This window comes from Talpa europaea (genome assembly GCF_964194135.1).
Source record: "Talpa europaea genome assembly, chromosome: 14".
In the NCBI taxonomy this organism is placed as follows: domain Eukaryota; kingdom Metazoa; phylum Chordata; class Mammalia; order Eulipotyphla; family Talpidae; genus Talpa; species Talpa europaea.
The window spans coordinates 60518230-60662408 of NC_140082.1; positions in this window are offsets into that span (position 1 = coordinate 60518230).

Genomic DNA, 144179 nt, shown 5'->3' on the forward strand with positions numbered 1-144179 from the left:
AAACAATCCAGTCAACAAATGGGCAGAAGAACTTAAAAGACATTCTCCAAACAGGAAATGCAAATGGCCAACAGCATGTGAAAAATTGTTCAACACCCCTTATAATCATGGAAATGCAAATCAAAACCACATTAAGATATACCAGTTACACCAGTTAGAATGGCACATATCAAAAAACAAGCAACAACAAATGAGGATGTGGTGAAAAAGGAACTCTCCCACATTGCTGGTGGGAGTGCAAACTGGTCCAACCACTATGGAAACCTGTCTGGCGGTTCCTCAGTCTACTAAAAATGGAGCTACCATATGACCCAGCAATTCCACTCCTAGGGATCTACTCAAAGGACACAAAAACATTGATTCAAAAGAACACCTGTACACCTATGTTTATTGCAGCACTATGTACAATAGGGAAAACCTGGAAACAACACAAATGACCAAAAATAGATGACTAGATCAAGAAGATGTGGTATATATACACAATGGAATATTACTCAGCAATCAAAAAAGATAAACTCATGCCATTCACAGCAACATGGATGGAGCTAGAAGGAATAATGCTCAGTGAAATAAGCCAGAAGGAAAAAGAAAAAATATCGGATGGTTTCACTTAGATCAGGAATTAAATAAGACATCAGTGTAAAAAAGTAACAACAGTACAAAACACAACAAAGCAAAAACAGACAATTATAAATCAGAGACACACTTCAGGGGACGAGGAGGTAGAGGGATCAGGAGGGAGGGGACTGTGGTGATGGTGCATGGGTGCACTGGTGAAGGAAACTCTATAGGGACTACACCTGAAGGGGTGGGGGAAAGCAAATATTATTTAAAAATAAACAGTGATGTAAAAAGTAAAAAAAAAGTCAGTTAAAAAATTAAAAGTTGCAAGAAATAAATAAGAGAGTGATGCAAAAAAGAAGATATTTTCAAAGCTACAGAAGACAAAAGTTTTTAAACTGTCTATGAAACAAGATTAATAATCCAATAAAATAATACAGATAACAGATTGGAGAAAATATTTGCTCATAACGTGTTTGACAAAGGGCAGATATAGCCAAGATATACAAAGAATACATGCAACTTAACCATAAGAAAACAAATAACCCTAAACAAAAATGGGTAGAAGAGCTAAGTGAACACTTCTTCAAGTGAACACTTCTTCAGCCACATACAGGTGGCTACCCAACTGTTAGATGGGGAGGGGTGCCTCCCTGGCGGCACAGGGGCTAAGTCTCAGCACTATCAAGCTGGTACCAACTGTTAGATGCGAGTACCCGCCTCCACATGGCTTCAAGAATATTCAGGAGTGCCCACAAGCAAGCTGTGGCTGAGATATGAACTTCATGGTCTCAAACATGCACTCTGGGCAGCCTGAGCTGATATCCAAGTTATACAAAGAACTCATACACACTTTCACACATTGCTGTTTACTGGCATTGCTTCGCAACCCCTGGTTATCCCAAGTGAAAGTTTCCAAACCCTCCTGGAGCTTGGCTGCTGGTGGGTTGTGGCGAGATCTCTGGCTCTTGAATCAGTAGCTGATTCCTCTAGCATTGCCAGTTTTGGGTGTTAGAGGCAGCAAACCACCCAGGAAGAGGGGAGGCCTCTCTGAAGTCCTGGGCTGTGCCATGAAGAGATTCTCTTGGCTGGTCTTTCTGGGGCTCCTCTTCCATTCTCAAAGGAAAGCTTCAGTAACCATACTGACTCAAGGCAGCTTAGGTATGGCAACATCCAAGACAAAAGTCTCAAGAAGATCCACAGAGCTCTGGGGCCTGCCTGGTGGCACAGGTGGGCGAGCGCAGCGCTGTGAAGCTGTCCGCAGCCTCCATAGCGCAGGTTCGATCCCGGCCTGCTCGGGGGATACCCACATGGCGCAGCAGACCTCTCCTGCCTCCCCGCTGCTCCCCTCAGCAGTGTATTTCAGTCAGTCTGCCTGCTCTGTTCCCCACTCTAACTGGTGAATCCTCTCACCCTCCCGCACATCTGGCCTGTACCCCGGTACTTTTATGCATAAATAAATCTTAAAAAAAAAAAAGTGAACAGAGCCAAAGGAACCTGTGAGGCACAAATGAACAAAACAAAATAACCATTAGAGGAGGAGAACCAAGAAGGAGGAGAGAGAAAGGGGTAGAGAGAATATTTGAAGAAATTCAAGTAACAAATGATACTCAAAGAAATAATATTCTAGTGAATCCTTCAAATTTTTGATGAAATACATGAATGTGAGCATGCAGAAACTGTGAGCAGAAATATGAGCAGTCCAACAAACTCCAAATATTATGTACAGAGAAACCCACACCAACATACATTATAATCAAATTTTCAAAAGACAAAGAGCAAATTTTAAAAGCAGAGAGAAGCAAATCATCACCTTTAAGAGGTCTTCAATAAGATTACCTTCAGATAAACGATGGTTATAGTTGCACAACACTGGGAATGTTTCCAGTGTCACTGAATGCCACACTTTAAAATGGTTAAAATGTGCATTCATGTTAATATGTATTTGACCACAATTTTTACAAGTAGAATCTTTTGTCAGACTCTGCAAAGCTTTAGATTCTGCCCATTTCCCAGGGATGTTGCAGAGCCTACTTCCCCCAACTCACCACCCTAGATCACCTGGGGCCTCCATAGCCTTACCCCTTCTTTAAACAACCATGAATCCAAATGCCACCACACTTCATTTGAATCACGTCATCACATACTTTTGACATCTCTTTACATTTCCCCTGGATTAAACAAGAATTGGTTATTTTACTTCTATCACTTCTTTAGGTAACTGTATAATCATCACTGGAAGGTTCACAAAGTCGCCTAATGGAGACCACCAAGAAAAGTTTTTTGTTCACAACTCAGTAAGATGGGAGACCTGCACTTACCTACATGGCATTCTGCCTGAATATATGGTAAGTGGCCACACAGTAAATATTTTAGTCTTTTGAGTTGAACAGTCTGTCACGCCACTCAAATCTGCCTCAAAATGCAAGACCAGTCAGTCATAAAAAAATGGGCATGGCGTGTCCCAATAAAACTTTTTGTTATTGTATATAATTTTCACATCATAAAATATTTACTCTTCTTTTGGTTCTCAACCATCTAAAATTTCTTAGTTTGTTGCCCATGGGGGGGAGGAGGAAAGGCAGCAGGCTAAATTTGGCCCAGGAACTGTAATTTGCTAAGTTCTGACTTACACTTACCCTGATGTTAACTGTTATTTCTTTCTACTCCTTACTATGAATTGCAGATATCTTATAAATCTCACATAACCACTGCTAAGCAAAACTGTGAATAAATAAACAACTCACCTGGTATGTGATCGTTTTTTGCTGGTCCTGGAAGGGCCAAGGGTCCGTGAGTGTACAGCAGAGAAAGAAGTGAAGAGCATGAGAGAACACTCCACATAGGCACTGGCAAAACACCTCTGAAGGATGAGGCCTTCAAAAGGTGCAGAAGTAAGGGGCACCCACATGTCCATGCACAACTTTGGATAGTTATATAGTGTTTGGATAGACTATTTTTTAAATGTAAATGCATTTCCAGGCCTCCCCAGTGGCACAGCGGTTGAGCGCTGGGCTGCGAAGCTGCTCGCAACCTCTGCATCTCCGGTTTGATCCTCAGCTGGCCTGCGAGGGTCCCACATGGCTCACAGACCTCTCCTGCCGTGCCCACTGCTCCCCTCAGCAATGTACTTCATCAGTCTACCTGTTTTGCTCCCCGCTCTGGATCAGGTGAATTTTCTCACTCTCCCTCGCTTCTAACTATACCCAGTGCTTGTAGAAAGAAATAAATAAATCTTTATATATTTTTTTAATTTTTTAAAGATTTATTTAATTATTTATACAAGAACTGGGGTGCAGGGCAGATGCATGGGAGGGTGAGAGGATTCACCAGAGACAGAGTGGGGGACAGAACAGGCAGACTAAAGAAATACTCTGCTGAGGGGAGCAGCGGGTGAGACAGGAGAGGTCTGTAGCACCATGTGGGATCCTCGCTGGCAGGCCGGGATTGAACCAGCCCTGCTGAGGCTGCGGACAGCTTCATAGCACAGCGCTCAACGCCTGTGCCGCCAGGGGAGGCCCAATAGTAATAAATAAATCTTTAAAAAAAAAAGCATTTATACTGAATTGTTAACAGTGTATGTACTCCTTTAACATAGGGGAAAAAAGTATACAAAACAATAAGCAACTAAGCAAATTAGGAAAAGTCCAGGATTGGAACAAAATGTTTTTAGTACAACTGATGCTGAGAAAAAAAAATATTCTTGGGCGTTATGTTCTCTGTTATAAAACACAGAATCTCAACAAGGTCCTGAAAAACAGGAATGGGGTGTTTTAATGATCAAACTTTTGGCTATAGTTTCCATAAATTATCTTTTGATGAAAAAAAATAACTCTGGTTTTGGTTTTGACCTATCTCAAAAACCTGCCCAGGCTATGAAAAAACTCAATGTCTGATGTTGATTCTGTCACAATAAAACATGTGGCTGAAAGCAGGCACCTAACATTTTACACCCCTTTCCTGCCCACCACATCACATCCTGTCTTTTTAGTCAAAGAAATAGGTCAGAATTAAAGACCTATATTGCAGTACCTCCTCTGATTATTCTGAAAGACCAGGATATGGGGAGCGTTAGCATGACTCTAATCCTGCCATGGTGTGCAAGCAGCTCAGAATCTCCAAGGAGACGTTTCCCATAAGCCCTCGCGCCTCTCCTCTCCCGGAATAGGGTCTTCAAGCCTTTTTTTTTTTTTTTTAATTTTTGACAGAAAAAAATTTTAATCATCCTTCGTCCTACCACAGAAATATAAACATTGTATAAGACTTTTTTTCTTTATGCACAAATATTTCTTAATATACCAATATTTTGCACTTTGCTTTCCTCATTCACATTTCCAACATCATTCAGAAGCAATACCTATGTGCCTATATATCATTTTGAATTGCTATATAATATTGCATTGCATGGGTTAACATAATTAAATGATGCTGGGAAAACTGGGTGGCTACATGCAAAAGAATGAAGCTTGACCACTACCTCACACCATGCACAAAACCAACTCAAAATAGATTAAAGGACTAGACATAAGACCTGAAGCTATAAAATATATAGAAGGAAATATGGGCAAAACACCACACCTCAGTAGTATCTTTATTTTATTTTATTTTTTAAAGATTTATTTATTTATTTATACAAGCACTGGGTACAGTCAGAAGCCTGGGAGGGTGAGAGAATTCACCAGAGCCAGAGCGGGGAACAGAACAGGCAGACCGACGAAGTACAGTGCTGAGGGGAGCATGGGCGGAAGGAGAGGTCTGCCTGCCATGTGGGCCTCTCGCCGGCAGCCGGGGATCTAACCGGTGCTGCAGAGGCTGGGGCTCAACCACTTCACCACCAGGGGAGGTCCCTCAGTAGTATCTTTAAAGAATCATCACCGAAAGCAGTGATAGTGAAGGCAAAGATAAACAGCTGGGACTACATCAAATTGAAGAGCTTCCACCCAGCAAAAGAGACAATAACCAAAACAAAGAGAAACCCCACCAACTGGGAGAATATATGCACTTGATCTGGCCTCTGGTCCTTACACAATGCGGGCAAGAGAGAAAATTTAAATAGATAGGGAAGTCATTTTTAAAGGGCATCCTGTGTAATGAATCCTTACTACATGGAATTAAGTCCTCCATTACTAGAAAATAGTCAAGTATTCCAAGTCCAATGGAAAAAAACTCTCAAAAATGTTTAGTAGAAGCTACTGTTGAAACTCTTTTCTCTCTACCTCTATCCAAATTCTATCAATTAGTACAACAAAGTAAACTGAATCTAATTCCAATCCATTTGATTTATTTTTACATGAGTGGATAGGACAGAATAATCAAGCAGAATTTCTAACAGTTCTCTTGGACCTTTCCATAACTTGCATTGAGCTCTCAACACTCAGCCTGCGCTGGCTTTGGGAGCGAGGCCTCAGGGTGGTGTCATCAGACCTTTAGGGAGATTTCGTCTTCTCTAGGCTCCCAAGGCTTTTCTCTCTGGGATCTCCAGGACTTCCAGTGGAGGTAAGTTTCCCTCCTCTACTGGGTGGCCTCTGGAACCCTGGCAGCAGGAGCTTTTCTTTTTGGCTCTGCTCAATCTCAACATCCAGAAGATCACACTGTGACATTCTAATCAAAATCTAGATAATTTAGTCATACTTCCAGTTCTCACATATACACATGTTCCAAACCAAGCTATTAAATTCCAAATTAGTTTTCCTTAACCACAGATTATCCACGACCACACTACCTGGAAACACCTAAACCTGTTCCCACTGTATTTTTAGCTCATAATTAATATAGGCGCCGTCTTGATACCCTCTGGAGGCCAGAACAATTAGACTCGACTGGAAAGACATGCAGGCATGTACATACGGACACAGCTCCCTTAGGTTTTTATCTAACCCAAATGAAATGTCTTGTGTAACTGCATTTTTGCTCTTGACAGCAAAGACACAGAGCTTCCTCTCTGAGTCCTTATGAGGACAAACCATAGTTTTCTGAAGTTAGATTCTTTTCACCACTGCCTGATGGAAAGGCATTTTTATTCTCATTGAAATAGCCTGTTCGTCAAATCTACCTGCAGAAGCATAGAGACAAAAGATTCACTTAAAATTGAATATTAAAGCCAAAATAAAAAATGTCCCCCCATGGAATCAAAACCAAATTCCCAAATTGGGGAGAGTTGTGAGCAGAGGAAATGTGGTTTCAGATGCTATCCTGGACACCTTACCTAGACTTTGGAAGGAGAAAAAGAGTTTGGTTGCAGCAATTACCAAGAAAAGTTCATAACTGTGTGCGTTGTCTCAGGGTCCAGTGTTCACCACAAAGTTAATCTTGGGGTGCCATAGAAACTGAAATTTTAAAATACAATTTCTGTCTTTTTCTTAAGTATCTAGATCTTCAGTGGGCTCACAAGACTGGGGGTTTCTTCATCCTAGAGTGATGTTCCCAGGTTTTAATGACCGCAAGTGTTAAGGAAATGTGAGTAGCTAGCAAAACTTCATAAGGACCGTACTATTTATCTGAAACATCTCCATTCTACCAGGTCTGGAGTAAGTCCTGATCACCAGATCTGAAAGTTCTGGTGGTTCACTGGGAGGCATAGATATCCTAGTGTGTATAGAGTGACGAGTTACAGCTGAAACCTCTTGGGTTATGTGTTACATGCCTTTTGATGCTACATAATTGCTCTGTGTCTGACACAATCTTCAAAATTGAAGTTTGGAATGGTGCTCCAAAGGACAATTGCAAAGGGGCTTAACCCCAGCCCACTTCTGGGAGCCACTCTTACCCAAAGAGGGCTCTGCACAATACCTAACCCTGACACAAATGTGTTCCTGCATGCATTTTTCCAAAGGTCTTTTTCAAGGTTTGGTTCATGGAGGATTTTGCCATATTCTGCTCTCCACTGGGTCCCCGAACTTCCTAAATGTTTTCAGTACGTGCACAATTGGGTTCTGTTATTATAATTAAGTTTCCCATAAGCGTTGGCAATGCCCTAGTGTGATACAGTCGCCACCGTGAGGCAAGGCCTCAAGAGCCTCGCGGGGCAGCAGCACTGGGAGCAGAGCGAGACGGGGGAAAGACAACTTAAAGTCCAAGTAGAGAGAGAGAGAGACCTAGAGGGGCGCACACCTGGAGCAGAGCAGGCCTGGAGGGACAGCCCCTCATGACGTGCGGCGCCTTGTAGAGTGCAGTCTCACCCTTATCGAGGAGCAAGTTCAGGGAAGGCGGGTGAGTATGTGGTGGGGTGTCCTGGTGGACATGTGCATTTGGGGATGCATCATTGTCTGGCACAAGCTCAGGGGGAGAGAATAGGAGCTGTGCCTGGGGGACTCCATTTTTTTCCCCATGATCAAAGCATCTGAACTCTAGTTTCTGTTCTCATTTACCTTCCTGTCAAGTTGGTCTAGCAGTTTCTGCTAATCTGGCCATGAAGTCAGCCGGCTGTTTTCAGCAGATACTGGATTCCCAGAGAGAGAGTCATGGAAAGTCTGAGTGTTGCTGCTACTCTAACCATAACACCTGTTGCTGTCTCTGCACTTGCTGTTTTTGGCATGTATAGATCCTCCCACCAGGACTTTTGCCCTGAGAGGTTCCCTATCTCAAACTTTCCCTGTTTCTGCACACTGAGAGGCACAGATTAGTGAAAGCAAAGAAATATCTAGGCAAAGACACAGCATAGTCGAGGGGCACAATAATCCACGCTCCACAGTGCCTGAAGCTGGAGGAACATCAGCTGGACAGGGAACCGAGCTGCTGCCTGACCCATGTCCCTGCCCACACCCCGGTGTCCATGGCACATGACCCAACCTGAACTAATGATGAGGCGCTAACTAATCAACTAATGATGACTCACTATTCAGTGAAACAGCCATCATTTTTATCTCCTATGAGATCCAGATTCTCCCAACTATGCAATTACCCCCAGGTCCAGGGAGACTTGCCCTGTGTTACCCAAACCAGAGAGCCCCCTCCTGGCTCGCAGGGCAGTGTCAGCAGAGATGAGGAGAGTGATAGGGTTCAGGCATCCTGAAAGCATGGGTTCAGTATCAGGGACCCCTCACTGTGGAGGGTTGTTGTGTGGGTGTGATGTCTGGGAGCCCAGACACAAATGATCCCCTCTGGGAAGTCAGCCTGGACACACCAATTTGCTTGTTTGTCCTGTATGTCCCCTCAGATAGCATCAGCCACCTGAGCCTGGGCATAGGCCCCTCATGACCACACTGTGTGTTGAGCCCCTAGACCCAAATCTGGCACATGCTGGGTGTTCAGTATGTGTGTGGAGGCACCCCATCTTGGAGTCAGCTCCCCCCTGTCACAGGCAGACTCTGTGTCCCTAGTGCTGCCCGATGCATTTGATATCAATGACTGTGTCCCCTCAGTGTGGTCTGTGGATCCCTGAACCCTAGTATAACTGCATTTGCGACAAGGCATGGAAGGAGGAGCTTCAGATAAAGATGGTCATGAGGGTGAGGCCCTCATCGAGAAGAGCAGGTGACTTTATAAGAGGAGGAAGAGAACCAGGGGTGAGCCCCACAGAAAAGCCCATGTGGGGGCACCATGAGACACAGCCATTGAAATCCAGAAGAGAGATTGCAGGAGAATCAAAACCTGTCGACTCCTGATTTTCCGCCTCCAGACTCCAGCAGCTGGAGCAAATGAATTGCTCTTGGCTAAACCTTCCATTCTGTTAAAGGGGCTCCAGCCAACCAAGTCACCCCTCATGGAACTGTCCCCAAGTCACCCATCCCCCATCAAGAATTTGTGCTCAAAACCTGCCCAACCACTATGGAAAGCTGTGTGGAGATTCCTCAACCTGCTAAAGATGCAGCTTCCATGTGATCCAGCAATTCCACTCCCAGGTATTTAGCCAGGACACAGAATCATTAATTCAAAAGGGCACCTGCACCCGTATGTTTACAGCAGCACTATTTACAAAAGCTAAGCTATGGAAACAATCCAAATGCCCAAAAATAGATGACTGGATCAGAAAGTTGTGGTACATATACACAATGGAATATTACTCAGCGATCAAAAAAAAAAAATCATGCAATTTGCAGCAACATGGATGGAGCTAGAAGGGATCATCCTCAGAGAAATAAGCCAGATAGGAAAAAAATACTGGATAGTCTCACTCATAGCAGGAATTTAGAAAACCTAAATAAAAGACCAAGAAAAAGACTAATTATAATATATCAAAATCAACGAGCAACTATAAACCAGAAACACACCATGGTATGAGGGGAGGGGAGTAAGGATTAAATAAGGGGGGTGGGAATTGTATGGGGAATATAACCAATGAAAATGCATACATTGTGCAAAAATGAAAAATGATGTAAAATATATAAAATTCAAAAAAATAACAAGAAAAAAAAAAGAATCTGTGCTCAATTTGAACAGACAATTTGTTATCACCAAAGACAAGCTGTCTGGTCAGAATTTGTGAGGATGAGGACTTGATTTTACCAAATTCACTGGTTCTCACACTGCAATTTTTGACCAAACAAACAGGGAGCAGTTGTGCTGTTAGAGGGTGTACAGAACAAATCCCCTCCAAGGGGTTCCTGTCTCACTTCCCTGCAGGCCTGGAGCACAGTGTGCCACCCCACCAGCTGTTTGTGACTGGCAGTGGTACTCAGCCTCATCCTCAGGCTGGAGCCCAGGGATGGTCAGCGAGCCCGAGGTGCCAGATTCGGAGCCTGAAAATTGCTCAGGTACCCCTGAGGGTCTATTGCTGTTATCATGTATCAGGAGTTTGGGAGTTGTTCCTGGGAGCTGTTGGTACCATTGCACATTATAACCCCTGATGTTGGAGCTGCTTCCAGCACTGAAGACAGCTGAGTCAGCTCAGACTGGGCCCAGGATCCTGAAAGTAGGAGAGACACAGAGAGGGTGATGCTGGGGCCCAGACTCAGGAGGAAAAGTAGGGCCCTAAGGATCCTCACCTGTGCAGTAAGAGAGGATCATGAGGAGAGGCATCCAGGCCATGGTGCTCACAGCCTCTGAACCCCACATAGTGCTGGGCTGCCCCAGGCCTCCTTTTTTTCCCTACCTTCTGCCACAGGAGGGGATGTGCATGCAAATGAGGTTCCATCCAGGGACTTTCCAGCCCTCCCTGATCCCTGATGCTGCAGCCCAGCTCACAACCCACACTTGAGGAGTGGGGATGTTTCCTTCACCCCTTGGGAGAACCTTGGGAGGAAGTACCTGCTGCCACACATGGGTGGCTCAGGGACTGTGCCAGGCCACAGAGGACACAGCAGCTGATTGCCCATCAGGGAACATAAGCACCAGCCCTAGGCCCAGGCTGCTCTGAGTGGATCATCATCACTGAGCAGCTGTGTAGCTCAAACAGGCAGCCCCGCAGTGCCCCCTGCTGGTCGCAGGGCTCACACACACCATGGCCCAGAGCGCTGGGAGCCCAGCTATTAAATGTCTGCAGCCACCAGGTCACTGTCTCTGGTCGCACACCCAGCTCTGATCCAGGGTGCTGTGGTTCCAGGGCACTGCACTGGTTACTGTAGGTTCTCTTCCAACAAGTTTTAGTCCATGGAGGTGCAAACATGTGCATTCAGAATACATTTGACTGCATTTGAGAAATAACAAAATGATCCAAATGAACATCAGATCAGACAACACAGAATAAGGGAGAGAGAGCTGGTTGGAAGAACTTAAGAGGAAGTGCAGATAAGTGGCACAGCATAGAAATTCCCAAGAATAAACAAATGGCATATTCAAAAAAGGACAATTCAGCAAATATTTCTAAAAATTATCTAATTTTGTGTACAGATTAGATTTTTTTCTCAGTGATTGGTGACAATAAAGGCTTTGGAAGACTTCACACATGACTGTGGATACATATCACTTTTTTAAACATTGTGATTAACCTTTATATTTGTAATTCTCTGGTTTCTGGGGATCTGTGTCATATATTTCTACCAGGATTTTGTTTAATTAACTTATAATTTGTATTTTAAACATTTTTTACTTCCTTTTATTTATTTACTCACTATCTTAGCTTAATAGCAAATAAACAAGAGATTTTACGTTCCCACAGTTCTGGGGACTGTCTGGACAGTTGAATGCAGAACCTGGAGTCCTCACCATGCCCTGTTCTGCTCTGCTTTCACTTTGCCATGGTCCCCAGACTTCTAGACTCCGTGGTCTTGGGAAAATACCTGTGATCTCACATTCTCTCCTCTGTCATTCAAAGGATCCTCCTCCTTCACCTCAGGCAGGTCAGTAGATGCTCACACCCTTCAGGACCCTCACTGCTTTGGGCATGAAGCCCACCCCCGGCCTCCCCTCAGGAGCCTGCAGCATCCGCCCTCTCCACTCACATACCTCAGGCCCATCCTTGTTCTCAGACCTCCAGCCTCCCTCACACTCATGGCTTCACCACCTGACCCCTTTGCCTTGTATGGTCCCCAAAGTGAAGCCTCCTCTGTGTGGGGGAGGGGAGGGCATGCACTTGTCATCACAGTGAAGACATACAGGGTGTCAAGTGTGAGGGACATGGTTCTTCACAGCAGGATGTACCCCATCATCACAAACAGGATCAGAGAAAACTAATTTATATTGTGGACAACTTTGAAGTTAACAAACTATAGAGAGTTGCCCTCTTAGTCCACATCAACAAGGATCAATGAAACTCATCTTCTTTCATCTTCTTCTTTATCCTTCTTCTGAACTGAAAACAATCCTAAATACCATATCACTTCAAGGCCTCCCTGCTGGTGCAGGGGTTAAAGACATAGCTATCAAATTGTCACCAGCCACTGCTGCATGAGTTTTCTCCCTGCTCGACCAGGGAGCTACCCACATGGTGTAGTAGACCCCTCCAGTCTTGCCCGCTGCTCTCCTCAGCAGTGTATTTCAGTAGATCAGCCTGCTCTGCTCCCCACTCTCTCTGGTGAATCCTCTCACACCTGCACCTCTGGCTTACACCCAAGTTCTCCTATGCATAAATAAATAAATCTTTAAAAAAATACCTTATCACCCCATTGGCCTACAATCTGGCATGTATTTATATTTTTATTGACCCCAAACTACTGTGCATTAATGTAACATATTCCATCTGCTCTCACATAACTTGTGTTGAAATCTCCCAAGTGTGTGTCTAATTAGGTGGTGGGACTGATGGGAAAGTGAGGGGAGAGCAGGGCCCATGTCTGGGGCAGGAGGTCCACGGAGGACAGACCGGCATGTGCCCACACACACCATGTGCTGGTTTCCTTCACCCACAGGCCCTGGGAGGGGTCATGTCTTCTGGGGACACAGATTTAAAACTTGTCAATATTCCTTCATGAATTTCTCACCATCTCCTTTGGTCAGATGGGGGTTGAAATGTTGATTATTAAAGTTCTTTGACCCTGTGGAGTATTTTGAGTTGCTAACTTTGTATGAGTGAAAAGTATCTCACAGGCTCTTAGTGCAGTGGAAGGAGGGCAGAAGTTCTAGCAACGACCTCCTCATGGCAGCTGATGTGCTCATGGGTGCGTCTGCTGTCTCAGAATTTGCTCCCTCTCCTGTCTGTGGCTCCTGTCTCCTTTGGGCTAACCACACTGGCGTGCAAATTCCCTGAAGCCTATGAGACTACATGTGTTCTTATTCACTTGGTTTCACATGTGTGTAAAATACTTGCTAAGAGGACAATATAAGGAGATCCATTATTTTTTCCTGTGAATTATGTAAATATTAAAGCGCACTCATTAACCAAAACTTGCCTCCACACTGAGAGGCATATCCATGTGACAGGGTCACGGTGCTCTGACCTCACTGGAGTTCCATGTCACTGTCTGTCTAATAGAGGGACAGAGCACAGAGATGACACATACCCCTCTGTGCAGCTGAATGTCACAAAATGAAGGCAAAATCAAAGGGGCCTAAAGGTGTTAAAAGTGTCCTATTGACCCAGTGGATCTCAAATGGAGTGATTCTCTGCCAGTCAGGGGATTCTGGAATGTCTTGAGCTGTTTTTATGGACAAGGGGATACCACCCTGAGAAGTGTGGAGTGCAGGATTGTTGAATACCTCCTCCCTGCAGAGAGCAGCCCCCCACAGACAATGACTCCACACTGTCTTGAGGAGTATAGAACTTGTTTCGGAATAAATCACCTCCATGAAATGATCACAAAGGAAATACAGAATCATCCATCAAGACACGGGTGTCAGGGAAGAGGAAAGCTAGCAGAAGGATTCATACAGTCTCCACACAGACACTGGAGCAGGAGGCACAGGGAAGAACAACCTCCCTGGAGGGTCTGGTTGGGGGCAGAACAAGGCTGGGGAGGCTCTGGGAGTTTTGGTTTCACTTCGCCATGAGTCTGGAGCACTGTGAGCTATGGCTACCACAAGAGAGACAGTAGTAGTCGGCCTCGTCCTCAGGCTGCAGCCCAGAGATGGTCAGGGAGGGCCACTGGATGAGCCGTCCTTGGAGCAAGTGAACCGATCAGGAAACTCTGAGGGTCTTTGGTCATCACCGTAGATCAGCATGGTGGGGGCATTGCCTGGGTGCTTCTGGTACCAGAGAATTTAGTGGCTTCCAATGTTGCCACTGCAGAACCTGACACTGAGCCAGGTTGAATCAGCTCAAACTGGGCCCAGCAACCTGCAGGAGACCAGAACACAGAGGTCAGTGAGGACAGAAATGACCTCTATCCCAGGGAGGGAGGAGAGGTCATTATCTGAGGTGACATCCAGGTGTCCTCCCAGAATTCCCTTCAGGCAGCACCTGTGCAGAGGGCAAGGAGGGTGAGGATAAGCTGAGTCCAGCCCATGGTGTGATACCTCTTTGCTCTGCTTGGTGCGTCCCACAGCCCCTACTGAGGCCACCAAACTTTATGTGTCACCCTATTCACAGGTGGGAGGACTCCATCAAATCTTCCCCTTTCAGGAGCTGGATCAAGCCCCTCCTGCAAGATAGGCTTGGGTACCAGATGAGTGAAAAAAATGGTAAGACTGGGGAGGGCTAACCTCCAGGGATACACAGGAAAACCTGCAAGAGGCCACAGAGAGCAGAGCTCACAGCTCAGGAACTGGGGAGCACCTGCGCCTTCTGGAGGATGCAGGCGATATGGCGCCCCTCCAAGGAGACCAGCTCAGTGTCCAGCCCTCGGACATCTCACTGGTAATGATCCGCTTATAAGATTTGTTTCCTTACACGGAAGTATAATGGAAGCCTCCTTGTGTCTTTCTGTGGCTTTCTCGCTCAGTTTTAAAATCCCCTTGTATGTGTAAAGCAGGGACATTTATTCATCACCTATTGCAGGACATCTTTACAGACACATTGCCCAAAGCAGTGATAGTGAAAGCAAAGATAAACAGCTGGGACTACATTAAATTAGAGAGCTTTTGCCCAGAAGAAGAGACAGTAACCAAAACAAAGAGAAACCCCACCAACTGGGAGAAAAGTTTTGCACACAACACTAACGATAAAGGACTGATCACAAAAATCTACAAAGAGCTGACGAGACTCAACAAAAACAAAGAAAATAATCCAGTCAAAAAATGGGCAAAAGAGCTAAAAAGAAACTTCTTGAAAGAGGAAATACAAATGGCCAACAGGCATACGGAAAAATGTTCAACATCACTTGTAATCAGGGAAATGCAAATCAAAACTACCATGAGATACCATCTCACACCAGTGAGAATGGCACATATTAAAAAAAAAAAAAAAACTAGCAAAAACCAATGTTGGCGAGGATGTGGAGAAAAAGGAACTCTCCTGCACTGCTGGTGGGAGTGCAAACTGGTCCAACCACTATGGAGAGCTGTGTGGAGATTTCTGGACCTACTAAAGATAGAGCTGCCATATGATCCAGCAATTCCACTCCTAGGTATCTACCCAAAGGACACAGAAACATTAATTCCAAAGAGCACCTGCACCCCTATGTTTATAGCAGCACAATTTACAATAGCTAAGCTTTGGAAACAACCCAAATGCCCAAAAATAGATGACTGGATCAAGAAGATGTGGTACATATACACCATGGAATATTACTCAGCATTCAAAAAAGATAAACACATGCAATTTGCAGCAACGTGGCTGGAGCTGGAAGGGATCATGCTCAGCGAAATAAGCCAGAAAGAAAAAGAAAAATACTGGATGGTCTCACTCATAACAGAAATCTAGAAAACCTAAATAAGGGACCAGGAAAAAGAATAACTATAAGAAAGAAAAAATCAAAATTACAAACAACTATGAACCAGAGACACACTATGGGGGGTGGGGCAAGGAAAAGAGAGATTGGGGTCAAAATAAGGGGGTTGCAATTGTATGGGGAATATAAAAATAAAATAAAAAAAAGTTAAATGTTCTTTCCTAGGAAGTCAGATTCAATAGAAACACAATTAAAAACCATGTTGATTTCATTTGAATGAATAGGGAATGTTATTAAGGAACAATTCCACCCAATAGCATAAAATGCAGATAATTTCACAGGACACCGCAACAAAATCTCAGAGCTCACACTGGTCCAGTTTTCTTCATTTCATGGGTTTTGTTCCCATAAAATAAAAAATCAACATCTTTTCAAAGCAGTTCTAACAGTGGTAAGTATGCCTAAGCAGCAATTTACACAGAAAAGCAATATTAATAGACGAATAATGTTAATTATCGATGCAAATGGTTTAATACACACATTATAAAAGGTTTCAATAACAGATTAATAAAGCAATGAGCCATCACATATATGAGTCATTTCAATGATGCAAAGACTCGTGAAGATGGAGACTCAGCACAGCTGCTTAGCAGGCTCCTCACGAAGGAGGAAGAAAGATCCAATTATCCTCCTAGGACCTTCACCTGAACCCGGAATCCAGCCCCTGAGCCGTGAGTGAAGAGGGAGCAGAGGAGAGGGCTCCAGGCCTTGGTGGAGACGTGCCCAGAGCGCTGACCATGTCCCCCAGCTGGGACAGGGACCCTCATCTCTCCCTTTCCTCCCCTCACGGATGACACAGGGGCCCTTCATTCTGCGCATCCCACCTGCTCCCTCCTGTGAACCAGGCTCAAGCCCTTCTGCCCTGGAGCCAGACGAGGCCATGGCTCGTCTGATATGGCTCACCTGGGCCTTGGAGAAAGGAACCGCCAGGCCCTGCAAGCACTGAGCATCTTCCCAGGGCCCTTGTCTTGACCCATATCCGGTCATCTGGGCAGTAAGAGAAGGGCAAAGGACTAGGGGTGCGCAGCACACGGTGCTCACAGCACTCTGCTCTCCACAGTGGGGCTGGCTGCACCAGGCCTCCTAGTCTTCTCCTCTCTGCCACAAGGTGGCTGTCCATGCAAATGGCTTAGACCCCTCTGGCATAGTTACTGGTGGTGATGCCCCAGCCCTGCAGCCACAGGGGAGGGTGGTCAAAGAAGGATTTCTGGTCAAAGAAGTTTCCTGAATCACCGCAGTCTGACATGTAGCCCTTGAAAACTGATGGGATTCCAAGGTCAGGAGAGAAGACAGGTCGTGGAAGGGCAGTTTGGCTTTTCCCACCCAGCCCAGGAACATCCCCACCCCGCCCCCGCCCCGGCTACTCCTGTGCAGTAGCCAGGAGTGTGAGCATGCAGGAGTGTGAGCATGAGAGGAGCCCAGGTCATGGTGCAGTCACCCCAGGGCTGGGCTGTCCCAGACCCCAGAGCACACAGCAGCCTCCAGGCTTTCATTAGCCCTCCTGCTCCTGGGGGGAGGGGGCGGGGCTGGTGTGCAAATATTCTCCCCCCACGACACAGTATGTGCCAACTCACAGCTTCTGGTTGGTCCACATCGGAGACGTGTGGTGGGACCCACACATGGGGTCCATGTCAGGGCTGGGGTGACATTTCAGGACTGAGCTTTCCCAGGTCTCTGCACACAGTGCCCTCTCATGGCCATGGGGCATCCCTGATGGAAGGAGGCTCCTTGAAGTCCCTCCCCAGCCCCTCTCCCTCTGCTCCTGGGGTCTGGTACTCTGAGTTCTGTGTTCAGGGAGAGACAGGGCCTGCAGATCCACACAGAAGCCATAAGAAGGAATTTGGGGTTCAGGGTGGAGTATAGCACTTTTCTCCTTCGTAACGCCACTGATGCACCAGAGCGTGTCTGCTGAGTGAGAGTTGGGTCTTGGCTCTATGGCTCCTTATCCCTTCCCCAGCGTCCACCTTGACCTGCAGCCTCATCACCTGGTTGCTGCTTGAGCTCGAGCGGCCTCCAGGCTTCCCCAGTTTCTGGGTCTCTGCCCCAGACTCTGCGGTCATCCCTGTACTCTCCCTCTTTAGGATCGAAAAATGCTTCACGTTGTTAAAGTTGCTGTTCATTGGTTTATTTTGTCTTCTGTCTCATGAAAGGCACCCGTGTGTCCCCTCGTGTGAAGGCCCATGTGACTCCAGCGTCAGAGTTGCACACCTTACACACCCCACTCCTGGGTCTCTGGGCACCTGGCAGTAGGTCAGAACTGTTGCTCAGGATATTTTCTGTCTGGTGCTGATACAGCACAAGTGTCATCCATGTGGCTGGGATCTCCTGCAGAGGGAAAGTCAGCTTCCTGAACATCCTGACACTGAGGACCTCTCTGGGGGCAGAGGAGGAGCCCTGATTTCTGGAGGCACGGAGGCAACTCCCAGACTCCTCTGCCCATGACAATGTATGCTGAGAAAGAAGAGAATGGTGTGTGTGTGTTTGTGTCTGTGTGACCTGACGAGGCTGAGGGGCCCCTGACCCACTCTGCTCTCTCCACACCCTGAGCTGTTTGCGCCATGAAATCCTCCCTGGAAGCTGACTAGCTCCAAGGCCCTCCCTTGTCCTGGGTGCTGGAGTAAAGGACGAGAGTCTTGAAGACACTAACCTTGGAGCAGGATGTGTTGTAGGTAGTGAGGACTCATGTGAGAGGACATCACCTCTGTTACCAGAATCAGAAGTCCATATTTTCAGGAATAAGAAAAATTTGTCCATTTTCTTACTTTTTCCCCAAGGCACAGGACCCACAGCCGTGGGCCTTCAGATATCAGGAAGCAGTGGGCGGGGGTGCGGGGGTGGGGGGTGTTTGAGCACACAGCCGCCTTCCTCCTGCCCCTGACCCACAACCAGGCCTGCGGTCCCCCAGTATTTCCCTCTGTGTGAGGAAGAAATTTCCATCCTGGGGGAATGTTGCTGTTGTGGAGCTGCTGTCCTGTGAGGGCTTAGGAAAAGGGGATTATGGGGCTGAGACATATAATGGTGCTTCCTAAAATAGGCAGCAGCCCTTGCTCTGAGGTTCACTACAACTTCTGTGTGACACCAGTTAAATTAAATGGAGAAAATAGTTAAATTAGCACATTTGATATGCCCATACTCAAGGATGCTTGAACAGATTATTTGCAGCAAATTTAGTACTTTCATTATCATGCTACAGAGATTGGTTGAGAGTGGCAGGAGCAGCAAGCCAGTGAGTGGGATGATCAGGAACAGGAAGACGAGGTTTTGCTTAGAGGGTCTGGTCTCTGGGAACTCTCCTCCTGGAGACAAGACTCTTGGGGATGGAAAGACCAGCAAGAACACACTCACTTTCCTCCAAACCCTCACGTGGGAGGGAGTGAGTCCCGAAGACCACAGGAGAGGGTGAGGGCCTGAGCATCGCCCACAGTATTTGTAGCCTCAGCCCTGGGGCTCACCCCTGTCCCCAGGTCTAGCCCCTTCCTGACTTCACACTGAAGGTCAGGTGCCTGTGGGGGGGTGGTCAGCTCTGGGCTGGGGTTCCTCCCTGACAGGGGTCTCACCCCACAGCTCCTGCCTCATGACTCACCCTGGGACAATGTACAGGCAGCTCTGAGCACTGAGCTGGGGGGGGAGGAGGGGCTCTGCTCTGAGCGCTGGGCAGCAGCGTCCATGCTGTGGGGACGCTCCACCTGCCGTGGTCCTGGGCTCGACCAAGAAGCTCAGAAAGGCAGAGGCCTATTTAAAAGAAGAGTAAAAAAGACAAAACAAAACAAACAAAAAGCCCAGATCATTTTATTCAGAATTTTTAAACCCTGAACGAGGCAAGATTTCTGTATCATCACGGCACTGTTGTTTTTGTGTTTCCTGAGAGTTCAGACACACTGAACAGAAAACTGGCAGGACAGACACTGGGGCATGGAAGCTCCTCTAAGTACAATGAGTGTGTTGAGGTAATTTGAAACTGGAGAGGGTCGAGGACTTGGTCCCTGAGCAGGCTGAGGTTTCTGTCCCACTTCCCCATCTGTGTGGGTCACAGGGAGAAGCACCGCTGTGCTTGATCTGACAGTAGTAGTCGGCCTCGTCCTCAGGCTGCGGCCCAGAGACGAGCAGGAGGCCTGCATTGGCGGAGGCGTCTTTGGCTCCAGAGAAGCGGCTGGGGACCCCGGGGCCCTGGTGTTTATCTGAGTCTGAGTAGTAGCACAGGAGGTACCGGAGAGGGCCCCCTGGGTTCTGCTGGTACCAGTGTATGGCATAGCTGCCAGTGTATGGCATAGCTACCAACACTGAATCCACTGCTCAGGGTGCAGATGCGTCTGGCTCCAGGAGAAGCAGAGAGGGCGGGCGGCTGAGTCAGCACAGGCTGGGAGAGGGAACCTGCAGACACAGACACATCAGAATGAACTGGACAAACAAGGTGCAGCTGCTGGTGTAGTAGAAGTACAAGAAATTGATTCAGATTAGGGACACCTGGGTGTCTGAGGCCTGTCCCCACCTGTGCATTGAAAGAGGAGCAGGAGCAGCAGAGGAGTCCAGGCCATGGTGCTCACAGACCCCTGGGCCCCACATGGGGCTGGGCTGCCCCAGGCCTCCTTTTCTCCCCACCCTGGCCACAGGAGGGGCTGTGCATGCAAATGTGTTTCAAGCTCTCCCTGAGTCCTGGTGCTGGAGCTCAGCTCACACTTCACATTGAGAAGGAAGCATATTTGCTTCTCCTCTTGAGGAAGTCCTTGGGGAAACCAATTGTACCTGGACTACCCCAGGCCAGACAGGACACCATGGGTGAGTCCCATCAGGAAACCCAAGCACAGCCACCAGGACCAGTCTTCTCTGAGTGAATGGCCCTCACTCTACAGTTGTGTGGAGCCTTCACAATAGTCCTGGAGCCTCACCTGCTGGTCATAGGCACACACTCCTCATGGCCTGAGGCCAGCTGGTGTCTGCAGTCACCAAGTCACTGACTCTAGTCACACACCCAGCTCTGATCCCCAAGTGCTGAAGTTGCAGAATAATGTACTAATTACTGTAGGCTCTGCTTCCCAGAGTCCTGCACATGGAGCTACAAGCATGTACACTACAACTCTTTTGTTACAGTATACAAGATTATTCATCCCAAAGTGCAAAAAGTCAGGTATCACAGAGGATGGTCAATGAAGCTGTGAAGGGCATTAGAGGATGCTCAGGTAGGTAGTACAGAATGGGGATTTCCAAGAATAAACTCCATGGGATACAGTGCATAATTCGGCAAATATATCAAATGTCATGTGTACAGTAAGTGATTTTCAGGCTTTTCTGAATCCTCTCATGTCTGTGGTGGAAAAACACATTCCATCTTAATTGAGGAAATTAAAGGTTATTTTCATGAGTAAATGACAATTGAACTTTTGACTCGTGCTGATGTACTTTTAAAAAATCACAATAAAATATTTTTAAGATTCAAAAAAACAAAATGTATGATGAAGGGCAGAGCAATTTACATTGTATCAAAGTACTTCCCCATGAAATACTATTTAAATTATAAAGTGGCATTACAGAGGAGAATCTCAGCAGATACTACCTTCACTGACCAATGCTGACATCACCATTGGGTGACATACAAAAATTGTAGGTCCTATGATGGCCTGCAATACTTCTTTAATACTCTTGTTAAAAATGTATTATCTGAATTTCACCATAAAGACACATAAGAATCCATACTGAGGTATGTTCTACATTACTAGAATTTACTCTTTAAAGATTTAGGCCAAGAAAGTCAAGGGAAGACTGAAGAACTGTTCCCAGTTGAAGGAGACTAAGAGACATGACAACTAAAGGCAATTTATGGATATGGACAGGGTGGTTTTGTTTTTGCTATGAAAGATAGTATGGATGAACAAAACTTGAAATGAATATGAGGATTAAATAACAGAATTACTAGTGTTAATTTTCTTATAGGAAAGGCTACATGTAGTTATACAGAATGAACTGAGTTGTAGGAAATATACACTAAATGATTGGGGAGATAACATGTTAGCAATTTACTCTCAAATGGTTCAGGGTCAAAAAAATATTTTTCTACAACAACTTGGAACTTTAATTTTAAGACTGTTTCCAAAAAAGTAAACCTAAAGTAAAAAATAACAAGAACAGGAGAAAAGCAAATTCTACTTTACCATGAGGGAAGATCTAGGAATCCATGTTTACATTACAACTATATATAATTAGTTTGATGGCATAACAACTGTAAAACATCCAAACCCTGACAATAGTCACAGCAGCTGGGTGTCAAAATTATGTTATAAACATTCAAAATATAAAAACACTACTAAGAGATGAATCACAACTGAGTTGTTTGAGTGCTTTTGGAACAGTTGGTATTTGGGCAATTTGTTATGTGTAAAACTCATAGTGCTAATTTTCATTCACTAAATCAACTTAGAGTTTAGTTAGATGCCAATAAACAAAATGTAAAGTACTATCTAAACTTAAATGAGAATGATATAAAAATATTGTCCTCTAATAAAAATTTACACAAGTATAGGAAACAATTAAAATGTAATGTAAATAGCCCAGTAAGTCAAGTTGTATTATTTTATCATTCAGGTCATGTACTTTTTCTTCAAAATCTCTACATTTTGTTGGGATGCTTCAAAAGTGCATCTTGATTTCATGGATGCATCTGTAAATTCCTACAGAAGCTCAATATGATCTAGATTCAACTTCAGCAGCAGCCAGGAAAAAAACGAAGAATTACATTCTTTATCGAAAATACTTTGTCAGGGCTTCCCTGGTTGGCACAAGGAGTTAAGACGCAACCTATGAAGCTATCCGCAGCTACTGCAGCACGAGTTTGAACCCCGGCCAGGGAGCTACCCACATGGCACAGCAGACCTCTCCTGACTCATCCGCTGCTCCCCTCAGCAGTGTGTTTCAGTCAAACTTCCTGTTGCCTGTTCTGTTCCCCACTCTCTCTCTGGTGAATCCTCCTACTACCCAAACCTCTGGCCTGTACCCCAGTTCGTGAATGCATAAATAAATCTTAAAAAAAAAAAAAAACTTTGTCGATGACTAAGATAATCTGGTAAAAAGAAAAAAAAAGTGGAGCCCTTCATCAGTATTCAAATGAAACATTATTTATGTGCCACTACATTCCAAAATGAAAGACGGCAAATACAATTTGTCTATTGCACATTGAATCAATGGTTATTGTGGCTAAGTATCAGAGCTTCTGATTTTCTCATTTCTCATTTATTCAGCAAGCATGTGCTAAGGTACTGTGACAACCACTGGAATGACAATACAGAGATGGCACGGTTCGCTCCTCAATGATCATGTATGCAGCATGACAGGTATGAACAGGGTGCTACTGGAACACAAAAGGAACTTCATGGTTTTGTGTCACTATTTGCCAGCTTTTTGGTGGAGGTGATATTTTTTTTTTTTTTTTTTTTTTTTATTTTATTTTTTTAAATAAATTTTATTGTTATATTCCCCATACAATTGCAGCCCCCCCATTCTGACCCCAATCCCTCCGCTCCCGCCCCCCTAAAAGTGTCTCTGGTTCATAGTTTTTTGTTGATTTTGATTTTCACTATCTTATAGTTATTCATTTTCCTGGTCCCTTATTTAAGTTTTCTAGATTCCTGCTATGAGTGAGACCATCCGGTATTTTTCTTTTTCTTTTTGGCTTATTTCGCTGAGCATGATCCCTTCCAGCGCCATCCATGTTGCTGCAAATTGCATGTGTTTATCTTTTTTGAATGCTGAGTAATATTCCATGGTATATATGTACCACATCTTCTTGATCCAGTCATCTATTTTTGGGCATTTGGGTTGTTTCCAAAGCTTAGCTATTGTAAACAGTGCTGCTATAAACATAGGGGTGCAGGTGTTCTTTGGAATTGATGTTTCTGTGTCCTTTGGGTAAATACCTAGGAGTGGGATTGCTGGATCATATGGAAGCTCTATGTTTAGTAGGTCCAGAAATCTCCACACAGCTTTCCACAGTGGTTGGACCAGTTTGCACTCCCACCAACAGTGCAGAAGAGTTCCTTTTTCTCCACACCCTCGCCAACATTTGTTGTTGCTAGTTTTTTTAATATGTGCCATTCTCACTGGTGTAAGATGGTATCTCATGGTAGTTTTGATTTGCATTTCCCTGATGACAAGTGATGTTGAACATTTTTTCATATGCCTGTTGGCCATTTGCATTTCCTCTTCAGAGAAGTTTCTTTTAAGCTCTTCTGCCCATTTTTTGACTGGATTATTTTCTTTGTTGTTGTTGAGTCTCATCAGCTCTTTGCAGATTTTTGTGATCAGTCCTTTATCATTAGTGTTGGGTGCAAAAATGTTCTCCCAGTTGGTGGGGTTTCTCTTTGTTTTTGTTATTGTCTCTTTTGCTGTGCAAAAGCTCTTTAATTTGATGTAGTCCCAGCTGTTTATCTTTGCCTTCACTATCACTGCTTTGGGTGATGTGTCTGTAAAGATGTCTTTGATGTGCAAGTCACGTAGTGTTTCGCCTATATTTCCTTCTATATATTTTATGGTTTCAGGTCTTATGTCTAGTTCTTTAATCCATTTTGAGTTGATTTTTGTGTATGGTGTGAGGTGGTGGTCAAGCTTCATTCTTTTGCATGTAGCGACCCAGTTTTCCCAGCACCATTTATTGAACAAACTTTCTTTGCTCCAATGCATATTCTTTGCTCCTTTGTCAAAGATTAGTTGACCATAAATCTGTGGGTTTATTTCTGGATTTTCTATTCGATTCCATTGGTCTGTATGTCTGTTCTTGTTCCAATACCATGCAGTTTTGATGATTATGGCTTTGTAGTATAGTTTGAAGTCTGGGAGTCTGATGCCTCCATTCCCTTCTTTTTTTTTCAGGAGAGCTTTGGCTATTCGGGGTTTTTTGTGATTCCATATGAATTTCATCAATAATTGTTCTATTTCTTTGAAGAATGACATTGAAATTTTGATTGGAATAGCATTGAATCTGTATATTGCTTTTGGAAGGATGGCCATTTTAATAATGTTTATTCTTCCAATCCATGAGCAGGGGATGTCTCTCCATTTCTTTGTGTCTTCTTCTATTTCTTTTAACAGTGTTTTATAGTTTTCTTTGTATAGGTCCTTTACCTCTTTTGTTAGATTTATTCCCAAATATTTGATTTTTTTTGTTTCAATAACAAAAGGGATGGTCTTTTTGATTTCTTCTTCTTCAGATTTATTGTTTGTGTATAGGAAGGCTACTGACTTTTGCGTGTTGATTTTGTATCCTGCCACTTTACTGAACTGATTGATGAGTTGAATTAGCTTTTCTGTGGAGTTTTTGGGGTTCTCTATATATAATATCATATCGTCTGCAAATAGTGATAGTTTGACTTCTTCTTTTCCTATTTGGATTCCTTGGATGTCTTTCTCTTGTCTTATTGCCCTGGCTAGGACTTCCAGTATTATATTGAAAAGCAATGGTGAGAGTGGACATCCTTGTCTTGTTCCAGATCTTAATGGAATTGCTTTCAGCTTTTCACCATTGAGAATGATACTGGCTGTTGGCTTGTCATAGATGGCCTTTATGATGTTGAGGTATGTTCCTTGTATCCCAAGAATTTCAAGGGCTTTTATCATGAATGGGTGTTGCACTTTGTCGAAAGCTTTCTCAGCATCTATTGATATTATCATATGGTTTTTATATTTCTTTTTGTTGATGTGTTGGATAACGTTGATTGATTTTCGGATGTTAAACCATCCTTGTGCCCCTGGAATGAATCCAACTTGGTCGTGGTGAATTATCTTATGGATACATTGTTGGATTCTGATAGCTAAAATTTTATTGAGGATTTTTGCATCAGTGTTCATTAGGGAGATTGGCCTGTAGTTTTCCTTTTTTGTGTTGTCCTTGTTCGGTTTTGGTATTAGTGTAATGTTGGCTTCATAAAACGTGTTTGGTATTGTCCCTTCCTTCTCAATTTTTTGGAAGAGTTTGTGAAGGATAGGCACTAATTCGTCTCTGAATGTTTGGTAGAATTCATTTGTAAATCCATCAGGTCCTGGGCTTTTGTTTTTGGGGAGGTTTTTTATTACCATTTCAATTTCGCTAATTGTAATTGGTCTGTTTAGGTGTTCTATTTCTTCTTTATCTAGCTTTGGGTGATTGTAGAGTTGTAGGAATTTGTCCATCTCCTCTAGATTGTTGAACTTGTTTCCATATAACTGTTCATAGTAGTTACTGATTATTCTTTTGATTTCTGCTGTGTCCGTTGTGATTTCTCCTCTTTCATTGATGATCCTGTTTATTTGTGCTTTCTCCCTTTTTTCCTTTGTGAGCCTGGCTAGGGGTTTGTCTATTTTATTGATTTTTTCAAAGAACCAGCTCTTGGTTTCATTGATCTTTTGGATTGTTTTTTTAGTTTCAATTTCATTTATTTCTGCTTTGGTTTTTATTATTTCTTTTCTTCTACTGGTTTTGGGGTTTTTTTGTTGTTCTTTTTCTAGATCTTTGAGCTTCGAGATTAGGTTGTTTCTTTGCGTTCTTTCTTGTTTCTTGATGTGAGCTTCTATTGCTATATATTTTCCTCTTATTACTGCTTTTGCTGCATCCCATACATTTAGGATATTGGTGTCCTCCTTGTCATTCAATTCAAAAAATTTTTTAATTTCTTCTTTGATCTCCTCATTAGTCCAATGGTCTTCCAGTAGTGTGGTTTTTAATCTCCATGAGGTAGGAAAGTTCCTTGCCTTCTTTTTATGGTTTATTTCTAGTTTGATGCCTTCATGGTCAGAAAAGATGGTTGATATGATTTCAATCTTGGTGTATCTGTTGATGTTTGTCTTGTGCCCCAGTATGTGATCGATCCTGGAGAATGATCCGTGTGCGCTTGAGAAAAATGTGTACTCCGTTTTTTTGGGGTTTAGTGTTCTATAGATGTCTGTTAAGCCCAATTGCTCTAGGTCCTTATTTAGAGCTTTAGTTTCTTTACTTATTTTTTGTCTTGTTGATCTATCCATTGTTGATAGTGGTGTGTTGAAGTCTCCCACTACGTATGTGTTTTCTCTGATGTCTGTTTTCAGAGAGGACAACAGTTGTCTGATATATTTTGGTGCTCCTTCGTTTGGTGAGTATATGTTAATGAGTGTTATTTCTTCTTGAAGTATTGTCCCCTTGATCATAATGTAGTGACCCTTGGGGTCTCTTTTTATCTTTTTGAGTTTGAAATCTGTTTTATCTGATATAAGTATAGCTGTTCCTGCTTTCTTTTTTGGTCCATTTGCTTGTAGGATTGTTTTCCATCCTTTAACTTTGAGCCTATTTTTATCTTTTGTAGCTAAATGTGTTTCCTGGAGACAGCAAAAGGTTGGGTTTTGTTTCTTAATCCAGGCTGCAACTCTGTGTCTTTTTATTGAAGAGTTTAGTCCATTTACATTCAGAGTTATTATTGATATGTTAACATCTGTATTTGCCATTGTGTTTGTCTTTCCTTTGATTTTATTTATTTATTCTTTTAATAACTTTTTTTTTTTGGCCTTCTTTCATTGTTATTCGTCCCTCTGAGGTTCTGGCTTTAGGACTCCTTGTAGTATTTTTTGGAGTGGGGGTTTAGTTGCAATGAAATTCCGGAGTTTCTGTTTGTCTGGAAAGGTCCATATTCTTTCTTCAAAGAGGAAGGAGAGCTTTGCGGGATAGAGTATTCTTGGTTGGCATCTGTTTTCTTGGAGTCTGTTGACTATGTCCCTCCACTCTCTCCTTGCCCGTAGTGTTTCTTCGGAGAAGTCTGATGTCAGCCTGATTGGTTTTCCTTTGAATGTTATCTGTTTCTTCCCTCTTGCCAGCTTCATTATTTTTTCCTTGTCCTGGATTCTTGGGAGCTTTACTATTATGTGTCTTGCTGTATTTTTCCTTTCGTCGTGGAAGTTTGGTGTTCTTCTTGCTTCTTGTATATCAATTTTCAGCTCCTTCTTCACATTTGGGAAGTTCTCTTCAATTATCTCTTTGAATATTTTCTCTGTTCCTACATCTCTCTCCTCTCCTTCTGGTATTCCTATAACTCTTATATTTCCTTTCCTCATGGAGTCAGATATTTCCCGAAGTCTTTCTTCGTTCTTTTTCCTTCGTACTTCTCTTTCCTTTTCTGTTTTGGTTCTTTTTATTTCTATGTCTTCAAGATTACTTATTCGTTCTTCCATTTCATCTATTCTGCTTTCATTGCTTTTCCCAGAATTCTTTAGTTCTTCCATTAATTCTTTGATCTCCTGCATTTCTTTTACTTCCCTCTTTAGGGACTCAATTTCTTTCTTCTGACCATTGTTTTCCCTCTCTAGGGACTCAATTGCATTCTTCTGATCGTTGATTATTTTTCCCTTATCATTGTTTTCCTTTATGACTTCTGTTAGTTTTTTAATCACGGCAATTTTAAATTCTCTTTCTGGAAGGCTCAGAAATTCTTCCAAGTTATTGTCTTTGCAATCTGGGGGCTGGCTTTCTTTTTGTGGTGTGCTTTTTCTCTGGAGAGTTGCTAGGTTGCGTGTGGTTCTTCTCTTCCCTACTGTCTGTTTTCTAATTTGCCGTATGCGTTGGGACACTGTGTAGTTGGGACTGGCCGGCATCTTGGGTGGGCTTCTCTGTTCCCCTCTGGTTCTTCCAGGAGTCATCTGTCAGTTTCAAGCAGTCTTTACTGGAGAAAGGTCCCTGTTCTAAAATGCCGATGTAGGGACACACTCCCCTGTGCGCCTGGTCTGCCCCGGCGGTGGGTTCCTGCTCCCCTCTGGGCTTGGACTGCAGGCCAGAGGGGGTCTGGCGTGGGCGAACTTCCCCCGCTCACCTCTGGCTCCTGAGGAAGCCTTCTGCAGGTAGTCTTTACTGAAGAAATGTCCCTGTTCTAAAATGGTGATGTGGGACACACTCCCTGCGTGTCTGGTCTCAGGCACACTCTTCTGCGCACCTGGTCTGCCCCGGCTGTGGGTGCTCGCTCTCCCTGTGGGCTCAGACTACTTGTTCGGAAGGTGCCCGGTGTGGGCAAACTCCCCAGCTGGCCACTAGCTCCTTCAGGAGCCTCTGCTGGCTTCAAGTCGCTAGGTGGTGCCAGAGATCTCTCCTAGAGCCCTTGGGGAGCTGATTTTCCACTCCGTGGGACAGGGAGCAGAGCGGGGATGGTAGGGTACACCTCAACGGCTTTGGGGTGCTGTGTCTGCCTTGTGCCCCACCGTCGTGGGGAACCCACGCCCCTAATTTCGTGCCCCGGGTCTCTGTTCCAAAGCCCTCAGTTCCAGGACGCGGGCTGTAGCCCAGATCAGTGGGGCGGGAATGGCGCCTTTTGAATCCTGCTCCCCTGCCTGGGCGCCTTGTTCCTGCTCACTCAGGATGGGCCTCCGCCGTCTCCCCCTAATTTCGTGCCCGGGTCTCAGTTCCAAAGCCCTCAGTTCCAGGATGCGGGCTGTAGCCCAGATCAGTGGCGCGGGAATGGCGCCTTTTGAGTCCAGCTCCCTTGCCTGGGCGCCTTGTTCCTGCTCACTCAGGGAGGGCCTCCGCAGTCTTCCCCTAATTTCGTGCCCCGGGTCTCAGTTCCAAAGCCCTCAGTTCCAGGACGCAGGCTGTAGCCCAGATCAGTGGCGCGGGAATGGCGCCTTTTGAATCCAGCTCCCTTGCCTGGGCGCCTTGTTCCTGCTCACTCAGGGAGGGCCTCCGCAGTCTCCCCCTAATTTCGTGCCCCGGGTCTCAGTTCCAAAGCCCTCAGTTCCAGGACGCGGGCTGTAGCCCAGATCAGTGGCGCGGGAATGGCGCCTTTTGAATCCCGCTCCCCTGCCTGGGCGCCTTGTTCCTGCTCACTCAGGGAGGGCCTCCGCAGTCTCCCCCTAATTTCGTGCCCCGGGTCTCAGTTCCAAAGCCCTCAGTTCCAGGACGCGGGCTGTAGCCCAGATCAGTGGCGCGGGAATGGCGCCTTTTGAATCCAGCTCCCTTGCCTGGGCGCCTTGTTCCTGCTCACTCAGGGAGGGCCTCCGCAGTCTCTCCCTAATTTCGTGCCCCGGGTCTCAGTTCCAAAGCCCTCAGTTCCAGGACGCGGGCTGTAGCCCAGATCAGTGGCGCGGGAATGGCGCCTTTTGAATCCCGCTCCCCTGCCTGGGCGCCTTGTTCCTGCTCACTCAGGGAGTGCCTCCGCCGTCTCCCCGCAAGCCTAGGTCGCAGGCGCGGGGACCTGGGCAGCTGCGATCCGGTCCGGATCCGCGCTGCTTTCCGCACGCAACCTTACCGGGCGGCCGGGGCTGTGTGCTGGTGCTGGTCTCCTCCTGGGGGGCGTGGCTCTCTTTAATGGCGCCTGGAGCTCACCTCCGCGGCGGATCCTGCAGGGTTCGCCTCTCCCGTTCACGGGGTGTGGTGGCTGCAATAGTTCCTTTCCACTCACAGTCCCACTTGCTGCGTCCGTTTTTCTTGTTGGCCGTTTTGGTTTGTTGTTTCCCTCCTTTCTGCCGGTCGGAGAGTGCCGACTTTGTGGGCGGGGGAGGGGAGCAGGGTTCTGCGCTTCCCTCCCTTCTCGTCCTCTTTTATGGCAACTTTCTTCTTCGGGCAGTTTGCTGGAGTCGTCCGTTTATCTTCCGTGTCCCAGTTCTCACTGGGACCTGCCGCTTTTCCTCCCTATTAACTTTTTTTAATGGGAGATCTTACTCGCAGCGTCTCCTCGCCGCCATGTTGCTCCGCCCCTTCCCCGGAGGTGATATTTAAACTGATACTTGAAGGGCAAGGGAAGGATATGCCAGACAGAGAAGAGATGCAGAGCCAAATAGCTGCAGAGAAGGTAATGAATGCACTGTGGCTTTCTTTATACATAGTCTCGGTTGGTCAGATGCTAAAGTAAAGGGGCAGCAAAGGAAGTAGTGGGAGATAAGGATATGTAAGTTGGCAGGATCCAAATTTATTTGGCTGCTTTTATTCCATGCTGAGGATGCTGGAACTTCCCCTGGGGGCAAAAGATAAACCCATGGCAAACTAAATGAGTGTAGATTTAAATGTCACCTATCAAGTGACAGGTATTGCTGGACCGAGGACTAGTCGATGAGTATAGGTTTTTGTTTTGTTTTGGACCTTATTACTAGAAACACAAGAAGCTGATGAAGCCCATCTTTTCTGAGAAAAGTTTCTGTGGCAGGTTGCTATTTCCACAGGGACAAAAGAAGTGAAGGAAGGGTGGAGCCAGAAATAAATAGAGCTAAAGCAATCCTGACGAAAGAAGAAACATGGAGGCAAATTACCTGATTTTAAACACTATGATTTAGTAATTAACACAATAGTGTACAGGAATAAAAGCAGACACAAAGCTATGGAACGGAATCAGAGGAGTGGCAATCCAGCTACACATATATCAATTCCCGATTTATGACAAAAACACCACAACCATACAATGGGGAAAAGGACATCTCTTTAACAAGTGGGGCAGGAAAATCAGACAGACACGTGGGGAAGAAAGACCTTAGACCCACTCTCTAACTCCAAGTACAATGATAAGTTCATAAAGGATGAGCAATAAAATAATATAGAGGTGAGCATTGTTGATAGGTTTCAAGGCATCACTAACATAGATATCTTTGGAGACTAAACCCTTAAGGCAAGGGAAATAAAAACCAAATAAACAGATGAGATGACATCAAATTAAAAACCTTTCACATAGCAAAAGAACATATCAGTAGAGGAAAAAGACATCCCACAGAATGGATAAAATATCCACACAGCATGCAACTGACAAGGGATTGATATTCAGGTATACAAAGAACTCTTCCAAAGTAACTCTTAGACAACTTTTTTGAGGCATTTGAAGTCATTATGGAGACATGTCTTTCTGTATCTTGATAGAGTAGTGATTTTTTATCTCTCTTACTAAGACTAGCATAATTGGGCAAACCAGTGCCCCACAAGAGGACCATGGACTTGAACCACAACATTAAACTTAAAATAAACTGCTTTTTCACTTATCTAAAAATATTAAAAACAACCTTTTTCCCCAAAACAGGCAAAGGAAGAAATTTCCTCAAAAATCTTCTCTAACATTGCTTCTGCATATATACTCCACCTTATAAAATGATACATTATCTGTTTTTTTTTAATTTTCATGAGAAAAAGAAGATTTAACAATTTAAAGCCATATTTGACTTTCATTTTCTTTCTACATCAAATAATACAATTTCACAACTTTGAAGTTTAACACCCATTTGGCTGGAAAGCTGTCTAAGAATTCTTAGCATTACTGTTCCATGATTTATTATGACAAGAACCCAAATGCAAAAAATCATGTGAGACTTCTTTTAAAATGAGCCGTTGTTGCTTTTACGTGCATTAAGAAGAACATGAAAACACCATCAAAACCATAAATTAATGTGCATTGATTGAAGTAGAAATTTTAATAACAATGAGAGTCAATAAAACTAGCTGGTATTAACAGATACTTTTACCTTGTTCTCTTAGTGGTCATTCAGTGATTGCAAGTTATAGAAACATAAGTTAACTGGATTTTAAACATTTAAATATTTGTTTGTTTGGACTCTTTGGAAAGTGGTCCATATTTTATAAAAAGAGATAAAAATGTTAAAAGATAAAATTGTAGTTAAGGATACTCTTATGTAAGACAGTGACAATAGAAATTAATTTTTAGTAATTAATTTATGCTTAATTCATAAAGAGGAGTTACTGCAAATGATAAACATCCGTTTGGATGTCAGTCATAAACTTAGCACATGGTGGAAAAATGAGGCAGGTAATGTACAGAGAAACTTTAAAATTCTTATGAACCACAGTCAAACTGAAATCAATCATAAAGTAAGCCAAAGTATCTCAAAGTATACTTCTGGTTATCAAGCAATAATATTTAATTTCTAAAATCTGATTAAACCCAGATTTTCAAGAAATTTTAAATGTGTTGATTTAGTTACATCTAATTCAATAACATCAGTGATTCTGAAAATGCAAGAGCCAGGCACTTACAATTTTAAATTTTCTGTCTACTTTATTAGGACAAGTAACTGACATTTACTTTGCGTGTATAAATAAGTTAGTTGAATGACTAAGAATTTTGTCAAAGTATAAATGAATATTGCACCAGAAATTTGAAACCCAAGGTGATATAAAATTTGTCAAAAAGTAATATAGGGCCTCCCTGGTGGCACAGAGGTTGAACCCTGGGCTACGAAGCTGCCCGCAGCCTCTGCACCACTGGTTTGATCCCTGGCTGCCAGCGAGGGTCCCATATGTCGCGACAGACCTCTCCTGTCGCACCTACTATTCCCCTCAGCAGTGTATTTTGTCAGTCTGCCTGTTCTGTTCCATGCTCTGGCTTTGGTGAATTCTCTCACCCTCCCACGCTTCTGACTCTACCCAGTACTTGTATAAATAAATAAATCTTAAAAAAAAAAAGGTAATATAACTAACCTTGTCATAGTTAATTGTCTATGCTTTCATTTTAAGGCCATGGGTTGAAGGTAGGAAAAAGTTGTTGAATTCTGCCTTGTCCTAAGATAAGTATCAAGCATCAAATGATTATTAGGACTATTGAGTGGACTTGTTGCAGAAGATAGCGGTAGGCATGGCCTCAGAGGAGGAGCGTTGAATACATGTTCGGGATGTGTTTCCTCCACAAGATGTTCGGTATTGACTTCTCTTAGCTGCTCAATGGTCCTGCGAAGATTGCCAAACCCAAATCCTTAATATTTCATTTTGGCCTAAATAATTTGCACTTTAAAAACAAATGTTGCCATAACATGAATTTCCCATAAAACAATGTTTTAACACTCAAAACGTGTTGGTGCATACCTACTGTTTATAATTAGGGGTTTAAAATTGTGGTAAAGAAGCCCATGTTTCTGGGAGGGTTCCTAATAAGTAATTCAAAGCAGGGAGGGTGGGCAGTGATGGAGGCGGCTTCAGGGGTAATGTCAAGCATTTCCTTTCACTATCCTTACACATTTCACTCAGTACCTCTCACAGTTAAACCTTTGGCACTGAAGATTAACTTAGAACAACAACTTCTAGGGGAGAACAGGAGAGTTGCCTGGTGGGTGACTAAAGAGAACTAAACAGCTCCAGGGAAAAGAAAGCCCCTAATACTCTTACAAATTCACTGGGGTTGAGATCTACCCATTTGGGCTTCCACACACCTCCTCAAGCAGAAGCAGAACCCAATATTTATTTGTAGTCAGTCTGCGAATGATACTACCCTTCACCTCCTGCAGCTTTCCTCATTTCACTTGTATGCCTTTCTGAAGAGCAGAAAATCTAAAACTGTGAAGGATAGTTTGTTTCAGGGTGCCCTCCAGTGATAGTGTCAAAGACCATGTCAAGAAAATTAATTCACCAGTAGCCAAACTGTGCTAAGTGTAGTGATACTTGAAGACCACTTGAATTGAAATTGTAATCTTCAAAAAAATAAACTCATTAATATTTCTACTGGGAGAATTATGACAAGCAATTTTTATAACAATAACACTAAGTTATAAAGTTTCAAATATTCTTATCTAAAAATCTAGTAATCAGGTTAACTAGATGAAATTATTTAGGGCTAAAAATTAAGTCATGTAAAATCAACAAAAGAGAGGAGATTCAGGGCCTCCCCGGTGGTGCAGCAGTTGAGCACTGGGTTGCGAAGCTGCCCGCTGGTTCAATCCCTAGCTGCTGAGCGAGGGTCCCACATGGTGCGCAGACCACTTCTGCCGCCCACTCCTCCCCTCAGCAGTGTACTTCATCAGTCTGCCTGCTCTGCTCTCCCCTCTGGCTCTGGTGAATTCTCTCACACTCCTGCTTCTGACTGTACCCAGTGCTTGTATAAATCAATCAATCAATCTTTAAAAAAAAAAAAAGAGAGGAGATTCAAACTGTCCTGGAATAACATTTTAAAGATATATTCACTGGGCCTCCCTGGTGGAGCAAGAGGTTGGGCATCGCACTGTGAAGCAACCCACAGCCTCTGAGGCATGAGTTTGATCCCCGGCTGGCCAGGGAGAAATCCACATGGCAGAGCAGACCTCTCCTGACTAGCCCCCTGCTCCCCTCAGCAGTGTATTTCAATTGTTCTGCCTGTTCTGTACCCCACTCTGTCTCTGGTGGACTCTCTCACCCCCCATATTGCTGGCCTGTGCCCCAACTCTTGTATGCATAAATAAAAAATGAATCTTAAAAAAAATATATTCCCTTATTAACATTATTTTCTAAATAATGACTTGTTACTAATTACATGAACCTGGATCTATAACCATTATGCTTTAGAGGTAAATAAATGAACTACGTTTATTTTCTATGATTCCTGTTTTTTTCAGCTTACGTGTTTATGTTATTTTGCAATGATTGTCTCATCTTTGATTCTTCTAGGTAGAGTTGCATGTATTTTCCCGATTTTATTCTCTGTGACTCTAAATCAGTTTGCAGTCTGCAATTTTCAGTTTCCAAATTTTTATATCTGACTTCTATTTGACTTCTTGAAGTAGTCTGAGTACCTCTGAACAGTTTCAAATTGTCTTGAGGTGTTACTTGTGCCTATAGAAAATTAAAATAATGTTAATGCTTATAATCTGGATAATTGAACAGGTATCTTTCTGAGGCAGTGATTCAGAGAGCAATTTCAACCATGAAGGGTCTCCCTGGTGGCCTAGGGGTTAAGTCTCAGTGCTATCACTGTGACCTGAGTTCGATCCCTGGCCAGGAAGATAACCCACACGTGCCCCAACATGCCTCTCCTGTCTCACCTGCTGTTTCCCTTAGCAATGTATGTCAGTAAATCCACCTCTTCTGCTCCCAACTCTGTCTCTGGTGAATGTCCTTTAAACAAACACCCCCTCCCCCGCCCCGTCCAACTGCACCTCTGGCCTACACTCCAGTTCTTCTAAGCAAAAAAAAAAAAAATTCAAATGTGAGAAAGTTAGTTTAAAACTATCAATATCAACTAAATTTATTGTGAATTATAAAAATAAAATTGAATCATTCCAATGTCTGTACTCATGTAATCTGATAGTCCAAAGAATAAGAAAATCCATTTTAAAAGTTGGTAATTGAACAATATAAATTAAGAATAGTTTAAGAGCATGGTACTACTTTTAAATCATGCTATTTTCTCACAGCTACCTAAATAATATATTTCTGTTCCTGATTTTATATCAATCAATATCACATTATTATGTTAATAATATATAATGCTAACATGTGTGCTTTGAAAAATATCATCCATTGACCTTCTTTATCATACAACTTCCGGTTTACTGAATTCAGCTGAAGAAAGAGAAGTTGTTATCCTCTTGCCTAAACTGCTATGTAGCTTAGACAACAGATTCAACCCCTTAACCATTCTTCCCTGACCAATTTGCAAAACTTGACAATCCCCTGAAAGTCTCAAAGGGAAGTGGAGATGGAGGCGAGACTAGTGGTGGCAAATTCCACACTGGGGAACATTTTCCCTCTCTGTATTAGATCCTTACATTAACTTCAATTCTCGGCTCAAATCCTTCTGTCTCAGAATAAAAGTGAAGTCATTCCAATGGCCTTCAAGACCCTAAGGACTCTGCCTCCACCTACCTTCCTGACCTCAACCCTTACAAATTTTCCCTCCTCAATCCCTGCCCGCTACACATGCACCCTGCCACCCCTCATTTGTCTGAAAATGGGGGTCTAAGGCCAAAGTAACACATCACAGAGATACCCAATTCTGTTAGTGTTGGATAATCTAGGTCCAAATGATAATAATTGAGCCTTGAAATGAGAATTGTGAGAAAATTATTTATAAAAATGTTCAAAGTATAAATCACAGTAAGAAGATTAAATCAGAATTTTGCTGAAACCACATTTGTCTCAAATTATAATTTCATGAAAAATAGATGCCTTTAAAGTGCTGAGCAGGTCTTTAGAACACATAATTGGAGACCAAAATATTTTCAAATTCAATTCAAACTGACATGAGTAAAAATAAAGCTACATCTACTGTTATCTAAAATAACTAAAAAAAAAAAAAAAATTTGTAAAGTCTCCTGAAAGAAAAGTTCTATGAGATGCAGTCTTTACATTTCAGTTCATCTGGAAAATGTGGAGTTGACTGTCAAGGTAATACACTTACTTGACTATTAAATCCAAAATATTCATTTTAGGTATGAGCACTTTTACCTAGCTGCCTCATCATAGAACAAAATTGGGGTTATAAAGATTCATATTTTTATTTTAGCAGTATGACTAAGTTATTAATATCAGTCTGTACCTATTGATAACTTATTATTTGCCCTTTTAAAATTTCATAGGTGCGCCTCCCCGGTGGCGCAGCGGTTGAGCGCTGGGTTGTGAAGCTGCCCGCGGCCTCTGCGGCGCCGGTTCGATCCCTGGCTGCTCCCCGGCCATCAGAGGAGGGTCCCACATGGCGCGCAGACCTCTCCTGGCGCCCGCTGCTCCCCTCAGCAGTGTACTTCGGTCCTTCTGCCTGCTCTGCTCCCCGCTCTGGCTCTGGTGAATTCTCTCACCCTCCCGCGCTTCTGACTGTACCCAGTGCATGTATAAACAAAACAAACAAATAAATAAAACATGCCTCTATAAAAAAAATAAAAAAAAGTAAAAAAAATAAAATAAAATAAAATGTCATAGGTGACTCTACGTCTTTACATAGTGTAATGCACCTCTCAGGCCTAATTTTTATTTACTTGACACAATAGATGGTTCTAAGCTGACAAAGCAAATATGATTAGAGTCTATATATTTCTCACATTCACTAGATTCAATCTTTAGCCCTAACCAATTATTACTTTGAGTTTTCCTTCAGGAAGCTTGAAAAATAACTTTCTGGATAGAATACTTACTTCTCTTGCTGCTTTCTTCTTTTCATACTTATATATTCTTTTTTTTAAAAGATTACATTCATCAATTAACTTGTCATTTGTTTCTTTTTGTTTCTCATTTTCAGTTCGAAGCCTCCTTATAGTGTCCTGAAACTGGCCTCGCATATTCATTACTGTCTCCTCTTTATTGTCAGCTTTATTGCGAGCCTCATTCAGTTGCTGTTGAAGCAACATGTTTTCCCTCTGTAGTTGAGATAATGTCTCCTCTAAATGTAGCTTCTCCTCTCTTGTCTCTTGGAAATGACGTTCTAGGTCTCTCTCGGACTTGTGACTCTGACCAAGATCTTGTACAGCAGCATCCAGTCTACCATGGCAGGATTCAATTTCTGTTTTCAGTGTTTCTGATTTTTGTTTTTCATGTTCCAGTTGAGTGCTTAGCGCGTTATTTTCACTCTTTAGAACAATAAGTTGTTCACAATGTTGGGATATTGTTTTTGCAAGTCTTTCCTCACTCTGTTGTATGGTTTTTCGCAGAAAATCATTCATTTCTTTTATAATTTCAACGGTCTTTTCTTTTTCCTGGTTTTGATTTCTCATTGTATTTATTTCCAGTTTTAGCATACTGATTTCGTCCTGCAAAGTGTGGCTTTTATGTACTGGATCTTTCTCTCTTTCATTACTCTCAGAAGCCTAAGTAAAATATAGATTTTGTTAGCAGTCAACGAAATTACAATTTCTCTGAAATTAAAAAGCAAATGATATGCTTATAAATGTAAAGATAGCAATCAATAGAGGCTATCCAACAAAAAATCAGTTGGACATCAAAATTTACATTAGCAAAACTGCCTCAACGTTCAGGAATTTAACTGAAGACTGAGTCCATGACGATAAAAAGGAAACATGAGAAAACTAAGAATCTCAGAATTGGAAAGAGACTGGCTATGAATTACAACAAATGCAGAAGGCATAAAAGATTAGTGTATATCTTTGGACTGATTAAATTTCCCGAAAGTTTTCTTCTCCCCTGAGATTCCAATTACATTGTACTTTTTTCAGCATTTTTAAGGTCAGTTATAAGGATTCAATCTATTGTTAACTGGTAAATCCAGGCATGATAGTATGCCTGAAGTTCTAAGCTACACATATGAATGGACTCATTTAGATGTCAATTCAGGAAGGGAGAAGTTAAAAATAGAAGCAAACCACAGGATTTCCCCAGGTCTTCTGACTCTACTAGTGCTAGTGTACCAAACTGCATCTGCTTCCTTGGAGTAAATATTTTGATACAAAGGAAGTCTTCTGTTTCAAAGCACTAAAGTTAAATAAGGTGAAATTTATATGCTCTCTTTAAAAAACATGAGATTATTCCCTGGTGCAATTAGTTTTATTTCTTCTTCAAAATGTTTAAAATAGTAATAAATGTGAAATAGAAAACCACTGCAGAATTTGTGGTAATAAAATAATTATTGATAAATTGTCACTAAGTATATATTATGGCATATCATTTCTAAAACTCGTTATATGGACATAGTTGCTATTTAAGAGGAAAAAAAAGTTACTTTTCTCAAAAGTAGAAAAGTTACATCCGAAGTATTGTCTCTGTCAATACTTCTGATGAACATAGATGCAAAAATTCCCAATAAAAATCTCAGCAAACTGTATTAGAAGGATTGACAAGAGGAGCCCCACGGCACCTAAAGGCCATAAGGCATGGTGGTTTGGGGGCTCTCTGCCTCAGCATGCAGCCACATGGGGGTAGCACTTCCCCTACTCCACACTTCATCCATGTTCCCTCAACCACCAGCCTGGCAGGCTCCAACTACAGTGGCAGTGGTGGGTCCTTGCTATACCCCTCACCAGCTGGTCCTGGGGCTCTGGCAGCGAGGCTTGCCCAGGCCCAGAGTGAGCTGTGGTGAAAGAGGCCTACAGACTGTGCACATGGCCATCATGGCAGGCTCTGAGCAGTGGCCAGCTCTCCAACAGCTCAGACTCATCAAACCGCTCTTCTGCAGAGCCACATGCATGACCACACCTAGCCCCACTGAAGCATGCCAGCTCATCAAACCTCCAGCCCCACTAAAGCTGGTTCTGCAGAGCCCAACACCAATGAGCTTGCTTGTCAGGTCTGGACAAGCAGCCATAGTTGCACTTTTTGAATATGACACTGGGATTGAGGTGGACCAATCAAGTTTAAGCTCTCAATGGACCAATCTGACTGGTTCCATTCCAGGATTTTTTGAGTCCATTGAAGATTCTAAATGGGCCAATCAGATGGGGTTTGAAAGGTGGGGACCCTCATGAGGATATAAGCCTGCACAACAACTGACTTGATGCATTGAGCAAATCCATTCATCCGACCCTTTACAGACAGATTTATCGGGACACCAAGGCTTCCACGGACCTTCACAAAGAACTCCACAGCTCTCTGTAGAATGTTGCAGAGACCACTGATACCTCCATAGTCTTCAACACTTTCAAGACCTCTGCAGACTGTGAGACCACCATGGATCTTTGCTTCAATCTGAAGTCTTGTAACTGGATCCTTGCAGCCCCCAAAGGTTTCAGGGCAAGGTGACTGTGTTGGGGTAACTTGTGCTGGCCTCAGCCCACTGCCTGTGGATGGTCCCCTCCCAGACCCCAGTTAGGCTAGCTCCGGCCACGCCTCTCTGGAAGCAACAAGCCCATCAGCCTCACCTGACCTGAGTGCAGATCAGACTGGACTTTTCCCCCTTCAGTTTCAGGCTCTAGGAGTCAAACTTGAACCAATCAGGTGTGAGCAAAATGGACCAATCAGGAGGGAGTTTAGACAACCAATCAAGTTCCAGTCTACTTCATTAATTATTCAGATTAAAAAATGGAAAATGAGCTGATTAGTGATAAATGGTCCAATCAGGTGCTCAGGATTGAAAATGGCCTAATCAGGCTTATACGGTGGAGGCCCCTGAAGGGGATACAAGGCAGAACAAGAGCCAGCTTGAGGCAGAGGCAGCAGCGGTCTCTGTGGAGGTCTATGGATGTGTGGAGGTCTAAAGTCTACAAGGTTTACATTCTACAGAGGTCTGGTGAGTCCCATGGAGGTGGACTGCTTGATGCATCTCTCTCTTCAGAGTCTGGGAGCAGAATCTTTCTTCTTTGAAAATGGTTTGATGAAAGCTTTCTCTTCAAACAGCAATATGAATCCTTCTTTCTTCTGAAGCTTGGAGCAGAATGCTTCTTCAGAGGTGGTTCAATGAATCCTTCACTCTTCAGAGGATGGCTGCACACTGACTCCAGCTGGCTCTTGCTCTGCCTGGTATATCCTTTGAGGCACCCCCCTCTACAAGCCTGACTGGACCATTGTCTGATTGGAATGTTTGAAACCTGAACAATAGACATCAATTAATGTGATACTGTAACTAGTTTTGATTATAGCGTTAGAAATATCAAAAGTTTGCCAGGGAGGAACTTGCCTTCATTAAATCACTTCTTAGAGCTCTCAGTTCCATAACTACTGCTGACAGTGTGGACTCAAGCTGCTGCTTCATTTGAGCGCCACTCCTATAGCGCTCTTCTTCTCTTCGCAGCTGATCCCTAAGTGTTTCAATAAGAAGTCAGCATATGAAAGGTACTTATGACTCTAGGAAGTATCACAGAGAGAAAAATTTTGAAATGATACAGTACAGTTAGGGTTAAGGTAACCTTTTTGCTCCACATAGTTATTGGTACTCTCTTTGAATAGTTTAGTTGCAAATTTAAAAGGGAAGTTTTTAGTTTTTAAATAAGCTTACAAATACACTAGAACAAAATCTGAAATTCACAAAATATTACAGCTACTACTACAAATGATTTACAGTGTAAGACAGCATCTTCAGATTTCTTTCACACAACATCCATCTGTAGATCACTATAATCCAAGACTAGGTGAGGGAGTCTGTGAGCTGTTGCCCTACTCTTTTTGTGTTTCTTCTTTTGCAACACTTTCCACTGAGCTTGTTGATCACTAGGTATTTTAGAAATCATTTCTATACTCCTTTTGGAACAAGACAACCCATATTCACTAAGTATAATAAAAAGTAATATGTGCTTTTAGCACAGACCTTGAAATAATTTGATATAGTAGGAGAGAATTGTTGAATACATTATTCAGTAATCACTTTCCACTTTTATTTTTATTCCATGCATAGGTTAAGAATGAAACTGCATAACTTTTTTTGTTTGCAGTAATTTTATTTTTATTTATTAAACTTTTTTACTGTTTAGCATTTTGTTTATCTTTATAGAATATTTGATTCCCCTGCTCATATGTAGTCTCCATAAATCTCCCACCACCACATCACCCATGAACCATACATTTTAAAATTTTAAAAGACATCTTCTGTCTTCAGAAAAGTGGCCATTTCATGTGTGTTGTTGGAAATGGAAATTCATATAAACTCTTGTGAGAACAATTTAGAAATATAGATCAGAGACATTTCAGCATTGCTGCACTTCAGCAAAATACTATACTGAAGTTTACTTTTCTTCAGTATATAGATTAATACAAAAGGAAATCCTTGCAGCAATAGTTACAATACAGTATTCCATATGGTATACTTCTATATGATCATTAAAAGTATGATTTGGAAGACTATACAGTAAATTATTAGCAAAAGTATTCACTATCAAAAACTGGCTATACTATTTCCAAGAATTTCATATTCCACAGCACTAAATAAAGAAGGTTCCTACTCTGTAAAATCCTAGAAGGCAAGTTAGCAATTACAAAACTTCTCTCTTATGTATTTGTATTTTTTAACGAAATAGTTGAAATATCTCTTTAAAACCACAAAGCTCAATACCTCAAATTGTAGCAGCAGTATTCTTGTTTCAAAATTTGCTGTTTTAGCTGTGAGTTTATGTCTTTTGTTTCTAATAGCTCCTTTTTCAGTGCACAATTCTCAGCTTTTATTTTTCTATATTTTTCCTTAAGTAGTTCACAGTGATTAATTTCACATAATCTTTTATGTGAACAAATTAAATCTTGGGATTTTGATACCTTTGATACGTTAGTGAAAACTGAATCAGGGAGAAAACACAAGAGAAAAACAAATATATAAGTACTTTTTTTGCATCTAAAGGGTGGTACATTTTCTCAATCACTCATCCATTCCTTAAACAGATACATACTGAGGACCTAAAAAGTGGAAAAATTACACTAAACTCTGAAGATAGAACAGATGGGAACACTGGCTCTTATTTAGCTTAAGGGACAGGTAAAGTTTAGTGTAAAGTCTAAATTCATACAGATACTACAAGAAAACAAAATTCTTTGCTCACATGACAATACCGGATCTTGATTAGGCCCAGGGAAGAGGCCCTGGAGGAACAGACTGTTGCCCTGAGGAATGAAGGAGGAGCAAGAAACAAAGGAGAAAGAAAGCCACTCTAGGTAGGGGACAACATGTGCTGAAGTTTTATTGCAATCTGCTTCTACTCAAGAGGAAGTAACAGGTACTAATTTACCCTCCTACCTGAAACAAGCAAAAGCAAAACAGACAAAAAAAATACAATAAAAAAATAATGATTTTCAAGACAAAGAACATCAAGTAATGAAAGACAATGCCTCAACAGCTCACTAGCTTAAGATAATTTCCAGATCATGACACAGGGAGAAGGTACTAAGGTGAAGTCTACCACATACTCTTAGGTGAGGTGATGAAATTGAGGATCTGGTGAAACCAAGAGATAGAGATCACAGGTCAGATCACTGAAGAGAAAAGAGCAGAATCAAGAAAGAGCCCTGAAGATCTACAGAGGGGCCTTCTAGAGTATTCAACAGAATAACTGGCAGTGAAGTCATATGAAGAAGCCACCTGTGACCGTGGAGAAGAGAAAACTGAACAGAATAAACTCCACCCGGAATAGTGGTGCTTCCTTTAGCTAGTTTGGAAAAATTTATAATTAACAGGACAATGAATAGAGCAGTAAGAAAGGTCTTGCCTTGGTATTGGAAAATAATTAGCCTTCAGGCATTCACCCAACAGATGAAAAGAGCAAGACCATGAAGGATGAAACTGTTTATAAGTCACTTAACTAAATAATAATAATAATAATAGAAGCGTAGAATCATGGAAGCTATTTTTCCCCAAATAAATAGCACTTGTAGAAATGAAAATATAATATCAGAAATGACAAATATACTGGTTGGGAATAAACATATATTATACATCACACACACAAAAAAGACTAGTAAGGATGACCTTGGTGAACTGTGAGAAAATTTTAAATGGCCATGATACAATTCTCCAAAGAGTTAGGGGAAAGGAAAAAAGCATTTTGAAAAAAATGACCACAAACTTTCTAAACTTAATGAAAACTATAGTTCCACAGTCCCAGGTAGTATCTGTGTAGGACAAGAAAAAAGCAAACTGCTGTAATTTTGTCATATTACATATGATATCATATAGTATTACCTGAATGTGGTAAGTTAGTCATATGCTATAAATGCTACAGCCACCACTAAAAGAGCGAAACAAAGGAGTTACAGCTAATTATCTAATATAAGGAAATAAAGTAAGTCATATAAATCACTTGATATTCTAGAAGGAAATAAAAGAAGGGGAACAAAGAGCTGGTGAGGCAAACAGAAATCAATAAGCATGATAACAGATTAAACCTAACTGTATATATTAACAATTACATTAAAAGAAAATGATATGAAAACTTCAATGTAATGGCATATGATCAAACTGAATCAAATAGCAAGTCCAACTTAAATGCCACCTACAAGAAATGCAAGTTGAAAATAAAGGCACACATTTGTTAAAAACATGGAAAAAGATATATACACTAATACCTAAAAAAAAGGAAGCTGAGCTGGTGTGGTTATGCTAATAGCAGACAAAGTAGTTTTCACAGTACAGACTATAATCAGCAACAAACCAGATAATTTCATTAATAGAAGGGTTAATCTATAGGAAGGATAATAATCCTCTACATTTATGAACTTAATACTAGCTATAGAATGCATGAAGCAAGCATCCTTTTATGATAGTAACTCTAACCAAAATGAGGATAGAAGGAATCTACCTCAATATAATAAAGGCTATGTATCACAAACTAACAACCAACATTATATTCAATGGTGAAAAACTGATAACTTTCCCCTTACAACTGGGAACAAACCAAGATGTCCATTGTCACCCCTTCTTTTTAACTTAGTACTAGAGGTTTTGGTCAGAACTATCTGACAAAATCAAGAAACAAAAGGGATTCAAGTTGGAAAGAAGTGAAACTATCACTACTTACAAATAATATATTATATTTAGAAAATCCCAAAGACTCTATCAAAAAGTTCTTAGAAACAATAAATGAATATAGCAAAGTAGCAAGTTCAAAATCAACATACAAAAATGGATAGTAATTAAATATGCAGATATTATCAAAATAGCCATCCTGCCAAAAGCAATTTACAGATTCAATGCTATTCCAAAAAAAAAAAAATTTCAATGACATTCTTCAAAGAAATAGAACAAATATTGATGAAATTCATATGGAGCCACCAAAAACCCCAAACAGCCAAAGGCCTCCTGAAAAAAAAAAAAAAAAAAAAAAAGGAATGGAGGTATCACACATACAGACCAATGGAACCAAATAGAAAATTCAGAAACAAACCCACAGATTTACAGTCAACTAGTCTTTGACAAAGGAGCAAAGACTATGCAATGGAACAAAGAAAGTTTGTTCAATAAATGGTGCTGGGAAAACTGGGTCGCTACATGCAAAAGAATGAAGCTTGACTAATACCTCATACCATGCACAAAAACCAACTCAAAATGGATTAAAGAACTAGACATAAGACCTGAAACTACAAAATAAATAGAAGGAAATACAGGCAAAACACTACCTGATATTTACCTCAGTAACATCTTTAAACAAACATCACCCAAAGCAGTGATAGTGAAGGAAAACATAAACAGCTGGGACTACATCAAATTAAAGAGCTTCTGTATAGCAAAAGAGACTGTAACCAAGACAATGAGACACTCCACTACCTGGGAGAAAATTTTTGCACACAACACTAAAAATAAAGGACTGATCAGAAAAATCTACAAAGCACTGACGAGACTCAACAAAAACAAAGTAAACAACCTAGTCAAAACATGGGCAGAAGAGCTAAAAAGAAACTTCTCCAAAGAGGAAATGCAAATGGCCAACAGGCATATGAAAAATTATACAGCATCACTTGTAATCAGGGAAATGCAAATCAAAACTACAATGAGATACCATCTCACACCAGTGAGAATGGCACATATTAAAAAACCAGCCACAACAAATGTTGGTGAGGATGTGGAGAAAAAGGAACACTCTTCCACTGCTGGTGGGTATGCAAAATGGTCCAACCACTATGGGGGACTGTGTGGAGATTCCTCAATCTGCTAAAGATGGAGCTTCCATATGATCCGCCAATTCCACTACTAAGGTATTTAACCAAAGGACACAGAAACATTAATTCAAAAGGGCACCTGTACCCCTATGTTTATAGCAGCACTATTTAGAATAGCTAAGCTATGGAAACAACCCAAATCCCCCAAAATAGATGACTGGATCAAGAAGCTGTGGTACATACACACAATGGAATATTACTCAGCAATCAAAAATGTAAACTCATGCAATTTTCAGTAACATGGATGGAGCTGGAAGGGATCATGCTCAGCAAAATAAGCCACAAAGAAAAAGAAAAATACCAGATGGTCTCACTCATAGCAATAATTTAGAAAACCTACATAAGGGATCAGGAAAAAGACTAATTATAATAAAGTAAAAATCAAAATCAATAAGCAACTATAAAGCAGAGGCACACTACAGGGAGGGGGAGAAAGGAGTAGGATCATAACAAGGGTGCTGGGAATTGCACGGGGAGTATAACCAAGATGAAAATGCATACATTGTACAAAAATGAAAAATGGTGTAAAAATATACAAAATTAAAAAAAATATATATATAAAAAGAAAAAATAAATGATTCATTTCTCTAATTTATCTTTCTCTTTTTCTCTGACTGCCCTTCTTTCCCCTTCCTTGCTTCCTTTTTCTCTTTGCTGTTCTTTCTCTAGTTTTTTGAAGTTTCCTTCTTCCATTTGTTACTATCACAAAACAGCTATGTCTTGGACTTAAAGTCTGTTTATTTGTTGTTGACTTACTAAAAATGTTATATTGTTAAATATAGTTTAGATTATTAAAACAAAAGACAATGTTAAGAAAATGAAAAGGCAAGTCACAGACTGGAAGAAAATATTTGTAAAACCAGAGTTGATCTAGAAACTATAATTTGAAAATGTAAGGAACTCTCAAAACTCAACTAATAAGAAAACAAACAACATAATTTTTAAATGATAAAAGATTTAGACACAGTTCAAAGAAGATATACAGATGGCAAATAAGCACACAGAAAGATGCTCGATAGTATTAGTTATTTGGGAAAAGCATACTAAAACCACAATAAAATAAATATTTGGACACCTATCAGAATGGTAACATTAAAAAACTGACAAGAGGGCCTCGCTGGTAGTGTAGCAGGTTGAGCACCACGCTGTGAAGCTGTCCACAGCCTCTGCCGCACGGGTTCGATTCCCGGCCGGCCAGGGAGCAGCCCACATGGCGAGGCAGACCTCTCTTGCCTCGCTTGCCACTCCCCTCAGCAATGTCTTCAATCTGCCTGTTCTGCTCCCCGCTATCTCTGGTTAATTCTCTCACCCTCCTCTGCCTCTGACTGTACCCCAGTTCTTGTATAAATAAATCTTTAAAAAAAACCTGCCAAAACACTGAGTGTTGATGAAGATATGGAAGAACTAGAACTCTCATAAGCTTTGGGTGGGAATGGAAAATGCTACAAACCCTTTAGAAAACAACTTGGTAGTTTCTTAAGAAGGGAGTATAAAGGGGCTTGAGGAGACTTTGAGGGGTGATAGATGAGTTAACTATCTTGATTGTGAGGATGGTTTCATCTTTGTATACACATGTGAAAACTATCAAATTACACACTTTCTATAGGTATGGTTTACCTAACAAAAGCTGTTGAAAACAAAAAGTCTTATTGTAGGAAAGATGACTCAGACAGCCACTGAGACACAGATGAGAAAAGGACATGGAATAACACAAAATGCAACTACTGGATGATGGCCTTTAACCTTAGAGCATTGAGATACACTAGCTCGATTTTAAAGAAGGGGTAACATTATGAAATCTGCATTTTAAAAAATATATATGATAATTATGGTTGCAGCACAGAATAAGGTTTCCAGAGGTAGAATGTCAGGGAAAACAGATCTCAGGATATTTCAGTGTTCCAGGAGGGAAATAATGGTAATCTGACTTCAAGGAAAGGCCTAGGAGAGAGCAGAGTCAACAAAAACTACCATGGGGATTCTCATAGATCTTTGGCTGGAAGTAAACGATACCTTTCATTTCATCTCAATATAAACATATTTCTGAGATGAATAACATGAGAACAGATCTGTGCTCTATAGTGCAGTACTAGACAAAGTGTGCATGTGACACTACAGTGCATGTATTAAGAATTTATAATTAAACAATGCTCCTCCCTTTACAATTCATGCAAAGTTGTTCCATTAACAACATACCGTTCTCATGTTCAGAGTAAAGCGAGTCACAACCCGTTGAGGCTATTTTGGATGTCTGAGTTATGTCATCAGAGTCATCTGTAGGATTGATTTCCTGTTTGACATACAAATAAAAATATTTCAAAATGTCCGGTGACTATCGGAAAATATGCTAAGTGTACAGAGGTGATAAATATTCACCTTTTTGTAATAGCAAAAACACAGGTACTCCTTAAACTGACTTTTATGAAAAGGATACCTTCAGAGGTTATTATAATTTATAAATTATTTTTAAAGTAAACATTTTTATAATGAAGTAAGACTTTCTATTTTTTCCTTATATCTTTTAAAACGTATTTTTACTACAAAATAATTTTTGTCCCTATTTATTCTTTACTATACCTTCTTCTCATTAGATGTTTTCTTTACAGGCCTATAAAAAGAAAAGATTTATTTTCAGGCATATAGTAAATAGCCAAATACAAAGAATATCAAAACCTATTGTTTTTATACAAAATCTTCTAACCCATATGTTCCTAAAAAGGGATTAAACACCAAGTAAATAGAGTGACATTAAAGACCAAAGATGCACTGTAATATCAACAAATTATTAAATTACTTCAAATTAACAATCAAAAGACAAAAAGGAAAATCAATGCTATTTACATGATTTCATAGGAAAATATTCTCGGGTTTTTTGTGGTGGTCATTTTCAATAAAAAACAAGCTTTCACTGGTACTAAAACCTAACTGAGAAGTATTGCTCAAGTCCTTATATGAAAGGAGACCTTTTTAAATCATCATGGTGGTGTTATGTATGGTAACATACATGTGAAGAGATATGAACCTATCACCTAAAATATAGACAGGGTTGTAAATGAGATGCTACAATAAAAAGGAAAAAAAAATCGCTTATCCTCATCTATTGCATTTCAGGAGTATCTTTCAGATAAAGTTCATTTTCTCTTGCCTCACTAAGTATGCCAGATTATGCTGTTTTATTTTCAGTAAAAGTAATCACTGCTAATATTCCTTTATCAAGACTGGAAGAATTTATAGATTTTACCTTCCAACATCCTGATTGTTTTCATGTCTCCTGCTGTCACCTTGCTCTGGAAATACTACACCAGCTGTCTCATGTGTTACTGTCAGAGGTTCTGTTGGCATATTCATTTCATAGGTGCTTTTCTTTCTCTTTTTTCTAGTCAAGCCAGGAACTCTATTTAAAAAGCCATAAGAAACTTTTTAGAGGAAATTTATTGTAAACATTAAAAAAAAAAGGAAAAATTCCAAAACTTATCTAACCTACTTCATTTATTGACTCGGAAAGCCATGGTGAAGTAACAACCATAAGCAAGGAAACATAGTCCTTGCTTCACTAACAAAAGTCCCTGACCAAGGAACTGGCTAACCAACAAAACAAGCCCTAGAAATTTGACTACAGAATTGAGGCTAAAAGAGGGGAAGGAGGGGAGGAGGTGACAAAGTAACAGGGATGTGAACCCAGCGGTCTAGGATAAAGCACTCTGGGTGCTTTGGCGGTGGGGGTCATGTGGAAACATCCACCTGATGAGGTGGAAACCTGTCCCCTAAAACATACACAGGCTTGTCAACCAATGTTCCTTCAGTGAAGTCACCTAAAGCTGACTGGTCCTCATTGTTACCTCTCAGCAGTATTTGTCTGACAAGTGTAAGTTTTTTCTTGTGTTAGCCTATAAGCTACATCATACCGTTTGAGTTCCGGAAGAGTAATCACTGCTAATATTCCTTTACCTATACAGGAAGAAATTATAGACATTGCTTCCATTATTCTGTCTTGATTCATGTCTTCTGCTGTCACCAGTCACTGAATGCAAAGCACCAGACTTCCTGCTTACTTTAGGCACAGATACTGCTGAATTACATGTTTCATTTTTGCTCTTCTTTATTCCATTTTTATGCAAGCCAGGAACATTACTTTTAAAAAAGAAACAAAATAAAGCTAATGTTTTTTTAAAAAAAAACACTTATGATGATTTAAAACACAACTTTTGTAAAATAAAAATAAAATGGGAAGGGTTGAAGAGAAACAGGAAAAACAAAAACGGAAGAACAATCAGGTTACAAAATGTAAAATACTGGAACAGAAGTCAGCACAGCAATTTTGAAAACTCCTAAATGCTAAATTTAAAACCTAGAGTTCACTGACTCAAAGTTATGACACACAGATGTGGAAATACTAATTAGCCATATACGATGCTTATCAATTTCTTTTTAAATATAACAACATGTAAATGGAAATACTATTAGACAAATACAATATGAATGAGGAAATCCAGGAAATATGCTGGAGCTGGGGTGAAAATGCCTATATGTTGGTTTGACTTCAGGTTCATGATCAAATAAGTCACAATTCATCAGGCTCCCTACCAAGAAAAATTTGGTGTCACCCATGGACAAAACATAATGCCTTTCTGAGAGTTGAGTGCTCCAGTCCCATACACAAGAGATCTCAGAGGGATGGCAGCTTCGTTGCAGTGTGTACAGGCTCATGGACCAGTCTCAGCAGTGGACCAGTAAAAGGTTTAAAAGTGAGGAAACATATGACTGAGCTTAAACCCTACAATGCAGAACATTCATAGAGCAAATACCGCATATTGCAGAGAGCCAAAGGAATCCTAAAGAGCATATAATTGACAAGTAGACTTTCACCAGGGACCCACACAAAATTGTTGAGTCTAAGTAAGAATTAGTATAAAATGTAAAACAAAACACACAGGTTAAACTCCATTCACTCAGTGAGCCTTCAGGGGATAATATTCCAGCCCAGTTTGGGCACTGAAATAATAGCAGAGATCAGACCAAAATCCTACCCTTGAAAATGAAGTAAACAGACAATGAACTCGATGTCAAAACATATATCCTGCTAGAGTATACTATAGCAGAGATAAGGAAATTTGGAGGTTTGTAAGCAGGGAAGGCATAAGAATAAGACTCAAAATGGCCAACCCCTCAGATATTGCTGAGAAAGTAGCTTGTGAAGGAATGAAAGGACCAATCATAAGGATATCAGAAGATAAATCATACCAGTTAGAATCAACAGCAAGTTCAGGGGTATGTCTTCAGGGTGACAGAATGTTGAAAAGGTCAAGGTGGTTGGAGCAGAATGGAAGGGAGAGAATATGGAAATCCTTTTTTTTAAAGATTTATTTATTTATGCATACATTAACTGGGGTGCAGGCCAGAGGTGTCGGGGAGTGGTGAGAGGATTCAGCAGAGATAGAGTGGGGAACAGTCCAGGTAGACTGACTGAAATACACTGCTAAGGGGACCAGAGGGTAGGACAGGAGAGGTCTGCTGTGCCACATGGGTCACCTCCCTGGCCGGCCAGGGATCAAACTCATGCTGCAGAGGCTGTGGATAGCTTTACAGTATTTTGCTCAACCCCTTATGCCACCACGGAGACCCCCTAGAATATGGAAATTCAAGTGACAGTGAGAGACAGAGACTTCAGGGAGACAGAAACTGATCTAAGAGGAAAGAAAGTGTAGGGGTTGCTTTGTATTTGAAGAACATTGGCATGTACTCTGACTGAAGAGGGAGTCAAAACAGAGGAACAGCATAATCTTTGCTATGTCAAAATAGGCCACTGATTTTAAAGAGTAAAAAAGACAGATACTAAGAAACCAAATAAAAGTTTCGGACACTAGTAAAGAGAGCAGATGATTTGGGATTCAACATGTAACAGGATATTGGCTTCAGGATATATTTGGCAGGGAAACCTGACAAGATTGACCATCAGATTCGATGTCAGGAGCAAAAGAAAGAGAAAGATAACAACCAAAGTGACACCCAACACACTGACAGAAAAAGAGATGCCACTAAGGAACTAATACTCTACCAGAGTGAAGACATGAACAGAAGAACTAGTGTGAGAAACAATATCAGTATTTCAATTGGAGAAAAGGGAAACTTGCATAACAACAACCATCCATCAAAAAGAATGATATCCAGCAAGGGATTTGATTTCAGTAATCAAGAAAAAACGATCTGAAGTGGAAATATCATTTTGGAATCATTAATAAATACAAGGAAATAAAAGTCATGTGACAGAGGATCAAGGACTGAATCCTGGGATTTTTATTTTACTCAAAAGGAGGGTGGAGTTGAAGAGCTAGGAAACACAGACTAAGGTAGAAGAAAAGGAAATACATCAGGGACACAGGTAAGTGAGTTCTCCCTCTGAAAATGCCAGACTTGTAATCAAATGAAAGCAATGTTGCAGTAAAGAGATTTCCATTAAGGCAAATTTAGCCTATCAGTCTAAAACAGTATGTGTGGATACAGTGATGTGAAAAATTGGCAGTAATTTTTAAAAAGCAACTTTGGAGGAGGGGTGGGTAAGAAATTTACTGAAGCAAATTCAAAGTGAAAATAAGGAGGAGGATGGATGGTGCTCTAGGACTTAGCTAAGTAGTATGACAGTGGAGGATCCTGTTCTCTTCTTGTTTTACTGTAGATTCCAACACCCAATAGTGATTATTCAGGACTTTTTATTACTATTTTTTTTCTTAATTACCTCAATGTGATAACAATTGGTAAATATGGCAGACCAATTCAAAATATTTATAAAATTAAGAAAGCAAGGTTTCTGAAATGTTTCCATTCATGGAAATGAATCTATTCATTGAATCTTTCATACAAAACAAAGTATTTAATGTAAAACAGCTCCTCCACAATATAACTAAACAAAGAAACAAGCAAAATTAAACCAAAACAGCCCCTGGAAATATGGCTGCAGAACTGATGCTACTATACGGTGACAGGAGACAGAGAAAACAGAACAGGGAGGGAGCCCAGATCTACACTAAAGCACTATGAGTGCTGTGATGGTGGGTGTCTTGTGGTAAAGTACATCTTGCGATGTGTGAACCTATCCCACCACACATACAGAGGCTTGAAAAACAATGTTCCCTCAGTGAAATAAGAAAATGTCACTGGACCTCCTCTTTCCACTTTTAGCAGTATTTGTCTGAAAAGGCTGAGCCTTCTCGTACTTTGCCTAGCACACTATACCATGCTGCTTAATTTCCAAACAAACAATCACTGCTAATATTCCTTTAAAATTAGAGGGAGAATTATGGATTTTACCTTCTGGCATTCTCATCTGAGTCATATCTCCTGGCATCTACATTCACTGGAAGTTCAGCACCAGCCTGCTCGCTGACTTGACCCACATAATCTGGTGAAGACCATGGATCAGTTTGGCTTTCCTTTGCTACATTCTTCTGCAAGCTAGGATCTGTCCTTTAAAAAACAAACCATGTAAAAGCTAATGTTTATTAAGAAATCTTCTGATAAAGACTAATAAAACATCTTTTATAAATACCACAACTTAGTCATTGATTAATTTTTGAAATATTTATGAAGAAGTAAAAATGAAAAGCAAGGAAACAAACCCCATGCTGCAAAGTCAGATATGCAATCATGATACTATCTGATAGCTAAGAGCACATATATGGCATGCTGAAAGTGAGCACAACGGAGGCTTTGCAGAGGAGGTAAGAAGACACAGAGGGAAGAAAACCATTCCACATGGAGGTTACAACATGCATACAAAGATAAGGCACATCACAACTATGTGTTCCCAAAAACTTGAAAGTGTAAGATCAAAACACTGAGAGATGAGTGACCCAGAAATTCTGATATATCTTGAAAGCTACACAAGTAGTCTTAGTTCACTGCCAAATATGAGAGAAGCCCTAGCCATGGGCTGAGTGAGGACATGATAGGAATTAAGGTAAGATGTCTGCAGTACCAAAATAAAACTGGGGATTATAAGCATATAGAAGGAAGTAAAAAACATGAGACAGAATATTTTGAGGTATTTAAATTTGTCCAAAGGAAATGGGCTTTGAAAAGAAGTGGGAAAAAGAGTCTGAGGTCAGGGAATAAGAAATGAGTGGGACCATTACTGGTGTAAATTCAAGAGTGAATACAAGGGAAACTCGGGACAGATAGTTCCGTGGCCCTTAAAGAGCTCATGGCATACCATGGTGGGTCACAATTCTTCTTGTTTGACTAGTTTGCAATGCACAACCATGATTACTTAGTATTTCTGTAACAGTTGACTTCTTTTCTAATTACCTGCATGTGACATACAATGATCAGCAAAGTGAAGGGAAATTCAAAAATTCATATGATCAATAATGCAAACCTCCCCTGATTGTGTCCTTTATTGAATTTAATCTATGTATTTAATTTATGAATAGATATTGATTAGATATTAAAGTATTGATTGCAATGCATCTCCTCCTCACAGTCACTAAACAAAGGAACTAGAAAAGTAAACAAATCAAACACAGGATATAAAACTACAGTTAGGAGTCTACTAGAAGATGAGCAAAAGGGATTGTGCAGAGAACAAAACCAGGACAGGGCCTAAGATATACAGTAAGGCAATACTGGCATGGGTGATGGGTGTCGGGCAATACCATACATCTGATGAGATGGGAACATATCGCCCAAAACATACCCACGATGGGAAAACAATGTTCTCCCTATGAGAGACCAAAACTCATTTGTCCCCATCATTAAACTGTCAGCAGTATTTATCTATAATGGCGAGATAATTTTTGCCTGACAACTGCAATGTGCTGTTTGATTTAAAAAACGCAATCGCAGCTAATTTTCCTTGAACCTTCAAGGAAGAGTTAATTTTAACCTGGTGACACTCTCATCTGGTTCATGTCTCCTGCCATCAACATTCACTGGAAATACAACAACAGGCTTCACACCAGCTAGACCCTCAGATACCAATCACGGCAAAGAATCACATTGGCCTTTCTTCTGTTTGTCAGGCACCCTACTTTAAAGTGCAACCGTGTACCTCATGGTTTCAAAGAAATCTACTAATAAAGCATAACAAAACAACTATTACAAAATTCCAACACTTATCCATCTTCACTCATGTATACATTCTTAAAATCATAATGAATTAATAAGCATAAGAAAGGAAAATACTCCCTGCTTCAGAGCCGCTAGTACTATTTGATACAATGTGATAGTTTTTTAGAGTACATTTAGGACATGTTGTAAGTGAGCAGCTGGGAGGCATTACAGAGGTGGAAACAAAAACACAGCAGGTCACCAGGCAAGGATTTGGGGAAAAAAATCACTCCACATGGAGACCAAATCAATGAAGTTTCCTGAATATTAAAGAGAGAGAACAATACACGGAGATTTGAGTGCACCCAGATTTTGAAACATACTGAATGCAACTCTCAAAAGCCTTGAGTTCACTGTAGAAAAATACTAATGCTTAGACAAGAGAATTATAGTAAAATGTGAATAGTTCCTAGCCCCTGTCGTTTTTATTTTAATGTAAGTCCACAGAGGGGCTTAAAAATAAACAAACAAACAAGCAAACAAAAACATCTGGACCACAGAAATGAGTCTACTAGAAGGGGAAAACGAGACATTGAGGGATTAGAACAAAACAAGGAGGGGACCAAGGTCTGCAGTTAAGCACTATGTTCTGCAGTTAAGTACCAAGGTCTGCAGTTAAGCACAAGGTCTGCAGTTAAGCACTATGGATGCATTGGTGGTGGGTGTCAGCACAACATTCATCTGATGAGGTAGTAACTTATCCTCCAAATAAATCACAGACTGGAAAACATGCTTCTCTCTAGGAAGTGACAAAAAACTCATTGGTCCACATCATTCAAATTTTAGTATTTGTCTGATAATGGTAACATCTTTTCCCCCTGGGCCTCACAGCTTCAATATGCTGTTTGATCAGAAAGCAATCACGGATAAATTTCCGCGAACCTCAAAGGAATAGCTCATTTTTACCTGGCGACAGTCTCATCTGGTTTAAGTCTCCTGCTGTCTATCTTCACTGGAAATACAACAGCAGGCTTCACACTGGCTTCTGGCTCAGATTCTGATTCTGATGAAGACCATGTATCACTTTGGCTTTTATTCTTCTGTGTGTCTGGAACCCTATTTTAAAAGAAGAAGCCATATAAACCTCATGGTTTCTAAATAATGTACTGATAAAGTATAAACAAAAAATTGTTAAAAATTCCAACATTACCCACCTTCACTCCCTGATATATTCTTAAAACCATAATGAAGAAACAACCATAAGCAAGGAAAACACCCCTTGCTTCAAACACACAAGTACAATTTGATACAATGTGATCATTAAGAGGACATTTATGACATGCTGGAAGTGACTTTCTCCTCTGGTTCACGTCTCCTGCCATTCACATTCACTCGAATACAACAACAGGCTTCACACAAGCTAGACCCTCAGATACTGATGAAGGCAACTAATCGCTTTGGCTTTTCTTCTGTTTGCCAGGCACCCTACTTTAAAAGTGCAACCATGTAAACCTCAAAGGATTCTAAGAAATCTACTAAGAAATCTACTAATAAATCTACTAAAAACAACTATTACAAAATTCCAACACTTACCCATCTACACTCATGTATATATTGTTAAAACCATGATGAAAATAATAACCATAAAGAAAGGAAAATACTCCCTGCTTCAAAGCCACTAGTACTATTTGATACAATGTGATAGTTCAGAGTACCTTTATGACATGTTGTAAGTGAGCACCTGGGAGCCATTACAGAGGTTGAAACAAAAACAAAGCAGGTCACCAGGCAGGGAGTTGGGGAAGAAATCACTCCACATGGAGATAATAACAGAAACACTAGGCTAGGGCACACCACATCAATGAGTTTCCTGAACGTTAAACAAAGAGAACAATACACGGAGATTTGAGTGCACCCAGATATTTTGAAACATACTGAATGCAACACTCAAAAGCCTTGAGTTCACTATAGAGAAATACTGATGCTTAGACAAGAGAATTATAATAAAATGTGGACAGTTCCTGGCTCCGGTTGGGTTTTTTTTTTAATTTATTTATTTATTTTTACAAGCACTGGGTATAGTCTGAAGCCCGGAGGGTAAGAGAATTCACCAGAGCCACGCAGGGAACAGAACCGGTAGATTGAGGAAATACACTGCTGAGGGGAACAGTGGGCATGGCAGTAGAATCTGTGGTACCATATGAGACACTCGCTGGTGGCTGGGATCGAACCAGCTCTGCAGAGGCTGCAGGCAGCTTGGCCGACCAGCGCTCAACTGCTGTGCCACCAGGGGAAGCCCCCAGGTTGGTTTTTCAATGTAAATGTGCATGAAGGGGCTTAAAACTAAACAAACAAACAAAAACAACTCCGATACAGGACTACAGAAATGAGTCTACTAGAAGGGAAGCACGAGAAATTGGGGGATTAGAACAAAACAGGGAGGGGCCCAAGGTCTGCAGTAAAGCAGTATGGATGCATTGGTGGTAGGTGTCAGCATAACATTCATCTGATGAGGTAGTAACTTATCCCCCAAACAATACACAGACTGGAAAACATGCTTCTCTCTAGGAAGTGACAAAAAACTGATTGGTCCACATCATTCAAATTTTAGTATTTGTCTGATAATGGTAACATCTTTCCCCCCTGGGCCTCACAGCTTCAATATGCTGAAAAGCAATCACAGAAAAATTTCCTTGAATCGTAAAGGAATAGCTCATTTTTACCTGGTGACAGTCTCATCTGGTTTAAGTCTCCTGCTGTCTACCTTCACTGGAAATACAACAGCAGGCTTCACACTGGCTTGTGGCTCAGATTCTGATTCTGATGAAGACCATGTATCACTTTGGCTTTTATTCTTCTGTGTGCCTGGAACACTAATTTAAAAGAGTAAACCATGTAAACCTCATGTTTTGTAAATAATGTATTGATAAAGTATAAATAAAAAATTGTTAAAAATTCCAACATTATCCACCTTCACTCCTTGATATATTCTTAAAACCATGATGAAGTAACAACTATAAGCAAGGAAAACACTCCTTGCTTCAATCTCACAAGAACAGTTTGATACAATGTGATCATTAAGAGGACATTTATGACATGTTGTAAGTGAGTACCAGGGAGGCTGTAATAGTGGGTATAAAAATACAACAAGACACCAGGCAAGGAGCTGGGGGAGAAATCATATGACATGGAGATAACAACGTAAGCACTAGATAGGACACATCACATCAATGTGTTTCCCAAATTTGACAGGATAAGAATAACATTTTGAGAGTTGAGTGCACCCAGAAATTTTGAAACATATTGAATGCTACACTGAAATGATGAGTTCACTGTGGAAAACTATTGATGCTTAGACAGGAGACTAATAATTAAATGTGTACTGTTCTTTGGCTTTTGTTTTAATAATGTAATAATGTGCACCTGATTGAAAAATATATGGGAACATATACTGGAAGAATTCTGAGAAATTCTTGTCAGTGAAATAGATTTACTTTCAAATATTCAGTACACATATCTCGGGAATGACTCAGGGTCATCCAAATAAGTTGTACCTCATCAGTTTCCTGTACTAAGAAAAACAATTTGGATTTATCCATGGACAAAAAAAAATTGCCTTTCTGACCTGAGTGATCTACTACCAGATACCCAGAGAGGAGCCCAGCTGCAGGTGCAGTGAGCACATGCCAGGCATTAAGATAAGATCTGAGCAGAAATAAAACTTTGGACACCTTTAGCATTTTCAAGAAAATAAAAGTCACAGGTCAGAGGATCATGGGATACTTCAATTTGTCTAAAGGAAATGGGATTGAAAAGAAACAGGAAAAACAGACTGAGGTAAAAAAATAAGAAATGGAAGGGGGACACCTGGTAAGTGAGGTCTCCCCCTGAAATTACCAGAGCCTAGAGTCAAATGAAAATATTATATGGTGGGACAATGGTTTCCATCGAGGCAGACATTGCCCATGGGTCTAAAAAGGCATGTTTTGTTATCATAGAGTGAAAAATCTTTGTAATCTTTAGAAAGCAAGTTTGGAGCAGGCATGAATGGGCCCATTACTGGTGAAAGTTCAAGAGTGAAAACAAGAGAAACTGGGTATAGATAGTTCTGTAAGCCTGAAAGAGCTCATGGAATACACAATTCTTCTTATTTTAATAATTGCAAATACACAGTAATGATTATTTGGTATTTCTTTAATAGTCAGCTTCTTTTCTAACCACCTGATGTGACACACAATGGTCAACAATATGAAGGAAAATTGAAAAAAAAAGATCATTACAGAAATTATATCTTGATTGCATTTCCTTTTATTGACTTGAATCTATTTACTGAATTTATGAATTGATGATGGATAGATATTAAAGTATTTCCTGCACTATGTCTCCTGCACAGTCACTAAGCTAAGGAACTAGAAAACTGAAAAAAAAAAAACAGAACATACGACTGAAGCACAAGGGGTTGGGAGGAGAATATTATGGGGCATTAGTTGTGGGTGTCAGGCACAACAGTCACCTGATGAGGTGTGTACATATCCCCTAAAGCACACAGAGGCTTGGAAAACAACACTGCCTTGATGAAGTGACAAAAACACAATGATCTACATCATTCGACTTTCAGCAGTGTTTGCCTATAATGGTGACATTTTTTTGCCTTGGCCTGACAAAAACAATCACAGCTAATTTTCCTTGAACCTTAAAGGAAGAGTTGTTTTTACCTTGTGCCATTCTTATCTGGTTCATGTCTCCCGCCGACTACATTCACTGGAATCACAACAGGCTTCATACTGGCTACAACCGCAGATTCTGATAAAAATGCTGAATCACATTGGGTTGTCTTCTTCCCATTGTCAGCAACCCTACTTTAAAAGAAGAAACCATGTAAACCTCATGTTTTCTAAGATAAAGTGTAATGAAACAACTTTCACAAAATTCCAACATTATCCACTTCACTCACTGATACATTCTGAAAACCATGATGAAGTAATAACCATAAGCAAGGAGAATACTCCTCGCTTCAAAGCCACATGTACAATTATGACACAATGTGATAGTTAAGAGCACATTTAGGACATGCTGTAAGTGAGCACCTGTGAGGCTTCACACAGCGGGTAATAGAAATACAGCAGGCCACCAAAGGTATGGGTGGAGAAACCACTCTACATAGACAATAGAACGTAAACAATAGGACAGGGCACACATCACATCTCTGTGTTTCCTAAACTTGAAAGGGAAAGAACAATAACTGAGAATTCAGTGTACCCAGAAATTTTGAAACATTTTGAACGCTACACTGAAAAGTCTGAGTTCACTGTGAAAACTGATGGATGCTTAGACAAGAGACTAATTAAATGTGTACTGCTCTTTGGCCTTTGTGTTTTTTTAATGTAAAAATGTGTACCTAATTGAAATAGTACTAGGAACATATATTAGAAGATCTCTGATAAATTCTAATGGGTGAAAAAAGATTTATTTTTGAAATATTCCATGCACAAATCATGGAATGACATCAGTGTCATGTCCAAATTAAGTTTCCCCTACCCAAAACAACAATTTGTCATCTGTCATAGACAAAAATAATTGCCTTTATGTCCTCAGTGACCCAAAACCACACATCATGAGAGGAGCCCCAGCTCCAAGTGCATTAAGTACAGATCGGGAATTAAGATATCTGTAATGTAACTATAACTTTGGACATCTTTAGCATATTCATGGAAGTAAAAGTCATGGACAGAAGACCTGGGATACTTCCATTTGTGCAAAGGCAATGGGGTTGAGAAGAGGTAGGAAAAACAGATTGAAGTCAAAGCACAAGAAATGGATGTAGGATGCCAGGTAAGTGAGTTCTCCCCTGAAATTACCACAGCATAGAGCCAAATGAAGAAATTATGTTGAAGGAGAGTGATTTCCATTGAGGCAGACAGAGCTCATGAGTCTAAAAAGCCATGTGTCAATATCACAAAGTGAAAAATCTGTGGCAACCACTCGAAAGTAATTTTTGAAGCAGGAATGAGTGGGACCATTACTGGTCAAAGTTCAAGAGTGAAAACGAGAGAATTTTGGGATAGGTAGTTTTGTAGGCCTTAAGAGCTCATGGCATACTATGGTAGGTCACAATTCTTTGTTTGACTAGTTTGTAATACACAATCATGATTATGTAGTATTTCAGTAATATTGGTAATAGCCTACTTCTTTTCTAATCAGCTCCATGTGACACACATTATCAGAAAAGTAAAGGGAAATTCAAAACTTCATAGGATCATTAAAGCAAATTAATTAAAAAAGTCATATGATCATTGAAACAAATTCATATGATCATTAAAGACTCCTGATTGTGTTTCCATATAGAATTTAACCTATTGAGTTTATGAATGGATGCAGAAAGATATTAAAGTATGTATGCAATGCATCTCCTCCTCACAGTCACAAAACAAAGGTACTAGAAAACAAGACAAAACAAGCCAAGAATATAGGACTACAACTGAGTGCACTAGAAAATGATCACAAAGCATTGGGGGTTAGAACAAAACTAGGAGGGGACCAAGGTCTACAGTAAAGCAGTATGGATATATTGGTGGTTGCTGTTGGCAGTAATATTCATCTGATAAGGTGGGAACATGTCTCCCAAAACATATGCAGGCTTCAAAAACAATGTTCCCTCTATGCAGTAACCAAAACTCATTGGACCATATCACTCAAGTATTAGCTGTATTTGTCTGATAATGGTGAGGACTTTCGCCTTGGCTTGACAAGTGCAATATGCTGTTTAATTTCAGAAGAGCATTCACAGCTAATTTTCCCTGAACCTTGAAGGAAGAGTTGATTTTTACCTTGTGATATTCTTATGTGTTTCCCATCTCCCACCATCTATATTCACTGGAATCACAACAGGCTTCATACTGGCTAGACCCGCAGATTTTGTTGAAGGCCTTGAATCACTTTGGCTTGGCTTGTTCTGTTTGTCTGAAAACCTACTTTAAAGGAAGAAACCATGTAAACTTCATGGTTTCTAAGAAATCTACTCATTAAATATAATAAAACAACTTTTAAAAAATTCCATCTTTATTCATTGATATATTCTTAAAACCATGAGGAAGTAACACCCATAAGCAAGGAAAATACTCCTTGCTTCAAAGTCACATGTACAATTGTGATACACAATGTGATAGTTAGAGTACCCTGTAGGTAGCAACTGGGAGATTTGACAGCATAGGCAAAAAAGAAAACAACAAATAAAGCAGGTCACCAGGGAAGCAGTTGGAGGAGAAATCTCGCCACAGAGATCACAATGTAAACAGTAAGATAAGCACATCACATCTCTGTGTTTCCTAAGGGTCATGCTTAAATGTTTGGACATGTACCTCATCAGTTTCCCCACCAAGAACAAGAATTTGGCATCACCCATGGACAAAAAAATAATTGGATTTGTGAGGTGAACGGTCCAGTACATACACCCAGGGATCTGAGAGGAGCCTTGGCTGCAGATGCTGGAATACATTCCAGAAATTAAGGTAAGGGATCTGATCTATAATATAATTTATCAGATCATGAGCATATTCATGAAGTAACATTTGAGACAGAAGATCCTGGGAGACTTCCATTTGTCTGTAGGAAATGGGGTTGAAAACAAATAGGTAAAACAGACTGAGATGGAAGAACAAGATATGGGGGGGGGCATCTGATAAGTATGTTCTCCCCTTCAAAATACCAAAGCCCAGAGTCAAGATGAAGAAATTATGTTGGAGAAGAGAGAGTTTCATTGAGGCAAATAAAGCCCATCCATCTAAAATGGGATCTGTCAATATCTTAAAGTGGAAAATCAGTGGTAAGCTTTAGAAAGCAATATTGGAGGGACCTCCCTGGTGGCTCAGGGGTTAAGTCTCAACACTATCCAGCTATCGCCAGCCACTGTAGCCTGAGATTGATCCCTGCCCAGGCAGCTATCCACATGGTGCAGCTGGCCACCCCTGTCTTACCTGCTGCACCCCTCAGCAGTGTATTTCAGCAGATCTGCCTGTTCTGCTCCCCATTCTGTCTCTGGTGAATCCTCTCAATCCCTACACCTCTGGCCTATACCCCAATTCTTGTATTCATAAAAAAATAAAATGAATACTTAAAAAAAAAGCAAGCAAGCTTTAGGAAAGTACATGTATAGGAAAATTAAAGTCTCCTGAATGCATTTGCATTGATTGGAATGAATATATCTATTGAATTTATGAATGGATGCTTAATCAAAATTAATGTGTTCATAGCAATACATCTCCTCCACAAAGACACTAAAAAAGGAACTGGATAAATTAAGCCAAAACAAACCAAGATACAGGACAAGAGGAGGGAGTCACTAGAAGAGGAGCACAAGGGATGGGGGGATGGGAAGATTAGGGGGGAGCCTAAGGTCAAGAGCAAAGCACTAGGGCTGTTTGGGTGGTGGATGTCATGTGGTAATATAGCACCTGATGAGTATGAACTTACTCCCTAAATGTTACACAGACTTGGAAAACAAGGTTCCTTCTATGAATTGACCAAATGCTCACAGGGCACGCTGTCCACCTTTCAGTAGTATTTGTCTGACACTAGTGATAGGTTTTGGCCTGTCCACTACAACAGGCTCTTTCATTTCAGAAAATCAGTCACAGCTAGTATTCCTTTAACCAGAAAGGAGGAATAGAGATTTTACTTTGTGACATTCTCATCTGGTTGATGTTTCCCGTCATTGACATTCCTTGGAACTACAGCAACAGGTTTCCTAATAGATAGGTCCAAAGATTTTGAAGACCTTGCATCACTTTGGCTTTCCTTTACTACTTTCTTCTGTAGCTCAGGTACCCTACTTAAAAAAAGAAATTATGTAAGTTCATTTTGTTTATGAAATCTACTGATAAAGAATAATAAAACACTGGGCCTCCCTGGTGGCGCAGGGGTTAGGACGCAGCCTGTAAAATGATCCACACCCACTGCAGCACGAGTTCGATCCCCGGCCAGGGAGCAACCCACGTGGCTCAGCAGACCTCTTCTGTCTCACCCGCTGCTCCCCTCAGCAGTGTATTTCACTCAGTCTGCCTGTTATGCTTGCCACTCTGTCTCTGGTGAATCCTCTCACCTCCCACCCCCACCTCTGGCCTGTACCCCAGTTCTTCTATGCATAAATAAATAAATCTTTTAAAAAAGATTATAAAACCAATTTTGCAATATTCCAAACTTGATCCATTTTCATTTATTGATATATCTTAAAACCATGATGAAATAATAACCACAAGCAAGGAGTATGTGATAGTTAAGAGTATATTTGATACAATGAGATCGTTAAGAGTATATTTATGACATGCTGTAAGTGAGCACCAAGGGGACTTGAAAAGTGGGTACAAAAATACAGCGGGTCATCAGGCAAGGAGTTGAGAGAGAAAAACCACTCCACATGGATGAAACAAATACAAGGATATGGCACACGACATCAATTTGTTTCCTATACTTGAGTGGGAAAGAACAAAACATTGAGAGTTGAGTGTTTTTTGAACACATTGAATGCTACAGAAAATTTGGAACATATTAAATGCTCCACTGAAAAGTCTGTGTTCACTGTGGGAAAGAAATTAAATTTAGACATGGATCTATTAATTAGATGTCCAGTATTATTTTGAATTTGGCTTTCTGTGTAATAATGTGCACCTGTTGAAAAATAGCATTAGGCCTATATAATATAATGGAAGAAAGCCAAAAAATATTTCATGGAGCAGATTTAGTTTTAAAAAACACATACTTGGAATGATATCATGTTCATGAACAACTAAGTTGTACCTCATCAGTTTCCCCTACCATGAATAAAAATCTGGCATCACCCATGGACAGAAAATGACATTCTGGGATCTTTGTGTTCCAGTACCATACACCAAGATATCTGAGAGGGGCCACAGGCACAGGCACTGTGAATACATTCCAGGATTAAGATAAGAGAACTGCAGTGTAAGTATAAATTTGGGGGTCATCAGCATATATAAGGAAGTAAAGGTCATAGGAGAGAAGACCATGAGATAATTTTATTTGTCTAGAGGTAAAATGGAGTTGAAATGAAATAGGAAAAACAGACTGAGATGGAAGAACAAGATATGTGAGGGGGACACCCAGAGAGTTCTCCCTCTGAAAATAACTTTTGAGTGTCAAATGAAGAAATGATGTTGGAAGAAAGAGATTTCCATTGAGGCTGATAAAGCTCCTGGGTTTAAAAAGGTATGTGTCAATTCTTTAAACTGAAAAATCAGTGGTGACCTTTCGAGACCAATATTGCAGGATGGGTGATTGGGAAAATTACCAATGCAAGTTCAAGAGTGAATTCCAGAGAAAGTGGTAGATAGACAGTCCTGTAGTTCATATTAGCTAAGTGGCATGACCAGGTAGATCCATTTTCTTCCTGTTTGACTGTAGTCTGCAAAACCCTGTCATGATTATTTACATTTTTCAGTACTCTCTTTTTTTTTAAATCACCTTCCTGTGACCCTCAGTTAAAACAAAAAAAGACAATAAAAATTTAAAAGAATTCATAAAATCACATCGCAAAGACTCTTGAAAATGGTCCAATTTATTAAATACAACTTAGGTATTCAATCTATGAATAAACATCTATGAAACAAATCATCTCCTCTCCAAATCCCTAACAAAAAACTGGCAAACATAAAAATAATGAGAATATAGGACTGAAGAATTCAGGCTACCAGTGAGAGAATGTAGGAGGGATGTGAACACATAGGCAGGGGGGCCCAATATTCAAGGATAATTCAAGGATATAGTACTCTGCATGCTTTGGTGGTGTGTGTTGTGAAGTAACACACATCTCAAGCATTATGAAACCATAAAAAAAAAAAAGAAGTATGAAACTGTGCCCTAATTCATACACAAGCTTATAAATCCATGTCCCTTCTATGAAGAAGCCAAAAACTGAATGGCCCACATCATTCACCGTTCAAAATTATTTGTCCGAGGGGGCGGAGCAACATGGCAGCGAGGAGACTCTGAGAGTAAGATCTCCCATTAAGAAAAGTTAATAGGGAGGAAAAGCGGCAGGTCCCAGTGAGAACTGGGACACGGAAGATAAACGGGTGACTCCAGCAAACTGCCCAAAGAAGAAAGTTGCCATAAAAGAGGACCAGAAGGGAGGAAAGCGCAGAACCCTGCTCCCCTCCCCCGCCCACAAAGTCCACACTCTCCAACCAGCAGAGAGGAGGGAAAAAAAACAAACAAACTAAAACGACCAACAAGAGCAAACTACGCAGCAAGCGGGACTGGGAGTGGAAAGGAACTATTGCAGCCACCACAGACCGTGAACTGGAGCTGTGGAGAATCCTGCAGGATTCGCCACAGAGGTGAGCTCCAGGAGCCATTAGAGAGACCCCGCCCCCCAGGAGGAGACCAGCACCAGCACACAGCCCTGGACCGCCCAGTAAGCTTGCCCGGAAAAGCGGCGCGCTGCAAAAGCCGACGCGGATCGGGATCGGGATTGCGTGGAAAAGCAGCGCTCTGGAAAAGCAAGCGCGGATCGGGATCGGGATCACGCGGAAAAGCAGTGCGGTTGAAAAGCAAACGCGGATCCGGATCGCAGCTGCCCAGGTCCCCGCGCCTGCGACCTAGGCTTGCGGGGAGACTTGCGGAGGCCCTCACTGAGTGAGCAGGAACCAGGCGCCCAGGCACGGGAGCGGGATTCAAAAGGCGCCATTCCCACGCCACTGAACTGGGCTACAGCCCGTGTCCTGGAACTGAGGGCTTTGGAACTGAGACCCGGGGCACGAAATTAGGGGCATGGGTTCCCCACGACGGTGGGGCACAAGGCAGACACAGCACCCCAAAGCCGTTGAGGTTTGCCCTACCATTCCCGCTCTGTTCCCTGTCCCATGGGGTGGAAAATCAGCTCCCCAAGGGCTCTAGGAGAGATCTCTGGCGCCACCTAGCGACTTGAAACCAGCAGAGGCTCCTAGAGGAGCCAGTGGCCAGCTGGGGAGTTAGCCCACGCCGGGCCCCTTCCGACCAGTAGTCTGAGCCCACAGGGGGAGTGAGCACCCACAGCGGGGGTAGACCAGGCGCGCAGAAGAGTGTGCCTGAGACCGGATGCGCAGGGAGTGTGTCCCACATCACCATTTTAGAACAGGGACATTTCTTCAGTAAAGATTACCTGCAGAAGGCTTCCTCAGGAGCCAGAGGTGAGCGGGGGAAGTTCGCCCACACCAGAGCCCCTCTGGCCTGAAGTCCAAGCCCAGAGGGGGAGGAGGAACCCACCGCCGGGGCAGACCAGGCGCACAGGGGAGTGTGTCCCCACATCGGCATTTTAGAACAGGGACCTTTCTCCAGCAAAGTCTGCTTGAAACTGACATATGGCTCCTGAGGAACCAGAGGGGAGCAGAGAAGCTCACCCAAGATGCCGGCCAGTCCCAACAACACAGTGTCCCAACGCATACGGCAAATTAGAAAACAGACAGTAGGGAGTAGAAGAACCACACGCAACCTAGCAACTCCTCAGGGAAAAAGCACACCACAAAAAGAAAACCAGCCCCCAGATTGCAACGACAGTAACTTGGAAGAACTTCTGAGCCTTCCAGAAAGAGAATTTAAAATTGCCGTGATTAAAAAACTGTCAGAAGTCATAAAGGAAAACAATGATAAGGGAAAAATAATCAAAGATCAGAAGAATAAAATTGAGTCCCTAAAGAGGGGAAACAATAGTCAAAAGAATGAAATTGAGTCCCTAAAGAGGGAAGTAAAAGAAATGCAGGAGATCAAAGAATTAATGGAAGAACTAAAGAATTCTGGGAAAAGCAATGAAAGCAGAATAGATGAAATGGAAGAACGAATAAGTACTCTTGAAGACACAGAAATAAAAAGAACCAAAACAGAAAAGGAAAGAGAAGTACGAAGGAAAAAGAATGAAGAAAGACTTCGGGAACTATCCGACTCCATGAGGAAAGGAAATATAAGAGTTACAGGAATACCAGAAAGAGAGGAGAGAGATGTAGGAACAGAGAAAATATTCAAAGAGATAATTAAAGAGAACTTCCCAAATGTGAAGAAGGAGCTGAAAATTGATATACAAGAAGCAAGAAGAACAACAAACTTCCACGACAAAAGGAAAAATACAGCAAGACACATATAGTAAAGCTCCCAAGAATCCAGGACAAGGAAAAAATAATGAAGCTGGCAAGAGGGAAGAAACAGATAACATTCAAAGGAAAGCCAATCAGACTTCTCCGAAGAAACACTACGGGCAAGGAGAGAGTGGAGGGACATAGTCAACAGACTCCAAGAAAACAGATGCCAACCAAGAATACTCTATCCCGCAAAGCTCTCCTTCCTCTTTGAAGAAAGAATATGGACCTTCCCAGACAAACAGAAACTCCGGAATTTCATTACAACTAAACCCCCACTCCAAAATATACTACAAGGAGTCCTAAAGCCAGAACCTCAGAGGGACGAATAACAATGAAAGAAGGGCAAAAAAAAAAAATATTAAAGAATAAATAAATAAAATCAAAGGAAAGACAAACACAATGGCAAATACAGATGCTAACATATCAATATAAACTCTAAATGTAAATGGACTAAACTCTTCAATAAAAAGACAAAGAGTTGCAGCCTGGATTAAGAAACAAAACCCAACCTTTTGCTGTCTCCAGGAAACACATTTAGCTACAAAAGATAAAAATAGGCTCAAAGTTAAAGGATGGAAAACAATCCTACAAGTAAATGGACCAAAAAAGAAAGCAGGAACAGCTATACTTATATCAGATAAAACAGATTTCAAACTCAAAAAGATAAAAAGAGACCCCAATGGTCACTACATTATGATCAAGGGGACAATATTCAAGAAGAAATAACACTCACTAACATATACTCACCAAACGAAGGAGCACCAAAATATATCAGACAACTGTTGTGCTCTCTGAAAACAGACATCAGAGAAAACACATACGTAGTGGGAGACTTCAACACACCACTATCAACAATGGATATATCAACAAGACAAAAAATAAGGAAAGACACTAAAGCTCTAAATAAGGACCTAGAGCAATTGGGCTTAACAGACATCTATAGAACACTAAACCCAAAAAAACGGAGTACACAGTTTTCTCAAGTGCACACGGATCATTCTCCAGGATCGATCACATACTGGGTCACAAGACAAACATCAACAGATACACCAAGATTGAAATCATATCAACCATCTTTTCTGACCATGAAGGCATCAAACTAGAAATAAACCATAAAAAGAAGGCAAGGAACTTTCCTACCTCATGGAGATTAAAAACCACACTACTGGAAGACCACTGGACTAATGAGGAGATCAAAGAAGAAATTAAAAAATTCTTTGAATTGAATGACAAGGAGGACGCCAATATCCTAAATGTATGGGATGCAGCAAAAGCAGTAATAAGAGGAAAATATATAGCAATAGAAGCTCACATCAAGAAACAAGAAAGAACTCAAAGAAACAACCTAATCTCGAAGCTCAAAGATCTAGAAAAAGAACAACAAAAAAACCCCAAAACCAGTAGAAGAAAAGAAATAATAAAAACCAAACAGAAATAAACGAAATTGAAACTAAAAAAACAATCCAAAAGATCAATGAAACCAAGAGCTGGTTCTTTGAAAAAATCAATAAAATAGACAAACCCCTAGCCAGGCTCACAAAGGAAAAAAGGGAGTAAGCACAAATAAACAGGATCATAAATGAAAGAGGAGAAATCACAACGGACACAGCAGAAATCAAAAGAATAATCAGTAACTACTATGAACAGTTATATAAAAACACGTTTAACAATCTAGAGGAGATGGACAAATTCCTACAACTCTACAATCACCCAAAGCTAGATAAAGAAGAAATAGAACACCTAAACAGTCCAATTACAAGCAGCGAAATTGAAATGGTAATCAAAAACCTCCCCAAAAACAAAAGCCCAGGACCTGATGGATTTACAAATGAATTCTACCAAACATACAGAGACGAATTGGTGCCTATCCTTCACAAACTCTTCCAAAAAATTGAGAAGGAAGGGACAATACCAAACATGTTCTATGAAGCCAACATTACACTAATACCAAAACCAAACAAGGACAACACAAAAAAGGAAAAACTACAGGCCAATCTCCCTAATGAACACTGATGCAAAAATCCTCAATAAAATTTTAGCTATCAGAATCCAACAATGTATCCATAAGATAATTCACCACGACCAAGTAGGATTCATTCCAGGGACACAAGGATGGTTTAACATCCAAAAATCAATCAACGTTATCCAACACATCAACAAAAATAAATATAAAAATCATATGATAATATCAATAGATGCTGAGAAAGCTTTTGAAAAAGTGCAACAACCATTCATGATAAAAGCCCTTGAAATTCTTGGGATACAAGGAACATACCTCAACATCATAAAGGCCATCTATGACAAGCCAACAGCCAGTATCATTCTCAATGGTGAAAAGATGAAAGCAATTCCATTAAGATCTGGAACAAGACAAGGATGTCCACTCTCACCACTGCTTTTCAATATAATACTGGAAGTCCTAGCTAGAGCAATAAGACAAGAGAAAGACATCCAAGGAATCCAAATAGGAAAAGAAGAAGTCAAACTATCACTATTTGCAGATGATATGATAATATACATAGAGAACCCCAAAAACTCCACAGGAAAACTAATTCAACTCATCAATCAGTTCAGTAAAGTGGCAGGATACAAAATCAACACGCAAAAGTCAGTAGCCTTCCTATACACAAACAATAAATCTGAAGAAGAAATCAAAAAAACCATCCCTTTTTTTATTGAAACAAAAAAAATCAAATATTTGGGAATAAATCTAACAAAAGAGGTAAAGGACCTATACAAATAAAACTATAAAACACTGTTAAAAGAAATAGAAGAAGACACAAAGAAATGGAATCCCCTGCTCATGGATTGGAAGAATAAACAATATTAAAATGGCCATCCTTCCGAAATCAATATACAGATTCAATGCTATTCCAATCAAAATTTCAATGTCATTCTTCAAAGAAATAGAACAATTATTGATGAAATTCATATGGAATCACAAAAAACCCCGAATAGCCAAAGCTCTCCTGAAAAAAAAAGAAGGGAATGGAGGCATCACACTCCCAGACTTCAAAGTATACTACAAAGCCATAATCATCAAAACTGCATGGTTATTGGAACAAGAACAGACATACAGACCAATGGAATCAAATAGAAAATCCAGAAATAAACCCACAGATTTATGGTCAACTAATCTTTGACAAAGGAGCAAAGACTATGCATTGGAGCAAAGAAAGTTTGTTCAATAAATGGTGCTGGGAAAACTGGGTCGCTACATTCAAAAGAATGAAGCTTGACCACTACCTCATACCATACACAAAAATCAACTCAAAATGGATTAAAGAACTAGACGTAAGACCTGAAACCATAAAATATATAGAAGGAAATGTAGGGCGAAACACTACGTGATTTGCACATCAAAGACATCTTTACAGACACATCATCCAAAGCAGTGATAGTGAAGGCAAAGATAAACAGCTGGGACTACATCAAATTAAAGAGCTTCTGCACAGCAAAAGAGACAATAACAAAAACAAAGAGAAACCCCACCAACTGGGAGAACATTTTTGCACCCAACACTAATGATAAAGGACTGATCACAAAAATCTGCAAAGAGCTGATGAGACTCAACAACAACAAAGAAAATCCAGTCAAAAAATGGGCAGAAGAGCTAAAAAGACACTTCTCTGAAGAGGAAATGCAAATGGCCAACAGGCATATGAAAAAATGTTCAACATCACTTGTCATCAGGGAAATGCAAATCAAAACTACCATGAGATACCATCTTACACCAGTGAGAATGGCACATATTAAAAAAACTAGCAACAGTAAATGTTGGCGAGGTTGTGGAGAAAAAGGAACTCTTCTGCACTGTTGGTGGGAGTGCAAACTGGTCCAACCACTGTGGAGAGCTGTGTGGAGATTTCTGGACCTACTAAACATAGGTCTAAACATCAAATTCCATATGATCCAGCAATTCCACTCCTAGGTATTTACCCAAAGGACACAGAAACATCAATTCCAAAGAACACTTGCACCCCTATGTTTATAGCAGCACTGTTTACAATAGCTAAGCTTTGGAAACAACCCAAATGCCCAAAAATAGATGACTGGATCAAGAAGATGTGGTACATATATACCATGGAATATTACTCAGCATTCAAAAAAGATAAACACATGCAATTTGCAGCAACATGGATGGCGCTGGAAGGGATCATGCTCAGCGAAATAACCCCAAAAAAAAGAAAAATACCGGATGGTCTCACTCATAGCAGGAATCTAGAAAACTTAAATAAGGGACCAGGAAAATGAATAAGTATAAGAAAGCGAAAATCAAAATCAACAAAAAACTATGAACCAGAGACACTTTTAGTGGGGCGGGGGCGGGAGGGGAGGGATTGGGTCAGAATGGGGGGGCTGCAATTGTATGGGGAATATAAAAATAAAATTTATTATTTAAAAAAAAAAGAACATTATTGATAAATTCTGAAAAAAAAAAAAACAAAACAAAAAACCAAAATTATTTGTCCTAAAAAATGAGATTTTTCTTTGCTTCTCCCGTTCACTACATTACCCTGTTTGATTTGCTTAAAAGCAATGACTGGTCATATTCCTTTGATCTGAAAGGAAAATTTTTAGATTTCACCTTGTGACATCTTTTTCAAATCTCCTGTCCTCCACGTCCACTGAAAATGCAGCTGATCTCGATTTCTTCTTATTCCCTGAGAACACAACACCAACCTTCACACTGGCTACATCCATAGATTCTACTGAAGGCCATGAAATACTTCCATTTCCCTTACTCCCATGTTAAGCAAGCCAGAACACCCGTTTTTTTAAAAAAGGAAACTTTGAACATCTAATATTTTATAATATCTCTACTTATAATGGTGAACGAGGACTTTTGTAAAATGCCAACTCTTAACTATCTTCATTCATTGATTATTCTTAACATGGTGATAAAGTCACAACCATAAGCAAGGAAACACACTCCTTGCCTCAAAGGCATGCGTATAATTCGGATTCAGTCTGAGGGTAACAGTGCAATATATGACATCCTTTAAGTGAGCACAGGCAGGCTTTTGTTTTTTAAGATTTATTCATTAATTTATACAAGCACTGGGTACAGTCAGAAGTGAAGTAGGGTGGGGGAATTCACCAGATCCAGAGCAGGGAACAGAACAGGCAGACTGACGAAATACACTGCTGAGGGGAGCAGCAGGCATGGCAGGGGAGGTCTGTCGCACCATGTGGGACCCTCGCCAGTGGCCGGGGATCGAACTGGCACTGCAGAGGCTGTGGGCAGATTCGCAGGCCAGCGCTCAACTGCTGGGCCACCAGGTAAGGCCCAGCACAGCCAGGCTTTAATGAGGAGGTAAGGAAAGCACAGAAGGTCTGCAGGCAAGTTATTGGGGGAGGAAACCATTCCAAAGAATTTACTGAATGAGCCCAACACAAGGCACATGTATCTAAGAGTTTTCTAAATGTGAAAGGCAATGAATAAAATACTGAGAGATGGACTGGTCCCAAAAATTTGAAACATCCTTATCCTTATTGCTATATTTAAAAGTCTCAGTTCACTTCCTTCGTGTTATGACAATTAAGATAGAGAACCAGTGATTCAATGTCTAGTACACTTTTAGCTTTGATTTTAAAAATAATTGGTGCAGGGGCCTCCCCGGTGGCGCAGCGGTTGAGCGCTGGGTTGCGAAGCTGCCCGCGGCCTCTGCAGTGCCAGTTCGATCCCCGGCTGCTCCCCGGCCACCGATTGCGGATCCCACATGACGCGCAGACCTCTCCTGCCGCCCGCTGCACCCCTCAGCAGTGTACTTCGGTCCTTCTGCCTGCTCTGCTCCCCTCTCTGGCTCTGGTGAATTCTCTCACCCTCCTGCGCTTCTGACTGTACCCAGTGCATGTATAAAGAAACAAACAAACAAAGAAAATAAATAAATAAAACATGCCTCTATTAAAAAAAAAATAAAGAAAAAATAATTGGTGCAACTCATTAAAAAAAAAAAAACTAGTAACAAATTTCAAGGATGTGGAGGAAGAGGAACTCTACTACACTGCTAATGGGAATGCAAACTATACAAACACTATGGAAATCCGTGTGGAGGTTCCCCATACTACTAAAATGGAGCTTCCATACAATCCAGTAATTCCACTCCTAGGAATCTACCCAAAGGACACAAAAACATTAATTCAAAAGGACACGTGCACCCCAATGATTGCTGCAGCACTTTTTACAACAGGTAAATTATGGCAACAACACCTATGCCCAAAATAGATGACTGGATCAAGAAGATATGGTATATGTACTTCAGCAATCCAAAATATAGAATAATGCCATTCACAGCCACATGGATGGAGCTGGAAGGGATTATACTCAGTGAAATAAGCCAGAAAGAAAAAGAAAAAATATCAGATGGTTTCACTTACAGGAGGAAGGTAGAGGATCCAAATAAGAGATGAGGAAAAAAAAGTAATTATAATAAATCAAAAATTAAGACGAAGGGCCTCCCTGGTGGCGCAGCGGTTGAGTGCTGGGTTTCGAGGCTGCCCGCAGCCTCTGTAGCACTGGTTCAATCCCCGGCCATGGGGCAAGGGTCCTACATGGTGCGCAGACCTCTACTGCTGCCCGCTGCTCCCCTCAACAAGGTACTTCGTCACTCTTCCTGTTCAACTCTCTGTTCTGGCTCTGGTGAATTCTCTCACCCTCCCATGCCTCTGACTGTACCCAGTGCTTGTATAAATAAATAAATAAAGGAATAAATAAATAAATAAATAAATCTTTAAAAAAAATAAAACCAAGAGACAACTATAAATCAGAGACATTCTGTAGGGAAGGAGAATGGAGAAAGATCAAAATGGTGGGAAGAGCACAAGGGACTACGGTGATGGTACATGGGTGAGTTGGTGGTGGAACTTCAGAGGGACTACACCTGAGAGAAGAAAGCATACACTGTACAAAAATGAAGAATGATGTAAAACATATATTCAAAGAAAGAATAAACCAGAAGATATATTAAAGAAATTACTGAAAATGTAAAAACAAACAAAACAAAAAAGAAATGCCTTTGAAGGGCCTCCCCGGTGGCGCAGCGGTTGAGCACTGAGTTGCGAAGCTGCCCGCAGCCTCTGCAGCACCTGTTCGATCCCCGGCTGCTCCCTGGCCACCAGAGGAGGGTCCCCCATGGCGCGCAGACCTCTCCTGCCATGCCCGCTGCTCCCCTCAGCAGTGTACTTCGGTCCTTCTGCCTGCTCTGCACCCCACTCTGGCTCTGATGAATTCTCTCACCCTCCCGCACTTCTGACTGTACCCAGTGCTTGTATAAAATAAATAAATAAATGAATGAATAAATAAATAAATAAATAAAAATAAATCTTAAAAAAATAAAAAAAGAAATGCCTTTGGATACAGCATGGTGAGCATATAATACTCTACTGCGTATTTGAAAGTTGCAGAAAGTAGACCTCAAAAGTTCTCATCAGCAGTGTTGACCATGTATATCCAAAATATTATCTTTTTAACATGCAAGCACAATAAAAATTACTAAGAAAAAAATATGTGCAACTTATGGAATAGTATGAGGCACTGTAATATGATGGAAGAAATCAGAGAAATATGTTGCGGGGGAGACATGACATGTACTTTAAAATAAGTTTATGTTGGAATGGCATCAGGGTAATGACCTAAAACGTTTACCTAATAAGGTCAGCATATCAAGAAAAAAAACTTGGTATCACCCATGGACAAAAAAAGTAAAAAAATGCCTTTCTGAGAGCTGAGTGCTCCAGTCCCATACACCAAGACATATCAGAGGAGTCCCAGTCTCGAGTGCAGTGTGTACAGGCTCACAGACCACATTTCTGCAGTGACCCTGCAAGGTCCAGGACCTAACTCCACATAACTCAGCTGCATCCAGGAACAGTTGAAAATCCTATCTTTAGCCACAGTGCTCATGGAACTGCAGTCCTTAATCTCCACTTTTCCCAAGTCTCTAGACTGAAGGAACATGTGGTTGTGTTGGAAAACTGTGTCCTATCAGCTTACTTTTTCCTAATTATGGCACAAAACAGACAGCATCTTTTATGTGCACAAGTTGAGGGCTCATAATTCTGGGGCCAGATTTCTTTCAACTCCTATGATAATTTACCAATACTACCCTTATCCTCAAATTAAATTAAAAAAAAAAACTTTCTTACTCATCTAAACTATTTTACCTTACTTAAAACTACCATAAGTACCAGTAAGAGGCCTAAAGAGGAAGCATACAATTAGACTGTAGTCCTGAAATAGGCAAACATTCAACAAGGTAAATCTGCATATTGCAAACAGCCACAACAATCCTAAAAGGCATGCAATTGATAAAGGAGAATCAGCGTGGACCCACACAAAACTGTCTGGTCCAAGTGAGAATTAGTATAAAATGTAACACAATACAAACAGCTTCAACTCCATTGATACACTGTATTTTTAAGGAGCAGTAAATTTTCAGCCCCTCTTAAAAGCACTGAATGTATGGAAGAGAAATAACCAAACTCCTACCCTGAGAATGAAGTTACAGACGTTGAACCAGAAGGAAAATACACTTCCTGTTAGACAACACTAAAGCAGAAAAGGAAATTTGGAGGTTTGTAAGAGTGTGGCAGTCAAAATATGACTCGGAATGGCCAAAGCAGTTCTAACTGAGAAAATGGCTCTTGAGGAACCAACTGTAGGAATGAAGGGAGCAGGCGTGAGGATTATACACCTTTTCCAAATGTTTTGGCTTTTTGCAATATGCAGATGCTTTTTCAGAAGAAAGAGCATTCCAGTTAGAATGAACAGCAAGTACCGAGGTATGCCAGGATGAAGGAAGAGTCAAAGTTCAGGGGGGCTGGAAAGGAATGGAAGGGGCAGGATATAGAAATACAAGTGACACACAGAGAGAAAAACAGAGAGAAATCACAATGGAAGTATAGAAACTGATCTGAGATGAACAGTGGCTAGTTCCAGATAGAGATTGGAAGAACGCTGGCATGTACTCTGAGTGAACTGGGAGTCAACTAGAGTGTTTTGAGAAGAGAGGAACAACATAATCTGACTTATGCCTTACTAGGCCCACTGATATTAAAATGATGTTTTGGGCCTCCCCTGGTGGCGCAGTGATTGAGCGCTGGGCTACAAGGCTGCCAGCAGCCTCTACAGCGCTGGTTTGATCCCGGCCTCCAGCGAGGGTCCCACATCGCGCACAGACCTCTCCTGCCATGCCCACTGCTCCCCTCAGCAGTGTACTTTGGTCCTTCTGCCTGTTTTGCTCCCCGCTCTGGCTCTGGAGAATTTTCTCACCCTCCTGCGCTTCTGAATGTACCCAGTGCTTGTATAAATAAATATATAAATCTTTAAAAAACAAAAAAAAGAACTTAAACTGTAGCAAGTGATATATTTTAAAAAAATAAAATAAAAATAAAATGATGTGTTGAGTGAAAAGGAAGGGAGATAGGGACATATTAACGGTCTCTTATATTACACAAGAGAGATGATGATCTGGATTCAGCTTGGAAAATGTCATTGGTTTGTGGATATGTTTGGCTTTTAGACATTAGATGATTTACTGAAACAATAGTTTTCAGGTGCAACAGAAAGAGAAAGACAGGAATCGCAGGTGACACCCAACCTTATGATAGAGCACCTGCAAGAGCTGCCGCTATCTAAAAGAGCAAAGACTATCAAATAGTCAAGACACTTGTTTGAGGTATTCTTCATCAGGTAGATTGGTCTTCATTTTCTCTTTTTGGAAGGCTTTGGTATGGTTTTGGTATCAGAGTAATGTTGGCCTCATAGAGGCATTCCCTCTTCCTCAACCTTTAGGAAACATTTGAGAAGGGTAAGTTTGTAGACATCTTTGATATTTTGGTACAAGTCACTTTTGCAGCCATCTGGTCCTGGGCTTTTGGTGTTTGGAAAACTTTAGTTATTTATTTATTTTTAATTTTGTTTTTTTAAAGATTTATTTATTCATACAAGAACGGGGGTACAGGCCAGATGTGCAGAAGGGTGAGAGGATTCACCAGAGACAGAGTGGGGAACAGAACAGGCTGACTGAAATACACTGATGAGGGGAGTAGCAGGCAGGACAGGAGAGGTCTCCCACGCCATGTGGGTTGCATAGCGGCCAGTGGGAATGGAAACAGCACTGCAGAGGCTGCGGACAGCTTCACAGCGCTGCACTTCCCCTGCACCACCGGGGAAGCCTGTGTTTGGAAAATTTTAAAAAACTTTTAACGATTACATTGTAATTGGTTTGTTCAGGTTTTCTATCTCTTCCTCATTCAGTCTTGGAAGGTTGTATTTTTGTAATTTTTTTTCCATTTCTTCTGTGTTACCCAATTTTTTGTTATATAGATGTTCATATGATCTCATAAATAGATGTTCATATGATCTCACGATCTTCTGGATTTCTGAGATATGTACTACAATTTCTCTTTTGGTTTTGGTTATATTTATTAAGAATCTTCCTTTTTTTTGCTTTGTGAAACTAGTTATAAGTTTGTCTATTTTGTGTGTTTTTCGAAGAACTAGCTTCTGACTTCACTGATATTTTGGACTGCCTTTTTTTATTTCTATTAGTCTATTTCTGCTCCAATTTTTATAGTTTCCTTCTTTCTCCTGGGCTTTGATTTTACATGTTCAAGTTTCTTAAATTATAAGGTTAGAGATTATATATTTTAAATATTTCTTGTGGGCCTGATTGCTATGTACTTCACTCTTAGTACTTTGTAGGTTCTGTTATACTCGTGTTCATTTTCATTTATTTTCAGGTATTCTTAAAGTTCTTCTTTGATTTCCTCATTAACCCAATAATCAGTCAATAGTAGGTTATTCAGTCTCCATTTATTAGTGGTTTTTCCCATTTTTGTTGTGGTTGATTTCTCATTTGATACCATTGTGATCAGAGAAGACATTGTTATGATTGTAATCTTCATGAATAAACATTCGTTTTGTGATCCAGCATGTGGTGTATCCTGAAGTATGTTCCATGTTCCCTAACAAGAATGAGTACTAACATATACAAAATGGAATATTACTCAGCAATCAAAAAAGATAAACACAGGGGGGCGGATCAACATGGCGGCAAGGAAACGCTGCAAGTATGATCTCCCATTAAAAAAAGTTAATAGGGAGGAAAAGTGGCAGGCCCCAGTGAGAACTGTCACACGGAAGATAAATGGACGACTCCAGCAAACTACCCGAAGAAGAAAGCTGCCATTAAAGAGGATTAGAAGGGAGGAAAGCTCAGAACCCTGCTTCCCTCCCCCAACCATAAAGTCGGCACTCTCCGACCAACAGGAAGGAGGAAAAAACAAAAAAACTAAAACAACCAAGAACAAACTACGCATCAAGCAGGACTGTGAGTGGAAAGGAACTATTTCAGCCACCACACCCCGTGAACTGGAGCTGTGGAGAACCCTGCAGCATTCGCCGCAGAGGTGAGTGAAATGCTCCAGGCACCATTAGAGAAAAACTAAGACTCTGGAGACCTACACACAGCCCCAGGCCAGCCGGTAAGCTTGGTAAGCTTGCATGGAAGAGCAGCGCGCTTGAAAAGCAAACGTGGATTGTGGCTGCCCAGGTCACCACGCCTGCGACCTAGTCTTCCGGGGAGACACGTGGGGGCCCTCACTGAGGTGAATGTCCCTCACTGAGTAATCAGAAACCAGGCGCCTGGGCACAGGGGTGGGGTGCAAAAGGCGCCATTTCTGCGGACACTGAACTGAGCTACAGCCCCTGTCCTGGACCTGAGGGCTTTGGAACTGAGAACTGGGACATGAAAATTGGGGCGTGGGTTCCCCACGATGGTGGGGCACAAGGTAGACACAACACCCCAAAGCCGTTGAGGCCTTACCCACCATCCCACTCTGTTTCCCGTCCCAAGGGGTGAAAAAAACAGCTCCCCAAGGACACTAGGAGAGCTCTCTGGCGCCACCTAGCGACCAGAAAAAAAAAATCACAAACAACCCATAGAACAGGGACCTTTTTTGAGAAAAGACTGCTTGAAACTGGCAGAAGGCTCCCGGAGGAGCCAGTGGTGAGCTGGAAAGTTCGCCCATGCCAGGCCCCTTCTGACCAGCAATCCAAGCCCAGAGGGGGAGCGGGCACCCACGGCCGGGGCAGACTGTGCACACAGGGAGTGCGTCCCATATATCCATTTTAGAACAGGGACATTTCTTCAGTCAAGACTGCCTTAAACCAGCAGAAAGCTCCCGCAGGAGCCAGAGGTGAGCTGTGAAGTTTGCCCATGCCAGGCTCCTTCTGGCCTGCAGTCCAATCCCAGAGGGGGAGTGGGAACCCACCACCAGGGCAGACCAGGCACACAGGGAGTGCGTCCAGCATCGACATTTTAAAACAGGGACATTTCTTCAGTAAAGACTTCTTGAAACCGACAGATGGCTCCAAGAGGAGCCAGAGGGGAACAGAGAATTTCACCCAAGATGCCGGCCAGTCCCAGCAACACAGTGTCCCAATGTATATGGCAAATTAGAAAACAGACAGTAGGGAGCAGAAGAACCACATGCAACCTAGCAACTCCTCAGGAAAAAAGCACACCACAAAAACAAAATCACCCACCCATATTGCAACGACAGTAACTTGGAAGAACTTCTGAGCCTTCTGGAAAAAAAATTTAAAATTGCCATGATTAAAAAACTGACAGAAGTCATAAAGGAAAACAATGATAAGGGGAAAATAATCAACGATCAGAAGAATGAAATTGAGTCCCTAAAGAGGGAAATGAAAGAGATCAAAGAATGCAGGAGATGTAAAAGAAATTCAGGAGATCAAGATGTAAAAGAAATGCAGGAGATCAAAGAATTAGTGGAGGCACTAAAGAACTCTGAGAAAAGCAATGAAAGCAGAATAGACAAAATGGAAGAACAAATAAGCACTCTTGAAGACACAGAAATAAAAAGAACCAAACAGAAAAGGATAGAGAAGTACGAAGAAAAAAGACCAAAGAAAGACTTTGGGAACTATCTGACTAAATGAGGAAAGGAAATACAAGAGTTACAGGAATCCCAGAAGGAGAGGAAAGAGATGTAGGAACAGAGAAAATATTCAAGGAGATATTTGAAGAGAACTTCCCAAACATGAAGAAGGAGCTGAAAATTGATATACAAGAAGCAAGAAGAACAACAAACTTCCACGATGAAAGGAAAAATACAGCAAGACACATAATAGTAAAGCACCCAAGAATCCAGGACAAGGAAAAAATAATAAAGCTGACAAGAGGGAAGAAACAGATAACACTCAAAGGAAAACCAATCAGGCTGACATCAGACTTCTCCGAAGAAACACTACAGGCAAAGAGAGAGTGGAGGGACATAGTCAACAGATTCCAAGAAAACAGATGCCAACAAAGAATACTCTATTCTGCAAAGCTCTCCTTCCCCTATGAAGAAAGAATAAGGATCTGTCCAGAGAAACAGAAACTTTGGAATTTCATTACGCCTAAACCCGCACTCCAAAAAATACTACAAGGAGTCCTAAAGCCAGAACATCAGAGGGACGAATAACAACGAAAGAAGGCCAAAAAAAAAAAATTATTAAAAGAATAAATAAATAAAATCAAAGGAAAGACAAACATAATGGCAAATACAGATGCTAACATATCAATATTAACTCTAAATGTAAATGGACTAAACTCTTCAATAAAAAGACACAGAGTCGCAGGCTGGATTAAGAAACAAAATCCAAACTTCCGCTGTCTCCAGGAAACACATTTAGCTACAAAAGATAAAAATAGAATCAAAGTTAAAGGATGGAAAACAATCCTACAAGCAAATGGACCAAAAAAGAAAGCAGGAACAGCTATATTATATCAGATAAAACAGATTTCAAACTCAAAAAGGTAAAAAGAGACCCCAATGGTCACTACATTATGATCCAGGGGACAATACTTCAAGAAGAAATAACATTCATTAACATATATTCACCAAACGAAGGATCACCAAAATATATCAGATAACTATTGTCATCTCTGAAAACAGACATCAGAGAAAAACACATACGTAGTGGGAGACTTCAACACACCACTAACAACAATGGATAGATCAACGAGACAAAAAATAAGGAAAGACACTAAAGCTCTAAATAAGGACCTAAAGCACTTGGGCTTAACAGACATCTATAGAACACTAAACCCAAAAAAAACGGAGTACACATTTTTCTCAAGTTCACACGGATCATTCTCCAGGATCGATCACATACTGGGACACAAGACAAACATCAACAGATACACCAAGATTGAAATCACACCAACCATCTTTCCTGACCATGAAGGCATCAAACTAGAAATAAACAAAAAAAGAAGGCAAGGAACTCTCCTACCTCTTGGAGATTGAAAAAACAGACTACTGGAAGACCACTGGATTAATGAGGAGATCAAAGAAGAAATTAAAAAATTCTTTGAATTGAATGACAAGGAGGACACCAATTTCCTAAATGTATGGGATGCAGCAAAAGCAGTAATAAAAGGAAAATACATAGCAATAGAGGCTCACATCAAGAAACAAGAAAGAACTCAAAGAAACAACCTAATCTCGAAGCTCAAAGATCTAGAAAAAGAACAACAACAAAAAAAACCCAAAACCAGTAGAAGAAAAGAAATAATAAAAACCAAAGCAGAAATAAATGAAATTGAAACTAAAAAAAAATCAAAAAGATCAATGAAACCAAGAGCTTGTTCTTCAAAAAAATCAATAAAATAGACAAACCCTAGACAGTCTTACAAAGGAAAAAATGGAGTAAGCACAAATAAACAGGATCATAAATGAAAGAGGAGAAATCACAACGAACACAGCAGAAATCAAAAGAATAATCAGTAACTACTATGAACAGTTATATGGAGACAAGTTCAACAATCTAGAGGTGATGGACAAATTCTTACAACTCTACAATCACCCAAAGCTAGATAAAGAAGAAATAGAACACCTAAACAGGCCAATTACAAGCAGCAAAATTGAAATGGTAATCAAAAATCTCCCCAAAAACAAAACCCTGGCCCTGATGGATTTACAAATGAATTCTACCAAACATTCAGAGACGAATTAGTGCCTATCCTTCACAAACTCTTCCAAAAAATTGAGAAGGAAGGGACAATACCAAACATGTTCTATAAAGCCAACTTTACACTAATACCAAAACCGAAAAAGGACAACACAAAAAAGGAAAACTACAGGCCAATCTCCCTAATGAACACTGATGCAAAAATCCTCAATAAAATTTTAGCTATGAGAATTCAACAATGATCCATAAGATAATTCACCACGACCAAGTAGGATTCATTCCAGGGACACAAGGATGGTTCAACATCCGAAAATCAATCAATCTTATCCAACACATCAACAAAAAGAAATATAAAAACCATATGATAATATCAATAGATGCTGAGAAAGCCTTTGATAAAGTGCAACACCCATTCATGATAAAAGCCCTTGAAAATTCTTGGGATACAAGGAACATACCTCAACATTATAAAGGCCATATATGACAAGCCAATAGCCAGTATCATTCTCAACGGTGAAAAGCTGAAAGCAATTCCATTAAGATATGGAACAAGACAAAGATGTCCACTCTCACCACTGCTTTTCAATATAATACTGGAAGTCCTAGCTAGAGCAATAAGACAAGAGAAAGACATACATAGAATCCAAATAGGAAAAGAAGAAGTCAAACTATCACTATTTGCAGATGATATGATAATATACATAGAGAACCCCAAAAACTCCACAGAAAAACTAATTCAACTTATCAATCAGTTCAGTAAACTGGCAGAATACAAAATCAATATGCAAAAGTCTGGCCTTCCTATACACAAACAATAAATCTGAAGAAGAAGAAATAAAAAAAAAAAAATCCCTTTTGTTATCAAAAAAAAACCAAAACAAATATTTGGGAATAAATCTAAAAAAAGAGGTAAAGGACCTATACAAAAAAACTATAAAACACTGTTAAAAGAAATAGAAGAAGACACAAAGAAATGGAAAGACATCCCCTGCTCATGGATTGGAAGAATAAACAATATTAAAATGGCCATCCTACCAAAAGCAATATACAGATTCAATGCTATTCCAATCAAAATTTCAATGTCATTCTTCAAAGAAATAGAACAATTATTGATGAAATTCATATGGAATCACCAAAAATCCCGAATAGCCAATGCTCTCCTGAAAAAAAAGAAGGGAATGGAGGCATCACACTCCCAGACTTCAAACTATACTACAAAACCATAATCATCAAAACTGCATAGTATTGGAACATGAACAGACACAGAGACCAATGAACTCAAATAGCAAATCCAGGAAAAAAACCCACAAATTTATGGTCAACTAATCTTTGACAAAGGAGAAAAGACTATGTATTGGAGCAAAGAAAGTTTGTTCAATAAATGGTGCTGGGAAAACTGGGTCGCTACATGCAAAAGAATGAAGCTTGACCACTACCTCACACCATACACAAAAATCAACTCAAAATGGATTAAAGAACTAGACATAAGACCTGAAACCATAAAATACATAGAAGGAAATATAGGCAAAATACTACGTGATATTCACATCAAAGACATCTTTACAGACACATCACCCAAAGCAGTGATAGTGAAGGCAAAGATAAACAGCTGGGACTACATCAAATTAAAGAGCTTCTGCACAGCAAAAGAGACAATAACAAAAACAAAGAGAAACCCCACCAACTGGGAGAACATTTTTGCACCCAACACTAATGATAAAGGACTGATCACAAAAATCTGCAAAGAGCTGATGAGACTCAATAACAACAAAGAAAATAATCCAGTCAAAAATGGGCAGAAGAGCTAAAAAGAAACTTCTCTGAAGAGGAAATGCAAATGGCCAACAGGTATATGAAAAAATGTTCAACATCACTTGTCATCAGGGAAATGCAAATCAAAACTACCATGAGATACCATCTTACACCAGTGAGAATGGCACATATTAAAAAAAAAATAACTAGCAACAACAAATTTGGCGAGGATATGGAGAAAAAGGAACTCTTCTGCACTGTTAGTGGGAGGGCAAACTGGTCCAACCACTATGGAGAGCTGTGTGGAGATTTCTGGACCTACTAAACATAGAGCTTCCATATGATCCAGCAATTCCACCCCTAGGTATTTACCCAAAGGACACAGAAACATCAATTCCAAAGAGCACCTGCACCCCTATGTTTATAGCAGCACTATTTACAACAGCTAAGCTTTGGAAACAACCCACATGCCCAAAAATAGATGACTGGATCAAGAAGATGTGGTACATATACACCATGGAATATTACTCAGCATTCAAAAAAGATAAACACATGCAATTTGCAGCATGGATGGAGCTGGAAGGGATCATGCTCAGCAAAATAAGCCAGAAAGAAAAAGAAACATACCAGATGGTCTCACTCATTGCAGGAATCTAGAAAACTTAAATAAGAGACCAGGAAAAAGAATAAATATAAGACAGTAAAAACCAAAATCAGCAAACAATTATAAACCAGAGACACTCTATGGGGTTTGGGGGGCAGGGAAAGGAGGGTTTGGGGTCAAAATAAGGGGGTTGCAATGTATGGGGAATATAAAAATAAAATTAAAATTAAACAAATAAGAAATAATTGTTTTTTTAGGTAGCAAAAATAGGGCATAAAATACTTAAATTTTTAATTTTTTTTTTTTATATATCCAAGAACTGGGGTATAGGCCAGAGGTATAGAGTGGTGAGAGGACTCAACAGAGGGAGTGAGCAGCAGAACAGGTGGTTCTACTGAAATACACTGCTAAGGGGAACAAAGGTAGAGACAGGAGAGATCTGCTGCAAAAAAAAAAAAATGAAGTTAAATTAAAAAAAAACAAAAACAAAAACCCTATGATCATATATTGATTGTATTTCCTTTTATGGACTTGAATCTATTTACTGAATTTATGAATCAATGATGGATAGATATTAAAGTATTTATTGCAATATGTCTCCTTCACAGTCACTAAACTAAGGAACTAGAAAACTGAAAAAACATTGCAGAATATACAACTGAAGCACAAGGGGTTGGGGAAGTATAAAATAGGGATGGGGCCTAACATCTATAGCAAAGCATTATGGGGCATTAGGGGTAGGTGTCAAGCACAGCATTCACCTGGTGAGGTATGAACATATCCCCTAAAGCACACACAGGCTTGGAAAGCTACACTGCCTCAAGGAAGTGACAAAATCACAATGATCTACATCATTCAACTTTCAGCAGTGTTTGCCTATAATAGAGACATTTTTTTGCCTTGGCCTGACAAAAGCAATCACAGCTAATTGTCCTTGAACCTTATAGGAAGAGTTGTTTTTACCTTGTGCCATTCTTATCTGGTTCGTGTCTTCCGCTGACTACATTCACTGGAATCACAACAGGCTTCGTACTGGCTACAACCGCAGATTCTGATAAAAATGCTGAATCACATTGGGTTGTCTTCTTCCCTTTGTCAGCAACCCTACTTTGAAAGAAGAAACCATGTAAACCTCGTGTTTTCTAAGATAAAGTGTAATGAAACAACTTTTACAACATCCCAACATTATCCACCTGCATTCACTGATATATTCTTAAAACCATGATGAAGTAATAACCATAAGCAAGGAGAATACTCCTTGCCCCAAAGCCACATGTACAATTTTGACACAATGTGATGGTAAAGAGTACATTTTTGATATGCTGGGAGGCTTTACACAGGTGGTAAAAGAAATACAGCAGGTCACCAAAGGTATTGGTGGAGAAACCACTTTACATAGACAACCGATCGTAAACAGTATGATAGGGCACATCACATCTCTGTGTTTCCTAAGCACACATCTCTGTGTTCCCCCTGTGTTTGAAAGGGAAAGAACAATAACTGAAAATTCAGTGCACCCAGAAATTTTAGAACATTCATTGTTCCACAGAAAATCGGAGTTCACTGTGGAAGACTACTGCTGCTTAGACAAGAGACTTATTATTTAATGTGTACTGTTCTTTGGCCTTTGTACTTTTTAATGTAAAAATGAGCACCTAATTGAACTTGTACTAGGAGTATATATATTAGAAGATCTCTGATAAATTCTCATGGGTGAAAAAGATTTATTTTTAAAATATTCAACACACATATCATGTAATGATATCAGTGTCATGTCCAAATAAGTCTCCCCTACCCAAAACAACAATTTGTCATCTGTCATGGACAAAAATAATTGCCATTATGTTCTGAGTGACCCAGAACCACACATCATGTGAGGAGCCCAGCTGCAAGTGCAGGAAGTATAGGTCGGGAATTAAGATACCTGTAGTGTAACTATAACTTTGGACATCTTTAGCATATTCATGGAAGTAAAAGTCATGGACAGAAGACCTGGGATACTTCAACTTGTGCAAAGGCAATGGGGTTGAAAAGATGTAGGAAAAACTTATTGAAGTCAAAGTATGAGAAATGGGAGTAGGATACCAGGCAAGTGAGTTCTCCCCTGAAATTTCCACAGCATAGTGTCAAATGAAGAAAGTATGTTGGAGAGTGATTTCCATCGAGGCAGACATAGCCTATGGGTCTAAAAAGCTATGTGTCAATATCACAAAGTGAAAAATCTGTGGTAACCATTAGCAAGCTAATTTTTTTTAAAGATTTTATTTATTTATTTATTTATTTATTTATTTATACAAGCACTGGGTACAGTCAGAAGTGCAGGACGGTGAGAGAATTCACCAGAGCCAGAGTGGGGAGCAGAGCAGGCAGAAGGACCAAAGTACACTGCTAAGGGGAGCAGCGGGCAGCAGGGGAGATCTGCGCGCCTTGCGGGACCTTCCTCCGGTGGCCGGGGAGCAGCCAGGGATCGAACCGGCGCTGCAGAGGCTGCGGGCAGCTTCGTATCCCAGCGCTCAACCACTGCGCCACCGGGGAGGCCCTAGCAAGCAAATTTTGAGCAGGAATGAGTGGGACCATTACTGCTGTAAATTCAAAAATGAAAACGAGATACTGGGGATAGGTAGTTTTGTAGGCCGTAAGAACTCATGGCATACCATGTTGGGTTATAATTCTTTGTTTGACTAGTTTGCAATACACAATCATGATTATTTAGTATTTCAGTAATAGCCTACTTCTTTTCTAATCAGCTCCATGTGACACACATTTATCAGAAAAATAAAAGAAAATTCAAAAATTCATATGATCATTAAAGCAAATATCTCCTGATTGTGTTTCCATGTTGGAGTTAACCTATTTTTTGAGTTTATGAATGGATGCAGAAAGATATTAAAGTATGTATGCAATGCATCTCCTCCTCACACTCACTAAACAAAGGTACTAGAAAACAAAACAAAACAAGCCAAAAATATAGGACTATAACTGAGTGCACTAGAAAAAGATCACAAAGCATTGGGGGGGGTTAGAATTAAACAGACAGGGGACCCACACCTACAGTAAAACTATATGGATACACTGGTGGTTGCTGTCGGCAGGAATATTCATCTGATGAGGTAGCCACACCTATGTGGCTTGGGGTAGGTCTCATTATATTTAAATAACCAAGTATTCTTTTAGCTTTGTGGACCTGTATAATTTATTCCTCTCTCAGGTTTGGGAAGTCTTTCTCCTATTATTTCTCTGAAACAAGTTCTCTGTTCTGCCCCCACTCTTCTGAGTACCCGATATCCTTATGAGCCTTTTCTAATGGAATCAGGTAGTTATTGAAATGTTTCATCATTTCCCTTTGTTTGTCTTTCTCTTTCTTCTTCCACCTGGGTCCTTTGAGACGACTGATTCATTCCCCACTTGGTGTAATCTATTTCCATAGCTGTCTCCAGAAACTTTTATCTCCTCTATTGGTCTTTTTACAACCCTACAATTCTTTTATTTTCTTATTTAAATCATATTTTTATTTCTCATGACATTTGTTCTATCACTTTCATTAGCTTTTCTAAGTTCCTGTGTTTACTTTGACTTGCCTTTCCATGTTTTCTTCCACTTCTTTATCATGACAATTTTTAAGTCTGCATTTGATAAGAGATTAAGTTTTCCTTGTATTTGTGGTTGAACTTTGGGTATTTCTCTCCTTACGAAAACACAGTCCCTTGATAGCACAATGTGTCTTGTGTTGCATTTCTTTGCCTTCTTATTTTGCTGCTTTAGATTTCCCTATTTGTTAAAGTACCTACAGCATTGACTTCAAGATAGAAAATATGCTTGAAATTTTGAAAGATGCCATTGAGTTCCCCTTCAGAATAAACTTACCAACTTCCTCTATCAAAGTGTCTAAGAATACCCCTCACATTTGTCAACCCTTGTTATTATTGTTTTAATGAAGTACTTATCATTATGATTTTAAACATGTTATCTCACTGTTAATTTGCATTTTATGACTACTAGGCAAATTTAGATATCTCTAGTAAAAAACTGAAGTTGTTAATCATAATACTCACTCAAATTTGAATAACTTATAAAAAATAACTAGTACCTACAGTAAAATATTATTACCTATAAGGATCTTTGGTCATTGAAATAGAACAGTGCTGATTACTAGTTTTTCCACTCTTTACTTGTTGAGTTAATCCACTGCTGACACTAGCAGAATCAGACACGTCTTCTAATTTCATGTGACTATTTTTGTGCTTCTTTCCTTCTTTAACCTTTAATCAAAGTTTGATATTATGGATCACTGTTATTACTTTATTTATTTTAAGAACTTTTTCTTTTCACTATTTTTATAATTTTACTCAGTTTCTTATGATTTTAATAAGTACAAATATCCCCCCCCCTCCCAAATGTTTTTCCTTCAAAACTTTCACAAGGTCTGGAACCCTTCCAGGCCTGAAAATGAAGGAGGAGGAAATCCTCACATTCCTTGCAGCAGGAACCCATTTACGCACCACTAACCTTGACTCCCAAATGGAACAGTACATCTACAAGGGGAAATGTGATGGTACTTACATCACAAATTTGAAGATAACCTGCAAGATGCTTCCATAGGTGGCTCGAGCTGTATTGTCATTGAAACTGGCTTATATCAGTGTCATATCTTCCAGGAACACTAGCCAGCAAGTTGTTCTGAGATTTGTTGCTGCCACTGGAACCACTCATGTTGCCCATTTCAGTCCTGGAATCTTCAATGACAGGATCTACGTAGCCTTCTAGGAGTCAGCACTATCATGGCTGCTGGTCTCAGGACTGACTGCTAACCTAATCTCACAGAGGCATCTTAACTTTAAACCTGTCTATCATTGGTTCAGATAACACAGACTCTCCTCAGTGCTATGTGAATTTGTCATCATACACAGCAAGGGAGTCTGAGGTGTGGATGTTGGCCTATTTAGTTGGAAGACTATTCTTTTACCATTCACAATACCATATTATTTCCATAGAAATACTGATGATTTATCACAAAAGGTGGAATCCAACAATTTATTAAGAAAAGAAACTCAATGGTGAAATTTACCATTAATGAATTAGTAACTAAAATTTTTACTGAAAGAGAAAACAATTGAATAAAATAGCAAAATAGTTCCAAAATCTCTCCTTTAAGGTCTTTAACAAAAAACTTGAGTTAGTTAACTCAAAAAAAAAATGTAAGCTTTCATAAGAGAAGAACATTTATTAATTCTCTAAAATGTGCTAAGCCTTCACACATATCTTCAACACAGAAAAGAAGGCATTATGATGATGCTTACCCCACTTCCTGCTTCCTTGTTAGAAATTCTGACATGTTTAAATAAAATGAACAGATATGACTTACTGTTTTCTCTCATCAGAATGTCCTTCTTCTACATCTTCACATGACTGACTCCTTCTCATCCTTCCCTTGGCAGCTTTTGGCTCACTCAGAGAGATCACTTTTGACCATCAAAATATTACTGCTACTCCCATTCCCACTCTGACTATGAACTCCCCCAATCTATTCTAACCTAAAATTCTCATTTTTCTTTATATGAAATACTTAGAAAGACTTACAATGAATCGGCTGCTAATGTTTCTGCTCCTGCAACTTCTAGCCCTCAACTTGTACATGCAGTATCTAAGTGCCATGCACATCGTTGGTATTCAATGATAGAAACTAATAGTCAAAACTTTAAAATACTATGAAGAAGGTCTCAAGCACCAAACCACAATATACTACTTATCACTATATAAAAGATATCACTAATAATAGCCCACTTAACATAGCCCTAATAAGAAATCCAAATGCCAATTTTAACACTCCCATTCTTTTCTGATACCACTACCATTTGATTGTCCTTCACAGTTTCAAAAATGTCTTCAATATTTAGAAAGCACTAAATCTCACCCTGATGGCGTTGTCGTATTTCTATAACACTCTTTATAGTTTACCATTTATTTTTGTATTTGTTACTACATCTGTTCATTACATATACCTGAGAAGAAAGTATGAATATCATTTTTATAAACAAGGTCACAGACATACAAAGAGGTTCAATAATTTTGTTCAAGATTCCGTGGCTAGTAAGTGACAAAGCCAAGACACTAACATGTCTTTTGATTTCAAATATGGTGTTTGTAACATTGAGCAAGACCTACACTCACTAGTCTTTTTGTTACTCTAATGTATATCACAGTATAATAATGACTGGCCTTAGGGAGACCTGAAATAATTCTTTAGTTTTTATATAAACATAACTACATAATACAACATGATTTTTTATGACTTCTAAGCCTTAGATTTTGGCACTATACCAAACTAGTTTCATTAAATGCATTTTGCCAATTAGCAGACTTATATGATGTAATAGCGGTGGTAGTACACTTAGCACATAATTATTTTATTAAGTGCACTTTAAAAACTCTAAGGAAATAATTTTATGGCAAACACAGAAGTGGGAAACTAAAGTCAAAGAATGTTCTTTACATTTTGAATAACATTCCAATGCTTATATTTTAAAATGATACCATCCCTGGGTGGAATGAGGTCCCAGTGACGGACCTTCTACAACCAGTGGCCACACCCACCCTCTGAGCAACCAGAACAAAGCCAAAGGGCTTTGGGGAAGGCTCCAGGATCACTCCAGATCCAACAATACTCCAGTAGCTATACCCAACATCTAATTAATACCCAAAGCAGTGGGAAAGACACACAATAAATCCCAAAACTACAGCAGAGAAAATCCACAACCAAAAATGGGCAGTAATAAAAATACAAAATGCCAGGCAAGCCATCACGGAAATAACACACCACTAGAGAAACAAAACTCCAAAACCAAACTACAAACACATAGAAGAGCTTTTTGACCAATCAGATGCAGAATTCAAGTATACCATGGTTAAGAAAACATCAAAATTGGAATAAACAAAACTCAGAAAGAGAAATGAACACTATGAGAAACCCAATCAGCAACAATGATTGAAAGTGTGACTTTAAACAGGAAATTAACAGAATTACAGGAGGAAACAAAAAATTCAGGAGAAAGCCATGAAATTAGAATAAACCAAGTGGAAGAACAAATCAGTGATCTCAAGAATCAAAAAGAGGTAAGAAGCAAGATAGAAAAGGGGAAGGAATGAAGAAATCCTTTGAGAATTATCTGACAGCATGAATCACAGGAATCAAAGATGGAGAAGAAAGAGAACAGCACTGAGGATTGATTTAGGGAAATAGCGCCTGAGAAATTCCCAACCATGAAAAAGGAAATGAACATAGAAATACAGGAGCAAAGGGAACACCAAGCTACTGTTAGGGGAAAAGTATATCCTGAACAAGCTCCACACAGGTTTTGTGGATTCTACACCCCACTCCTAACCAAAGCCATTGAGACACTGGGAACTACAAATCCCATCATGCCCCAAAGGAGAGTTGCTGGGAACTGAGGGTGGAGCTAAGCAGCCAGCCTTGGTATAAAACCAGACATGTGGGCCTTGGGGGACCCCATGGCCTCTCAGCTCTTGGCTTGACTCTTGGCTTTTTGCCATTGGGATTCCAGGTCAGTGGAACTAGTAGGATGCATTCACGAATTATCTCCCTATTTGTCCCTGAGATAATCATTTCTTCATTTCCCCTTCTTTTGTAAATAAACCCTTTATTAACCTTTTTGTTTTGTGCCTGCAGTTGAGTATTATTATAACTCCCTTTTAAGCTCACGGGTGAGGACGCACAGTCAAGCAACCCGTTTCATATTTGGGTTGCCCTGTAACACTACCTAGATAAAAGGAAAACTACTGCCAGTCACAGAATAGTAAAAACCCAAAAGTCTAAGACACAGAAAACATAATGAAGCTGATGGGGTGGAAGAAACAGATAACCTATAAAAGAACACTGATAAAACAAACATATCTCCCTGAAGAAACAATATGGGCAGGAAGATAATGAAGTGACATTCAAAATACTCTAAAGGAAAAAAAAAATGCTAGATAATACTCTATCCTACAAGGCTTTCCTTTTTATACAAGAGAGAGATCGGAAGTTTGCATCCATTAAACCTCTCCTCCAAGAAATATTAAAAGAAGCTTTAGGATCCAAAGCAGAGAGAGGGACAAACGCAAATTAGTGAGGAATTAAAAGAACCACATCTTGGAACAAAATAGCAGTGATGGACTTTCATATGCAAATAATTACTCTAAACATTTATGGACTGAATTCACCAATAAAAAGACACAGAGTACATAGTTGGGTTAGGAAACTGAATCCAATCTTCTGCTGCCTCCTGGAAACACATTTAAGTACCAAGGAGAAAGGTAGACTGAAAGTAAAGGAATGGAAAACTATCCTGTAAGTAAACGACACCCAAAGGAAGGCAGGAAAAGCCATACTTACCTATCAAACAAAATAGACATCCAGCTTAAAAAAGTAAAAAGAGATGGGGAATGACTCTATACCATGATAAAGATAACAATACAGCAGGGAGACATAACACTCAATATGTACTCAACAAACAAAGGAGCACCAAAATACATCAGACAGCTACTATCAAATCCGAAAACAGACATTGGAGAAAATTCATATGTGTGGGTGCTGTGCCTGGATCTTTCTTCCTCAATGACGGCACAGTCATTAAGTTGGAATATTCTGACCAGTTTGTACCTTGACCTGGAATGTTCTGATTAATCTACATTTAAAACTATCTAGTTGTACACTACATTACTGAATGATGGCCCCAAGGACAACGGGCCCCATTGTGAGGTAGGCCTGGGGATGCCTAGGTAGCCACTGATAGGATGTGTTGGTCTGTGTCCAGGGATGATCTAGGAAATGTTTTGAGATAACATCAAAACATTCCAAAGGGATCTGAGAAGTAGTTTAAGAAGATTATGTATAGATTATTTATGCTATTATCTCTGGTAAACAGACTCATCCTTCTCCTCCCACTCTATCTCCCTCCAGCCCCCATGCAATCATTTTTTAAAAAAGATTTATCTATTGGGCCTCCCCGGTGGTGCAGTGGTTGAGCGCTGGGCTGAAAAGCTGCCCGCAGCCTCTGCAGCGCTGGTTCGATCCCCACCCACCAGCAAGGGTCCCACATGGCGTGTAGACCTCTCCTGCCATGCTCGCTGCTCCCCTCAGCAGCGTACTTCGTCAGTCTACCTGTTCTGCTCCCCACCCTAGCTCTGGTGAATTCTCTCACCCTCCTGCACTTCTAACTGTACCTAGTGCCTGTATAAATAAATAAATCTTTAAAAAATAAAAGATTTATCCACTTATGCATGTAAGAACTGGGGTACAGGCCAGAGGTGTGGGGGTGAGGGGCTTCAGCAGAAAAACAGTGGGGTACAGAAACTTCATACCGACTGAAACACACTGCTGAGGGGAGCAGCAGGCCAGTCAGGAGAGGTCTGCTGCGCCATGTAGGTCACCTCCCCCGCTAGAGATTGAACCTGTGCTACAGTGGCTGCAGACAGCCCCACAGTACTGTGACTGAAACTTCTGCACCACCAGGGAGCCCCTCCCCCAGGCATTCTTGAAATTGTATACTTCCTGTAATCTTTTTTCTCCTATATTGCATGATCAATGACAGAGTGATGGAGGAAAGGAGATACAAGGCCAAGAACCTAACTCATACAAGGAGGTAAGGGTAGAAGGGATTAGCGTAATCCATTAACCCAGTTACAGAAACCAAGACTCTTAGTCATCAATGCCCAGATTCAGGAGGTGCAACACCCAGAAACTAGCAGACTGCCATAGAGGCACAAACCATCCATCCACAAAGATTAGCCCCTTCCTGAAGATTATAAAACCTAAGGCAGCTCCCACAACAGGGCAGCACTCTGTCTGCCCACCTGTGACTATGCAGGGTCTTCTTCTCACCAACCTTCTCCCTCTGCAGGGCAGCAGCCTTCCTGCCTGTCCATGACCTACACCATGCCAGGACTTCTCCTCACTGACCTCCCTCAGTGGAGGCGGCTCTCCTCAATGCCACCCACCTGCAACCATGTAGGCCTCTCTTAGCAAACCTGTCCCTTTTGGAACAGCTCTTTCTGCCCACTTGTGTCTATGCAAGTGTCTTTTACTGTCCTGTTCCTTTTCTAATAAACCTGCTCTTTAAATATAACTACTGGGGACTCCCTGGCAGTGCAGGCAGTTGAGCACAGTGCTGTGAAGCTGTCCGCAGCCTCTGCAGTGTCGGTTCGATCCCCGCAGGCGCAGAGCAACCCACATCGCGCAGCACATCTCTCCTGTCTCACCTGCTTCTCCCCGCAGCAGTGTATTTCAGTAGATCTGCCTGTTCTGTTCCTTGCCCTGTCTCTGTTGAATTCTCTCACACTCCTGCACATCTGGCCTATACCCCGGTTCTTGTATAAATAAAATAAATCTTAAAAAAATTAAATATAACCATCATCTCTGTCTCGTGAAGAAACTCGCCGCATGTCACTGAAACAGAAGCTCTGGTGAAACCTTTCCCAGAGTGAACCCAAGAATCCCACACTCCAAAAAACCACATCATTTTGGCACCCAACATTTGGTTTTTCATGGCATCAGTAAGATTTCTCCAGTTTTCTCTATCTTTATGCTATTACAACCTTCTTTTTGAGAGGAGTTGGTGTTTGGCGACTGTTTGGCTGTCCTACAAAGACTGAGGGGCTCAGGCCAAGGCTACTCTTTGGCGGGTCCCAAAACATGGAGGCACGACCTTCCAGTTGCCCTAAGCCCGACGAGTGAACACCTCATGCCTCTCTCTTTGCCTCACTCCGTTGCTAATCAATCGCAGTCGAGCCGCTGTTCCCTCTCTACCTGGGGAACAGAGCTGGCTCCTGAGGTCTCACTCTTGCCCTCCCAAAAAAAATAGTGGGCACGTGTCGGCCATGTAACGGCCACTAGTGCTGGCTGCCACTTTCTAGAAATCTCCCTAAAAGAATAAGTTGGCGTGCACCCCAGGTTAGCTCTTGTCCCGCCAACCGCAAGAAGGGTGCAGCAATGTAGGAACTCCTAATAAGCATTCCACATGTCCCACCTCGCAACTCTCCACCTCTTGGGATTGTGAAACGAGACCTGGACTTGCTTTTCATGACCAATTTTCTAGTGCTCTTCCCTAACTCGAACCACATTCTGTCACAACTTCCTTTTCATCCTAATCAACTGCAATGAGCCACAGGTAGCCAGTAATCCATCCAGCCTTGCTCTTGCTTAGGTAGTGCTCCCCCTCTGAGAGTTCCCCCTCTCTGAATTCTTGTCTTTTAAGTACCTTCCTAGGTCACTGGTAATTTGATAGTCTCCTCCCCTTGCTATGGGGATTCCTTGGTTAATTGGAGATTTCCTCTCCTTGGTTAATAAGTGGACCCAAGCCTTTAACTCAAGGTTCAACTCTGAAGGTTCTTGTTATATCTGCCTTACTTTCAAGATTTGTGAGGGACTAACACAAATCCAGTCAGCTATCTCAGATCTTTTTTTTTTTTTAAGATTTATTTATTTATTCATCCAAGAACCAGGGTACAGGCCAGATGTGCCAGAGGGTGAGAGGACTCACCAGAAACAGAGTGGGAAACAGAACAGGCAGACTGATGAAACACACCGCTGAGGGGAGCAGTGGACACAGCAGGAGAGGTTGGCCCTGCCATGTAGGACACTCGCTGGCTGGCCAGGATCGAACCAGCACTGCAGAGGCTGTGGGCAGCCTCACAGCTTGGCGCTCAACCGCCTGCGCCACCAGGGGAGGCCCCATCTTAGATCTCACAGTGTCAGAGCTAGGCCTCTTGGTCTTGCAGTGCAACTCATCATAAATGCTACAGGGGTTTCTTGTTAAATGGTAGTAAGATCAGCTATATGTGGGCCAAATTCAAGCTGTTCTTCTTAAATAGGAATTATGAGGCAGCCTGCCTTCCACCCAGAGAAGAGGGAATGCCAAAGACAGATAGTATGTCGAGGCCTGAGCATGCTCAGGTCTAGGGGAGTTCCTCCCCAATATGGGGACGTCCACAAAAAATAGGATTACTCCCCTGGGGCACACCTGTGGCTGCTGCCACTCTGGGGGTACGCCCGTGGCTGCCCCCACTGCACTCTGTCTGTGACAGGTTCAGGCTCTTTCAGGAGCACATCCATGATGGGGTCTGCTCCCTCCATTCCTGTGGACTCCTCTCCTATCTTCTTATAAAATTCCTGCTCTCACTCAACCTCACTATTTCTGTCAGGTTTTTATAACAATCTCTCTCATTTTGACTCTTTTTTGATCCCTTTCATGATTATAAGACTCTGGGATAACACTAGATGAATTCACTTATCTGTAGAATTTAATAAAGAAGCAAAGTAAGAGAACAAACCAAAATGAACCCTTAAAATATGACTATAGAAATGAGGCTACCAGAGGGGCAGAGAGGAAGTGAAGTGCAGATGAGGCCCAGTGAATAGGGTGCAGGATTATAGGGGCTTTAGTGGTGGGTGTGGTATAATAATGTACATTTTTTGAGGTGTGAAACTATATCCATAGAATATATACAGTGTTATAAATCAAATTTACCCCAATAAACATTAAAACATGTATTAATAAAGTCAGCTTCTTTCAAGACAGAAAGAAAAAAGGAAACCAATGGGGCAATAATTCATGAATGAATGAATGCCACACTGAGATACTAAATGGAAACGAAATTCAGAGCAGAACATTTCACAAAGCTCACATTACCTTAGTTTCAAAATCTACGATTTCGGATAATGTAGAACACGAATCATCAAAGTTTAGTTTCATGGGACGCCTTTAGAGATAAAATATACAACAAAAATTTCATTTCTACATTGAAAAATCAAGTGAAACTTCAGCTACCTACATGCTAAATTAATTTTCTTTATATAATTCAAATTTGGGATCCATTTATTTTTTTCAAAAAAAACTTTTGTATCTACTTCTGCCTCTATTTCCCCCAGCCTGTGAAATGTCCAATAAAATTCAATTCTTTGTGCCCATAACAAAAAAATTAGAGCTTCTGAGAAAAAAGTAGTTCTTACAAAAAGTACTGACAGTTAAATTGAAAGTCCAATTAATAGATGGCATAACTTTTATTATCTGAACTACAATAAACCTGATAACCTAAAGAAAGAAGAAAGGTATACTGTTTCTTCTTCATAACCTGTCCGTGGTTCAAAGACCAATCTATGTCAGTCAAAAATGGCAGTCTTATTCCTTCAGCATGCAAACCACTTATTCAGATTCATTCCTTCCCTTCACTCTAAAATTGTATAGGGAGGTCCCTAAAATGTTTGAAAACTAAATGTACTGAAGTCAAAGAATAATTACTAATCCCAGAGGAATTAAAACATTAAAAATGATAAATTCTGATTATTTTTCCTATATAGTTCCTGCCTTTTTCAGGTCCCCATAAACTGGCAAGCCTTTAAAAATGTTCGTAAGTACTTAGATACCCAAGGAGAGAGACTACTGCAAAGACAATGTCCTGAGTTCTGCCACTATTTCCCTTGCATACAATTTAAATATCTCCCTTACTACAGGGCTCCCATTCCCCCACATCTACCAGGCTCAGTGGCAGTCTCCAACCTTTAAATCTTCAACCTCTGACGGCACAGATTCCAGAAACAAGGCTGGGCTCAAATGACCAAGAGTAGGTCATTTCCCTGCTGCTGGAAAATAAGTGAAACAAAGCTTATGCACTCACTGCCAACACAGGCCTGTGATCAAGCAGCCTGATGAGGCCCTGTGACTGACCTGACCGTCATCCTAGCTCCGTACAACCGTGCCAGCACATGGACAGGGACATCGGTGAATTGGAAAGGAAGGCAGAGATTAGGAGATACCTGCCTTAGGTGAAAGATCTATGTAGGTTAGTAATCTCAACTACCGTGGTAGGTGTGGGGGATCTAAGGCAGCTTCTGTAACTTGGTGTGGAGGAGGATATCACAATCCTATTTTCGATAAAGAGAATCTTCCCAATGGCTCATATTGTTGTTTTTATGTGTTTTGATATAAATGAAGTATGCTAGTTCCCTCAATTCAACAAACAAAAAAACAGCAAACTATTTGTCTCCTTTAAACTTTCTATTTAATATGCCTCTACTTAATATTCCCAACATGCTTGTTCCTGTAGTTTCTCTTTATATAACTTGCATAAACCCCAATATTTTGTAACTCTTTTCTAAAATCCTTATTCCTATCAACTCGGTGGTGGTGGTCTTGAAGTTTGGCCGCCTCTATTAATTCATTCTTACCTTCTTCCGTTGTGTTCACTAGATCCAATTCCCACCTCTCTATTATTAAAAACTCACCTAGAGACAATCTCTTTTCAAAAGGAAAAATCTGAATTTAAATCTCATATTTGCCATATGCCATACCCAAAGAAATCAGTTTAATCTCTTTGAATTTCAAATTATTCATTTGAACAGCTATTTGGCTCAGAAGATAAACACAGGCTGAAGTACTACAGGGTGTTTGATTGACTGAATCTCTAAGATTCTTTAAAATTCTGAAATTCTACATGCTTTTTTGCTTTTTATTTTGCTATAGGAAATTGGAGAATAACTCCCTGGTAGAAGTAGAAAAAATTAGAACAAAACAACCATCAAGAACAGCAGAGAAGAAAGTAAAAAAAAAAAAAAAATCAAGAAAAGCTTACAGAACTTATAGAAAAGTTATGGAAGAAGAATAAAAAAGGTATACCAAAAATGAAAAGACTACAGAGTACTAACCAAGGCTACTAGCCTAATGATTACACCAAACTATGAAGTCACAAAGTATAGAAATCCATGAGAAATATCCTTTAAATACATACTGAGGTTAACATAAGCTGTTCTATAAACCACAGATCATCTTCACCTAAAGAAGAACACCTAAAGAAGACCTACATGATTGAGTCTTGCTGATGTAAAACCTGCAGTCTATGACCACATCTAACTGAGATCTACCCTAAAACTTTTGATGGTAAATGCAAAGTTTTAGTTACCACTGCCATTGTTAAATGTATTGGGACTGGGCCTCCCCGGTGGCGCAGCGGTTGAGCGCTGGGTTGCGAACCTGCCTGCAACCTCGGCGACGCCGGTTCGATCCCTGGCTGCTCCCCGGCCACCGGAGGAGGGTCCCACGTGGCGCGCAGACCTCTCCTGCTGCCCGCTGCTCCCCTCAGCAGTGTATTTCGGTCCTTCTGCCTGCTCTGCTCCCCGCTCTGGCTCTGGTGAATTCTCTCACCCTCCCGCGTTTCTGACTGTACCCAGTGCATGTATAAACAAAAATCAAACAAACAAATAAAATAAATAAACATGCCTCTATAAAATTAAAAAAAAAAAAGTATATCTTAAAAAAAAAATGTATTGGGACAAATGCTTGGACTAAGCCAGCTTCTTAGGGAAACCTGAAAATAAAAATTAACACATAACTAAATTGAACTTTCTGAGTTGGTTTGAGTTGTGTCTATATATTCATGCCAGAGCTGCACAAGTACCTAGGGACAAGAGAATGAACAGGGAAGCCAGGCAGGCTAATGGTCAAGTCATGGAGCAAATACCTTCTTAACTATGGAATCGTGGATGAACTAAGTTTGCTTTACTAATTATTGTCACATGTGATGCTTCCTGAAGCACAGATGCCAAATTGGCAAGAAATGATGATATACTATATATATGAACTGTATGATATCATATATATGAAACTGTGTGATACCATATATATGAAATTCTGACAAAGACGTAACCATGGAGACAGTAAAAAGATCAGTGGTTTCCAGGGGTAAGAAGAAGGGAGAGATGAGTAGACAGAGCACAGAGGATACTTAGAGCAATGCAACTATTCTGTATTCTGTACAATACAACAATTGTGGATCCATGTCAATATACATTTTCAAGATCCATAAAATACATAAAGTAACTGGAACAGCAGTTACTTTGCAAAGGTATTGAAACAACTATATGAGATAACAAATGGGAAACACATAACACAGTGTCTAGCCTGAAATAAAACACTCAACGAATATTGATTGCTTTTCTCTGCATTCCATCAGTTGAGACATTTTTAAAATCTGTAAAATCCTACCTCTTAACAGTGTCCTTGTGAAAGTTCTCTTTTGCTAGTAATGAAAAAAACACATTTTAATCAACAGTAGAAAATGTATAGACCATTAAGAGTATAAGACAGCTAACAAATATTCCTTAGGGACCAACTTGGAGACAATACTAGAAAGAACTCTTGGGCTCCCCCCTCCTTTATATTTATGAAAAGCAAGACATTCAATATCACTTATCAAAGTATATTTAATGACATTTAGTACCAACAGTGAATTGCTATTTACAGTGACCATAATTCTAGTCAAACCTATAGAACTGACATAAAATGGTATCATTAGCAGACTCAGCATCATAAACTGACAATCTTCTAAACAGCACAAATGTTCTGGATAGCCACCATTAGAAATACTTAGAGGAGAGTAAAATAATTTTGCTGTGACATAACACAACTTCTCCAGGTTTTTAGTCAACACCGCTTGGTTTACTGTAAAACATGGACTGTGATGGAGGACTATGGGTGCTTTGGTGGCAGGGAAACTGTAGTGACCACATCTGAGAGAAGAAAACCTATATTGTGAGAATACAAACAAGGATGTAAAGTAATGATATGTCATCATTTAAAAAACCGGGGAAACTTGGTCTAGAGACACTATACAATGCAGCAGGAAAAACAGGAAATACTTTCAGACTGTGACTCTAGTTTGATAAAGTACAGCCTGTGGAGACTATCTCCTTCCATAAATAGTCTCTCTGGATATACTTCATAGAGTAGGATGGTTCAGTTAATGCTGCATAGTAGTGAATGATGTCATTTTTCTCAACCCTCCCCATTATGCATCCAACATTTATAGAAATTAGGATTTTTAGTTTGTAAGGCATTACTGTCACATGCTATGCTTATGAATAGCAACAAAAACCATAAAGAACAAGGAACATCTTGAATGCGAACATTTTAAGCTATATGATATGATATACTATATATATATGAACTGTATGATATCATATATATGAAACTATGTGAAACCATATATATGAAATTCTGACAAAGGCGTAACTATGGAGACAGTAAAAAGATCAGTGGTTTCCAGGAGTTAGAAGGGAGAGATGAGTAGACAGAGCACAGAGGATACTTAGAGCAATGCAACTATTCTGTATTCTGTACAATACAACAATTGTGGATCCATGTTAATATACATTTTTCAAAATCCATAAAATACACAGCACTGAGAGTGAACCCTAGTGTTAAAATTAATTATGACTTCTGGGTGACAATGATGAGTCAGTGTAGACGCACACATTTTTATAAAGGTACAACTGTGGTGCAAGATGTCAACAGCACATTTGGCTGCACATGTGTGGGAGCCAGGATATACACAGGCACTCTGTACTTTCTGCTCAGGTTTGCTGTAAACCTAAAACTTTTCTAAAGACTTTTTTTTTCAAAGGGTATCCTCTGACATACTACTACCACATAATAATTTATCAAGGCACAGTCACTTCAAAAATGAAAATAAAGTAAGCAAATACGGATATTATCTCCCTAGCTGATGTACATGAATATATATATATATATATATATAATAATAACCTCTTTTAATTTTAAACTTAAGTGGCAAAATCTGATACATATTATTGACTATGTTGTTTTCTAATTACAATGGGATTCAGCATAATAAGAATCAAATTAGATCATCCGCCTAATAAGCAATTTTTATTTTAATTTTAAATTAGAACTCGGTATGCTTATTTTGTCTCAGAATTATCCTGAAAGAGTAAGAAGATATAAAGAATACATTGTAATTATCTATAATAACCACATAGTTTCTGTATAAATATCTGTTAAGCATTCATTAAAAATCAAAAATGTAACCAGCACTGTAATTTAAGGTGGATGATGCAACTGAAACTAATACTGTGTTATATCTTTATATTACCTATTAAAATAAAATTTTAAGATAAAGCCAAACATTAAGGTTAGCATAACTACTAGAAAGATTTCAGGCAGTGAGCCTGAGACTGCTCTCCTTAGAAATTCCTCTTGAAATGGCTGACCCTTGGTGGGTGTCTGGGTAAGTGGATTTGGGGAAGGTTCCTTCTATTCCCCAACAGTGCTAAATTATGAGTACAAGCAATGTGGTTTCTGCTGAACATTTGCTTTCTTTCTGGGGAAGTGGAATTTCAGTACATGCTAGGGAGAGGATGTCTAGGCTGCAGCAAAACCCTGGAGCACTGGGTCTACTGAGACACTGGGGCTGTCAGACACCCACTTTACATGTGCTGTCATATTTTGAGATGGAGGAACTAGGCACAGTCTGAGAACGCCACAGGGAAAAGATGCTTAAAAGCTTGCACCTGTCTTCCTTTAGAGTTTGCCCCAGACATCTTTTTACTTTGCTGTGCTTTCCTTGCATCCTTTCACTATAATAAATCACAAGCATGAGGGGCCTCCCCTCCCCAGGGGCACAGCGGGTTGAGTGCAGCACTGTGAAGCTGTCCGCAGCCTCTGCAGTGCCAGTTTGATTCCCGGCCAGCCAGGGAGATTCCCACGTGGCACGGCAGACCTCTCCGGTCCTGCCCGCTGCTCCCCACAGCAGTGTATTTCAGTCCGTCTGCCTGTTCTGCTCTCCACACTGTCTCTGGTGAATTCTCTCACCCTCCTGCACCTCTGGCCTCTACCCCAGTTCTTGTATAAATGAATAAATGTTAAAAAATCAATCACATGAATGAAAACTACTATATGCTGAGTCCTGCCAGTTCAGTGAATAACCCGAGCTGGTGTGGTTAGGGAACCCCTGACACAACCACATGAAATGAAATTCTTATCTTGAGGGTTGATATGTCAGACATAATTACTGTCAAAATGACATTTCACAGAATACCTTTACTTGAATCTGTGCTTGATCCTGGTCCTGAAAATGTGTGTACTTCTGTCCATTCAACTAAACGCATAAAAGATACAGATGAAACAAGGATATCAGAAAATAATATGAAACAAGTAACAATTCTATGTTAAAAAGAATTTAAAATATAGAATACTGATGAGTGACAATATGTTCTATAGCATAAAAGTTCCTGTAAAGAAAATGAAAGGCTCACATAGTCAATTTTCTTCAACTAAGCAGGGTTTATTTTATTCTTCTTTATAATAGTTGTGACACCAACAGGTAATTGGAATAATTATGTAAAAATAAAACTATCACATATGTATAATAACATACTGATTATAGAATACTGGTTTCTAATTCTTCCCTTAATTTCTTATAAAACTAGAAACATAGTTTAGGGGCCTCCCTGGTGGTGCAGCGGGTTAAGCGCAGCACTGTGGAGCTGTCCACAGCCTCTGCAGCACAGGTTGGATTCCCATCCAGTCAGGGAGATTCCCACATGGCACAACAGTCAGGCCTCTCCTGTCTCACCCGCGGCTCCCCTCAGCAGTGTCTTTGGTCCATCTGCCTGTTCTGCTCCCCGCTCTGTCTCTGGTGAATCCACTCACCCTCCCGCACCTCAGCCCTGTAAACCAGTTCTTGTATAAATAAAAATAAATCTTTAAAAAAAATTTTAACAAGTCCTAGTTGTTTTAATGTGATTAGAGGAAATATATACAAACTTAAATTTTTAGAACTTTTTTTAGAAAGGCAATACTGTCTCAGATTTCAAATGACTACAAGTAATTTCTTTAATTCTGAAGAACAATGCAAGTAAGAAATTTTAAATATACAGGCAATTTGTACATCTTTTTCATTGCTCTATCATTATCAAAATTTCTGTATTCTTATTTTTTCCTCTGTGGTAGCACCACCAAGAGTAATTCACTATCTGAAGTCTTACCTAGATCATTCTCTTCCTTCGTTTTATCATTTTCCTTTATTTCTTCCTTTTCGTTCTTTTCTTTCTTTTTCTTCTGCTTGTCCTTTTCACTTTTATGGTCAAATATTATTTTGTGGTTGCTATATGTAAAGAAAGGATATTAATAAAATTGCTAATTTTAATACTTACGTGAATGTTGGGAGAGACCCCGCAAAATGAGCAGAAGGGTCTTGACCTGAGTCTCTAAGGCATGTGAAAACACATGAGTCACGGAGGAAAACCTCTGAGTGACTGGACCTGCTGTTGAGCGCCTGCAAAGTGATCTGTGTAGAGTCATGCCTCAGTATCTCCACAGCCAAAAACCAATTAGGAGCAAAACTCCTCTGCTCTAGCTAATGAGCAATCAGATTACATATAGGAGCTGACCACCTGGCACTTAAAAGTCGGGAGTAGGCAAATATCAGCAGCAAAGTAAAATAGTTAATCATTTCAGCTGTCATTTTATGGTACACTTTGATGTTATGCCTAATGCACTCTGAGAAAGTATATAATGAGCACTAAGACAATAAAGATTCACTGCATGCTGGACATGACAGTCCCCCATGTCTGATTTCCCTCACCGTGTTGTTGCAGGTCCAGGACTCACTACAAGTCCACATGTGAACAACGTTTTTATTCTTAGAATATTTCAGGTAATACCAGAGAATATCAAAACTTTAATTATCCACACACTTCAAATGTGTAAGTGCTACAATTTGTTTTTAATCAAACAAGTAACTTAAAGGTGAAAAGGGGCTGCAGAGTACAGTACATTAGAGTTAGATTAAAATATGGAAAGCATCTGTATGTCAAGTTTCAAACAGCCATCTGATCCTGGACAAGCCCCTTCCCTTTGGCTCCCTTTTCCCCTGTAAAACAGATATCTGGCTGTCCCATTCACAGAGTTATTAGGAAATTTAATATACGCACCACACCCCCAAAACAACAAACAAACAAAAAAAACTAATGCTCAGATAAATACTTAAGCAATGGAATAATTTCTTTTTGAACTTTACTGGTAGAACTTGGGATACCAAACTTCATTAAATGTGTGCTTTTTTATAGGCTCTAACAACCTAATGTCATATTTTGGCTAGTAATGGCTCTTCTCTTAAGGCTTAGAATTCAAAGGTATCTCAGCTACTGTAGAATTAACTATATTTATAAATATATCACCTCATTAGATAACATAATTGTCCCCCATAACCAATCACATGAAGAACAGAAAACTAAAAATTCAAGCCTGGTTTTGACTAGTTCTATTCCTTTTCTACCTCTTCAAATTCATAATTAGTAGATCGTCCTTAGAATGATATGTAATCCCCAGGTTCATATCCAACTGACCTGGAAGACACAACCTGCTTTTATAATACATGGAAATCGAAGAGTCACAGATGGGGTTTAGCTTTCCTAACAACCAACTAACCATTCCATTGAGTTACTTCCTTGTGAAGGAGATTCTGAAAAATATTTGAAACTTCACACACATACAAGTCACTTGGGAGGTTTTCACTATTATAAAAAACAGATCATTTGAGGGATCAACCTTAATGAACCAGTTAGCACCCACTACTCTGGGAAGGACAATATGGCACTTTCCACAACCTATAAGAGGTGTCCCACAGGATGATGTAAAGCAGCTTTGGGGTACAGATCTGGAACCAAAATAGAAAGGATAATCTTAGCACTTCCTGCACCACCACTTCAACTTCTCTGATAGCTGAGATTGTGTCCAAATAATATCTGCTAACAAAAAAGACAGACAAGATCCTCATAGGGTAATTCATGGACAAGGTGTAGGCTAAGATATGGGTTCTACAGTTTTTGAGTGGGGAATAAGGGTGTGTGTGGCTAAAGCTTGGAGATGGGGCCGCAAGAACATAGTGGCTGAGCATATGACTATATGTATATGAACTAAAGAAAGTCATGACATTGAAGTCCTAGTGGAAATCACCATGGAGATGGAGGAATCTGGATCAGCAGAGGCATCCTGGGTGCAGTGGTCAATAGTGACCAGACTACAAGAACAGTTTCAGGAGCAACACTGCAGTAACAGAATCAATGGAGACAAAAAAATGATTAGAATGCCTTTCACCATTTGCCCTCCATGCAACTTGTGAAAAAGAACTGTCTTCCATGGATTTAAAGAACGCGTTGCATAGGTTCTTAGAATATTCAAGGGAGAAAGATATGCAATAGCATCTAAGTGGAAAGTATAGGATTTTTTGCTAAAATGAACTTTTCAAAATGTAAATAACTAGTCAGAAAAATCAGACATGTGACATGATTTTGTAGAGTTATGCTGGAATGAAGTGGATCACATTAGAATCCCTAAGGATAAAGATCGAAAAGTGCCCTCTGCTACTCCCAACTAGTCTAGTCATGGCTTGGTTTCTGGCCGATGCTGTGGACTACCGCAATGCCATTCCACAACTGCCTACCCCAACTATGAAATCCCACCTGTTACAGAAGCAGCAGCAGTTAAATTATTTTAATCCTCAGGTTAGTGATAGCTAACATTTTAATGTAAACACTTACTTAATAAAACCATGAAGAAAAGCATACTGGTCAGCAGTCCTTCCACCCAGATCTTCAGAAGAGCAATCAATGCCATGCCGGAGGAGAATATGAATGACATCTGGTGAATCAAGGCAAGCAGCATGTGCGAGGGCTGAGCTAAAATAGCAGAGATAACTTCACCCTTGGGAACTTAAGTTACTTAGAGAGCTACTTGGATCTATTCTACCAAATTCATCCCTTGCCTATCTTTCTAGAATTGACCATTTATGTGTGCAAATATTCATATCTGAAACTTAACTTGAAGGCTAAAAGGCGGCTTCTTGTCCCATTGGGACCCATCATAGTAGAAGCTGCTAATTTAAGGTCCTTTGATGGACAAGAAACAATGCCAAGATCACTTATCTGAAATAGGTGAAGCTCTGAATAAATTATTTTCCATTTCTTCCTTAGTCTGTTATGTTATCAGTTAAAGGTCAGGTAAGTAAAAGTTATTTGCAAGCTTAAAACAGTGATATTGATAATAATGGTAACAATACTCATAGCTGCAGTTAATGATGCTGATAATGCATTGCTAAGCATGAAATTAAGTGCTATATCAACACTCTTACACAAAATGATCCTCAAAAGACATACAGTTGACCTTTGCACTTTGTAGGGGTTGGGGTGCTGACACCCAGCACAATTGAAAATCCATGCTTTTGACTCCCCCAAACCTTAATTAGTTATAGACTGCTTTGACCAGAAGTCTTACTGATACCATAGACAGTTGATTAACACATCTTTTGTATTTCTTTACATTCTTACAATAAGGAAAGCTAGAGAAGAGAAAATGTTATGAAGAAATTGATAAGATGCATTCACAGTATTGCAGTATATTGAGTGATAGCGTAAGTTTACTCCCAACCCTTCTGCTCACTGCAATACAAACAGGAGGTAGATGTTAAATTATTACAGTCAGTCATTAGTATATACTCATTAATTTTATGCTCTAATGATTTAAAACTGCATCTTTACATTGGTTCACATTTTCTTTGATTAAGAATGCCGCACATGCACAGTCTGTACACACAGACGGTATACAGTGTGTAAGTATTGACAAACTTATCTTTTATAATAGATTTGTATAAAATTTATGGTAGTAAAGGATAAAATAGATTATTATTTACATGTAATTTATGCGTTCATGACATATATAACTTTTTCTGAACATTTTCAATATTTCAAGGCTACAGTTTGTGAGTTTTTCAAGTTGTGCTGTTCAGGGGTCAACTGTGCTATCATCTTCCTTTTCATATGAGGAGCATATTGGCTGATGATAAGCAATGTTCCTAAGGTCACACACCTAGCAAGTGGCAATCTGAAACACATCTCTTCTCTGTCACCTACTTATGAGTTTTCTTTATAAAAAAGAAATTTCTTTCTTACTTCCACCCATATCAATTGAAAGTAAAAGCAGGAAAATAAACTAGATGTGGCAAAGGAAAAAAACCGATGATCCTATAGTATCTAGTAATAGTAATTAATATTCACATAGGGATATAAGCTAATATAATCAGTAATCTTCAAAGAAAGCAATTTATAACAAGTATTATCCAAAAAATAAAATCAACCTTTCTTTATGTCTAATATGCATCTTTTAAGGAAAAATATTGAAATGGAAAGGCTAAAGTCGTATTACTAGAAGGATGTGCAATTTCAGGTTGGTGTCATATAGTAAACTAAAAGTTAGAGTCCAGACTTCACAAGACTTATAAACCAACAGGAAACCATGTGAGGTAACATAAGGGCATACGACCAAAAGAATCAGATTGTGTCATCAGCTAACATAAGAACTGTGAATCCTGCTATGTCGTTCTTCATATTACACAGTAAGAATAACTGGTTTTCCAAGGGCAAGTCCTAGGAGTCTGACTGTGGAACTGATGTGCCAGTGGGGGATGGAGAGAAGTGTGTAGATTCCCAGTGTGGGAGGGTGCACAATGGATATGTGGGAGGGCTGTGGGTGTTATAGTGGTGGTTGTGGCATAGTAACATACATCGGAATACGTGGGATCCTTTACTTCTGAATTCTATACAGTGCTGTACACTAATGTTGCTTTAATAAATGCGCACGTGTGCACACACACACACACACACAATTAAAATATTTGGGAAAAAAGAATTGGTTCTCTCTCTAACAGGATATGTTGATATTAATAATTAAAACCCATGTGCTTCTTATTAATTTAATCTTTCGGGTTTCAGTAATTGTTACCACTCTAGAACCACATAAAGTTTAAAATACATACCTTCCAAAACTATCAACAGCATTTATATTTGCTCCCTTGCTTAGCAAAAACTCTATTAATTTTTTTTTGTTTTGAATCACAGCATATAAAAACGGTGTATGTCCATGCTGTAAAACAACAAAAAACAATTAATGGCTTACAAAATCACATATTTTAAACTGAATTTTTAAACTTAAAAGAGATCTCCTGAACTTAAAGTTATAAGAAAAATCAATTTAAAAGTCACCCCTTCCTTCTCACCAGTCACTTCATATGTGCTGTTCTTTCTCTTTAAAATATTTCTTTCTCTAACCTCAACAGATGCAAAGTTATTGTCCAATACTCCGGTCAAGAATTTCTTGGTCCCAAGAATCTTGCTTTCATTACAGAATTTACCATGGTTTACTTTAGTTATTTTATTCCTCACCATCTGAACCAAGAATTTCTTGAGGCCATAGGATGCTCGTTTTTTTTAAGCCCTGTATCTCCAAATTCTGAAACAGTAATAAATGCTTGAAGCATTTTTTATTGAATTAATAATCTCAATGGTCATCTCTGGAATAGTTGTTCTTAAATTATAGTCCAAATAACCTACTTGTGGCAGAAGTTAAGGACTATGCCCCACTAGAAACATTCCATGATCATTTACTACTTGAGAAAATTACACAACATAACATGTCCAGTTCTAAAGAAAATCTGTATAATTTTGCTGAATCCCTTTCGAACAATACTTTCTTGTGGCAAAATTATCATTTGAGGAATTAAGGGTTGCAGGGATCATTTTGAGAATTTTCTACTAAAGGTGATGGTTTTCTTCCAGTGAGACACTTTTTTTAAATTTTTTTTTTTGCTCATTTTTTTTAACATTTTATTTTATATAATTCTTACATCATTTTTCATTTTTGCACAATGTATGCATTTTCATTTTGGTTATATTCCCCATACAATTGCATCCCCTATTATTTTGACCCTAATCCTTCCTCTCCCCACCCCCCATCCCCCGTAGTGGGTCTCTGGTTTACAGTTGCTTGTTGATTTTGATTTTTACTTTGTATTAATTAGTCTTTTCTTGGTCCTTTATTTTGTTTTTCTAAATTCCTGCTATGAGTGAGACCATACATATTTTTCTTTTTCTTTCTGACTTATTTCGCTGAGCATGATGCATTCTAGCTCCATCCATGTTGCTGCAGTGGTACATATGCACAATGGAATATTACTCAGTGAGGCACATTTACTTGGTTCTCCACTATCAGTTCTCTGCTATCAGATGTCACTATCCAGAACTATACTTCACTTGGATTACTAAGGACATGGGCTTTGAATTAAAAAAACATAGGCTTCAAATGAATTCTGATTGCTTATTACTAAATGATCCTTGGGTTGCCCCTATAAGAAGATGGAACTTTTTTATCTTACCTTTATAAGATAAAATTCATTTTTTAAAATTCCCTTTTAGTCTGGTTTTCATTTTCATTGCCACTGAAAATTATTTTCTTTTTTTGGAAGAATGGAAACCAGAAATAAAAATACAATGTCCTGGGCCTCCCCTGGTGGCGCAGCATTTGAGCGCTGGGCTGCGAGGCAGCTTCTGCAGCGCTGGTTCATTCCCTGGCCGCCGGCAAGGGTCACACACACACACACACACAAAAATACAATGTCCTCCATATTTTGAGAATTTGGCAAAAAAAAACCCACACAATTTTCATTTACCAAATAAGAATTATCATTCCTAAACCCTGAAGAGCACCTGAGTAATTATAAACTAAAGGGGAAAAAAAAAGCTCTTCCCTCTATTGGCAATTACCCTCAATAGCCAAATTTCCAAGTTAGCCCACGTGTTTATGATTGTTCTCTTCCTTTTCCCTTTTCCCTCCTCAGGCTTGGCCAGAGAGAGAAATCATTTTATAAAAAATACTTTTTATGAAGTAAAAATTCATCATCAGCAGCAGACTTCTTTCATATTACTTTTGTTTTGAGTTTTAAAATAAAGACTATTTCCCAGGCCAATTTTGTTGTCCTGTGTTTTTTATTATTAGGAAAAAATATTTGGTTGGGAATAAAATTTTAAAAATAATCTTTAACCAATTCAGTGCACAAATATTTGCCAAACACCCCTACAAAAATGCTAAGCCCCTCTACTGCATCTTTTAGACACGTTATTATTTAAAGTGGAATCAGACAATTATTTAAAACTATTTTCATTCAGGGAGTGCTCGAGCCTCCAATATGTACATGTGACCCACCTATGTCAGGGCTGTGGTTACAGAACGTAATGTAAGTCCAGATGGAAAAGCAGATCGACTGACTTCCCTTTCACCGGCTCCCCTATATAGCTATGTCCCACTGATGAGCTATGCAAGACTGAGCAGGACTTTCTGCTGCAGGGAGCCCACAGTGGTTCAGAGCTGGCAGCATTGTGAGCACCACACATGGATGCCCTCGTTGGATGTCAAGACATGACCTGACCGCTTGCCCTGATTTCAGAACCTAGGGTGCCTGGGCCCTGACAGCCTGCTGCTTCTCTCTGTGGGTAGCCATGCTGGCTGTGGGGTCTCAAGTCCCCCTTGTACCCAGCCTCGTAGCACCCATTTCTTGGACCCATGCAGAGTACCCAGCACCTATCATGTCGTTAGTCTTTTGTGGGTGCTGAGCCTACACCCACTGCCAGGCGCTAAGGAAAAGTTTTTCCAACGGGGGTGCATACGTGATGCAGTGACAGACTTTTGGCCTTTCCGTGGGCACCATCGTTCTCTAGATCTCCCTGACTTGGTTTTAGAGTTGTATCGTGGTGATAGGTCCTTGTGTATAATGTATGCATGCATACATATCAGAGAGATATAGATAATAAAATGTTTTGTGGCTTAAAAAATGCAGTTCCTATATTTTGTAAAAAAAGTTACTTGGTCCATACCTTGTTTGGTGCCTCAATATTTGCTTTGTGTAAAAGCAGCTTTGTTATTATGGACTCATTTTCATTTTGAACAGCATAGTGGAGCGCAGAGTTGCCATCAGCGTCCAAAATATCTGGATCAGCACCATGTTCTAGAAGAATATGTACACATTCTTCTTCCTGGCTTTGTACTGCCTGTCAGTATCACACAAAGAAATAGTAAATTCTAGGAATTAAGGGCCTCCCCTGGTGGCGCAGCGGTTGAGCGCTGGGCTATGAAGCTGCCCGCAGCCTCTGCAGCACCACCTCGCTCCCAGGCCACCAGAGGAGGGTCCCACATGGCGCGCAGACCTCTCCTGCAGCCCACTGCTCCCCTCAGCAGTGTACTTGGGTCCTTCTACCTGTTCTGGTCCCTGCTCTGGCTCTGGTAAATTTTCTCACCCTCCCGCGCTTCTGACTCTACCCAGTGCTTGTACAAATAAATAAAAGAATCTAAAAAAAAAAAAAAATCTAGGAATTAAGGTTAAACACTTTGTAGGTTTTGGCAATTAGCTAACTTAAATGAGGTTAATGCGGTAAATTCATTTCCAGTCAAGTAAACTGAGTCAAATCCATCCCATGCTGGTTGAGTTGGCTACCACATACCTTCACCAGAGCTGTCCTGTGCTCGGCATCACCCAGATTAAGGTCACATTTTCTCTCTGCAAGCAGAGTGACCACTGCACTGTGACCATAGGCTGCGGCCAAATGGAGGGCAGTCCTATGAGAGTTAAAGGCGCCTTTAGGAAATCATAGTGCAAGATCTCAAATACACCACTACTCTTAGAGCTATAAACATGAATGAGCTAGTTATTCCTATGTCTCCACAACATCATTTTCTTGGGGAAAAGGACATTATTAACTCTTATCACTCACCACATTAATGAAAGAGCAGCCTGTTTGAATAGAAAAGCTGACCTTTGGAGTCAGTACCACTGGACTTGAATCCTACTTTACTCTGTCACTTATTAGCTGTTTTAGACTTTCTGTGCTTCAATTTCTCATCAGTGAAAGGGGGATAAAACAGTCCTTGTCTCACAGAACACTGTGATGATATTACATGAGACTCTATGCAAAGTGTTCAGAATAGTCCCTAGCACAAAGAGCAACTCAATGTTATTAAGTAATATTATTCGTATTACCACTAGCACCACTTTGTGAAGGCAATAACTCAATTAAATGAAATGATTCAAGTACACCGACTTTGCAGGTATATTTAGGTTTGGAGGGAGAACCGTCCTTCACTGATTCCAAGATGCTCCCAGCTTCTCACATTTGACATCCCTGACACTGGAATGCAATGTATAATTCATAATGTCTCATAACCATAATTAACAGCATTTTAAAAAGTCTCATAGCTACATCAAATAGTGGGGTATCACATAATCCACAGTGTGGCACACTAAGTGAAGTATAGTATAAAAAACAGGTCTGTTGCAGTTCCACTCATATGATTGGCAGTTAAAGAAACTGTAATTGTTTTTATTTTTTTTCTTTTCATGCATGCTTTATTCTATGTAAAACAAACATTTTTTGCTTCCTCATTTTTTCCTTTCAAATTTCATGAATTATACTTACAGCATGAAGAGGCAAGAGAACTAGGCAAATAATAATTTTAAAAAATGATTCTTTTTAATTTTTTTTTATTTTTTACATCAGTTAATTTTTAAATAATATTTCCTTTCCCCCACCCAGGTGGAGTCCCCATAGAATTTCCATCACCAATGCACCTGTGCATCATCACCACAGGCCCTTGTGTTCCTCCCTCCACCCTCTGATCCCTCTCCCTCCTCCTCCCCTGTAGGATACCTCTGGCTTAAAATTCTCTGGTTTTGTTTTGTTGTGTCAACAATCAAAAATGATAAACTCATTTTTGGATGGAGCCAGAAAGAATTATGCTCAGTGAAACAAGTCAGAAAGAAAAAGAAAAATATTGGATGGTTTCACCTATAGGAGGAATAGAGGGGACCCAAATAAGACATCAGTGTAAAAAAAACAATATATATATACATATATAAAATGATTCTTACTTCAAATTTTCAAGAAACTTTAGGCCAAAGGAAACTTATGATTCCTATGAATAGAAATGGCTTATTTTATGCACTGTTTTTAGTGGTAAATGCTGTGGAAGTCAGTATGCCAATTATGAATATTAGTATTCAATCTTATTATACATTTTCAAATGGGCAAGTAAAGATAATCTTTTATAATTTCCTGCTTTTAGAAATGCTTTTGTTTCCAAGGAGGCAGGAAAAACTTCCACTGAGAATAGGCGATAATGCATTACTTCAGTTTGAAATTTCTCATCTTGCTCAGACTGGACATGTAGCTTTTAAGGATAAAATATGTAGAATATTTCTGCTATGTAATGATGAATAAAATTGGGTTGAATGAATGGATAAATACAGTTGGAGACTTCAATATGTATATGATTTAATCTCCATTACTGTCCCTGGGAAAGTCATTACTCAGCAACCTTTCAAGTAGTACAAGCCAAGTCTACCTATGGCTAACACTAAAGGCTGGGAGTCAGTATAATCAACTTGAACAACCACCAGTTATTCAATGTTTTTAAAAAGAAAACTTTTAGGAAATAGAGCAAAACATTTGCTATAACAATAATCATCATTGACAATTATTTGTAACAATAATAATAGTACTCATCATCATATATGCTTACTACTTATATATTCATAAATATGCCACTAAAATAACATGATGAATGTATAATTGTTTATAAAGTTACTTGTAATTTAGATATTTAAACATATATATAATAATCAGCAAGTAAATGTAAAAAGATTCACTTTACTCTTGAAGAGGCAAAGTAAGTCAGTAGATACCAATCCTCAAGAAAATGCTTAAAAAAATGAAAAGAGAAAATGTTTTTATCTGTGGAACATCCATATTCTTGCTGTTCTCCATGATACTTCATTCATAATAAATTTATACTAGAATATGTATACATGTTCACTGCAAAATAACAGATTTTTTAAGTTTTAGTTATAATGCAAAATCTCAGAAATAAAAATTGGATCACATTTTACACAAATTTTCAACTAACAGATTATACTGGGATGTATGTATTATCAAATAATGCTTTTCCTCACTAAATTGTCTCCCAATGCACATCTTTGCAACTCAACATATCTGTCTTTGTTTCTTTCTATAATAACAAATGATCCCATGAATGCACTGGTTTATTTACATAATCCATTGCATGACTCCTACCGAATACACTATTTAAGCAGTGCTGAGAAAAAAAAAAAATGCATGTTACAGTTCTCTATTTCCTAAAAATATTTTACAATGAAGTTAACTAATGGGTAAAGAACTACATAATTTTAAATGTGGTACTTACCACCTAATTGCCTATTTGAAAAGGGAAAAACAGCTTGAAATGTGAGCCACAGAGTAAGTGCCATTGTGTGACATCCCCACAAACACAGTAGATAAGAAATTATTTTTTGGCTCTTCTGTTACATCAATTCCTTTACCACCTGGCCCAAACTGTTTGTTCCACTGTGCATTGGTCTCTTGCAGTATTGCAAAACGTCCAATTTCAAATAAGAAGATTCCTTCTAATAGATTTAAAAACTATTCCTGTTTTTAAACAGGAAGAAGATAAATCTTTATCTGATATTTAAAAAAAGTTGTAAGCACATAGTCCAATTTATTTTTGATAATAATATTCTTTGGATAAAGAGAGGGTTTTCATTTTTTATGTTGCTAGGTTGAATCTCAAAATTGTTCCTTTGAAAGGCATTCTTTTTTTTTAAATAATAAATTTTATTTTTATATTCCCCATACAATTGCAAACCCCCCCATTCTGACCCCAATCCTCCCCTCCCGCCCCCCACCCCCCAAAAAGTGTCTCTGGTTCATAGTTTTTTGTTGATTTTGATTTTCACTTTCTTATAGTTATTCATTAAGAAAGTAACTGTCAACATCAAAAACATAGCAGAAGATCTGGCAACGAACACACACAACCACAACACAGATGCATGCATGCACATGCACATCCCCCGCACACACACATACACATGCCAAGGTAACTGGATCAAGTTCCCAGGTATGGGGCCTCCCCTGGTGTTGCAGCAGTTGGACACTGGGCTGGGAAGCTGCCCACAGCCACTGCAGTGCCGGTTCCATCCCTGGCCACTGGCGAGGGCCCCACAAGGCGTGACAGACCTTGCCTGCTGCGCCCGCTGCTCCCCTCAGCAGTGTACTTCTTCATCAGTCTGCCTGTTCTGCTCCCTGCTCTGGCGCTGGTGAATTTTCTCACCCTCCGGGGCCTCTGACTGTGCCCAGTGCTTGTATAAATAAATAAATAAATCTTTTAAAAAAAGTTCCCAGGTATGCACTACGGGTGGGAAGGTCCACACTTAAGCTCTAGCATGTACCCTTAAAGAATCTTCAGGGAGCATTCTATTGCTCTAATCAAAAACCAAACATGGAGGAGCCCTGCCCACAACATGGCAGTGTGCCCAGAATGACCCCTTTCCTAAAAGCATCTGTAGAAAAAAAAGAGGGGAGACATTACAAGCTTCTGGAAAAACCAGACTCTTCGGCCAGACATCAGAACATCTTCAGGGAGATCCAAAGCCTGAGAAGGATACCACTTTCCACAGGCATCCCGCATCTCAACCAGCCACAGCCACCATTGCAGCCACGGTCACCACTACGCCCAGGACCGCCACCACTGGAACCCAGCCATACCCCAGTGCCAAGCAATCAGCGACCTCACCTGCATTGGAGACCTCTGGAGATACCACACAGGTGAGAAACTGTGACCCCAATGAGGCCACCGACACCACAGAACCCTGGGGACCCCAATCCTGGCTCTCAGCACTCTCACCTGCATGCTCAGAGACCCTCAGACATCGCACCAGTGAGAAAGTGGGACCCCCAACACCTGCAAGCTGTGTTCCAAGAGAGGAGGAACAAAAGTTTGGAAGCAACGGGAAAACACTGAATCATCTAAGAAGTTGAGATCAGAAGGTGAAACAAACTAAGTTCGACAGGATAGCATGCACAGAGCAGAGCAGGGGCTCCTGCAGGTCCCAAGCCTGTGACTGGGAACTGAGCTGAGCCCAACCGGGTTCAGCCTGACCAGGTCCCGCCCCTGCTGGATCTACCAACAGATTGACCTGCAGGCACTGGGAGAGTGCAGGCCCTGCATCACTCTTGGAAGCTACGGACCACAACACTCCCCTCTGGAACTGAGAGGGGGTGGTCCCCACAAACAGAGGTGAGAAGGACAGCATTTGCAGAGTGGAGTGGAGCTCCTGTGTGCCCCAAGCCCTCGATTTTGGAACTGGACTGAGTCATACTGGGCTGGGGCAGGACCCGCCATCAGGTGACCTGTCAGCACCAGCAATGTGCAGCTCCTACACTACTGCTGGAAACTAGGGACACCATAATACCCCCCACCCTGGAACTGAGGAAATACAGAGGACAGGAATCATTGGGGACAGCACCCATCCATATATTCACAGCATCACTACCCTTGTGGAGATGTGGCCCAATAGTGCTGGACTTGGTCTGAATACCAGTTCCCGACATCCCAGAAGGAGCACCCCAAACAGAGGCACAGCAATACCAGCATCACAGTGTCCCAACATATAGAAGAAACTAGAAAACAAACAACAGGGAGAAGGAAAAATACAAACAACCAAGAAAGCCCTCAGGAGAAGGACACAGCACAAAAGGAAATTAGCCACCAGAACTCAACAACAAAGACATGGAAGAACTTCTCTGCCCACCAGATAGAGAATTTAAAATTATCATGATTAAAAAACATAAAGAAGACAAAAAGGCAGACAACGATACGAGACAATTAGTGAACTCAAGAATGAAACTGAGACCTTAAGGAAGGCAATAAAAGAAATGCAGGAGATTAAAAGATTAGTGGAGGAGCTAAAGAACTCTTGGAAAAGTGATGAAAACACAATTGATGAAATGGAAGAATAAATCAGTATTCTCGAAGATACAGAAATAATAAGAACTAATACAGAAGGGCCGCCCTGGTGGCATAGCGGTTGAGTGCAGGGTCGCGAATCTGCCAGCAGCCTCTGCAGTACCGATTCAAGCCACCGGGTGAGGGTCCCACATGGCGCAGAGACCTCTCCTGCCCCCCCTCTGCTCCCTTCAGCAGTGTACTTCATCAGTCTGCCTGCTCTGCTCTCCCCTCTGACTCTGGTGAATTTTCTCTCCCTCCCGCACTTCTGACTGTATCCAGTGCTTGTATAAATAAATCTTAAAAAAAAAAATGAACTAAAACAGAAAAAAGTACGAAGAAAAAAGAATGAAGAAACACTTTGAGAACTATATGACTCCCTGAGGAAAGGAAATATAAGAGTCATAGTGTTAGGGGGACAGGATGTCCTGAGCAAACTCCATAGAGGCTTTGTGCATGCCACTCCCAATCCATCAAGACACTGGGAACTACAATTTCCATGATCCCCAATGGGAAGTTGCAAGGACCTAAGGGCAGTGTTAAGTAGCCATTTTCTCAGTTTATAAATAAAGCCAGCCAGGTTAGTGGGGTCTGGGGGCACTTGGCTCATGCTCTTGGCCAGGCAGGTTGGGTCTTGGTGGGTCATTTGGGATTCCAGGTAGGCGGAATGGGTAGGATGCATTTAAGAATTTATCTCCCTCTTTTCTCCCTGAGTTGTACGTTTCCTCATTTCCCTTTCCCTTGTAAATAAACCTTTGTTAACCTTTTGTGTGTGCCTGCAGAGCGAGTCCCTTTTAAGCATGCGGGGGAGGACCTAGAGTCAGGCAACCCATTTTAGAGCAGGGTTGCCCTGTAACAATAGGACTCCCAGAAGTAGAGGTGAGAGAACAAGGAACTAAAACTATTAAGGAGATAATTGAAGAGAACTCCCCAAGCATGAAGATGAGAAAAAAAATGGACATACAAGAAGCGAGAAGAATACCAAATTTCCATGATGAAAGGAAAACTACAGCAAGACCTAATTGTAGTAGGGCTCCCAAGAATACAAGGGAGAAATAATGCAGCTGATGAGGAGGAAGAAACAGGTAACATATAAAGGAAAACCAATCAGACTGACATCAGACTTCTCCAAAGAAACACTGCAGGAAAGAAAAGAATGGAGGGACATACTCAACAAATTCCAAGACAACAAATACCAACCAAGAATACTTTAACCTGCAAAACTCTCCTTCCTCGAGGAAGAAAAAATAAGGACCTTCTCAAACAAACACAAACTCCAGAAATTCATTACGACTAAAACGCCACTCCAAAAAAACACCATCAGAAGTCCATAGTGCCAGGAAGGCCCAGAGCTGGTTCATTATGACCCAAGCAGCCCAGTAAAGGAGGAGCCCTGGAGCCCACAGTGGCTTTCTCCGGCTTTTATTGAGCTTTTACATGTAGTGCAGCAACCAAGTACATGGCAGGAGGAGGTGCCCCAGGACCTCTTAGCCCCAGGGGAATCTTCACTCTTTACTGGGTTCTCTGACACTCTGTCTCCTGTTCTCTCTCCTCTTCTCTCTCCTGCCTCTGCTTCTCTTGGCCAATATCTAAATACTGCAGCCATCACCCAAAGTAAATAATACAACTGAATAAAACAATGTAACAAAATGCAGGTGACCACCATCAGGCACGCAATCCTAATGAAGGGAGGGCTGAAAAGCCTGAAAATCATTTACCATACAAAGTCCTCAAGTCAAAACCAACAGAGGAATGAATAAGAAGAGACTAAGGCAAGCAAAAAAATCATAAAAAAATACCAAAAAAAAAAAAAACAGGCAAATCCAGATGCTAATATATCAGTATTAACTTTAATTGTAAATGGACTAAACTCATCAATAAGAAGACACAGAGTCGCTGGCTGTATTAAAACACAAAATCCAACCTTCTGCTATCTTCAGGAAACACATTTAACTACAAAAGATGAACACAGACTGAAAATAAATGTTTCGAAAACAATCCTACAAACAAATGGATCAAGAAAGAAGGCAGGAACAGCTATACCACTATTAGATAAAATAGACTTCAGGCTAAAAAAGGTAAAAAAAAAAAATAACACAAAGATGGGCCTCCCTGGTGACACAAGGGGTTAAGACACAAACTATGAAGCTATTCTCAGCCACTGCAGCACGAGTTTGATCCCTGGCCTACCAGGGTGCTACTCACATGGCACAGCAGACCTCTCCTGACTCGCCCGCTGCTTCCCTCAGCAGTGTATTTCTGTGATCTGTTACTGCTCTGTCTGTGGCAAATCCTCTCACCGCTTCCACTGCACCTCTGGCCTATCCCCCAGTTCTTGTTTGCATAAATAAATAAATCTTTTCTTTTCTTTTTTTTTTTAAGGAGAGACAAATGTGGACACTACATTATGATTATAGGGGCAGTACATCATTCATCAACATATACTCACCAGTGGAGGAGCACTAAAATATGACAATATTAGCTCTGAAAACAGATATTACAGAAAATAGGTCTATAGTAGGCGAACCCAACAATCCACACGTACCAATGGACAAATAAATGAGACAAAAAATAAACAAAGACACTAGAGCCCTAATAAAGACCTAGATCTCATTGGCTTAACAGACATCTATAGGACACTGCACCTAAAAAATCCCAGTGCTTATTTTTCCCAAGAGCACAAGGATCTTTCTTGAGAATCAGTCACTAATTTGGCCACAACACAAACATCAACAGATACATGGAAATCAAAATAATTCCAAATATCTTCTCTGATCATAAAGGGATCAAACTAGAAATAAATGATGAAAGAAAAGCAAGGAAGCCACCCACTTTGTGGAGGTTGAAGCCACACTACTAGAATTAAGGATTAAATTCTATAGGATTAAAGAGGAGATCAAAGAAGAAATTAAAAAATACTTTGAGTTGAATGACAATGAGGATCTCACTATCCAGAATGTACAGGACGCAAAAGCACTCGAAAAGGGAAAGTATATAGCAATAGAGGCTCACATCAAGAAACAAGAAAGAACTGAAAGAAACAACCTTTTCTCCCATCTCAAAGATTTAGAAAAACAACAACAAAAAATCCCCAAAACCAGTAGAAGAGTGAAATAAAAAAAAAAAAAAAACAAAAAACTCAGGCAGAAATAAAAGAAATACAAATGAAAAAGACAGTCCAAGATATCAAAGAAACCCAAAACCGGACCTTTGAAAAAATAAACAAAATAGGCAAACCTTTAGCCAGGCTCACAAAGGAAAAAAAGGGAGGAAACCCAAATAAATAGGATCACAAATAAAAGAAGATAAATGATAAAATAATAGACATGGTAGAGCGCCAGACAATAACCAGAGATTATTATGAACAGTTATACACAAAAAAGTTTGACAACTTGGAAGATATGGACAAATTCTTAGAATCATACATCAGCCAAAGCTGGAGAAAGAAGAAACAGGAAACCTAAACAAACCAATTACAAACAATGAAACTGAAACAGTGATCAAAACACTCCCCAAAAACAAGAGCCCAGGACCAGATGGATTCACAAAAGAGTTCCACAAAATGCTCAAAGATTAACTGATCCTATCCAACAAAATCCCACAGCTAACATCATTCTCAATGATGAAAAGCTGAAAGCCTCTCCTTTAAGACCTGGAACAAGACAAGGATGTCCACTCTCAACACTGCTCTTCAACATAACACTGGAAGACAAACTCATGCCATTTTGCAGCAACATGGATGGAGCTAGAAGGGACGGTGCTCAGTGAAATTAGTCAGAAGGAAAAAGAAAAATATCAGGTGGTTTCATTTAGAGGAAGAATATAGGAAAACTAAAGAAAGGGTCAGGGGAAAAAAGACAAAAGTATCAGACAAACTATAAATCAGAGACCTACGGCAGGGGAGGGAGAGGGATCAAATGGGAACGAGAGATCAAGAGACTACGGTGACAGTTCACGGGTGACTTGGTGGTGGAAATTTATGGGGATCACATCTGAGAGGAGAAATCAAAAATCGTATAAAAATGAGCAACAAAGTAAAATATGTACCTGTATATATGCGAATGTATATAATTTAATTAAAAATCCATGACAGGGCCCCAGTGAGGGCACACAGGAGCAGCCCAGGGATCAGCTATCACAAGGCAGGCCGAGCATCAGCAGAGCAAGCAGGGGAGCCGGGCACAAGAAAGAGGCTGCACCTTCCCATGAGCCCAAGGAAATTGTCTTACAAAATCCATCCCATGAGCACCTGCTAGCAGGTTAATATTCTAAGAAGTGCTGAGGAAAAATAGCCAAGGATGTTTTAGAATGAAGATGATGGGTGTGTAAGAGAACCACAGCTTTTAAGATGGGGTACTTACCAGCAAATCGCCTCTTAGAAAAGGGAAGAGCAAGTGAAACTCTAAACAACAAGTGCCACCGCTGCTCATCCTCACAAACTGTGTGGATGGAAAAGGTTATTTCATTCCTATTTACTTCAGTTCCTTATCCGACCTGGGACCCTAATTATTTCCACCACTATCCGTGGGCCACTGACTGATACGTCCAAAAGCTACTCTGTGTCATTTCAAATGACATTTTAGTCTCATTCTTGTTGTTTTAAAAACTACTATCTGCAAAATGAAGGTGTGTTTTTCTCTGAGTTAGAGAAAATAAAGGACATCACTGTAGCTTAACATTTCAAGATCTTATACTTTGATTTGGTTTGCAAAACTGATGAATCTAGCAACAGTTGCCATTTTGAGAAACCAGAGCCATCTTCCCCCTTCAAAGTTTCCTTCTCAGGTTCCTCAGAAAGAACATGTGTGAGGAGGTGGCAACTGATATAAAATGGGCGTTGGGGTATTTCTGAACAACTGTCAGCCTAGGAGTTGATCTACTAGGGAATCTATCATCTCCTGCACTTTTCTGCAGTACATAACGTGAGGACACAAGAGTGTGTATGCGCAGGAAAATGCTCTACATACTCCATTTTGATTCTTTTCTCATTACTGACCTGAGTTACATCATTTCACGCTTATCAGTAAGCCCTCCACAGGGCTAATTTGGCATGAGCTCCGAAACGGCCACCGTCTGTGTCTGCTGCACACCAAGCTAGCTGGGAGCTTGACCCTCCAGTACCAGGGGCCGTGACCCCTTGCCAGCGAAGAGGGCTCAGTGCTCACTCTCAGTGACAAGAGGCCAAGGCTCCCCCAGGATAATCCCAGAAAGGTTGCGTTCTCCCAGGACCTCCCTCCTTCTCCTTGCTGGCCTCCAAGTGCCTGGTACCTGTGTTGCGAGTCCATCTCATTCAAGGCCCTTTTACGCCGCAGAATAAGTGCCTCCACTTCACAGACATTGCCAATGAGAGCAGCTCTGTGGATCTTCTTGAGACCTTTTTCTTTGATGTTGCCATACCCAAGTCTGCTTCTCTTAATATTAGGGTCGACAACAGGGCCAGTAACGGTGGTTATCTTCTGTGAAGTGCAGGTGGCCTGGGGAGACCAACGAAAAATCTTCCACATGGCAAAGCCCAGGACGTTGGAGAGACCTCGCTCCCCCCTACCCCTGCACTTTCGCTGCCTCTACCACCCAACAATGGCACTTAGGAAAGAATCGCCAACCAGTCAAGCACTACTAGAGGGGCCAGGAAGGTCACCACAGCCAAGTTCCCGCAGAGCTGGAGAACTTTCAGTTGGAAGAACCAACCGTTGCCAAGCAACACCAGTAAACAGCAGTGCACATCAGGAGGAGGCACATGCCCAGTGTCATGGTGATAGAGTGTAGGTATAACGTGGAAGCCTATGCTTCTAACACAACACAAGATACCCAAGCACACACATGCAGACAGACACACACACACACACACACCATGGCACTGGGCTCATAATGCAATAAAATTACCATGGGTGGTCTTCTCCACTGCTGCTCCAGCATGTACCTTTAAAGGACCCAGCAGGCATAGGTCCCCGTTGGCATCCAGTGCTATTCATGGTAGGGAGGAGGCTATGGGTAGCTGGGATGGGAAGCTATGGGCCCCGGAAGTCATACATATGGGAGCAGGACCCGAGTGCTATATGGACAGGAAGGAGGGTGCATTGCAGTGGGTGTACAGAAGAGTGGGTGTGGATCATGGGCCAACCTAAGCTCAAAGCAAATCTGCAGGCACAAACAGATGCTGGGAGAAACCTCCATGGTCTGTCAGCACCCTGGGAACCCAAGGGCAGTCATATAGCAGCAAGAACAATGAGAGTGGACCTGATTGAAGCCCTGCTAAATACTATTGAGGGGGAGGGTGCTTCTCAACTGCTGGGATAGACATCTGTCTTCTCAAAAGAGCCCATGATACCAACACAGGATTCAAAATGAATCTGTTTGATCAGAGCTCCTTTGGTTACTAATCACATTTCACCTTGGACCAGTGCCAAAGAGGCGGATGTTGTTCACTTTAGAAGCCCAAGTTCATTATCGGTCAAGATGGACACACTTGTACAGTTTCAGTTTTGAAACAGACAGTTTGAGAGGGAAAAGATCCAGCATCAGATTGAAAATGGACCGACTGACGAGAGCTCAACTAGCACCCAACATGTGGGATGGGTGCCTCCCCACCCTTGGCGCCTTGTGTTCTTTATGAAGCCCAACCTCAGTACAGGTCAGGCTGCACACACTGGGGAAATTCAACTGACATCGGTCACATAACTGGGATGGTAAACTGCCCAATCTTATTGGAGCGCCCATGGTTGCCAATCAAAAATAGACTAATCAGGTTTGAATGGCAGGCATCCTGAAGAGTATGTAAGTCAGGTCCCAGCCAGCTTCCAGTCAGTCACACTCACCCAGACGCTCTCCCGTGGAGACCTTTGTAGAGCTGCAACATTAGTCCCTGTCCTCCTGCTCCACTACTTCAGTGACCTGTCTTCTGACTCTGCATCCAACATCACATGCCAAATGACACACTGGCCCTATGCTGGGCATCCTAAAAGGGCAGGAATGGGAGAGGATATTGGCACACCATTCATCTGACAGGGGACTGCTATCAAAGATCCACAAAGAACTCATATAAATCTGAAAACAAAACAAAACAAACAACTTCTTCAAAAATATGGGCAGGAGAACGAAACAGACAATTCTTCAAAGACAAGCAGACTGCAGACAGATGTATGAATTAATGTTACAATCACTAATTTTCAGGGAAATACAAATCAAAACAACGATGAGATAACAGTTCATATCGGTGAGAAGGACTCACATAGCGAAGACCAGGAAAAAATATTAAAAACACAAATACTGCCTAGAATGTGAGAAAAAGGAACCCACCTATACCGCTGGTGAGAACACAAACTGGTTCAACCTCTATGGAAAGCAGCATGTAGGTATCTCAAAACATTAAAAATATTATCTGCCTTTCAACCCAGTAATTCCACTCCTAGGCATCTACCTCCAATATTTAAATATATTCATTCAAAAGGAAACTTGCATTCCACTGTTTACTGTGGCACTAATTACTATAAGCTAAATTATGGAGAAAACCTACATGGCCCCAAACAGATGAGTGTATCAAACAATGTGCTATATATATACACAAAGGAATAGTACTCAGTGATCAAAGAAGATGAACTCACGCCATTTGCATCAACAGGGATGGAAAGGATAATGGTAAGTGAAAAATGTCAGAAGGAGAAAGATAAATACTGAATGGTGTAACTAATTTGTGAAATACAGAGTAGCTAAGAGTCAGATAAAGACAACCTTAAAAACTATTCAAAGCTGAGTACAGAACTAAAGCAGTCAGAAAGGGGAGAGGCTGGGGAAAGAACAAAGTGGGAAGGAAGCACAATGGACTATGGTAGTGGACGCCAAGTGATGTGGTAGTGGGTGTGCTATGCTGATAATATGTGGTGGGGTATCCAAACATTAACCTGATTGAAAATAAATAAATTTAAAACATTTAAAAATATTCCATGTAGCTGATTTTCATTCATCAACTGTATTCCTGGCATCATCAACTCTCCTGTTACTCTATGATTTTCTTCCAACACTCTGAGTAGAATACAGTTAATAGAATACTCTGAGTAGAATATTATTGACTTAAGTGGTCTCCCTGGCCAGGGATAGAACTCATGCTGCAGTAGCTAGTGATAGCTTGATAGTGCTGAGACTTTAACCCCTGTGACACCAGAGAAGCCCCAAAATAAAGGTTTAAATGATATTAACAAGTATATATAAATCTCACCTAAGTTTCCTATTCATCTTAGGGCAAGCTATGTGTTTCTGAGGGGGATGACATGTGGATGACTTTCACATTCCCTAACTTTTAAAATGAACAAGTGTTACTGCTGTTAAGAAGAAACTATAATAATAACACAGACAAGAACAGTTTACAGTCTTCACAGCAATGTATACCCGATCAAAAAAAAAAAAAAGAAAATATTGGTTGATGGCCTGGCACATATATTTGAAAGAATTTGTGACAATGCCTTCTGAATTATTATGAATGGACTCTTTGCATGGCTCCAATGTCATGCAAACTCACTAATAATATATAAGACTCGAATGGGGATGGATAAAATCAAGATCTTTCATCCTGGTGGGAAGAGAAATCTCAGTAAACTACCTTGCACTCATACTTATTGGACCAGAAAGGAGTCTCTTGATGGAAAGACATGGAAGAAGTGAGCTGAAATATGTAATGAGCTTTTCATGACAAAGAAAACTTGAGTTAAACATCAACCGTTTAATAAAAAGATGAAGTCATTGCCCACATCAGGCACTGTTTTCAAAATGTTTGCTTCCCATGGGGGGTTTTCATTTCTAACTTTCATCTTCCCTTCATATTTCAGCAAGGTCTTTGCCTCTTCTGTTCTTCAAATTGTAGTTAAGAATGGAAATAGTGAAAGGGATCAACATGGTGGTGGGGAAATGCTATGGGTAAGTCCTCCCATTAAAAAAAAAATGCTAATAGGGAAGAAAGGGGGCAGGTCCCTGCAAAAACCAGGACACGGAAGATAAACTGGTGAGTCTGGCAAACTACCCGAAGAGGAAAATTGCCATAAAACAGGAGGAAAAGAGAGGAAGCTCAGAACCCTGCTACCCTCCCCCACCCATAACGCAGGTACACTCCAACCAACAGAAAGAAAAAAACAACAACACGAACAAACTATACATCATAAGGGACTGTGAGTGGAAAGGAACTATTGCAGGCACTGCACCCCGTGAACAGGAACTGTGGAGAACCGTGCGGGAACCGCCACAGAGGTGAGAGAGCGGCTCTGGCGCCATTGGAGGAAAACAAGGACTCTTCTGACAGACCTGCAAATAGCACAAGGCCAGCCAGTAACCTTGTGCAGAAAAGCAGTGGCCACGAAAAGCATATGTGGATCGGCGGCCCAGGTGCTGCGCCCACGACCTAGGTTTGTGGGGAGATACATGGGGGCCCTCACTGAGGAGAATGTCCCCACTGAGTAATCAGAAACCAGGCGCCCAGACATGGGAGCAGGGTGCAAAAGGCACCATTTCTGCAGACAGTGAACTGGGCTACAGCCCGCGTCCTGTATGCGAGGGCTTCGGAACTGAGACCCGGGGTTGAAATTCGGGGCATGGGATCCCCACGACGGTGAGGTGCAGGGCACACAGCACCCCCACGCCACTGAGGCGCTCCATGCTACCCCCATTCTGTTCCCCAGACCCAGGGGAGGAAAAAACAGTCCTGGAAGGTCACTAGGAAAGATCTCTAACGACCAGAACAAAATTACCAACATCCTGATAGTTGGAAACCAGGCATCCCAAAAACACCCTCAGGCTCTGAGAGAGGGTGGGCCAACCAAATGGGGGTAGGGAGGGGAATAAGGTGTGGAGCAAGACCCTATTCTGGAACTGAGAGCCAGGCACAGGATCGGGGGTGTGGGACGAGCCATAGAGTGGGCACTGTACAAGGTGACACCCAGCATTTTGGATCTGATAGCCCTGGATCTAAGACCTAGACGCAGAATTCAGGGTGCAGGATCCATTCAGCTGCAGGCACAGCACCAAGTCAACAAGGGGAAGACACAGCACCCAGCATAAGCAATAGACCCTGTGTGGAGAGAACCACTGGGAAAGAGCACAGGTCAGCAAGTACAGGTCTCTGGCGCCACCTCGTGCCCAGAACTAAATCACCAACAGGCTGATTCCCTGTTGGAACTGAGTAAATACAGAGGGAGGGAACTGTAAGGGACAGTGCCCAGCAACACAGCATCAACACCCTGGTGGAGTTTTGGCCTACCAGTGTTGGTCTCAGTCTGGTAAACAGTTTCTGACACCCCTAAAGCAGCACTCCAAAGAGATGCCCGCCAACACCAGTGGCACAACATCCCAATGCATAGAACTAATTAGAAAGCAAACAACAGGGAGAAGAAAAAATAAAAATAACCAAGAAGTTCTCAGGAGAAGGACACACCACAAGAAGAAATACAGTTACCAGAGCTCAACAATGACATGGAATAACTTCTCGGCCTATCAGATAGAGAATTAATAATCATCCTGATTAAAAAGCAGAAAGAAAACGAAAAGGGAAAAAAATGATTTGAGACAAATAATCACTGAACTGAAGAATGAAATTGAGACCTTAAGAAAGGAAAGAAAAGAAATGCAGGATACTAAAAGATTACTAGAGGAGATAAAGAACTCTGGGAAAAGCAATGAAAACAGAATCGATGAAAGGAAGACGGATCAGTACTATCGAAGATACAGAAATAAAAAAGCCAAAAGAGAAAAAGAGAAGTGAAAATGAAGAAGTATGAGGATAATATTAGACAATTATCGGGCTCCATGAAGAGAGGAAATGTAAGAGTTATAGGCATTTCAGAAGGTGAAGAGAGAGACAAAGGAACTGAGAAATTATTCAAGGCCTTAATCGAAGAAAACTTCTCAAGCATGAAAAGGGAGACGGATCTAGACATAAAATAAGCGAGAAGAACCCCCAATTACCACAATGAAAAGGAAACGTCAGCAAGACACATAATAGTAAAGCTTGCAAGAGTCCAAGACAAGGAAAAAATAATGACACTGTCAAGGAGGAAGAAACAGATAACTTATAAGGCAAAACCAATCAGGTTAACTTCAGATTTCTCCGAAGAAACATTATGGGCAAGAAGAGAATGGAGTAACTTATTCAGCAAACTTCAACACAACAAATGCCAAGCAAGAATATTTTACCCTGTAAAACTCCTTCCTCTATGAAGAAAAAATATGGGCCTTCAAAGACAAACAAAAGCTCCAGAAATTCATTACAACAAAACTTCCACTCCAAAAAATTCTACAAGAAGTCCTAAAGCAAAAACCAACAGAGGAATGAACAAGAAGAACAGAATAAAGCGAGGAACAAAATCACAAAAATGACCAAAAAGTGGCAAATACAGATGCCAACATATCAATATTATTAACTCTAAATGTAAATAGATTTAACTCATCAATAAAAAGACACAGAGTAGCAGGCTGGATTGAAAAACAAAATTCAACCTTCTGCTATCTCCAGGAATCATATTTAACCACAAAAGATAAACACAGACTGAAAGTAAAAGGTTTGAAAACAATCCTACAAGCAAATGGACCAAAAAAGAAGGCAGCAACAGCCATACTTATATCAGATGAAATAGACTTCAAATTAAAAAAGGTAAAAAGAGACATAGATGGACACTATCTACATTATGATCAAGGGGACAACACATCAGGAAGATATAACACTCATAAACATATACTCACTGAATGAAGGGACACCAAAATATATTTGACAATTATCAGCTCTGAAAACAGACATTAAAGAAAATACATATATAGTGGGAGACTTCAACACCCCACTCTCACCAATGGACAGATCAATGAGAAAAAAAAAAAAAAACAAAGACACTAGAGCCCTAAATAAAGACATAGAACTCACGGTCTTAACAGACATCTATAGGACACTGTACCCAAAACAATCCGAGTAAACATTTTCTAACTTGCACATGGATCATTCTCCAGAATCAATCACATACTGGGCCACAAGACAAATATCAACAGATACATGAAGATCAAAATCATTCCAACTATCTTCTCCGATCATAAAGGCATCAAGCTAGAAATAAATCATGACAAGAAAACAAGGCAACTTCCCACTTCATGGGGACTGAAATCCATACCACTGGAAGACCACTGGACTAATGAAGAGATCAAAGAAGAAATTAAAAAAATACTTTGAGTTGAGCGACAAGGAGGACACCACTTTTCAGAATGTATGGGATACAGCAAAAGCAGTGACAAGAGGAAAATATATAGCAATACAGGCTCACATCAACAAACAAGAAAGAACTCAAAGAAACAACCTAATCTCACATCTCAAAGAGCTAGAAAAAGAACAACCAAAAAACTCTAAAGCGAGTAGAAAAAAGGAAAGAATAAAAATCAAAGCAGGAATAAATGAACTGGAAACAAAAAAGAAGACAACCTAAAGATCAATGAAACAAAAAGTTGGTTCTTTGAAAAAAATAAACAAAAGAGACAAACCTCTAGCCAGGCTCACAGAGAAAAAATGGGAGAAAATACATATAAATAGGATTATAAATGAAAGAGGAGAAATCACAACAGACTCAGCAGAAATCAAAAGAATAATCAGAGATTACTATGAACACTTATATGCAAACAAATTCAACAACCTAGAAGGCATGGACAAATTCCTAGAATGATACAATCATCCAAAGCTGGGCAAAGAAGAAATAGAACAACTAAACAGACCAATTACAAGCAGCTAAATTGAGGCAGTAATCAAAGCACTCCCCAAAAGCAAAAGCCCAGGTCCAACTGGCTTCACAAATGAATTCGACCAAATGTTCAGCAGTGAATTAGTACCTATCCTACACAAACTCTTTCAAAAAATTGAAAAAGAAGGAATACTACTAAATACATTCTACGAAGCCAACATTACACTAACACCAAAACCAACAAAGACAGCACAAAAAAAGAAAAATACAGGCCAATCCCCCTAACAATTATACAAAAATCTTCAACAAAACCCTTGCCTAACAGAATCCAACAATGTAACAAAGGGATAATACACCATGATCAAGTGGGATTCATCCCAGGGGCACAAGGATGGTTCAACATACAAAATCGATCAGTGTAATCCAACACATCCCCAGAGAGAAAAAAAAAAAAAAAAAAAACTTATGATCATATCAATAGATGCTGAGAAAGCATTCGACAAAGTCCAACATCCATTTATGATGAAGGCCCTTGAAATTCTCGGGATAGAAGGAACATACCTTAACATGATAAAAGCCATATATGACAAACCCACTGCCAATATTATTCTCAATGGCGAAAAGCTAAAGGTCTTTCCTTTAAGTCCTCTCTCACCACTGCTCTTCAATATAATACTGGAGGTCCTACCCAGGGCACAAGACAAGAGAAAGACATAGGAGGAATCCAAATGGGGAAAGAAGAAATAAAACTATCACTATTTGCACATAATATAATAATATACATAGAGAACCCTAAAAATTCCACAGAAAAATGACTCAAAATAATAACCAGTTTAGTAAAGTAGCAGGATACAAAATCAACACACAATAGTCAGTAGCCTTCCTATACACAATCAATCTGAAGAAGAAAAAATCAAGAAAACCATCCCTTTTATGATTGAAACAAAAAAAAAATCAAATACTTGGGAATAAACTTAACAAAAGGTGTGCAGAACCTACACAAAGAAAATTATGAAACACTGTTAAAAGAAATAGAAGAAGACACAAAGAAATGGAAAGACATTCCCAGCTCATGGATTGGAACAATTAACATTATTAAAATGTCCATCCCACATAAGAAATATACAGATTCAACACTATTCCATTAAAAAATCTCAATGACATTCTTAAAAGAAATAGAACAAATACTGATGAAATACATATGGAACCATAAAAAAAAAAAAAAAACACAGATAGCCAAAGCCTACTGATGAAAACAAAGGAGAAAGGTGGTATCACACTTCCAAACTTCAAGCTATACTACAAAGCCATAACAGTTCAGTATTGGAACAAAAACAGACACACAGACCAAGGGAACGAAATAGAGAGCCCAGAAATAAAACCACACTTATATGGACAACTGATCTTTGACAAAGGAGCAAAAAATATGCAATGGAACATGAACAGTTTCAATCAATGGTGCTGGGAAAACTGGACCACCATATTTTAAAAAATGAAACTAGACCACTACCTCTGACCATGTACAAAAATCAACTCAAAATGGATAAAAGAACTGGACATAAGACCTGAAACCATAATATATATAAAGAAAATATAGGTAAAACACTATAGCTATGGAAACAACCCAAATGCCCATAAATAGATGACTGGGTCAAGAAGATGTGGTACATATACACCATGGAATATTACTCAGCATTCAAAAAAGATAAACACATGCAATTTGCAGCAAAATGGATGGAGCTAGAAGGGATCATGCTCAGCAAAATAAGTCAGAAAGAAAAAGAAAAATACCGGATGGTCTCACTCATAGCAGGGATTTAGAAAACCTAAATAAGAGACCAGGAAAAAAACTAATCAATACAAAGTAAAAATCAAAATCAACAAGCAACTATAAACCAGAGACACACCACGGGGGGGGGGGGGTGTGGTTTTGATTTGCATTTCCATGCAAAGGGAGGGGGGGCCAGGGAAGGGGAGAGAAAGGACTAGGGTCAAAATAAGGGGGGGTGTAATTGTATGGGGAATATAACCAAAATAAAAATGCATACATCATACAAAAATGAAAAATGATGTAAGAATTATATAAAAAAATATTAATAAAAAAATTCAAACTCAAAAAAAATAACATACATCACAATAACATCTTTAAAGACTCATCACCCAAAGCAAAGAAAGTCAAGGAAAAGATGAACACCTGGGATTACATCAAACTGAAAAGCTTCTGTACAGCCAAAGAGACATTAACCACGACAGAGAGACACCCCACTGACTGGGAAAAAAAAAAATCTTTGCACTCTATTCAAGTGATTAGCGACTGATCAAAAAGATATACAAAGAACTCACATGACTCAACAAAAATAAACAATCCAGTCAATAAATGGGCAGAAGAACTTAAAAGACATTCTCCAAACAGGAAATGCAAATGGCCAACAGCATGTGAAAAACTGTTCAACACCCCTTATAATCACGGACATGCAAATCAAAACCACATTAAGATATACCAGTTACACCAGTTAGAATGGCACATATCAAAAAACAAGCAATGACAAATGAGGATGTGGAGAAAAAGGAACTCTCCTACATTGCTGGTGGGAGTGCAAACTGGTCCAACCACTATGGAAAGCTGTCTGGCGGTTCCTCAGTCTACAAAAAATGGAGCTACCACATGACCCAGCAATTCCACTCCTAGGGATCTACTCAAAGGACACAAAAACATTGATTCAAAAGAACACCTGTACGCCTATGTTTATTGTAGCACTATGTACAATAGGGAAAACCTGGAAACAACACAAATGCCCAAAAATAGATGACTAGATCAAGAAGATGTGGCATATATACACAATGGAATATTACTCAGCAATCCAAAAAAGATAAACTCATGCCATTTACAGCAACAAGGATGGAGCTAGAAGGAATAATGCTCAGCGAAATAAGCCAGAAGGAGAAAGAAAAATATCAGATGGTTTCACTTATATCAGGAACCAAGTAAGACATCAGCATAAAAAAGTAACAACAGTACAAAACACAACAAAGCAAAAACAGACAATTATAAATCAGAGACATACTTCAGGGGACGAGGAGGTAGAGGGATCAGAGGAGGGAGGGGACTGTGGTGATGGTGCAAGGGTACACGGGTGAAGGAAACCCTACGGGGACTACACCTGAAGGGGTGGGGGGAAGCAAATATTATTTAAAAATAAACAGTGATGAAAAAGTAAAAAAAAGTCAGTAAAAAAAATAAAGGTTGCAAGAAATAAATAAGAGAGTGATACAAAAAAGAAGATATTTTCAAAGCTACAGAAGACAAAAAAGATTTTAAAGCTTCTATGAAACAAGATTAATAATCCAATAAAATGATATAGATAAAAGATTGGAGAAAATATTTGCTCATAACATGTTTGACAAAGGGCAGATATAGCCAAGATATACAAAGAATACATGCAACTTAACCATAAGAAAACAAATAACCCTAAACAAAAATGGGAAGAAGAGCTAAGTGAGCATTTCTTCAAAGAAGACATACAGGTGGCTACCCAACTGTTAGATGGGGAGGGGTGCCTCCCTGGCGGCACAGGGGCTAAGTCTCAGCACTATCAAGCTGTTACCAACTGTTAGATGCGAGTACCCACCTCCACATGGCTTCAAGAATATTCAGGAGTGCCCACAAGCAAGCTGTGGCTGAGATATGAACTCCATGGTCTCAAACATGCACTCTGGGCAGCTTGAGCTGATATCCAAGATATGCAAAGAACTCATACACACTTTCACACATTGCTGTTTACTGGCATTGCTTCGCAACCCCTGGTTATCCCAAGTGAAAGTTTCCAAACCCTCCTGGAGCTTGGCTGCTGGTGGGTTGTGGCGAGATCTCTGGCTCTTGAATCAGTAGTTGATTCCTCTAGCACTGCCAGTTTTGGGTGTTAGAGGCAGCAAACCACCCAGGAAGAGGGGAGGCTTCTCTGAAGTCCTGGGCTGTGCCATGAAGAGGTTCTCTTGACTGGTCTTTCTGGGGCTCCTCCTCCATTCTCAAAGGAAAGCTTCAGTAACCGTATTGATTCAAGGCAGCTTAGTTATGGCAACATCAAAGACAAAGGTCTCAAGAAGATCCACAGAGCTCTGGTTGCCGGTGATGTAGCAGGAGTGCAGTGATTCTTCTGCTGCAGAAATGTGGCTTGAATGGCCTGGACCAGCAGCTCAAGAAATAGGTACTGCAAGGTGGCAGAGAGCAGGCAGGAAGTACTGGGGAAAAGGCAAACTTCTTGGGCTCATCCCATTGGCACCAGCTCTCCTTTTCACTGCAGGCCTCCAGCCACACCTGCCCAATGAATGCCAACAATGCTCAACCATCAGCAACTAAGGAGCAGACTCAAACCCCATAGAGCTCATAGGGCCTCCTTCTATAGCAGGGCCTGATAGGGCCTCCTTCTACATCAGTGATCTTCAGCAACCCTCTGCCCTCCTGGCCACCAGAAACAGGGCTGAGCCACCATTGACAAAGTCATTTCTCAAGCTTTTGCTTCCTTGTGATGAGGAAACAAGGTTGGTTGTTTGCATTTTTTCTAGTTTCTTAATGTGGGCCTGTATCACTATATACTTCTTTCTTAGAACTGCTTTTTCTCTGTTCCGTATGTTCTGAAAGGTTGTGCCCTCATTATCATTTGTCTCAAGGTATATTCTGATTTCCTCATTAACCCAGTGATCATACAGTAGTCTACTGTTCAGTCTCCATGTAGTAAACATTTCCTTGTTTTCCTTTTGTAGTTGATTTGTAGCTCAGTACCTTTACGGTCAGACAAGATACTTGGTATGGTTTCTATCTTCATCAACTTGTTGATATTTGACTTGTGATCCAGCATGTGGTCAATCCTAGAGAAGGTTCCATGGGCACTTCAGGAGGCGGGGTAGGTGTGAGGTACCCTGTAAATGTCTATTAGATCCAGCTGGCCTATTTCTTTGTTTAGGGCAAATGTGTCCTTATTTACTTTCTGTCACACTGATTTTCCCCTTGGTGAGAGTGGGGTATTGCAATCTCCAAACATATATGTATTTTCTTTGATGCCTGTTTTTAGATCTGATAGTTGTCTGATGTATTTTAGCACTCCTTTGTTTAGTGAGTACATATTGATGAGTATTTGTCCTCCTCTGGTATGGTTCCTTATATCAATATATAATGAACATCCTTGTCTCTTTTTACTTTTTTAAGCTAGAAGTCTATTGTGTCTAATATAAGTATGGCTTTTCCTTCCTTCCTTTGGGTGCCATTTGTTGTCAGGATTGTTTTCTGTTCCTTTACTCTAAGTCTATGCTTATCCTTGGTATGTATGTGTTTCCTGGAAACAGCAGCAATTTAATTCTGATTCCTGATTCAACTATGTACTCTGTGTCTTTATATTGTTGAGTCCATTAACGTTTAGAGTGATTATTGATATGTGAAAGTCCATCACTGCCATTTTGTCCCGAGCTTGTGGTTCTTTTGATTTCTTCTTTAATTGTTTGTTTGTTCCTCTCTTCATTTTAGATCCTAATGCTTCTTTTAATATTTTTTGGAGGGAGGGGGTGTTTAGTGGATGCAAACGCCCTAAGATTTTCTTTGTTTGAGATGGTCCTTACCTCTTTCTCTCATACAAAAAGGAGAATCTTGCAGAGTAGAGTACTCTTGGTTGGCTTTTTTTCAACTGGAATTATTTGAATATATCATTCCATTCTCCTTGCCCTTAGTGGTTCTCAGAAAAATACAATGTTAGCCTAATTGGTGTTCCTTTATAGGTTATCTGTTTCTTCCACATCATCAGCATGTTATTTTTTCTTAGTCTTGGACTCTTGCGAGTTTTACCATTCTACATCTTGCTATAGTTTTCCTTTTAGCAAGGTGGCTTGGTGATCTTCGTGCTTCTTCTATTTTTATGTTCAGTCCCTTCTTCAAGTTTGGGAATTTCTTCTCCACTATTTCCCCAAACAGATCCTCAGTTCCCTTCTCTCTCTTTTCTCCTGTGATTCCTATGATTCCTACATTTACTTTTCTCATGGTGCCAGATAATTCACGAAGTGTTTATTCAGTCTGGTGTCTTTGTTTCTCTTTTTCTATCTTGCTTCTTACCCCTTTATCATCTTTGAGATCACTGATTCATGCTTCCATTTGATTTATTCTATCTCTATGGCTTTCTCCTAAAATTTTTGCTTCCTCCTGCAACTCTATTATCTTCTTTTAAAGGCTAAGTTTCAATCTTGCTTGTTTATTGTGCTCCTCATATAGCATTCTTATCTTTTTGAATTTTTTTTTTTTGCATTATCCCAATTCTTGAATTTTCTTAACCCTGGCCATCTTGAATTCTATGTTTGATAGGTGAAAAAGCTTTTCTATGTCTTTGTGGTTTGGCTCAAGGGTTTTGTTTTCTCTCTGTGGTGTACTCTTCCCACAAGAGCTGTGTCATTTGTATTCATCTTTCTCCCTATTTTTTGCTTGGTTTGGCACTGCTGTAATTCGTGATTTTATTGCGTATGAGTCCTTCTCTCCCACTGTTATAGGCATTTGCTTGATGGTGACTACAACTACTGGGATCTTATAGGGCCTTCCCCAAAAGCATATCTGGGCCTTGTTTTGGTGTCTCTGGAAAGGGTGGTGGAGGGCACTGGGTTGTGAGGCTGAATTTCTGTGACCTTACTTCACCCAGTCGTGGTGGCTCTGGGCCTGTTTCTGGTGGTTGGGAGGCCCGGGCTTGCTGGAGATCCCTGTTATGAGTAAAGCATTACACAGTTCAGACTGGAGCATGCATCTGCTCCAGAGGCAAGGGTAGTCGAGTTCTTAGTGGACTGCACTATTCTGGTGCAGTTAGGGACTCACATTAAAGTGCGCTGGCCCCTGCATGGACCAGGCTGGGTGTGCATCTTCTTCTCAGGTGCTGATGTCTGAGTTCTGAGTGGGTTGCTGGGTATGGCTGGGGACCTGCATTGAAGAGCTAGTCTCTGCAAGGCCTGGCCTAATGTGCATGTCTGCTCCTGAGGAGTAAGAGACTGGACGTGGAATCAACACTGCTTATCAGATGGCTGCTTAAGATCCCTTATGTAGAGCAATGCCCTGCAAAGCCCAGGCTGGGTCATGAGTCTGCTCCCAAAATGCAAGTGGCTTAGCACTGAATGGAATGTGTTGCAAAAGGATGATCGAGAGGCAACTTGCGGATGGCAAGGTAAAGGGCTCACCCAAACGCTGAGAAAACTCACGTGTACCAGGGCAGATAACCACCTGGGAGGGACGCCCCAAATGTGCTTCATCCTTGGAAGTCTCCTCAGTCATAACTTAGCAACAGAGGCTCACAAGGACAGGCATGTCCCATAAACCCAAGGGCTCACACACATGGTGTGTATGAACTCAAGTACATGGCATGCGAGGCAAGGTTGTTTTGGCTTTCTCTGACTTATGATAAAACACAGATGTCTTTGTTCACAATTCTTATATAATCATGCTATGAAAAATAGAGAATGAATGCCTTGTAGCTGACAGCAGTCCCCCGTCTAGTGGGTCCTTCACAATCAGCGTCCCAAGTCTCAGAGCCCACTAGAGGCTCACAGAATGCAATTCCTGGGTGCATCTAGGGGCCTGCATTGAAGATCTGGGTCCTACATGTCCCAGACTGGGGTGTGCATCTCCTCCTGAGTGCTGAGTCAGGAGTAAAGTTCTTTTTATACAATTGAAATTGTGTTCTTTCAATTCAAACTAGATTATTATAAATTTCATAGTTAATAGTAATTCCCTGGACAGCCTCCAATATGTAAATATGTACACAAAAGGAAATGAAAAGTGAATCAAATCAGTGCACAAACAAATCAACTGAAAAGAAAAGAAAGCACAAATGAAAAATTTTAGGGACAATACTGGTATAATGTATACAGAAAAGAAATAGCACAATTGCAGAAGTCAGCATTTATGAATAATTTTTTTTTCTTTTTCTGACTTTTTTTAATTTAAATACTAGTTTTAATTTAAATACTAGTTTAAATACTAGTATTTAATTTATTTTTTTGAGTTTTTTAAAAAGTTATAATTTTTTTATTTAAATTTTATTTTTATATTCCCCATAATATTACAACCCCCTTATTTTGACCCCAAGCCCTCCTTTCCCTGCCCCCCACCCCCTATAGAGTGTCTCTGATTCATAGTTGTTTGTAGATTTTGATATTTTCTTTCTTATAGTTATTCTTTTTCCTGGTCCCATTATTCAGCATTCAAAAAAGATAAACACACGCAATTTGCAGCAAATGGATGGCGCTGGAAGGGATCATGCTCAGCGAAATAAGCCAGAAAGAAAAAGAAAAATACCAGATGGTCTCACTCATAGCAGGAATCTAGAAAACTTAAATATGAATAATTACTTTAAATGTAAATGGATTAAACTCACCGGAATCAAAATACAGCGATTGTCAGAATGGATAATAACAAACAAAAATATGATCCAAGTATGTGCTGTCTATAAGAGAATATTTTTGGACTCAAAGTTATAGAAAGTGAAAAGTAAAAGAATGAAAAAAACATATCTATGCAAATAGTAACCAAAAGAGTACTGGACAATTATACTAATGTCAGGAAAAAAGTACACTGTGAGTGAAAATCTATTCCATGAGCTAAAGAAAGACATTATACACTGGCAATTCATGAAGGAACTAGATCAATCATAAATATGTAAGGGCTAAAGAAGAGAGAACCAACTCATATACCACAAACACTGATACATTTGAAAGGAGAAACAGAATTTTACAACAAACTGGAAACTTAATGCGAGAGACCGGGAACTCAAAAACAAAAGGCAGAAATATTTTTGCATATGTTATCCAATGTACAGAGAACATTCTAAAGAGTCACCAAAATAAAAAGGCTACAGATCTAATAAATTAATTCATCAAAGTCACGAAGAACCAAACCAACACACACAACCAGGCAGATTTTTATATCAACAATAAATAACTTTTGAGGCTTAGGAGAAGAAAGAAAAAAGACTGAAGAATAGTAAACAGGGCATCCCTGGTGGCACAGGCGGTTGAGCACAGCGCTGTGAAGCTGTCCACAGCCTCTGTAGTGCGGGTTCGATCCTGGCATGCTGGGGAGATACCCACATGGTGCAGCAGACCTCACCTGCCTCCCCCAATGCTCCCCTAAGCAGTGTATTTCAGTCAATCTGCCTGTTCTGTTCCCCACTCTTAACTCTGGTGAATCCTCTCACTCTCCCGCACACCTGGCCTGCACCCCGGTTCTTCTATGTATAAATAAATCTTTTTTAAAAAAAGTGAACAGAACCAAATGAACCTGTGAGACACAAATGAACAAAACAAAATAACCATTAGAGGAGGAGAACCAAGAAGGAGGTGAGAGAAAGGGGTATAGAGAATATTTGAAGAAATTCAAGTAACAAATGATATTCGAAGAAATAATATTCTAGTGAATCCTTTAAATTTTTGATGAAATACATGAATGTGAGCATGCAGAAACTGTGAGCAGAAATATGAGCAGTCCAACAAACTCCAGTCAAATAACATGTACAGAGAAACCCACACCAACATACATTATAATCAAACTTTCAAAAGAAAAAGAGCAGGGCCTCCCTGGTGGCGCAGCAGTTGAGCACTGGGTTGCTAAGCTGCCCATAGCCTCTGCAGCACCGGTTCGATCCCCAGCTGCCCGGTGAGGGTCCCACATGGTGCGCAGACCTCTCCTGCTGCCTGCTGCTCTCCTCAGCAGGGTATTTCATCCGTCTGCCTGTCCTGCTCCCCGCTCTGGCTCTGGTGAATTCTCTCACCCTCCCGCACTTCTGACTGTACCCAGTGCTTGTATAAATAAATAAATAAATCTTTAAAAAATTATTAAAAAAAAAAAAGACAAAGAGCAAATTTTAAAAGTAGAAAGAAAGAAGCAAATCATCACCTTTAAGAGGTCATCAATAAGCGTGAGGGTGGAGCAACATGGCGGCTAGGAGACGCTGCGAGTAACATGCGCGGAAAAGCAGCACGCTGGAAAAGCAAACGAGAATCGGGATCGCGGCTGCCCAGGTCCCCGCGCCTGCGACCTAGGCTTGTGGGGAGATGCGCGGGGGCCCTCAATGAGGTGAAAGTCCCTCACTGAGTAATCAGGAACCAGGCGCCCAGACACGGGAGCGGGGTGCAAAAGGCGCCATTGCTTCAGCCACTGAACTGGGCTACAGCCCGCGTCCTGGAACTGAGGGCTTTGGAAGTGAGACCCAGGGCACAAAATTCGGGACGTGGGTCCTCCACATCAGTGGGGCACAAGGCAGACACAGCACCCCAAAGCCGTTGAGGTTTTCCCTACCATTCCCACTCTGTTCCCTGTCCCACAGGGTGAAAAAGGTAGCTCCCCAAGAACAATAGGAGAGATCTCTGGTGCCACCTAGCGACCAGAAAAAAAGTCACTAACACCTTTCTTCAGAAAAGTCAGCTTGAAAGCGGCGTGGCCAGCTGGGAAGTTAGCCCACCCCAGGTCCATTCAGACCAGCAGTCTGAGCCCACAGGGGGAGCGGGCACCCACGGCCGGGGCAGACCGGGTGCACAGAAGACCGTGCCTGAGACCGGATGCGCAGGGAGTGCATCTCGCATCGCCACTTTAGAACAGGGACATTTCTTCAGTAAAGACTGCCTGCAGAAGGCTCCCTCAGGAGCCAGAGGTGAGAGGGGAAGCTCGCCCATGCCAGGCACCTTCTGGCCTGCAGTCCAAACCCAGAGGGGGGGCGGGAACCCACCACCGGAGCAGAGCAAGTGCACAGGGGAGTGTGTCCCCACATCGGCATTTTAGAACACGGACCTTTCTTCAGTGAACACTGCTTGATCCAACAGATGGCTCCTGGAGGAGCCAGAGGGGAGCAGAGAAGCTCACCCAAGATGCCGGACAGTCCCAGCAACACAGTGTCCCAATGCATACGACAAATTAGAAAACAGACAGTAGGGAGTAGAAGAACCACACAGAACCTAACAACTCCTCAGGAAAAAAGCACACCACGAAAAGAAAACCACCCCCCAGAATGCAATAACAGTAACTTGGAAGAACTCTGAACCTTCCAGAAAGAGAATTTAAAATTGCCGTGATTAAAAAAATGACAGAACTCATAAAGGAAAACAATGATCAGAAGAAGGAAATTGAGTCCCTAAAGAGGGAAAACAATGGTCAGAAGAATGAAATTGAGTCCCTAAAGAGGGAAGCAAAAGAAATGCAGGAGATCAAAGAATTAATAGAGGAACTAAAGGACTCTGGGAAAAGCAATGAAAGCAGAATAGATGAAATGGAAAAATGAATAAGTACTCTTGAAGACACAGAAATAAAAAGAACCAAAACAGAAAGGAAAGAGATGTACAAAGGAAAAAGAACGAAGAAAGACTTTGGGAACTATCTGACTCCATGAGGAAAGGAAATATAAGAGTTATAGGAATACCAAAAGGAGAGGAGAAAGATGTAGGAACAGAGAAATATTCAAAGAGATAATTGAAGAGAACTTCCCAAATGTGAAGAAGGAGCTGAAAATTGATATACAAGAAGCAGGAAGAACACCAAACTTCCACGACGAAAGGAAAAATACAGCAAGACACATAATAGTAAAGCTCCCAAGAATCCAGGACAAGGAAAAAATAATGAAGCTGACAAGAGGGAAGAAACAGATAACATTCAAAGGAAAACCAATCAGGCTGACATCAGACTTCTCTGAAGAAAAACTGCGGGCAAGGAGACAGTGGAGGGACATAGTCAACAGACTCCAAGAAAACAGATGCCAACCAAGAATACTCTATCCCGCAAAGCTCTCCTTCCTCTATGAAGAAAGATTAAGGACCTTCCCAGACAAACAGAAACTCTGGAATATCGTTACGACTAAACCCCCACTCCAAAAAATACTACAAGGAGTCCTAAAGACAGGACCTCAGAGGGACGAATAACAACAAAAGAAGGCCAAAAAAAAAAGTTATTAAAAGAATAAATAAATAAAATAAAAGGAAAAACAAACACAATGGCAAATACAGATGCTAACATATCAATATTAACTCTAAATGTAAATGGACTAAACTCTTCAATAAAAAGACACAGAGTTGCAGCCTGGATTAAGAAACAAAACCCAACCTTTTGCTGTCTCCAGGAAACACATTTAGCTACAAAAGATAAAAATAGACTCAAAGTTAAAGGATGGAAGCAATCCTACAAGCAAATGGACCAAAAAAGAAAGCAGGAACAGCTATACTTATATCAGATAAAACAGATTTCAAACTCAAAAAAAATAAAAAGAGACCCCAACGGTCACTACATTATGATCAAGGGGACAATACTTCAAGAAGAAATAACACTCATTAACATATACTCACCAAACGAATGAGCACCAAAATATATCAGACAACTGTTGTCATCTCTGAAAACAGATATCAGAGAAAACACATACGTAGTGGGAGACTTCAACACACTACTATCAACAATGGATAGATCAACAAGACAAAAAATAAGAAAAGAAACTAAAGCTCTAAATAAGGACCTAGAGCATTTGGGCTTAACAGACATCTATAGAACACTAAACCCCAAAAAAACGGAGTACACAGTTTTCTCAAGCGCACATAGATCATTCT